A 133,053-nucleotide genomic window follows, 5' to 3' on the forward strand; every position below is an offset into this window, starting at 1 on the left:
GTGAGAAATGACAAGTGCTCAGGGCATGCGTTTGTGTGCGTGTAAAAATATTTCAAGTTGTTGATCCAAGTTTAATAGCTCCTGATATTTGTAATGAAACAGAAGGGAAAGTATTCTACAAGGTTTGTGGTAGGTACTTAATAAGACTATTTCTTTTATGTATATATATATATATATATATATATATATATATATATATATATATATATATATATATATATATATAATTCAAAAAGTGGTTCTGTTGTATGTTTCATCCTTTCTATAAAAAAGTGCAACAGGGTTTTGTTTTTTCTTTGCCGTATGCAATACAAGTTGCTTCTGTCCCATTTGCAAAATTCTATTTATAAAACACAGTGAAGAACTCCAAACATGGCAGGTCCATTCACAGACATGCGGTGGCAAAGATATGCTGGTGTCACAGAGCTGGGTGGCAATACATGTGGTTCATGCTTTTTCCTTTTCACCCTTTGCCAAAGCCACAGTCGAGCGCAGGGAAGATGAAGCAGAAGCATCCACGTTGTGGATGATGTCTAAATAAGCCCAGAACAACACAACCCCTTACATGTTGTACGCGACGTAAATGGGATCCAGCTGATCAGCGAGGAAAGAGTCACGAAGGTGCATGCGCTGCTTCTCTCCCCTGGAGTTGATGGGTATAACGCCGGGGTCCACAATGACTACCACCCCCACGATGAGGTGGTGCTCCTCCAGGACCACGTTGGTTATCAGCGGCACCAAGTCCAGAGCATCCTGCTCTGAGCCACACAGCTCCGACACCACCACCAGCAGGTTGGTCCACGTAAACACAGCACTGTGAGGAACAAGAACCCAGAAGCGATGTTAAAGAAAGGATTTGACCTTTTGGGTCAAACTAGTATTCACTTTCTTCAGTGTAATTCAATGTACGTATAACTGTAATCCATAAAAGCAGTTTGCATTTTAGTAGTGGATATTCTTGTAGTTTCCTAAGAACATTTGTAAAGTGTGGGTCAATCTTTATGTTTATCATGACCATTCTCACCTCTCAGCTATACTGCGGTGAGCCCTGGACACTGAGATTTCAATGTCAGTTGGGTGGTAGCGCAGCCCTCTGAGCTCCAATGTCTCATCCAGTGAGCCCACCACGAAGAGAGCATCGTGTCGATCTGAGAACAGAAGTGAACGCAACATAATTAACCCAGAAAAGTATGCAGACAAAGTAAGAGGAAATGTGTTAGCAGCCACGATCGTGCTTCCTGTTAAAAAGTGTCAATAATCTACCTTGTAATAAACTCATCAAGATTGACCGTCTCAGTCCAATCTATTTTGTTTTAAATCTAGACTTAAGGTCTGTCAGAGTCTACTCACCCCCGTTGGCCTCCAACAGCTCAGTCCTCTTCACAAAACCCAAGTATCCCGTCCTGGCCCATAAGGTCTGCGGGTCTCCAAAGCTGAGCTTGGTGTTGAAGTGGTTGGCCTGAAGACTCTCCTCTCCGTAGATGGTGTAGTAGCCACTGGCGTTGTGAGGGCTGTTCACCCAGATCTGAGAGAGAGAGACACACACGCTGGGTCAGAGCTTGGTTTTAGATGGAACAAGGCTTTATCCACCGTTTGGTCAAGATGCTGGCATGTTGCGTAGGATATACATCTCACCTCTCCTAGATGAGAGTCACCAAGTGGACCTCTGGTCTCTGGATTTACAATTATCACCCGAACACCTGGTAGTATCTGTAGATGAAAGAAAAATAGTCAAAAACTGGTGACATGCACAACTTTTAACTAAATAATAATAATTACATAGGTTTACATATGTAATTATGTATTATGTATTACCTTGCCAGACTCCATTAGAGGAAGACTCTGAGGCGCCCCTCTCTCCACCAACCTCACTCTACAAAAGAAGGTGTTTACAGTCAATCCATTTACAATCCACACTATCTCTCTGAAACATCAGCTAAGACCCAAACTCTGTTGTAAACAGTAGGCCGGACGTAATACTCTTTACATTCAGAAGACTCAGTTTTAGACATTGAAGGCATGTTTGTTTAAACTGGTCATCTTGGTTGAAACGATCATGTGTTCTTACCTGTCATGTCGGAGGGACTTCATGTCTACATAAACCGTACAGGGATCCGGACCAGTGGTGCCCTGTAACACAAAAAGAGCAGGTACATATGCTGGCTATCATCTAGGTATAATTCAAAGTGTACTTCTATGTGAAGCCAGGTCAACTTGGTTGGCGTACCTGCAGGCCGACAGCCAGGTTAACCCGGGAACCAAACGCAGTGCTGACAGCTCTGGATGAAAGCCCAATGTCTTTAAACAGCTTTGAGAAGGAGTGAGAGAGGGCGAGTCGAGGGCGTTCCTCTGCTATCACCACGCAGCTCCGCACACATGACAGGTTCACACCACGGGCCTGAAAAAATGTTTAAAAAACATTATTACTTTCGTCATATTACATATATACCGCCCACACATACACACACCTACACAAAATTATTAAATCCTTCAGGCATACGACATATCTTTCGTTCATGATATTCTCTCTCTCTCTCTCTCATACATACATATATATATATATATAGTTCTCACCTTGAGTAACTCAGTCTGAGTGCCCAGTCCTTTCGTGCAGAGCTCCATGACAGAGTAGGAGCAGAAGGTGTCTCTGATACGATACTGAGTGAGCGTACTCAGCCACAGAGACAAGCAGCTCTCCAACTCGAAGGGCGGAATCAGGACAGATTGGTGACCTGAGTAAACACTAAAAGACAAGACGCGAGGGAAAAAAGTGTATGAATGGTGGGGGACACAACAAAGAGAACGTTACTACATAGCATGGATGTATTGTAGGTTTACTGCACCTTGCTAGGCACCACAAGACGAAGCCCAGACCACAGTAAGGGTCCAGGCAGATGGCTATTTGGCGAGAGGAGTACAGTTCACACTGCAGCTTCACTGAGCGACAAATTGCACTGACCGCTGCATGAGAGATCTGCAACAAACAGGAAGACACATAAGAGACAAATTAAACTGTCACAACAACACCGTTGCATATCCAGGAATGATTTTTGAATGTACTTCTCTCTGTCAATTACATTTGATCGAGGTATATGTACGTAAGTGGAGCCTTTGTATCTCTTGGCAGGTTAATAAAGACGCCATTTTCTCTTTTTTACTCTGTTTGTCAGCCCACAATTAACATTTCACTCATGGTGGTTGGGCAAAGGTCAACAGCCTTTCGCTCTATCGCTCATTAACGACAGCTTTTCCTGCTTCTGACTGATTGATCAGACCACTCGTCGGGCAATCATGGATTTGTTTTCGGAAGAAAAACCTGGAAGCTGAAGACATTCAGGAATGAATTTATGTGCATAGCTCAGATCACATCTCACGTACGATGCAGCTGCAGCATTTTGTTTAATTTGATGTCTCATTAGCATTTATTTGTGTTGCTGGTCCTTGATGAATGTCTAGTCTAATATACTCTTTTAGCTAAATTGTTGGTCTCTACCAACTCCACTGTGTTCACATGCTTGTCTGTGTCTGTCGTTTGGTGCTGAGCAAGTCGTGTACAGTGGGTTTTAAGACCTTGTCCACTGAAGACAGCTGCTGCTGCTCAAAGTGCGATGTGAGAGTGAATTAAAACAGTAAAGTGCGCCGGACAGCTGAAAATCAGTCTAAATGTCTGTAGAGTTGAGGAGCGTTGCCGATTTAGGTGATCACTGTAGGTTAATCACTACTGGTGGTACTTTTTTATACATTATCAATTGATATACATTGTTTGGAAATGTTCATTATAAGAGCTCAACAGCTGTATATATATATATATATATATATATATATATATATATATATATATATATATATATATATATATATATATATATATATATATATGATACCAACAGGTTATTGGATTTGGATCAAGAGCAAACACTGCAGTATTTGAAAGGGAAGCTCATCTGTCACACCTTAACCCCGGTGAGCATGCCTGTCGTGGACACACTGAAGTCCAGATAAGCAATCATCTCTGCTGTGGGTGGCTTATAGATCTGGGGAGGTCTGCGGCGAGGAAGGTCATCTGTTTTACAGGGAACAAAATAAATATGAAACATATTGAGCAATAATGACACAACAAAAATAAATATACTCTCAATTATTGCTCTTGGATAATAATACTAAAATCAAATTTCAAATCATTCCAATTCAAATGCTGTTAGGAAGGGTTTAACAGAAGATAAGATAACACAAATTAGACATATAGTATGCATCAACCACTTATCTACCCACAGATGTTGTGTTAACTGGAGAAATGACTGCAGAGAAAAGCTCCACTTTCTGTTAGTCCTAATACTGCAAACGGTCCACAATAACTGACACAAGCTCTTCTGACAGCACTGTGCACTTTATACATGACTACCTTTACTCCGAAAACTACTACAAGCAACGGATGAGACTTTTTTACATTGAATTTGACCAATAGGAGAGTAAACTACCGTAAACATGTATTCTTAATTCAGGAGTTCAGTTATGTCTTATTACAAACACATCAATTGTTCACGAAACCTCTGTCCTGAAACTCTGCACAGCTCGTGTGGGTTTAGGGTTAAAATATGTGTTAAAGTTGAACTTTGGACCGAAGGTGGTATCAAAGGATTTTTTTTCTCCTTTTTTCAAATTAATCTGCAACACTTCGGAGTATTACAAAGTCTTGTTACCTCATGGTAGTCACATATGTTAAAGTTTGCCTGAGCGTGACAATTTCACTCAAGATATTTTGACATGTCACAGTAGTAAAATCCCAGGTGGAAATAATAAAGTTAATGAAAACTTCCATGTAGCTGCTTTACTCAAGATGCTTCATGATGGCTAACTGGGATGATGAGCTTTTCCTGCTGAGGACTCAAAATGTCGACTCCAAAACAAAATTCCTATCTTTTAATTTCTTACCTGTGTCAATGATTGTTGGCCACGTCTTAATGTTAACAGAAGCAGCAGCCTCTTTGGAGCGTAGAGTCCTCATGAGACTTTGAGTGGTGAGGATACATGCAGCTTTACTGACCTGGTAACAAAACATAAGCATGATTCATTTGCATTGGGAAAGAGCCTACACATGGCTAGTATTCTAATCAAACATCCATATGCACACATACTGTACAACAATGCACATAACATGATGTAACCTTCTATAGCCCAACTGATAATGGATTTTTCAGGCAGAATCCAACTTAGGAAAGGGACACTCCTTCAGTATATGCAATTTTCGAGTTCGATCATCCGTCTGATTTTTGGTAAACTTAATTGTGTTGTTTATTTTTTGGCAGTTAAGTATAACCTTGCAGAAACAAGGTTGCTCAATTACATAACAGATCCGAACAGCCATGTTATTTTAAGCAGCAGGGTCGTCACAGGTGGCTCAATGTCCAATGTCTACAGATTTTTTATTATAATATCTACACACAACCCACAACTGAAAAGACTTTAAATACTAGCATCAACGTAGTGCACACACATGCAAGTGCACACAAACCCATGAGCATGACTACACACTCACATCAATTATCATGCGGACGGTAGGTAGCGTGGCTGCCAGGTTCTGAGGGTGCGGTGGTCGGACATTTACGGGAACACATCCAGCGTAAAGGCAGCCGTAGAAGGCAGCTATCAAATCAATTCCTGAGAGAAAGATAGAGGACAAATGGTGGAGTAAAAAAACAAGAAGAGAAAACTCACTATAATTAATTGGAAGGGTATTAATCGGGAGACACAGACAGGAAGCAAGAGACAGAACCCACCAGGAGGATAAAGCAGAACCACGTTCTCTCCGGTGTTGATGCTGCCTTTCTCAGTGAGCGCTGCAGCGATCTTCTCTGCTCGCTTGTGAAGCTGGACGCAGGTCGCTGTGCTCACTGTGACACCCTGAAGCACAAGAGAAATACACAAAGGCAGGGATTCAACATCCCCAAAAACACAAGCTTCAATGCTTCAATGTTATCGCAGTCCAAGTATACATTATGTGTTTCTCAGCATATAAACAGATCCGGTGGATACCTTGGCATTAAGAAGAACAAAGAGGACGTGGTCTGCGTCTGTCTGTGCCCTCCACTGTAGAGCCTCTGTCAAATACTGATGCTGAAATAAAAGGAAATAATAATGACATGTCCGTACTGTATTTATGAGGTTGAGCTTTAATAGTCTTGAAAAATGATTACAAACACAACCATGGAGAGCTTATACAGGCAGGAGTTTAGTGCTGATGGAACTATGTATTACACCTGACTAAAACAAAATAAGGTGGCACTCAGAGCATCACTACACAGCTGTCTGGCATAAATGATCTTTCGCCAACGTGCAATTAATTTACACCACATACTCTGAGCCAATACAGCTCTTAAAATAATGAACAATAACTTAGGATGTGAAAGGAACCTTTGCAGTAAAACAAGGAAAAGCTACAGAAGGTACATATATTGTAACACAGATAGTAACAATAAACATGCAAAGCTTTGCTTGTGTCACATTTTAACACAAGCACACAAAATATAATCACAATACAGGAATGTGACAGGAATAAACAACGGCATGGGGACGATGCCAGAAGGGGGTCTTCATTCTTACCATCACCGTGGGCCACATACAGAGCTACATCCAGAGAATGACGAGAGCAGAAAGAGAGAAGAGTCCAAGTTTTTTCTTACATCTATAAAACTGAGCTTTGTCTGAGTCTGAACCATAGTTACACTGGCAGTAGAAAGTCTTCAAACCGAACGATCCACCACTATAACACAGTGAGACCATTTGTACTGACCATGTGTTTCCTGCTGATGCTGAAAGACATGCACCCGTCTCTTTAGAAAGAGTGTGTTTGAAGTAATCAGATAAAGAGCTAGTGGGTGGTTGAAAGTGAGAGCTATAGTATTCATGGTCATGCTACCTTCCGGACAAGATCCTGGTCTTCGATCATGCCGAGGTCCCTGCCTGTAGCCTGGGCAATCCTCTTCCCTGCCACCAGGTTGCCCACCATCACCGATGCAGGACCAACGCCAACTACGAGAGAAACAAAGTGTAAAGTATGAAGCAGATCAACAGATTTAGTGGGAGACAGAAAGATGGATGAAAGGAAATCATCATCACATGGTATTCATAATGTTTAATAATATATTCTTTGTGTGTACTTCTTGTTGTCAGTATTTTATGCTGTGTCTTTCTTAAAGTATGCTTAGTTAGCTTTCTATTTTTGTCTTTTTAATTTTTTTATTGTTTGTTTTTGTGATAAAGTTAAGGGACGGTCCGTTGTATAAACCTGAGGCTTCTTGACCTCTGTTAAGACATTTTTTTTAAGTCTTATGTGAGTGCAAATGTCTTTTAAATTACACACATTTTACAATAAAGTACCCCAGAAACCCCAGTTGTAATCCCGTCATAATCCCAAATATCTTTAATTTGTATGTGTCTGAAAACATTCTAGACTGCAAGAGTATTTTATGAAACACAGATGTTAAATGGTGGCTGTGCTCAACTATGCCAATTAGGCGACATTAGTCGAACTTTGCCACAACCGGAGACCAACGTGGCAGAAACATTGCTTTCCAAAATTCAGAACTGCTCTGTGTGCGTTATGTAACATGCTCTAATTTCCCAAAACACTTCATAACCCTGACTGACTCTCGGGCGGAACATCAACAATGTCTCTCATCTTTGGGGTTTCTGTCTGTAGATAAGCGTTGCCTACCGGGCTGCTTCTGGCGGGGCTTGGGCAGGTTGGTGACACACGTGTGGGGACACATTAGGATGTTGCAGGGGTGCAGGTTGCCATCTAAGAAGAACTGCTTGGTGTCAGAGATGTGGATGCCACCCAGGGGTGTTTTAGGTAAGGTGTTGGCCGGGACCAGAGCCAAACAGTAGAGGCCAACCTGGTGGATGCTGTCAATAGCCTGCAGAGGACAGTTGCTTACAAAATTACTAATAACACAAAATTAGCTGGATGATAGTGTTATTACCTATTACTGATAAAGAAGAGGTGTATATTGTTTGCTGTTAGTTGCACAAAAGCTGCTTCACAATAAAAGCATGTGTAAGATGAGCTGATTTACCTGAAGCACTCGGCTCATCCACTGGAAGCTGTCCTCCTCACTGGCGTCTGGCCTCTGCTCCGCCACAATCACTACCCTCTCATCATAAAACACTGTGACTGAAAACACAGTGATCCTGAAACACAAAAAACACCCTCAAACATGCGTGTAAGACTATTCAGTCAGAAAGTAAGTCAGACATCTATAGACAACGCCACCATTACATCCAGTGAGGCCCTGTTTGGGGCAGTTGTGCCTCTCTTGTACCAGCAGGTGTCAGCAGTGATAGATTAGAATCCACACTTTCCCAACAGAGCCCCATCTTTCCACTCACACTTTGTATAAAGTGTGAGACTTTAGTGGTCTCCTTACCTTCCACGGTACACGGTCTTGACTGGCTCCACAGCCAGAGCAGTGGCCACCAGGTCATCAGCGTTGTGTCTCCGCCCGCTCACCATCAGCAGACCCTCGATCTTCCCCACCACAAAGATCAGACTACCCTGCACGGAGTGGGAGGACACACAGCGGGGTCGTTATTTTGTAAGCATATGGAGCCATTGAAAGACAAAGAGACTAGGATGGTTTCCAGGACGGCTCAAGTTACCACAGATGTTGTCTGGTAATGAAATAGTCCTTTTACTTACTGGACCAACAAACCCCAGGAGTCCTGACCGCACAAATGGTATCTCTCCAATTGGAACTCCATTAGCGTTAACCGGTATCACCTGAACACAACCGTACAGAAATGATGGATATGCACCACAGAAAGAAACAGATTAATACTTTGATTGTATTTTCTTTGTTGTCTTTGTTTGGAAACCTGTCTTTAAAGAACAGAAACTCTCTGTATGAGATTGTGAAATGGTCCAGCAGGCTGATTGGAGAGACACAACTTAGTCCAGAGTCCCTGTACACCAGACAGTTAGAACGGATAGCCGGCTCCATTTTAAAGGACGACTCCCACCCTTTGTTTTTTGTGTTTCAGCTTCTCCCCTCCAGACGGAGTTATGTTGTACTATGGTGCAGGACAAAGCGGTATCATGCAGGTGAACAAATTATAACTACAACAGCACTGATCTGGAGCTTTGAGTACTTTTTATCATGTTTGTCTGGTTGTCTGTGTTTGTGGTAATATATGTCGAGATTGATGCCTTGTTTTTCTACTGTTTTCTTCTACAGCAAACCAAGTCTACTTACGGGTACTAATGAAGTTACCAAACCAAACCAAACCAAAAAGCACAGGCGGGTTGTAAATGTAACTTTACTTTCATACCTCAAAGGTGTTTTTGGTGACCCCAGGCAGGCCGTAGTACATGTTGCCGCCAGCACGGGAGTTGATTATTATCTCACCAATCTCATCTGTTTTGCACAACTGAGGAGGCCCATCCGGCTTAACAATGCACATCAGCGCTGAAGACACACAAAGGCAGCATTCAAAGGAAATTTGAAGGAGACTTCATAAATTGACATTGCACATTTCAGCTACATTTTTTGATTGACCTGACCTGACCCTGAGGTGAAAATTGAGTCCCATTTTCTTCTGTATTGTATAAATGTGTCAATATTACATGAAAGGGTGTGCATGTGTACGGTAACAGGTGTGCCTGGCCTGCTGCATTCTTACATCTGGCTTGATCATATCCGTTAACTAATGTATAATCTCAACTGTGTTTCATGGCTGTACTTATTGAAGGAAGGACCCGGACCACAAAACAGAGTAATAAAACACATTATTGCCATCATAGAAGTCTTGTTTTACAATAATTTTGGATGGTTTACAAAGCCTTCTATCATTTCTCCTGCTGTGTGGCAGTTGCTTTTTACGTCCATGTCGGCATGTAATAAAAATCAACTCAACAGATTTACATTTTGCTTGAGATAATGTGTGTGTTCAGGTGATTGTGGAAAGATCCAAGATTGGATTATGTTGGCTCCTGCAACACAGCACTCTTTCCCGTGAAACAACAGACATATTTCAAATTTGCTTATTGAGGCTGAAACATCTGACGCACTATACTCGTTATTGCTTTTTTAGCAGCTCTTTTCGCAAGCACCCACCCTCCATTTGTTTTTGATGCTTTCCTTTTGACTCACTTACCTCCAGGCATGACATGCCCCACGTCTTGTACAGTCAGTGCAGAGTTCTTGTCCTCTGTGTTGACCCTGATGACACCGTGGCTCAGGCCGCCCAGTGAAAGAATGGCGCGGGCTGGGAGGGGTGTGCCAGGTACTCCTGGTCTACAAGGGAAGAATTAGATCAATCATGAGCATTTCCATCCATCCCATCTGTTCTTGCAGTTAGCCATCTGCCTCCCCTACCCATGTATAACACCGTCGACGTATACAACATACAACAGTCGACATCTAATCCACTCTGCTACACCAATACAAATTGTAATCAACCTTGAGTGAAGCAGTGTGGCATGCTTTTTCTTTGTCTTTCATTAATCAAAATGTCCTTTCATGGGCCTTAGATTGAAATGAAGGGTGGAAAGAGGGAAGAAATGGGAGGTAGGTGGGACTAGGGACTTTGAAGAAGGACAGGGTTTCTATCTTCTTTTGTGGTTGCCTTTTTTCTTTAATATAATGCTACATTATATATATATATATATATATATATATATATATATATATATACCTGCGTACATACCTGCGTATAGCTACTGTCAGAGCCTCAGGGGAGGTGGCACAGGGACAGATGACCTCAGGTTTCAGCCCATGGGACTGAAACACATTCAGGAAGGCATCACAGGAAGACACCGACCCTTGACAGCAAGAGATATGGAATTCAACACGTTACATCTAATTTGTGTCATTTGAAAATACCTAGTTTTCCAAAGCTGGAGAGCCACAAAGTACTCACAGGGGTTAGCACCATCAGCAACAATCAGCATCCGTAATGATGCCAGACTGGTGTCTCTCTGGTCCCGGTGTGCCATCATGGCCCAGTGTAGATCACGGCACTTCACCAAAGCTATACGAGCTGCACAAGAATAACGGTATGTCGTAATATGTTCAACATTTATCATCCTATACTTTTATACGGCACTACTAATGCTGACAGCAGTGTTACCTTTGTGGATGTGGACCCGCTGTACCCAGGAGAGAGGACACGCCTTCATTACTGCGTAGGGAACGCTGATAGTGTGTATCCTGTTCATCACAGCCTGCAAACAAACCAAACCTGATGAAGCAGCTAATACATACAATGTATATTTTTCTCATCATGACAAACCCCTCCATTGGTTTATTCAACTAAATGTAGTTCTAAAATTACAGGAAGAGTAAAAAGCACCCTACACCCTTACCGTGAGAACTCCATGCCACAAGCCAATATCCTTTTTAAAGTCCAGGACATTCACCAAAGTTTCCCCTTTAAGTGAAGAAAGACAAAAGTGACTTTAGACTCATAACAAGTATGTTGATGGAGAAAGCTTCAGATAATGGACGACGGCAATTCTTCACTCACCCTCACAGTAGTTGCAGGCCTGGGTCAGCGCTTGGCAGTGGGTCAACATGGCTACTTTGGAAACAGCCACACCTACCACTGTGCCCTCTTTACTCGCCTTGTACTAAACACAGAGGAAACACAAGAGTCCTCGTAAATATTTGTGCAAACCTGCAACACATTTTACCTTTATCAACATCCTGGTTAGCCAGTTATACAATATCTTCTCGTAACTGCTTCATGCAATCGGCTGACCCACCAGTAAGCAGCTCTGTTACCTCTATATATGCAGGGTCAGTGTTGGCAGTGGGGATGTGCGGCTGCCAGTCTTTGGAAGGCTTGGTCAGGTATTTTGAGTCTGTCACCACCCACTTTAGTCGAGGCCAGCCTATCAGAGAAAGGCATCAGTGAAGTAAAGTAAAATCAAGGGGACTTAGATTATACCTCAGAATATGGAAAAGGTATTAATTTCTAAATGTTATACAGCCAAATTGAGAACATTGATGGCTGAAATTCATTGTCACTTCTTCATTAAAACAAAGTACATTGTATGGAAAACATCTGAAGGTGACCTGAGATTTAGCCATTGCATTTCTTTACAGCAACATTTCATAAAATATTTTTATTTTTTATTATCAAGATAAATGAAAGTGCTGACCTTTAAACTGCAGTATTTCCCCAGTGGGTGTTTTGGGCAAACCCTTCAGACAGATCTCACTGGTCAGAGCCAGACCAACACTACAGCTACCGAGCAGGAACCCCACCTGACAGATACCTGCATCCTAAAAACACATTCATAGTTAAATAGAAAGAAATAGGTCTGTGCTCACAACATGTACGCGTTTGATGGATGTCTTACTTTGCGAGAGAGTGGTACTTCAATCGGTACAGGTATAACTTCTGCTAGGAGGCAGCCGCAAAAGGCCACCCAGAACATCCCAGGGTCACTGTTTGGATACACCAGTGCCACCTACCAAGACATTCAACTTTGTGTTCAGCATCTTGTTGCTGTAAAACGTTATTTACCGTTGTGCTTCGTTTGTTTGTTGCATTGTATGTCATCTCTCTCACCTTGTCTCCTGGTTTGAGGATTTGCTCGTTCTTGGTGCCCAGCTTGTTCAGGAGGGTATACGCCAGCTTCACGCTGCGACTCCACAGCTTCCCTAACAGACAGAAGGTGGAGCAGGTAGGAGGTTAGTTAGGAGGGGGGGTTATCTGTCTTACCGAGGCCAAAATAAATCTCATGTCACAGAGTACATACATCACTCTATTATCGAACTCTCTACACAGCATTAGCAGATTAAGAGTCTTGTTTCTCACCATATGTCAGTGTATAGAGCGGCTTGCCCGTGATGTCAAGAGCGGTGAGGGCGGGGCTCTTCCCCTGAGTCGCCCCCCAACGAGCCAACGCTGCCTGCAGGGCTGGGGGCCAGTTACTGACCACTCCCAAAGGCTCCCCTTTCACCGGGATGATCTGACGACCCTCTGGCTTGGGTGTGTTGGGGTCTGGCTGGGGCACTGAAAGAGACAACAGAACATGTTTATGGCAGATTAATGAGGTTGATCAAAGATGGCACCAGGATAAAATGCAGCCCATACATCATTGCTGGCCTATACTGATTCAGCCTGTTGATTGTCTTTCTCTTTCCTCTGTCTTCCCAAATCCATCTTATTCTGTTGTTTAAACTGTCTGAAGATGAAACAATAAATGGTTGAGACAATTTAATCTCTGAGTCTTTAGATCACAACAAACTATACTGATAATTTGTGGTAACTTAGGTAAGACTCAATGACGCCTGTTTCTATAATGCATTATAAACATAGTAATAATGTGTTATAATGTGCTTCTAAAAATTTAGATACAATCACTCCTAAATATTCCTAATGCTTAAAACAATTATCATAACCCATTACAAAGCATGTTATAATTATTGATAAGGGCCAATTTTATAGTACTTTGTACTTCAACCCCCAACGTTTAACATTGATCTATAAAGCATTCGTAAACCATTTATGGACCATAATAAAGCCATTTGTTAAAGTTTTTGACCCAAAATATATTTTTTAAATATAAAGATGTCTGCACAAGTCATTCAACCCCAGACTGTAATACGATGGAGTTCAATTTCTGAAATATATAAACAAGCTTCAAAGTCCCTTGAGTACAACTCTAAGGGGCCTCTTGTGAACGCTGTCGTCAACATGTTTCTTGAAGATGCGTACCTTCTACGATCTCCTCAGCGTCATCAGTGAAGAACTCGCTGAGCGGCGGCCTCTTGGGCCTCTTTAGGGTGTTAAGCAGCTGCTGGATTTTAGTGGACACTCTGCTGTTTACAGGAACTCCTACAAGCAGGAAGGAGAGGGGCAGTGGCAGGACAACCACACGGTCACACACACACACAATGGCTTGAACATCCAGTGACACAACAGAAGTCTAAACGTCTTACCATCTCATAGTCTGCTGCTTTTCATCCCAATACACAAAAGGCTGTATTCTTTAGATAAGATTTAATTGATAATACAATCTTTTCACATCTTGTGCGAATGAAAAGCAGCATACGTCGGTGGCAACAACACGAGGAGAACAGTGAGAGCTGGGGTAAAGGTGGTCTTTTTGGTTTGGGATCACACGTGAGGAGTCATTCTGTGTGTGGATGATGGTTTTGTGGCATTTATTTTGATAATCATTAATTTAAAACAAGGGGGAGAGTAAGGGTAAAACAGCAGACACAGAAGGCTACAGACAGTATACATTAAGGTGTTTCCTTACTCTGCATATTACCTCTTCCTATCAGGCAGTCAAATAAACGTGAGAAAGATCAAGAAGAAAAGACAGCAGTAAAGTCTGATTAATGATATGTCATGGTTTCAGGTCAACACTTATTTCAGAGAGAGATATGTAAATACAATGAAACACAAACTTCCGCAAGGACACACAAACAAATACAAACTGATAAGTGTAGTCATTACCGTCCGCAGTCTCCATCATGCTTGAGCGGCTTTGTCCACGGCTCATCCCTCGGACCACGACGTTGTTCGGCAAGTCGACCCGTGGGCCTCTGGATGGGGGGGCCATAGCTGTCACATCTGGAGGGGGGGCACTGTTTTCTGATGGAGCTGCAGTTGAAGTGAGGGAGAATAGCCTGAACGAAGCCCTTCTAAAGTTTCAGCTTGCTTTCTAATTAAAATGACATGCATTGGATATTAACAAATACAGGTATAATGCTGAGCAAAACCTAATTTCAACATTTTAAGAGATTGTTTTTTTAGATCTCTAATTCCTTCAACCGCTACATGTTTTAATTACTCATCTGGACATCTTAGTCATGGACATCTTAGTCATAAATTATGGTCTCACCAATACGACTGTGAGCCAGCATGTCCGTCACAGCTGCAGTGTGGGCTGAGGGCTGAGGCTGGTGCTGAGGCTGGTGCTGAGGCTGGTGCTGAGGCTGGTGTTGAGGCTGGTGCTGAGGCTGAGGCTGATGCTGAGGCTGGTGCTGTGGCTGGTAGTGAGGCTGATACAGAGGTTGGTACTGCGGCTTGTACTGAGGCTGAGACTTAGGCTGGCTCTGAGGCTGTGGCTTGGCCTCTCCGTGCGACAGGGTTGAGGAGGCCGAAGAGGAGGTGGAGGAGCCCTGGACGGTGCGGTTGATCCAAGAGTCCGGGCTCTGCATGTTGGGATTGACCACAGCCGGAGGAGCGACCAATGATGACTGCCTGCGCACAGACGTCTCATCTTCCGATCCTGATGAGGAGTCTGAGAGCAAAAGAGAGAGTAGAAATATTCAGCACGGTATCTTCCCAGCTCAATGTCAATAATTGTTACGACATAGCAGGAGGACTCTCCTTCCTGTCAAACCTGGTGGTGTGCGGGTTTCGATGGGAGACTGGACATACGTGGAACGCCGTTTGGTAGGCATAGGCAGTGCCATCTTCTCTTCCTTATGTTTAGCCAGGGCAGCCTGTACTGCCTCAGTATGGATATCTGCACAGGCAGGGAACAAGACACACTTTAACTTGGGAATGGCAGCCTTGGATCTGATTAAAAGCAAATACAAAATTAAGAGAATAATGAAAACAGCCAACTCAATGATCAAGAGCCAGTTTGCCAACAACACATAGTCTGTGGTAAGTGACAAACTGCTGCTTGAAAGGTGTTATAATGTTTGTTTTAATTGTGAGTCCTCTAGAGCAGAACCACGGGAATCTGACACCAAAAAAGACTTTGTCTGAAAAAGTAGAGAAACCACAGCATAAGAACTAAATTTAGATCCTGGTTTCTCTTTTTGTGGAAAAGTCCTGCTGACAAAAAAGACTAAAAGGTGCTCAGCATAGGTGGAGTAAAAGTTAATGCAGGAATGTGAACTATTTGTACTTTGGACAGTAGAAAGAAATCTGGTTGTAATAATAAGAAAAGGTAATATTGTTTTATCAAACAATCCGAGAACGAAAAAACGACTTGAGGTGAACCATCATTTTTTTTTGTCACCTCTGCCTCATTCTTTTCCAGCCATTTTTGACAGCAACATTCAAGGTTTGTTACAGTGCGATATTGTTGAAGAAAAAACAGTTAATTAAAATATCAGGAAAAAAATCCTAAAATGATGACTGTTTTTCCAATAAGCGATGAAACCATGAGAGAGACAAGCTGCGTTTTAACCCACACACTTGCCTCCACACTGTTATAAGTGCAGAGATACTCTCACTTGATGACACCCACAGGCACATTAAAGAGGACCATGTGACCAGCCACACATTCAGACTACGTAACACAACGTGTGCAATAAAAGCCCACTCACTGACAAATCACACATGTATTCACTCAGGGAACAGAGTTTCCATCCAACACATTTAGATAAAGCATCAAGTGCAGCTCATCAGACAGCAGAAGAAGGGCCATAATAACATAACTGTTGGACCGATTGCTCAGGACTAAACCTTCATAATGTCCACCGTCACACAGGGGTGTCAGGAGAGGCAGACTCCTTACACATGACAGTGAGGATGAGGGCCGTCTTTGTGGCAATGAACACGGCGGGGAGGATAGTGCTGTGTGTTACACCAGCTCCTGATGTATGAGCAGCTTTGAAGGCCTTTCATCTTTCATGCGTACCTCTTTGGTTTACTACACATATGGAACATGAGTGTGTAACTGCAGAGGCAGCAGCCTCAAACCAGTCACATTGTATTTCGGGTAACGCAGTGCTGACACTGTTGTTGTAATAACTGGAGGAGAAAATTATGATTGCTTCTATATTTTAGTCTTTCAGTTTCTTGTTGGCACAGAGTTTTGTTATTGTCTCACTATTTGTGTTGATGCTGGGTCTCTTATTACATTTTGTTTTGCCATGCTAGCAGGATAGTCCCGGCATGGCTTTGGTTCTCCGTATGTCTGACTGAAATATTCCATCAACCTTGCCATGTACACACATTTATAGTTCCCAGAGGATGAATCATGGACTTTGATGATGCCCTAACCTTTACCCTAGCGCCACCATCAGGTCAAATGTTCTATTTCTTTGGTTTATAGACGAAAACCTACAACACTAACACCATTCCCATCAACCACAGCTGTAATATGTGTTTAGTGCTAACTAGCACATGCTAGCATGCCAAAATGCTTCACCATACATACAGTATGTTTTTAAAGCTCACATTGAACACATGATATTACACCTGCCTGACATTAGTATGCCAGCATTACCATTGTAAGCATGTTCACAGGCTAAGGTTAGCATTGAGCTCCAAGTGTGGCTTCGTTGTTGTGTTGTAGCCTGTTGGTTTATACTCGCTAGGCACTCACAGTATGAGTGGTGGTTTTAACTGACAGCTGACCGTGGTTGTGCCCTAAATCATTCTCTATTAACGAGCTGCTGCACAGCTTTCTGTCTTTTCAATCAAGTGTCTGAAATATACATTGCTAGTTTATATGGTACACCAAGCCAGAGCTAACAAACCCGCAATACAAATCTACCGTAATGAAGGTCTCGATATATAGTCAAAATTGTTTTAGAGGTGTTGATTTAGCTCGTCGATTATTTGGGGAATCTGGTTTGTATAAATAATATAAATACCTCTGCGTCTATCTAATAAACTGAGTGTAAATCTCAATGTAAATATTATGCACTTCAAAAAGTGCCACAATGGAAGAAACATTGTACTTTTCATGAGGGTACATTTACTTTCTGATGGAGAAAAATACCACAATGAAATCCATCCCTTTTTATAGAAGCAAAAACAAAGGTATGCAACACTACACAGCAGGCAGCTGTGACTCAGTTACAGTTAGAGTTAAAGCTGCATTAATTAAGTGTATTTATCATTTCTTAAATATGTGAGTGATGCAGCAAAATTATGATTATTCATGCATTGATAGTAAATTAATGAGGGAAAGGTTTGAGACACTTTGCTGGTGATGACAGGCCTTTTTTGCTTCCTTTGAAGGCAGCCGAGTGCTTTGTCAGTCTTGAAACTGTACACTGTGAACATAGTAAAATGAAGAGCTCTGTATGTGGCATGAGTCTCATCATCCCTCCCGTACATGGTACTTTACTTCTACACTGTAAGCCTCAGACAAGGCTGCACTCATTTCATCAGTCTAGTCTTGATATATTGCACCAATCTTTATTTTGCATCTATTTTTCAAGCTATAATCCTCCCTGTTTTGATCCTTTTTGCCAATCTCCTTCTCAATCTTCCAATCAAATAATAAAATATGCCTTTGTTTTTTTGCCAGACTTCAGATTTTACAGATTTAACGGACACTAACACCCTATTAATAATGCTCTGTGCTTTTTCACCTCTACTCTACTGCTCTGTTTTCCTTCATCCCTGTAATCGATGTAAGGTTTTTTAGTATCCCCCCAGTTCTCCTCTCACATAGCCAGGTGGTGACATCATAGACAGCTTTCACAGACTGGGGGTCCTCACTGAGGGGCTGAACTGCTGTGTGCCTCTCTCTCTCACCCTCTCTCTCTCTCACACACACACACACACACACACACACACACACGTTTTTAATTGGTCCCTTTGAAACAGCCAAGTGTCTGAGCTTAAAACTGTCCGTCTCAACTGGTGAAGCTTATGTGGGCTAACATGAACGCTGCAAAGTTGTGTGAGGAAACTACTGTATATGTCGTAAGTGCATCACAGGTGTTTTACATGAGTTTAGTTTCTCGATGCTGGAGTTCTGACCTGATCGGTAGCGGTCGTCCCTGGTTCCTCCACTGCGATGAGACTTGCGGGAGCGACGCTCTCGATAACGGGACGAGCTTGACGGGGGAGGGCCGTGGCCGGAGGAGGAGCTGGGAGCGGGAGGCTGCCTGTCATTCTGACGGGGCGGCTCAACTGTCAAATCAACACAATAAACATGCATTCATTACTTGTAATATTATATTTCCACATGAGGATCTTGCTTATTGACTTGTTTCTACTAGTGTTAACTCAGTCACTGCCTTAATGGGATCAATCGCCATTTAAATCTGGATTTAAATTTAGCCTCTTGGAAGCAAATCTATGCAGAGTTTTCTCACAGAAAAAATAGGAAGACTGCGAAAGAAAGGGAGTTTTAGACAATTTAGGATACTTGTGTACACATTTCTAGTGAACAATAATATAGTTAACTTTAAGAGGATATCTGATGTGGTGTATAGGAACGGATAATGATTTGATTTTTTTTAAGTATTATGGAATTTAAGTTCGAATGTTATTTCTACCCCTCCTCTTCTTATGTTAACTTTATTAGGATTATACCTGATTAACCAACCATTTGATTCTTCAAATAGAGAAGGAGCCTCCAGCAGATAGACACAATCTGCATACAACTAGCAAATGTGTTATTATCATTTGTGCTGCAGTAACAGTGGGATGTGGGGAGATTAGCAGAGAAATGTCACCACTAGGAGGCAGCAGTGAGCATTATCAGGTCTGAATGTACAACACCAGTGCCACAAAAAGTAGAGAAACAAACATTTACATGTCATGCAATCTACATCTAAATTACATTAACCTAAAGTATTCTGCAATGCAATATTTTTTTTAAAACATAACCTCTTCAGTGACGTTTTCAAAATGGCTGTTAAACTAAAACATTTAGGAATTTAGATTTAATTTAACTGACAGTAAGCAGAGCAGAGACTCTGTAACGGACCCACAGCAATAAGTTATTGTAGATCAACTAAAACCAGAGTCATACTAAACAAGAAAGAAATTAGATCAGGTTTACGTGCTATTTATTTTGTGTATAACCAGTATACGAGATACGTGGTTATGCTAACCCAGGGAAAATAAGAGGTGATGGATTTATACCTGGAGCATGGATGATGTAGGGAGCCAAGAGTTTGATCCTTTTCTTCTCATATCCCTTCTGTGTAATATCACCTGTAAAAGATCACAGAGAAGACAAACTTTTAAAATCAACATCCGTCCACATGTATTGTCAGAAGCACTAACATTCAGTGACCATCCTTTTACATTCTGCATTAAATATCAGTATAACTACATGCTTGATAAAATGCATAATTTAAAGCACAATTTTGATATTAGAGTTATTTTTAAAAAAAAAACTCTAATCCTTTGGTTTATTGATAACACTCCTGGACTGAGCTTCGTTCTACGACGTGCCTGAATGTGGTCTATTACCATCTTCAAAGAAAACAATGGCGATAGAGCAACAGAGAGGAAACAGGTAAAATAAAACTTTGTAACACAACACAGATGGATGCACACAGTTGTTGCAGTAATCTCCAGAGATGGCTGAGGGCGTCGAAGCTGTGGCTCTCTTCCAGCCTCAAGTACGACACGAAGAGAAAAACACAACAGCTAAATTTGGAAATGTACAGAAGCGTGGGCCAGGGACGGGGTGATTCAGAGCTGCAGAGAGAAAACAGAAAGGCATGAAAGCGGAGGGTAAGAAATGTGGGAGACACACGGAGAAAAGGCGAGAGAGCACAGAGGAGGACGTGACAGGTGAGTCACGGGGCATCCGATGGTCAGAAGAGGAGGGGTCTCCAGTCAGTAACGGTGAAAGAACCAAACGCCACGCCTGTTCCCCCCTGCAGACAGTCCATCTGCATCTTCCTCCGCCCCACCAGACACAACACAGCCGACTGCATTGCTCCGCTGGCCCTGAAGCGATGGACTCACTCTGCCAAATTTCTCTATGGGCAAAGCCGGTAGATTTTCAGACACATACTAAAAATCCATCTGGAGACCCTGCACTCTCTTTTCCAATAACTGTGTTCGACAGCAATGATTCATTCAGTATGTCCAGCCCGGCCGCTCTCAAACCTCGTCACCATGAAGACACAAAGCAATGACTTACAGAATGAATATGAACTGTCTGAGTAAAAACCCTGGAGTTGCTTTTACTCAGTATGATGGTGGCAGGTGAGCCATGCTGTGACAAGCAGTGACTCTACTGTAGTTATCTCATCTCCTAGAGATCTGAGAGGAATTCTCTGATTTAAAAAAATAGGCCGCTGAGACGCACAGTGACGAAAGGTTGACAGGCATTAATGGAGACTCTTTGGACATTAGAAATAGAGATGAGTATTTATTGTTATATTGAATATATCACAATATAAAGAATGATTGTGTGTTCTTTTGCGTAGTTCTGACCAGATTGAAACACGTCGTATTTTGATTGATTATCTCAGCTTTAATTATAACATATTTACATCAGTCACAGGTATTCAGCACATCAGGCAACCCAGAAATATTTCAGGAAACTGCACTATACTGAAACATCTACTCAGTGAAACCAAGTCACTGCTGACAAACTGCAGACAAGCTGACGCAAAAGGAGAGCGCTCATGTTAGGGGGATATTGCCTGAGAGCCCACTCCAATAGAATATCTACTCTGGAACATATTTTTTTTACTAAAAAGGAAGTAAAAGCAAACACTTCCATAAGTAATGCATGAACGGTACAGTTGGCCTCGCTCAGTCACATGATTTATTTTTAGCTCATGTGAACAGGCAGTTTCTCTGCAGTGAGATGCACAAGGGAGGAGGGGGTGGGGGGGGCTGTCGTGGCATTAAATGAATCTCAAAGTAATCACTCTTCCATCTGGATAATTTGAAATTCGTCTGTTTTTTTATGGTTGCATCATCAGATCCATGCTGCAGCAGCATCAGATGACTTTGATAGTAATGCTACACTTTCCGTAACCAGTGTAGCGTTATAATCGCCGCACAGCAGAAGTCTTTCTCTCTTTTCAGTGTGGACTAGATATTAAGCATACAATCTGGTCAATCTGTGTATCTGGCAATAGCAAGATGCTTTCCAAAGCTGTGACATCATTTTGTGGTTGAAGCATTGAGTTGTTCACATCAGGACTGGCTCGCTAGCTTGCTTGCTAATTCAACCACAATTTCATGCTACAGTTGCAGTACATAAAAAAGCACCTCATGAACCGCTGCGCTTGGTCTACGTTACTTTAACATGAAGCCCGAAAATGTGTTAAATATATCCAGTGGAATATCAGAAAATGAATATGTCTTACGTATTAAAAGTGCTTTACAAATAAAACAAACTTTTGCAGAAACTTATTTAAAACTTAAGGCGACAAACTGTTCCTGCCTGCTCACAGTTGCCACTTAAATAAACAGTCAAACAGATCTGCTTAAAAGGCAAAGCATGGCTCCGCTGAGGTGGTGAGGGCCTCGTTAACCCACTTTCTCACAGTGATGCAGGCATGTCTGTCCTGATGGTGGAGGTCACAATCACAACATTTCAGGCTTTGCATGAAGCTGCCACAGCTTCCCTCTTTTGTCTCAGTTTAACAAACGCTTTGGTGAAGAAGACTCCTTCACCTTGGAGCGTATGTTTTATTTCCCTGAAATGTGTAGAGAGAAACATCAAAGCCGTGTCTCCTCCCAGCCCCGTGCGCTCTCACACTCGCTAGCCTCGGATTATTTGAATTGCAGCGAGACTGCTCTCTCCTTCTACCCCGCAGGCACTCTGTCTGAATAGTAATTAGCTAGCGACCTCTATTCTCTCTTCTGTTTTTTTTTCTCCTCTTTCTCTCTCATCGCAACTCACTCGGTTTAAAACACGTGCCGACACCTGCTCGCTGAAATAGTGCAGGGACACCAGGGACTTCCAGGTGTTATCTCACAGAAAAAATGACAGTTGCAACAAGGTGTGATTGATTTATGATCAGATTTTCCAAAAGTATTTTAGTATAGTTTAAAACTTGAATTATGTGACAGGCAAGTGGCTAAGAGCAAAGAAAGGCATAAGGGCTGCCTCTGTGTAGTAGTGTGACATCTCTGAATGTGTGTATATGAGTTCAAGTGTGTTATTTTCAAGAAGCATAAAGATCTAGTACATTTTATCTGTAGAACAAACCCTGTACTGAGTCCTCCCTGCTGCTCCCTCCTACCAGGAGGCCAAGCACCTCCATCAGCCTAAAATCACCAACTCACTGTGTCCACGCCACAAACGAGCCCTGGTCACACAACATCTGAACATGTCTGACAGGATCTATTGTTGGACTGAGACAACGTAATGCTGTATGAGTAAGTATCCATAATATCTCTCTCGCACACACATACACATGATCCCTGTGAGGGAGGATGATGTCATGCTCTCCAGTTTTCAATCTTACGTCCTCTGACAGTTTACCTGCTGAGCTGGCAAAACCAAATCCAGCTGTATATTTATTTATTAGAAACTATAAGAGAGTCGACCACCATATCAAACTGTACTCACAGTTAAGGTCATTGTGTAGCATATAGTCGAAGTGAAAGGTGGTTGGACTGCTTTAGGATCAGTTCATATAATTTGTATGTGGGTGTGTATGCGTGTGTAAACTTGCTGTCTGTTGGTGAACGGGCCAAAATCTCAAGGGAGGAACCGACAGTTCAAAGTACATTCAGACTGTAAGCGCGTCAACAAGAACACGCAAATAAATGTGTGAGTCATTTTTAAAGTGATTGCATTGACCACATTTATAATTTATGTAGTATTTATGAACCCCCTTCGCATCCATGTTTTAATCTTAACTCTCCTCATGCCACACTGATCCCAGCTCTTCCTTCAAGATCACTTGTTTGTGGATGAACAGAGAGGTCCCGTCACCACGGCACCGCACTCCGCCCCTCCTGTACCTGCAGTGGCACAGGTACGTTTGTTATGCACTGAAAAGCTAGGGGGGGGGGGGCACACCAACACCAAAGCCAGAAATTAATTTCAGGAATTGTATTATACTATTATAGTATATTAGTGTAAAATTCTGTAAATATGAGAGTTAAGGAATTGTATCTACTTTGATTTCTTATTTGACTGTTAATATCCCTCCTTATCTAATGTGAACTAGTACCAGCACAGTTAGCATTTTGAGTTCCACAACAATCAGGTTTTAATATGTTATCTCTGAATGTGTATGAGGCTAATCATTGTTCTTAAATGAGCTAGTTATCTTCTTTCCTTAAAAACATAAAGATATAGCTTTCATTTTGAAGGCATTGATTGAAAGGAACAAAACATTTGCCAGAACCATTATTTCCAGCTGTTTGTTCTGTACAACTACTATCAGCACAACTTGTATTACGCTCTGCACTACATATTGTACACTTAATGATTGCACTCCCTATTGAAACCACTGCACGTGCTCTAATGTTCATACTGCAGATCTTAAAATATTCAATTATCACTGTCCTTACTGTTTGTACTGATGATAATATCCCCTTTTTGTCTATTTTCTTCATTACACGTATTACCACTCAACATTATGTCCAATAATTTACTTATTTTTGAACATCTGCTTCAATGCTATAGTGTGCATTTCTAGGTCCAAGCGCCGGGACCCTGTACAGTGATTATAAAGTTGAATTTCACTCAATCTAATTATTCTTTCAAACAATCCTTTCATAAGGAGAAGATGTACATATATGTTGACTCACATAATAAAACTGGTATGACAGGAATTGGTGTGAGTGAAAGAAGTGCTTTAAAAAAGCCTAAAGCCCTATTACACACACACACACACACACACACACACACACACACACACACACACACACACACACACACAGCAGTCTCAAGTGACTATCTTTCTCTAGCGTAGCAGGCAGGGTGCGGCCAACTCAGGTAACAGAGTGATTCATGTTTCACTCCACACATTTCAACTCCTACAGGGAGTGACAACACACACACACACACACACACACACACACACACACACACACACACACAGGCCTGAAGGGCCATTAGAATTAATAACAGGGGCTACAAAGCAGGAAAGAAAAAGAGTGCAATAAGTTAACTGAAAAGAAGAAGTGACACAGGCGGTGCCTCTATTCGACCTAATGTCATGTAATATTTCTTCTCCAGACAGAAGGAAAGAGGTCATGGCTGACACACCTGACACACTTCACACACACTTCAACACTTAGTGGCAAAGCTGTTACAAATGCAACGTAACACCTACATGAACATATTCTCCTGTGGGATTTACACACTGGTACGAAACACTGGGAACAGGTCATGGTAGTTATGTAAACCAAGACATACGGATGTCCCTGAAGAAGAGGAAGATTATGTGGGTATGTTTAGGTTTTTTTTTCTATTACTATCAACTAAAAATACCTGGTGACGTATCTTTGTGTGGGCAAAAAGGTGTAAAAGGCCCGTAAAGCTCAAAAGACTTTAATGTCTGTCGCTGTCCCTGGAAGTGATCTGGTGAGCAGATGCTGCAGTCAAGTCAAGTCTATTTGTACAGCCCACTTCCACATACGATGTCTGCGTTTTACAAGCCAACAATAGCAACGGTTCCTGCCCAACCACTCTATAAAGACATGACCAAAACAACTTAAAAAACACCGCAGCACATACATAAAAATGTTTAGAAACATTAAGAACGGAAACTAAAAAAGGAATCCCTTGACTCAAAAAACTATGGATGCAGAACACAAGGTAAGACTACACAACGTGCATTATTATCCAACAATAGGTTTATAAAACAGTAATTCCAATACAGTCCAATGAAAATAAAGCTCATAATTATAAAAAAATAATACATATAATATCAGTTGTTCCAGGTCTGAGGTGTTAGCGACCGGTGGTTGGAGCGCCGTCAAAACTACAGTAGTCCACCTCATTAACTCATTAAATCATAAAACATCGTAGTTTATCAACAGGACTGATACCATCAGTAGCTTTTATCATGACCAGTTCAATTAATTACCACTTGATCTGAGATATCAAGAAAATACAACATGGTCTCATATTTTCTGACTTCATGGGTTGAAGATGATCACCTGAATACCTTCACCTGCATGTTATGCTTTCTGCTGCCATTGCAAACACAGAGTACTTTCCTCAAAATTCAAAAAGCACATTTCTCCACCACATTTGAAGCGGCCTTAGGACTAGCACATCTTGTCGATGAGTTATGACGGAGTTTCCTCTGTGATGGTTTGAACAGCTTAGCAGGGCATTCGATTGTGTTACTGTGCCTCTCCGACACATGGCCGTTCTAATCTGGAAAGGCTTTATGGAGAATTCACAAAGTTAAAGTGTGTGTGTAAGCGGCGTTGGGGGCAGGGCGTGGGGGTCCATATGGTTCTCCATTAGGGAACATGAGATGCAAGTCCATAGTGACAATAGAGGCCAGCACCAGATGATGAGGGAGGTTACCCAAAATGCATTAGGAAGCAACTAATGAAAGAGATTAAACATGTTTACAGAAGGCAGCTGTTTGTCAGTCAATTTACAGATAATCAACAACAAATTAGGACTGTGCAATAATTCAATATGATGATTAATTGTCTTTCAATGGAATGATGGTAATTTGTTGATGATTCTATTTACAACTATATAAAAAAAGGAAAATAATTCTTAAGTTCGAGAAGCGGGTACCTTATCCTTTTTATTTGATAAAAGGTTTTAAAATTAGTTGGTTAGGGTCATTTAACTAATTATTTTGGATGGATTATGACATTGAAATATTAACAAACTGAGAACTGAAATCATCATTACTTGCGATCCTAGTGTGCACACTGGTGTGCAGAGCCTGACGCACGTGTTTCAGGCCGTCTGACTGCAGCTTCTTCCACTTGGTATTTTTTAATAATTCAGTGAACAGCTCAGTGACCCGACCACTACTCACTTTCTCCTCCCACCACTGTCATTTCTCTGTGTTTCTTTTAGCTCGAAGCTGCAGAAAACAAACGGATCAGCGGAATGTTGGATTCAAATGACCAAAAGGTTTATAAAGCACAGCTTTAAAACCAGGAGAGGTTGAGACAAGCCCACCTGCAGTTCACTGTGTACTTGGAAGTGAGGTTGTACCAAGCTGACAGTGCGAGACAGTGCGTGACAGTGCGTGTCTGTGCGGAGGTGTGCGCTCAAGTCTCAACTGAATTATTCAATCTTTTTTGTACACAAGGCTTTAATGCATCCTCGGTGTTTGTGTATGTGTGTGGATCTGTGTGCACAGGGAAATTAGACACATGGGGTGTTATATAATACTTGTAAGAGTTTGCCAAAAACACAACATCAAACTATGGAATCCTGTTGTTGTGTTTCTGTGTGACATGGGGGGCACAAGTGTCCCTGTTTTTGTGGTGTAACATCAAGCCTGCGGCCTGAAGCGCTGCCTGGAGATCAGAGTGCATCTCCTCTGCAACAGTAATGAGCTTTTAAATAGATAGCTTCCTTCCTGTTCCTGTCAATGATGTGTGCACACATATGTGGGAATAACTGCTTGTGTAAGTTTGGAGACACAGAGACACAGACACAGACACACACACACACACACACACACACACACACACACACACACACACACACACACACACACACACACACACACACACACACACACACACACACACACACACAAATACAGTATTTTATTCCTTTGTGGCATGGACCTCCACTGTTTTCCAAAAAGTTTTAAAAGCACATCAATGGTCCATTGATGGCTGCTTAAGTGACGGCAAAATGTCTTCATGCCAAACACTGGTTGCTAGCTACCCATTGGCTTGTTGACGAGGTAACAAGTGAGATGTTAACTTCCAGGTGGCCGACAAAAATGTATCATGCTTGCAGCACTCTAGCGGCATCAAATCCTCACAGTTCAGAAGTTGAAGCTGCTAATGTTTGGTATTTGTGCCAAGAAAATTATAACACAAGAACATATTAAAATGTTCAAACTTATCATTTCAGCTCTCTATACCACACTCTTAAATATATTCTAAGATCCCACATCATCCAGCTTCCATAAATAGTCAGTAGTGTACTAACTGTATATTAATCCACAGCTAACAAATGTGTACATATAAATATATATATATATACACACATACATATATACACACATGGCTGAGTGACACACACAAGACTATGAAGCTGAAATATATTGAAAGATGAACACATGCATTGTTGATTTTTGTGGAATTGTCGTCAGTCAATAAGTAAAGCATTGACTAACAGCAGCCTGGCCGATAGAGAGAAGGCAGTGGTGGTGTCAGGGTGGGAGAGAGAGGGAGAGATCCCCAGCAGCAGTGCTGTCCCAGTGCGACTCACAGGCTAAATGAGCCAGGCGTGTTGCCCCCTGATGCTCTGTGACCTAGATTGAAGACACAGGCAGGCTCGTAATCTCTCATTTCTCTCTCTCTCTCTCAGTTGAGAACAGGCTGCAGAGATGAAAACCTGCCTCTCAACAGCAGCAGCAGCAGCAGCATCACAGACGGACGACGGGATGGATGCTAGTCATTAGAAAATCCATACATCACATTTATCAGCCTGAACAGAGGACAGAAAATGACTCCATGCATCTGTGCAATCTGTGCAGAACTGTCTGCTTTACTAGACATGTGATACATTTATGAGTCATCTATATAGACTGTGTGGATGGCACGCATCATATAGGTTATGAGTAGGGCTGTGTATCGTTTGGATTGTTTGAAATGTATCAAAACTAAATATGACATCTGAGTTTTAACACCAATATGTTTTAGCCATGGCTGTAGTCTTTCTGTCTACTATTGGATGGATTGCCATGAAATTTGGTTCATTCTTTCAGGTTCCCATCAGAATAAATGTGCCTTAATACAGCCTCACAGAGCTGCTAGCATGTCTGTACACTCTCAGTATCAATGAGGATTCAGACCGTATTGTTGCATGTGTGGCCAATGTAGCAGCTACCTCATATCTTCAAGACGCTTTTTTTCATTTCACAAAAGATGCTAGACTTCTCAAACATTAAATGTTGTCTAAACACACTGACAGAGTAAAATACAACGATTGTGATTCAAATCAGTACATCTGAATAAGCAATTAGTAAACAAGATTACCTATCTAAACATATTTTTATTGCAAACGTTCGGTACTGTATGCCACACACTGCCTGTTGTCTTCTGTGAACAGCTTCTGTACAAAGCACACACACTCAATATGAATACAGGCGCTGCAGACACTACAATGCCCACACACACTCCCAAGCTGAGCATCTTAAACAGTTGTGGTTCAGTGCTTCAAATTCCAGTCCGGCTCAATCACCAAGTCTTTGACCCCCCTCAATGGCTTTCTTTGTGTTCTTACAGTCAAAGAGGTTAAAGTAGGTGGAGTTGGTCACTCTCTATCCCTCTCTCTGTCTGTCTGTCTGTCTGTCTGTCTGTCTGTCTGTCTGTCTGTCTCTCTCTCTCACTCACTCTCTCTCTCTCTCTCTCTCTCTCTCTCTCTCTCTCTCTCTCTCTCTCTCTCTCTCTCTGTCTCTCTCTTTCTCGCTCCCTCTTGCTCTCTTTCACACATACACACAAATGCACAGGCACACAATGCAGCAAGCAACTATTGCTGTGAAAAAAAAACTGCTGATGCATATTTTCCACAGTTTGTTGCTCGGGGAGTCCCAGACATCGGGCCCACAATGGGGTGATTGTTGCCATGTAAAAGATATCCATGAGAAGGTTTGCTCTTTGGAGCGACCAGCTGCTGCTTGCCTCATCCAGCATCGAGCAGACGGCTAACGCACGTTATCGGGCTGTGAGACGTGAGTAAGGGAGAGGGGCATCTGGATAGCACCGGGGCCTTTTTATTAGTCGCCTCTGATCTAAGGTTACAAAAGATGGAGCCATCAGAAGAAGCTCAGTCATTCTGGGTGTGTCACGTTACCACACACACACTTCAAACACTAAAGATCGTCAAAGGTGGTCGGGCCAGAGCAAAGCAGCAGAGGAGAGGAGGAGACTCAAGTCACATGACTTCAACTTAATCCTGAATCTAGTCAATTATATTATCTTGAGATCTGATGAACATATGAAGAGAATTACAAGGTCCAAATGATCTAATTCCAGCTTTTAAATGTGACTTTATTTTTTAATCGTTTGAGTTGTGGACAAAACAAGACATTTGAGGACATCATCTTGGGCTTTTGGAGACACTGATCAACATCTTATAGACCGAACAACTAATCGATTAATTGATCGATTTATTCACTTAGACCTGACAAAAGGTTTGAAATAACCAGTGGTTTTATATCCCAGTCTGTTTGATATCCCTGTAAACTCAATATATAAAACATTCTCTGGTGATGGAAATAGGCAAACGCCTTAGCTAATATCCAGTTAACAACCCATGTGTTCTACAATTTGAGTGTAACAAAGTTAAAATATTGATAAACGATATTGATGTGAATGTTCTATTCCTTTTATATCAGAAATTACATTGCAGACTACTTATTATTACATTTTAATAAAAAATACATACATTATTATGTTATTATATATAATCAAAATGTTTACAATATATTTGATTCAAAATGTGCATTTCAAGATTTGAGACGCATGGGACAGATGTCAACAGTTCACAATCTAAAGCACACTATAAGGCACTTACAGTAAACACAGTCAAAGCTAACAAAACAAGAGCTTTTTCAATCGCACCACAGTGCTCAAAGAACAATCCACACCAGGTTAATCCATCTGCTAGAAACTTGATAACATCCTTGGTACATAATTGAGTAAAGTGTTGTCGAACCAATCTTGTTCCAGTGCATATTGGTTCACTTGATTACATTGTGATTCAACAGCATCCGCAGCCTCTCAGCCATGTTAAGTCAGTTAAACACAGGGTGATCACCCCCTCCTCCATTATCCGGTCTCATTATCACACAGTTAATTGGTCTCTATTATTAACCAGAACACACACTGCACCCTACAGTTGCTCAGGTCAAAGTATAACGCGGCCCCACTCTGTATAATGAATGACATCGTGTCTCGGTAAACTGATACCTACAAACAACAAGCAGCGATGAAAGAAGTGAGTCTTGTAAAAAACACAAAAGGCCCGATGGTGGTTGAAGATACTGAAGTGAAACAAGTGACTGGGAAAATCATTGAGATCCACAGTCGGTTGTGCGGAAAGATAATGCCCAGAAAGATTGTTTGCATTTTGATGAGATAAATCGTTCTGAACACCAACTCTGTTATGATAACTACGATGAATGAAAAAGTGCACAGTAATGATGGCTTCCTCCTCAGTTTTCTCACGGGCTGTAACGTTTTCATTTCACCTGTTCTTCTGAATGGGCCAGTTCCAGGTATCTGTGAGTGTCTGTGATGGAGACTCAGGCCTCAGTGGGCCATACATCCCCCCGCTTGGCTCTCCATGAGCAACACAACATTACTCATCCACCCCCCGGGGCACCTGAGCGCTGCACAGCACCAATCAAGCTGCTGCACTGTGATTCACAGTGTGAGGAGGAGACTTGCATAACAGCCATACTCCCGTTTCCCACAGTCATTTTTATAAAACAAATAAATCCTCCTATATCTGCTGTAGTTTAAGGGTTCAGGCTCTAAGAGCAGCTGAGTGTTGGAGGGACCACAGCATAATTTAGTGACCACCAAAGTATGAGGCTGCATACACACAGAGACACACACACACACAGAGCCTCCGGGAAGACAAACTTGACCCATTTTCCCTGACAGGAGTGAATGTGCTTATAGCTGAGGATGAGCAATGTATGACATACATGAAGGCAGATAATGTGGATCAAAACAAGAACACAGAGGGGAGGGTGGGGGATACAACATTATATATTACTAACACCATTTTGTATTTGTTCTTATTGTGTTAAAATATATGCAAATAAATGCCTCTATGCACAGTGAAATCAACAAGGATGGTTGATGGATAAATGACAGCTTGAAGAAGGAGGTCAGTGTGTTGGTATCGTGTGTTGTAGTCGTGCTCGGATTCACTGCAGCGGCTCCGAGTCCCACTCAGCTGACACCGGACTGGTTGTCGGTGTTGCATGTAAACACGCTCAAGACCTGCACTTAAACTTCCGTTTCCACCGTTTACCGCGGCAGCTTAAACTGTTAAACCCACTGTATGTAAAGCTCACCTTCGGATAGCTCCAGGTCCAGCTCCGCCAGCTGGTCCCTGACCTCTTTCGGCAGAGGCGACAGATCGACGCCGCGGTCGGCCATCGTCGGAAGCGCAGCGGCAGCCCGCGGGACGGTCACGGTGTGTCGGTTGACGGCAGGTACAGTCCAGCAGGAAACTACGGCCGACAGTTCAGGACGCAGAAGTGGTGGCGTTTACTCCATCTCCGCGACTCCCCGACACCGCCATGACTGTGGGAGATGGGAACAACTCGCCGGAGGAGTCTGTCAGTCACGTGACCCGCTGGACGGCGGGATGAAGCAGACTCTCGACTCCCTCTGCTGTTGTGTTCTCACCGCTGGAGGAGGAGGACCCTCCACAGCCGAGGCACCTGCACCTCCTCAGGAGGAACTGGTCCCAGAATGTCTCCCATTCATTCATACATACATACATACATACATACATACATACATACATACATACATACATACATATATATATATATATATATATATATATATATATATATATATATATATATATATATATATATATATATATATACACACACACACACACACACACACACACACACACACACACACACACACACATAATGATGATATATGTCCTATGTTAAAAACAAACCTCTCACAGCAGAGCTTTTGACTCCACAGCAGTAAATCAGGTGTTACTAATAACAGGAGTGGTGGCTCTGTTCTAACAGTTCCAGTGAGAGAGACTGTGAGCCAGCATTAAAACTCATAATCAGGTAAATGAAATGCATTTTATTATTTACACCAGTGTTTTTCCCACTGCTACTGACAACAAGCATGTTTTTTTCTGTTAAAAAAAGACCTATGGTGTACCAGACCTAACAGTTCTTTGACCAGATGGTTATAATATGAAAGCCCAAGTTGACAATACAAGCAGTGAGAATAAATGGAACTGTTATGTTGTTGACCTAACATAAAAACAGTGAGATGGAAGACGCTAAAAGTGAAACATTATGCAGAGCTGAGGGGATTTGTGATTTTTCCACACCTGGCTTTGTTATGTTATAACAGGGTTACTACAAGTCTAATTAAACAAATATATTATATAAACTGATCCATAGCTCGACTTGACTTGAGCAAATGTCGACTCATTAGAAGGAAGAAAGTTGAGATCAGTGAAAACATGCTGAAGTTATTTTTTTATTAATTTATTTGATGATTTGCCAGAGACAACTTATCAGTTGAGACTATACACAAGTATTTTTTTTCCATCTTGATGCCTGAGTATTTGACAAACTCTCCATACAGATATCAGAGACATTTTATTATGTGGTTCAACCTGCGTTAACACATAAAAGACATGTATGCTCCTTCACAAAAATAAAAAGGGACATACTAATCACATGATGGAAAAAAGCTTGACATGCCCTCCTTGAAAGATAAGCATTCGTCAGAACTATTCCATGTCATTAAAAGAAAAAAACATACAGAGCGACAAAAGGGGAAATTACTCATGAGTCCTGGAAGTACACGGCGGTATAAAATTTGCATCTCAAAACTTGAATTTCAAAAGAAGCAGCTTGTACAACTATTTGGGTTTACTTCATGACACAAGACAGCTTTTCAAATGTTGGAAAGCACCTTCTCTATACTGATGTGCACTAATCACAAATTCCATTCATTCGCATATTCTCTGCTCACCTCATAACTTTAGCTTTCAACTGAAATAGACCAAACCCCTCAAAGTGGCTGGGCTTAACACAAAAAATAAAAGCAAGAACATTTATATTCAATAGAAAAATATATTGCACTACTCTTTTCCTCAACTGAAATGCCAGGGTAAGTGATTTAAATCTAATATGTCTGATTATCATTACAAGAACTTCTGTCACATTCGGACCACGGATGGAATCCTTTAATAACAAAGAACATTTTTGCATTAGTAATTTCATCTTTTAAAACAGAAAAAAGCATATCTATAAACAGTGATAGTATGATGAAGCACAAACAAACAGTGGTATTCTTCAGCCTTGAGTAATCCATGCAGTCACTAAGGTTTAATCTTACACGACGAATGTAATGATATCCATTTCAAATGGGTTAAAACCGATGGTAAAAAGCCAGGCACACACTCACTGGGTAAACTGTGTACACTTGGTTTGTAATGACAAAAAAGTCATGTGTATTTAATGAGAATCAACTCAAAAAGGGAAACGGACAGAAAACAAAAAAAGGACAGGTTGAAAAGTAAACGTACAAAAACAAACATAAAAAAAACCTTCCAGGCTGCGATTTACTGAAATCAGCCAGCCAATCTCTCACTGTACTTTCACTGCATCAGCAAACATTATGTCGATGACGAGAATCAGGCATAAAAATTGTTTCATACAAATGAAAAATACAAGTCAAATTGTCAGCCTGGAAAGCAAATCACCTTATCACAGCCAGCGTGTGGGACTGAGGTTGGAGGTAAAATGAAAGTTTTCAGTTATAATCGTCATCTGAATTTAAAATATTTTCAAAATGTCACGATTGAACAATAAATGACCCCAAATCCTGCAGAGCGAGTGTCCAACGTGTTTTCATATTTACAAACAGAAAATGGTGGAGCATCTCTGAACAGCCGGGACTGGAGCGTTGACGGAGGCCCTGTGCCGTCTTTGTGTGATTATCACTGGCTGTGAGGGGGATCAGAGTATCTTAGTCTGGGGTTTGAGGGTGTGCCCCTCTTTTCAAACGCTTTGCACCAGTCCAGCCTCCAAATGCCACTCTAGTTCATACGGGCTTCCTGCGTCAGCACATCATCTTGGGGTTGACTGTGACTGCGCCGCCATGACAACCCCTCCTGGCTGGCCCGATCCCATGCCCGCCAAAACCGACATAGCCACCGCCTCCGCAGCGCGGACGCTCAGCCCGTTAATGGTGGCGCCTGGACTGCTGGCCGAGGCGGGTGGTGATGGCCCGTGCTGTATAACTGCCGCTGGGGAGCCGATGGGTTCACTGGAAGTATTTCTGGAGGTTTCCTCTCCTCCTGCAGCTAGAGACAGAGAAAGAAACATTCACCCTTAAAGAGGTGAGCGAGTAAAAAGAACACATTAGATGGATGAGATGGTAGATGGGTTCTGACAAAAGGAGTGATACAGAGCAGGAAGCTCGTTGGTCAGAGATGTTAGATCATCATTTTTCATTCCTGCTAGCAATTCCGATATCTGTACTTGTGCATCTGCTCATACAGAGTACTGTGGTTAAAAAAAAATGTGTGTGTGTTCTTGTTCCTCTATGCCGATGGGGACTTTAAAATTAATGCACCCAGCCCCGTGGGGACGTGTGTCCCTGTGGGGACCTAAAATGAGGTCCCCACGGGCAAACCCCTCCCATGAGCTTCAGAAGAGTGTCTAGGCACGCCCTATGCTTCTTTCTAATAAGTCCCCTGGAAACCATTTTCAAGACAAAATTTGTGTGACTGTATGAGTGACAGTACCCTGTGTGACAGTACCCTGTGTAAAACGCGCCCCCTCACGTTTTACACAGGGTACTGCAGTCCCCATGAAGTCGGTTGTTCTTGAAGTGTGCATTGGTGTTTGTTCACTCTCTTGCACTCTCTATTGGTCAAAGGTAGTATTAAAGTTTGGGAACGCATATAAAACTGTCTTATTTTACCATGGGCATGAATACATTGGTACATTTGTACATAAATAAATACATTATATGAATATTGATATTGCTATAGTTTTAATAATAATATTTAATAATATATTTTATTTATTTATATTTTATTAATTATCTCATGAATGACAATAACATAAGGTCTTGTTTTGCTAACTTGTCCTATTAAACAGTGTTCACTGTTCACTGACAACGATATTTTAACAAACAAATGCAGGTATAGAGCCATATCTATAGAATAGGAGTAGAAGAGACATTTTCCTTTTAAATTAACATAGCAGGATGGGCGATAATTTTCATATGTACACTTTCCATTGCAATCATCATAGCAGGCCAACTTCTTCATAAACTACTTATGTTAAGTTGCGGACTCACTGAGGAAAGGTTTTGCAGTAATAACTTCAAAGACAAGAAGAGTAGTGATATTATAAAGCATTGAGAGTCAGAGTACAACAACTTAATGCTTACATTGATACTTGAAGTAGAAGAAAAACAAGTCCCATTACCTCAGTTATTTAGTCACTTGTTAGCACGAGCCAGTGTCAACAATCTCTTGTTTGTGATTTTGGGCTGTACAAAATATATTTAATTGTAGTTACTTATTATATTTTAAGCATGTTATTGCGTAAAATTTGTAATTTTTAAAAACTTTTTAAAAAAAAATCAAAAAAAAAATTTTTTGGAGTAAAAATTCTAGATTTAAATTTTTAAAAACTTTAAATTTTGAATTTTCTTCAAATTAAAATATTTAGGTTTTTAAACTTAAAATATTTAATTCTTTAATTTTCGGAGTTATTAAAAAAAAATAATTTAAAACTTAATTTTTTTTATTTAAAAAAAACTTAATATTTAATTTTTAAAAACTTTTTTTTAATTAAAATTTTTTTAATTTAAATTTAAAAAAGTGTTAAATCAGTTCAAAAAATTATTTTAAAAAAAAATGAAATGTTTAAAAAAAAAAATGTAACTTTGGCTACTATTGATGTATGACCTGGCTCAGGTTAAAACCTTTGTAAATCATGATCAAATACATACAGAGAATGAACGCCATGAAACTTTATTTTATTATCTAGTGTTTTCTGTTTTCCAGTGTGAAATATTGCCAAATTGCTGACATTTTTAAGCTGCTGCGACTGTTACATTATCCCTTATCATCTGCCTGTGTAGTATTATGCATGTGCAACTCTCAACGGAGATGAGGACGACGCGAGATGATGGAAGTAGCTAACAAGGGAGCTATCTCGTTTTCATTTTTTTACAATCTTCGTTTCTTTCTTATACTGTGTTTGTTTCAATGTTATGCACTACCAGCCAAGACAAATCCGTTGTATGTAAAAACATACGTGGCAATAAATGGTTCTTATTAAGACTTGGTGAACGAGTGACACGTGTTGTTGTTCCTGTGTAGCATGAGTTAGCTAATAAACAATATAACATTGCGATATTGGTGCATAGACTCAGACTAGATACCTGATCCAGCATTTTTAGGCAGTATCAGAGTCATTTCCGAGACTGGCATTGGAAACAACTCTATTGTTCAGCTCAATGTTACCTAAGAAAGCCTTCTTCTGCATAACAGTGACCGGGCAGTCTTTGTGGGCCAGGAGGAGCTGCTTCAGCTGAGCCACCTCGTTCCTCAGTAGGCTTACTTCATTCTGATGGCAACACAAAACATACAGCACTCAAATAATTTCCAGCATGACGAATCTGTGTGCATTATTAAATTACTGATACAACCCTGGAGTGAGCAAGAAATGGAAAACTCACAGACAGGGACACATTCATGCCGGCCAGATCATCTGACTTCTTTTCCAACGAGTTAACCCACAGCTTTCGTTTTTGCCTGCAGCGGGAGGCGGCCGCTCGGTTTCTCTCCAGGAAACGCTCCCTCCTCTCGTCGGGGTCCATCTCTGAAGCTCGCCGCCGCCGGCCTCCTGTGGGCTGAGCAGGGGATACCTTGGGAAAGAGGAGGGTTGACGATGAATACTTTAAGGTTGGACATGCATGTCCTGAGTTCTGTGCTTAATAAAACAGATTTTAAAGTAATATTTGTATAGTATTAGTATAGCACGTTTATTGTATCTACATATATTGTGCAATCGACCAATAGCAGATGGAGACACCCCGTAAAGGTGTCTCTATCATCACAGAGGGAGAATCTACTTTTCCTCTCTCATCTCAGTTCATTTCCTTCTCTTCAGCTCCTCCTCTTGTACTGATTCATTTAATTTTTGCCGCAAAAAAAAGTCAACACATGTGAGGTGAATTGTGAAACTAACTAGCCGTCATCGCTGGCCACTGTTTCACGAAGCGCCACTGTCCCAGAGCAATTGTTTAGATGATGTCTGTCTGGGGACGAATGGCATTGAACTACAAGCAGTACACCAGTTACATCATCTAGTTATCTGAATCAGGCTTTGAGTGGATTTAACTGCCTGTCTGGTCTCCTCAAGTGGTTGACATAATCAAAGAGCCACCTTGTTCAGTAAAGATTTTTGCACTAACAACAAGACCATCCAGTTCATCACTCTTACACATACACACAAACACGGACATAAGAAATGACTGCAATCAGACGAGCAAGTTGGTAATCTTAGTATTGCACAATACCTTTCACAATACCTGCTCCAAAATCAAGATATTTCTTTGTCGGGCCAGGCGAGGTCAGACCATGTTTGTATTTATTCAATCAAACATTACAGCAGTGGTTGTGTAAAACAGGACTCAAGACGAAGGATGTGAAGAACTAATAGCGCTAACAGAGCACAGCTAACGGAGATAAACACACAGCAAAAGACAGGTGTTTTTATTTGTTTAAATTTCTGTCACAGATAAAAGTCACCTATAAATGTATTCCTGTTAAATACTGAATGGCCTAGCAGAGGTACTTGTACTTTGCTAACAAGAAGTATAAATAAAGTAACCTGCATATTGTCTCCCCTTCATTCCACTACTGACAGGCATGCTGTTCCTGGTGGAGATCTACACTTGGTGCACTTTTTGCATTAGTTTATGCTGCAGCATAATCTGCCTCTCTGATATCCACCTCCACCATCTGCTTAAAATGTTCCAAATACTTGTTGTTTCAGGTTAAGGGGGTAGAGTATTTGATACTGAAGAGAGTTTATGGATTTAGTATTATCTCAGGAACCCACGTGTTTGTCTACATCAATGTCAATAAAAGGTTCTCTGTACACTGCAGGCCTTTCTGTGTCTGATCCTAGTTAGAATCTGATACAAACATATGTGGCATGCGTCTTACCTGGGGTTGCGCAGGTGATGGTGCATCAGAGTTTTGAGTGGGTTGTTGGCTATGTTCCGGTCGCTGGGGGACAGCAGGGATGGATCCCGCCCCCACACCAGCCCCATCTTGTGCTCCTGGGCCCTGATGAGGATGAGTTAGAACTGCCTTAAGCCGCTACAAAGACACACAAACACTCTGTGTAAGTAATTACATTTTTAGGCTATTACAAAAAGCTTTTTTAATAATGACAAATGTCATCACATTATACAGCACACCTTGAGAATAGAAGCTATTTTACATAAATCAACATGTTTTTCAGAACCTGCAGCCCTTAAAATGATGCCAACTTGACTGATCATCTCACCATCTTGGTCTCAGTGTGCAGACTATACCCAGACGGGGAGGAGGATTCACTGCTGGCCCCACCAACTGGAGGTCCTGGGATTCCAGGGATGTTGGGCACCGAGTTTGCTGGCCTCGCAAGCTCCACAGTACAACAAATACACGAGAGAGAGGGAAACAGATGGAATATGGTCAATTTAAAAAAAATAGAAGTATAATTTGTGATAAATTGCTTTCTTTCAATCATTACAGTATCAGTTTGTACAGGTTACACAACAACTCAAACTAAACAACAACACAAATACATAACAGAGCATAACGACAAATTATACGAACAATCAGACTGACAGAAAACATACAAGAAAACACAGACATGATTTGTTAAATGTTTTGAAGATTCCTTACAGATATAACTGAGGTCATCTGAACAGGACTGGGCAAGAGGGGGACTGTCTGCCCATTAGGAAGCCTCACCAGTGGAAAAGCACTTGTTGGAGAGCTGTTGACCAAAACAGATACTTGTAAATGGGTGATCCTCCATTCTATGACCATTGACAGAATACTGATTGAGACCCAGGTTGAAAAAGTATATTATTCTGCCAGTCAACAATCTCTCTAAGTGTTAACTGTAAGCTTACAAAATAATAGATTTAGAACAGCTTGAGGTGCTTTAGCAGGAGCAAGTTTCTTGTTCTTATCATAACGTGATAATTTACCTTAAACCAATAGTCATTTTTCACTGAATAGAGAATCAACGCATCATATGCGTAAACATTAGCTAATAAGTTGTAATTTAGCCCAGCAAGACTGTGCTCCCCACTGGCTGCACACAGTTAACGTTACTAGCGCCGCAAACATTGCCTTAATGCAAAGATTTGTTATTTGAGTTTCTCGAGAAATTGTTTGAGCCCATATTGACACAAGACAATAATTATTTTCACAGAAGACAAAACTCTTTCCACTTATTCAGAGATACAGATACACACCAAAGTAATATTGACAAACTCCAAAAAAATGACATTGATGTGCATTTTCCTAAAATATCAGTTTTAAGATATTTTCAAATACAGCCACGGACCTCAAGAAATGCAAACAACAGGAAGACACTGTAGTTTACCTGAGCTGTCTGTTGGAGGGCGGTGTTTGCGTGATGACAGATGTTGGAGATGGCAGAGTTGGGTGAAGTGCGTCATTGCTCAGATGAAGGGGAAGAGAACCTGGGCGCACAATGGTCGGAGTAGGGGCAGAGCTTACCACAGGCTGTGTGAGAACTTCCTGTTGACAAATCAAACAATAACACAATATATTCTCCATTCATAAATGAATTGTATCTGCATGAATAGGAAACCAATCATTGATGTTCAAGTGGCAAGTCTTAAAGGTCTCCATCTATGTTATTTTCCAGGTTTTTCTAAAAGGAAGCAGCCACTCAGTCATTAGCAAAAGTGACGCAAGTTACCAATGTTAGCTTATCAATAAGGTTATGAATGACGTGAATGCTAGCACAAGCTGAGTCAACATTAGCTTGGCTGAATTTTAAAATAACTTAAAGGGTTGGTTTGTTATTTTTAATACGGAAGTATGTATGTATTTATACTACAATGTTTAGCAAGATTAAATTACTGTTTTGTCAATAGGGTCTTGTATCTTTGAAGACAACAATATAAAAAAAAGTCATTTTAAATGTACGTCAATTTCATAATATTTTCCCCGATCAACCTTGCCATCTGATTGCCTTGACAGGGAATAAAAACTTTTATATTACTGTATTTAAAGCCAACATACTCAATTGACAAATTTGCTAGTCTACTGCTGCAACGAGCATTCAGCTTGATATTGTGTGACTTTTTAGATCCTAATCAACACAGCAGTTAATCAATTAGCATCCATGCTAGCCACGTAAGCACAGGGTGTGGCAGTCCATTACATTGGCTCTCACCCTTGAGTCTCTGCTGTTGTCCGACATACTGGAGGAGGAATCTGGACTTCCGGGACAGGAAGAATCCACTTGCAAAGGACCCTCATTTTCAACTTTGACTTCAGACGGTGTTTGTAGAGGTCCCGCCTGAGCATAGAGCAGAAAATAAATATAATTTTTCAGATAACTTAAAATAATAAAAGGGTGATATAATTTTTATCAATTAACCTGAGGAAAACAACAGAGTGACATTCATCCCTTTTCTCACCGGGTGTTTTGTCCTCTGGTCGTCCTCGTGTGCTTTTGTAAACTCATGTTCAAAGGAGCTGGCTAGCTCATTGAATAGCCCAACCTCTTCACAGTTCTTCAGAAAACGTGTGGGTGTGGGTGTCTGGTCTGCAAAAACACCCAACAACAAAAACATATAGTATGTTCGTCAAGAAGTTAACAAGACAGAAATATCTCCTTCCCAACAGACATCCCAGTAGTATATCGACACAGGTGTTTAAAGCAGGGGTGTCAAACTCACATGCTCCCCATTTTGATCTCAAGTGGGCCGGACCAGAAAAATTGCAGCATAATAACGCATAATTAACGACAATGTTTCTCTGTGTTTAAATCATTGGTGAAGGTTTTTCATGACAAACTCTATTTTAAGGTCTTTCAACAATTAACTAGAAACATAAAGACCAAAAATTCAGACATCAGCCCTGTGTTTATCTGCCTGGGCTCTCCTCTGCAGATTCCCTCGCTTTGTGATGCCACTTTTATTATGTAATTAATGTTTAACAACTTCCAACAAATAATATCAGTGCTCACATGAATTGTGACTGTGGATCAATGGTTTGCATGTCTGTCCTATAAGCCCTGTGCTTATAGGACAGACATGAAAAAAAATATTTTTCTCTTCTGTTGGACTGGACACGCTGTCGGGCTGGACTGGACCCCTTGGCGGGTCTATGTTTGACACCCCTGGTTTAAAGCATTGACAATTTGATAACTCGTTAGCTGAGCTTTATTCAACAAATACTTATGTAAATGGTAAAGCCATTACCTGCGATGATAACAGAGTCTGTTCTAGCAGGACCGAATTTTAATGTCATTTCATGCTTGTGCTTGTGGACCGACAGGTGATCTTCATTTGTGAATCTCTGCAAAAAAATAAAATAGCACAGCAGATAGGAAAGAATACAATGTGTAGCATCCGTGTTTCTACTGAGCTGCTGAAAAATGAGAACGAATTTGTTAAAAAATAAATAAATATAGATGTGAGACACCTGCTTTCTGAGCAATGGTCCACAATGAGGTAGGGCTTGATCATTATCTACACTTTTGGCATTTGTACAGTACCTTCAAGGTGGAGTCTGCAATTCTGGTGAAAGATTGTTCATATATTTTAAATCAACAGCAAAACAAATACACCTTTCTTTTAGTACTTCTTCAGAATGTTAGCATGTGTCAGCTTCACCATCCCTCTTGCTCCCACTGCCTTTCTCTTTATACATTCATGGTCTGTCTCCTGTACTGACTGGATTAGTGCTGTGTGGTTCAGTCCAAGACACTTTTTTCATTTTCCATTTATAGTAGACCATGTATGAACACAAGATTTCTCTCACACACACACTATTTTTTTTTAATGCAAAGCTAGCTATAAGCTAAATTGGAGAGAGCTCATGAAACAATAAGAAAGAGTGGAAGTTTTGTTTCCGATTGATGGGCTGAATGATCAGAGGTATCAAATGTAAAGAGAGTAAAAGAGGGTATGCATATGAATTAAAGCATTCTCCAATCATACCTGCCCACATCCAAGGGCAGTGCATACAAAGGGTCGATCATCCCCCATCTCAGACAAAAGTTCTGCAAAAAAAAAGCAAAACAGTAATTTCTTAATGCTTGTATTCATTACGCACATGGAGGCAATCAAATGGCTGATTCTCAAGTTATTTAGACACAATACATTACTGGTATTGATTGAAGGCTATTGCAACTGATTATTTATTTATTTATTTAATGTATAAATTAATAATACTGGCTTTAGACAATGGACCACCCAGAAGCAACCACAAAACACTCAAATGTCAATATGTATAATTTGTAGGCATGTGTTTATATTGATTATGTATCAACCTGCAGCATTAGTCAATGGTGCTATGACATGACTATCATGCACCTACTGATAAATACAGTCAGTTTAGCGTCATTGATTGCATGGGCGCACCTGTCATCAAGAACGAAGAAGGAAATGATGGTGACAACTGATAAGAAGGTAAACAGGCTAGGACTGAACAAGACTGGTGGCCCGTTTGGAACATTTGCTTCGGTCTCGGAAAATCACGAACAAGCGTTTGACGGGAACGATGAGGCAGCAGAGTCCCCAGTAAGCTGCCATGTAACCCCGAAGTCTCATCCAGTCAACGGTGCTAGCCGGCTATCACTCGAGGTCGTTCGGCTATGTATGTGGACAGGTTCACCTAAAGTGTCCATTCTTAGGCTAGCACCGACTTTACCAGAGATGGGCCTTAAACTAGCACAATGTAAAGGCTAACCACACAAAAATGTTGTGTTTCCGACACTTGACAGCCATGTCATTATAAAGAACTTGGAAGCTAGCATTATACAAACGAACAGCAGATAACGGACGACCGGGATACGCCTCACAAAGCGAAAAGTGCAGTGTAGCTCCCAGTCACAACATAGCTAAGCTACGCTAATACTCAGTGCTCTCCGAAGCTTAGCGCCAAGCTAACGTTAGCACGCTAATGCTAAAGAAAGCTGTGCTCATAACCTACGATACACAGGCAAACATCACATGTCGTAAACATGGTCTGAATTCACTTGATCCACAAAACGGCAAATGTTATGTTAACTGATTCCAAATGAGCGTGAACTAACCCGACGTTGTAGCCTCTTGACTCCCCCCTCCCTGCTCCGGACAGTGCTGCTAACCGACGGCTGGCCGTTGTTGACACTCTGACACTTCCATTAGCAACACCGCGAGAGCTGGAACACGGTCTTAACGTTACGTAACGGGATTGACGTCGGGGACAACGTGAACGTGATGCCGGTAACTTTACCGAATTTTCACGTCTTTCGATATTACTTCATATAAACACTGTCGTTCCACTCCGTTATGTTGACGACCCGCGTCACCCAAATCGCCTGAGCACAACTCGCTAAAGATTCTCAGAAAAATATTTATTTAACAGTTACATAATGTACATTTATTTCCGGGTAGTTTACAAGTCCTTTAAAGTGTGGCAGAACGTTGGCATTGCGCATGTGTGTCTCGGTCCTTCTGTCCCGTCAGTTTTGCCTGATGGACAAAATTCCCGGTTTAAATAGAAGACAAAAATCAGGTCACAAGACACGAAGCATCTGGTTTTACCGTATTCACAGCTGCTCTATGTTCTGCATTAACACACATACAAAAGGATAAGACACAGCGGTTTAAAAATATTTATTTTTTTATTATTTTTATACCTCAGGCTTAGCAATCACATAATAAACCAGTGTATTTGGCTGAAATGGCAATCGCATGTTTGATTGTGAGTAAAACGCAAGATTCTGATACAAGACTGACAAGCTAAGAAAATGAAATGCATCATAGACATAACGGACAAACAAGCATGCGCAGACGCATTAAGCTCCACTCCAACCAGCCCCCAGCCCTGCACCTACAATAAACCGGGATCTGCACTGAGATTCTTTGTCTCAGTATCAAAAACTGATGGTGGATTTTGACAACCAATTACCTAGCCATGTTTAGTGAGACAAATTGATAAGTCTTACAATTCTTGCACTTTTTTTTTTTTTTACTGAATGAGTTAAGGCACCAGAGGTTTGGTTTGAGAGAATAGTTCCATGCAGTCTGAAGCCAATGCAATCTCTCTTCCACAAACATAATACAGTATACACTTGAGACAACTGATTACAAGACACAGAACACTGTAGCCAAGTCCTTACAAGCAGAGAACATCTATCCTAGGTAAAAAGGTTTTATTCCCCCAATTCTGAAAATCTACCATTGACTCATCTTGTTAATTTTCATTTGCAACAAGAGACTAATCTGACAAAATGAACACATTTAAACTCAAGTTGAACATCTGTGCAAGCCCTTTCCATTTCTAACTTCTCTTGTGATTACATACCTGGGGATATAAGGTTAGAACATTTCAAGTCTCGCCACTACATGTTTAGTCATTTTCTGCTCACTGTTGAGCCTTGAACGGCGATCAGTATTCAATTCAGTTGTCGATAACCAAGTATCTTTTCTCCGATCAGTCTACGCACATATTTACTAACATTACACAAACATTCAATACCATGAGAAGAAAAAAACACAATATCAAATTAAACTTGTCTGTAGCAGAAAAAAAACGAGTACATGAACAACCAAGATAAAAAGAAATCTGTATATACATACACGCTGAAGGAAAGCTGCTACTACTACATATGGACATTTACAAGATAAAGCTCAAAAGTGGTTTTATGCCAAAAAGACTACATTCGTCTGAAGCTTATTAAGTATCCAATCAAAGAGATGCAGGTAATCACTGTCACCGAATCAAGTTGACACACTGGCCATGACAACAACCATCAAATAGCTACGTTAATCGAGAAGAGGCCACAAATTTCTGTTTTTCACAAGAAAAACTGAGGTCCCTCAGATCATCCATTATGTTTTAGCAATCACATACTAGTCAATAAGTAAGGACAGCTTAGTCTTCAGGATCTACCATCCTACTCTTGAAACCTTCAACCCGAAAATACAGAATAATTCATATCAGAAGCCGGGCCTAGAACCAAAGTTAGCTGTCAAACCCTGTAATCCTGCTTTGCGAGACACACAACAGCATTATTGACATCTGATAAAACATGGACAGTCCTTCTGCTCGTGCTTCAGCCGGATAACCTTCAGCAAGATTAGGTTATTTGACTAGCAACTACTATTCTCATGAGTTTTCATGCTATATCCTTTTTACAAGATATACAGATCTGTACAGGAGTTAAATCACTGATACAATCTGTAAAAAAACTAAAAATTAAGCTCATCTACTGAGTAACCTTATTTCAAACGTTAGTAGTAGTGATTTAACATCTGCATCACAAAGATGACTACTGCATAAACACTGAAGGATTATAATCATTACACGATGCAATGTTATGAATACATGTCATTTCATATTCATCAGCATCTTTGTAGAGTTTCTACAGAATGTAAGGCCTTGAAATATAGCTACTCAAAGTTCAAACCTTTTGTTAATCAAACGCCTCACTGTCTTCTATTATTCCGCCATGGAATCTTCTTCTGCATCATACGCACATCCTTGATTTCAATATAAAACTAATTTGGTATCACGTTCTCGATGAATCACATGCCAACAACATCCACTCACAAAATGAGTCTCAATCATCATGTTGGATGTTGACAGTGCTTGCTTAATGCTACCTAATATTTAAAACATCCCTCTTTCTCCCCCTCACGATAAACGCAGATACACATGACAGAATTAGCCCATTTATGGCGGCATCTCTTGGGAAAGTCATGGTAACATTACTTTAAGCAAAGCATGTTTCATCAATTATTTCAGCAGACAATATGCATCTTCCTAAAAAATAATTTCAGGTCTGCAACAATATTAAGTTTTTTGAAAAAGTCTGTCAAATGAAATATATCCATCTGTTTATTTACATATATTTACATAAATATTGTTTTTCCCTTTACACTTTTGTCAATGTATTATAGGTTCCTTTACTTTAGTTATTTTGGAGATCTAGGGGGAATGTTCTGTTCTTTGCCACTACGTCTGGCTCCGCGGTGGGGGGAAAATGGTTTGCCAGTATTCAGGCCTCTCGGTTGCTCCCGAGTTCTCAGTGCTCCGGATCTGACTTGACCATTCGCCCCTCTGAAGGAGCGTAATGGTTGACGAGGCGGGCGGCTGTCTCCGGGCTTCTCTGGTGTGCGCCTGGAGTTGGGCCGATGCTCCTCAACCCTGTTGACCTTGAGCTCTTGCAGGGGTTGGCTAGCCGAGGAGGCAGGCGAGGAGGGAGGAGTCTGTGCTGGTGGCGGTTCCTTGGCCATCCGCTGGCACACCTCTGCATAGCTCAGTTTTCTTGCCCCCTGGTAAGCAAATAATGGGTGAAAATTAACACAAAATAAGGTAAAGACCATATTATTCCAAAAAAAAAAAAAAAAAAACCATAACCCATCGTCAACACAAAATGACCATTAAGATCATTGGCAGAGAAGTGAGTTATGATTCAGTGATAGTTTAAGAGGATGCTTTTATTCATTTTGCTTCTTCTCTAAAATGTAATGGAATCTATTTGAAATGCTGTGAATCCCAGCTTCTTTATATTAATACTTTTGTGGCCCCATGTAATTTGCTACAATACACTTGAGACCATCTTGAGATGGAAGCACACCAACAATAGATCCTTCCACACTTCCTACCCCACTACTTCCGCCACCCTTGCTAGGACCACACCCATTTTCAAACTGTGCTTTTCATTTTAATCTCCTCTTCACACACATGCAGTTTCATGACTGCACCTTGAAGGGTTGTGACGCTATCATAGTGACAATCTGTCCAGAGACAGACATGAACACTTGGCTAGAACTCATAACAGTTCTTCTACACTGAATCTTTTACAGACTCAACACGTGAAAACTATAACAGCCACACACCATTTACTGCAAAGCAGCCAAAAAGCCTAAGGGGCCGATCACACAAGTCGTCACTCAAAAACTAGCAAAACCATTGTTTTCAGCATTTTCCTTTTCCTATGCTGTTTGTCTAGCATTTTTTAGGTGCGCATAAAAGTTAAAATATCCTTAACTTTTAAGCGCAAGGCGCGGAGTCGCAAAGCTCATCAATGTCACACTTGGCCAAGGCTCTACAGGCGCACCAGGCTGTTTTTCCCAGCACGTTTTTTTTTAAGCGGCTGCACGGTTGCGTCTGGTGTGATCGGGTCCTTAAGGGGGTCTTTTGAATGATCCATGATTCATGCGAGCCAATACTCCTAGTGAGAAGGCAGGAAAGACTTACCAGATCTGATGTTGGAGAAGGAGGAGATGAGGAAGGTGCTTCAGTATAAACAGACTGACTGCAAGCGGCGGGAGTAGGTAAAGAGGCTGTTGGGGAGGCTGCCTCAAAGGATGTGGAGATTTTTTCTTTTGGAACACAAGGTTCAGCTTTATCATCATCCTTCACCGGAGGAGAAACACTAAATTGTCAAAAAGAAAAGGATGGTTATTCTTCTATGTTTACACCCTTTCCATTCACAGACATTAACTGGTTGAAAACTTTACCTTAAGACTGGTGGTGCCACTGTGGGTGGTGCCACTGTAAGTGGCGTCACAGGAGCAGGTTTAGCAACCATGGTCACAGCATTTGGTTTGCTTACAGCCTCTTCAGATAAGTTTGTTTGTCGAGTCTCATTAACCTCTTGGTTCACAGGCTGAAATATTCAATAATTTAAAATGATGTGTATTTTAACAACTGTTAAATGCTGCTTACACAAGTCTCCAGAGTAAAATGTATCAAAGAGGAATAGATATTTACCTTGTTAGCCACCTTTAGACCTCTCACAACATCAGAAAGGCGCATCTCTGGCATAGTTTCTCCCAGCATACTGACCACAGATCCCGGCAAAGGAGGAAAATTGGAAGCTGCCAGGTCAAATTTTGGTGGAGGAGGTACATTGGTCTCCATCAGAGGGACAGGTTTCTGAAATTATAAACTCACAGTTAAAGTCAAATGTAATAAATAACAATGTGAATCTTACCAAAAAACTGTAATAAACATTTTTTTTTTATCAGGAAAGAACACCACCACTTGGTCTGTGTAGAAAAAGGCATACCTCACAAAAGGAAATGTAATGGATAAAAATAAATATGCTGACCATGGTATGTTCATCTTCTCTTTTCCTCCTCATGCCTCTGTAGCTTCCTCTCCTACAATGAACACAGATCATTTTACATTTGAAGGTTTTTCATATAAAAATGGCATTTACAGGTAAATAAAACAGAATAAAATAGGTGGCATTTCCATTAAATCAGATCTTAAAAGCCCAAAACAAGTTTGATTTCTGCTAGGTATTTTAAATCTAGAATGTATCTTTGAGGTGAACAGAAAGCTACAGGGAAAGGTGAACTGAAAAGTATTCACAACACAAAAAACATGCCTCATGTTACATTGCAGGTTGTAAATCTTCCATCTCCATAGTGTTAATAAGCAGGAGATATTCACTAACCTGCCCCGTGCAGCCCCGCTCAGATATCCACTGGGTATGGTGGCCTGTGGAGAAGCATCTTTAAGGCTGAAAGAGGGTAGAGGGGCTGTTGCCAAAGTGGTGCCAGTCGCCATCCCAGATGTCTGCGGTGGGTGTGGACTCGAGGGACCAGACAGGCCATCCATCAGGGGCCCCGGATGCAGGGAAGAAGAAGGCAGGTCTCCAGGTCTTGGGTGACCCTTGACATGATTTCTGGGCAAACAAAATAAAAACACATTGCTTACTTTCTACTGAATAAACACTAATTGATACTTTAGGCATTAATTAACATCCTTTATATGTGCCCTTAAATGTTTAATTCAAGAGTTTTAATCAAGACTGGAAAGCATGACTTTGAAAGAGAGTTATGTCATTGTGATTTGCACCTACCGGTTTCTGCTCATGGGTCGATGGGTGTTTACAGAGCTTGCATTTGCTTCGTAGTTTCCAGGACTGCTGTAACCATTCATGAAACCACTATGTGGAAAAGGTGCCTGGTAGGGGTAAACACAATTTGACAATAAGCTCCATAAAATGTTATCAAATATATATGTTTGAGAAAAAAAAAATTCTAAATTTTTAAGAATGTCTTAAGATAAAAGATTGGTTCTCACCAGCGGCGTTTCAAAGTAAGGGATGACCGCGGGGTTCCAGGAGGGTGACACCACAGGGTATACAGGGTACTGCTGTTGATTACTGTATGCCTGCTGCATGTAGACTGGGGAGCTATATTGAGCCTGTGGTTGGGCATGCTGAGTGTACACAGTGGAGTCCACACTGCGGAAGCTGTTCTTACCAAAAAACGTGTTAATGGCCTTAATGCGGGCCTGTGGGGAAAGAAAGAAGATAATCAGCTACGTTTGCTAAGAGTAAAGATGTGACCTACAATGAGTAGCATTGTAGATCTGTCCATCGTCATTTAGTCCCCTCAGATCTCATAATCTCAAGGTCATTAGGCCATACAACACTGCACTGACTAGGGGAACGGGTGGCGGGAGGGGGAAGTAGGGCGGGAGGGCGGGGGAGTAAAAGAGGGAGTAGAGGTAGTGTGTAGAAGCAGAGATACAGCAGGAGAAAGGAAGGTGCACAGATAAAAAAGTTCCTCCTAGCCAGCCACAGCGCATACAGATCCTTCCAGGCAGTACTGATCATCACTGGGGTTTAGACAGAACAGTTAATATCACAACCTTGTTTGTTTTAACAGGGGTACACAAGGTCAAATCAAAGTCCAGCTGAAAAAAAGGATGCATTTGATACCTGAAATTGCAAAGGTAAATGTCACATTGTGATAAGGGATAAGTTTCTGGAGATTTACGTGTGCAACACTTCTGACAAATACCTCCTTGCTTATCAGTCTCTGTGCACATATACTAAGTTCACTCCTGAGGCCACAGTTCAGCCAGAGAGTGACAGCTGGTAACATAACTACTTGTGTAACAAAAGGCTTGCTGGGTTCCATATTACCGTCTAAAATTGAACCAATTGTAAGCAGCAATTTAGCCTGAAATAAATAACTTGGTGTACTAAATATAGTAAATTATTGGTTTTGCATTGTAGTGACAGAACTCACCATGATTGGTTTTTCCTGGAACGTTTTTACTTCCTCTCTAAGGTATCTGTAGGCCTAATGACAAAACAAGCAAATATTGACAACATTGTAAAATTTCTGTTGTTCCTTTTCAAGTCTAAGAAATACAAGCTTTAATCCCCTCACTCCCAGCGCTCTAGTGTTAGGTACAGTGCTCAGAACTGTAAATATGTTATTTACTAAAAAAGATACATGTTTGCATTATAAAAGTGAAGAGTCTACTGTAATCAAGAATTATCCAATTCAATTCTTGAATCCACACTATGAAAGTCACCTTTGATTTCAAAGGGAAATTAAACCAGAGCAAATTACAGCCTACATCTAATGAGTAGTTATATAGTTACACTTTAATATGGCATACTATTACAAATTAAATAAGCTTCAACCCAAAAAAATAAAATGCGCATGTTCATTAATTTGGAGACATACCTGTTGTGCATCCATATCAGACTGAAATGTTATGTACCAGTTACTGTTGTGTGCAAACTCAGCACTTAACACCTTTGGACAGTTTTCACTCTTAAAAAGAGCCTCCACTTCCTGTCAAAGTGATGAAGAGCACATACATTTTACCCACAAACACATCTTCCTGCAGGCTCTGTGATAACACATTGTCAATGAACTACAATATAACCACAACAAATACACATAGTTTGAACATCAAGATGCAGTGAGGCATGTATTATACGTCACTGTCTTTAACAGAATTCTTGTCAGTATCTTTCTCTACATACCTTGTGAGCAAGCACAAGCATGTTTGATAGTTAAAATGGGTGGATGATGTTGAGGATTATCATTAGCATGCAGCATGGAATTTTCTTTACCTCAATTGGTGTAGTCTCTGGTACCTCTCTTAGAATGATGATACAGCGACTGTGGTTTGGCCGAACCTTCTCTCCAGCTTCATCAACTTGCACCATAGGTGAAGCTGTAACAAAAGATACAACCTCAATATAAGTGTTTTCACCATCTGAAGTTACTGGAAGGCCCCTAATACACGCACAGTGTGCAATTGGATCATTAGGTTGTGAGTTTTTTAAAACAACAAATTCCAGCAAGCTCTATCAGTATCCTTACTGATAAGAAGAACTATGATAAAAAGCATGAATGGAAAACAGTTATTGACTGTTAAGTTGCAAACACCCTTCAGGATTTTCACCTTGGGGAAACAGTTCGCAGAAGTGGTAAACACAGAAAAGAACATGTCGAGAAACCTCAGACACGACGGCCAAAAAAAAAAAAAAAGAAATCAGCAGAATCGCTTAGTAGAGTCAACATCAATTAGCAGTGACACAAGACATTTAATTATCACTGGTAACTGTGGTGGATCCTTACACCATCTCCTTTGTTATGATTTACCAGGTGACTGTTCTAAACATTAGCCTTTCAAAATATGTGAACAGCTTTTGCATTTGGAAGTGTAGTTCATTGTTTTTTACTCCGAGTTCAAAATAATAATCTATTTCTTCAATCCTTTTTTCTTCCTGGAAAACAAACTGACGCAGTAAGCTAGTACCAACCAATTATATTATGACATCCATCAAGCAATCTGTAACAACGAGGATGGTGAGCCACCGTCTTCTGCATGTTGCTCATTACTGTAAACCCACTATTTGGTGTACAGTTACAAGAGGGATTAATTCAAATCCAGTTAAATATTCAGTTTTACTGCGATTACTCACAGTACAGAGACTAAAGACTAACTAACATTTCACTGGGACTTCAAGATGCTCATTTATTTAACTTGGACCTGTCGCTTAGTCTCTAGTTCAGAACGCAATTTGGCCAATCATAGAGTGACATCATCGACCTCTGGCCAGTGTCTGACAACTATCTTTCTCTGCTCCATAGACTTTAATGCAATTGTTTCAGAGTTTCTTTATTTTCAGGCCTGTTTTGTGGATTTTGAGCTAATGGTTTAATAGTGATTACTTAGCATTGTTATGCTATGAAAGAGAAAAAGTATACTATGAAAGAAAAAAAAGTGTACTGAATGTATATACCCATGTCACTTTTTTTATGATTTTAACAGTGAATAAAGATGAGGTGGTTAACTTTTACACTGGTCTGTAGGCTATAGCTTCTATCTTTACCTTTTAAACTTGTTTTGCTGCTATATCAGTTTGACATCCTTAAAAATACATATTGTGGACCCTTCTGTCAGCTTCTATCTGAAATTGCATTTTCCTATTCATCCCCATGTGTACAGTGTTTCCCCTACCATTATATTGGGGGGCGGGGCGCCCACCTAAAATAACCCCCCACCCCTCTGTAATTTTCTCTATATCGCCAGATCAAAATACGTCATTTAAGGTTCTCTTTCCTATAAAAAAGGTCTACACCTTATTCTGTTATTAAACAGCTGAATTTTATTGACGGGATCTACACAATAGCTTGTCATTTCTGTCTCTACGTGGTTGCGAGTAAACACTCCTCTCCGCTGCATCGCGCACGGCGTTGTTCCGCAGAGACACGTGCGCGCAAACACACGTGAGCGCTGAGCACAGCAGCGGGCAGAGAGTGTAGGAAAATATGTCACGTGAAAAGCAGACAACTACATCTGCGTTTTAAACGCTCCCAGGTAAAAGATGGCAAGAGTAGCCTTCCTGCAAGGAGCACCAGAGCAGCTCTCTAAACCCGAAGCAGGTCTCCTGCTACAAGTAAAACGAGCCGAAGTGCTTGTGTCTTGTTCCAACAATGAGCTGCTGGCTTCACACATTACTAAGTACACAGACATAAAACTAAGTCATTAATAAATACATGGAGAAATGTCTGTACTTTTGGGTAAATGTTCACGATAAACAGATTATGCGGCGCATGTGCGACTTGGCGATTTTTGCCGTTTTGCCAAAAGCCAATCTCCGCAAAGTCTCCACAAAGTCTCTGTGAAGTCGTCTTTTCTGCTGTTCCGTCTCTCAAAACCGGAAAATTATCTCATCTCAACATGGAGCGTGAATTGAGAGCGGCCATATCAAGTCTACAACCGCGTTTCAAAAATATATGTAGACGAAAGCAGCTCACTGCAGCATTAACACTGATACAACCTGATGCTCACATATCTGCACTCATTCAGTTTTGTTTTGCAATTTGCTTTTAGTTTTCCAAAATGAGCTATTTAGTAGTAAGTAGCCTTCATATAATTTATGTTTTGCACAGATAGAACTTTATTTTCATTGTTTTAAGTGATTGCAATTTCTTTCTTCTTTTTTTGTGGTCTGACGGGGCAATTTGGTTAAATTGAAAGTTATTGTTATTTATTCTGTTATTTATAAAAGCACAGATGGAGTCACAAAATTATGTTATTTACAGAAATAGTAATGCTTTTGGTGTTTGTGTCATTGTCGGTGTCATTGAGGTCCTGCCTCCCCCCCCTGAAGCTGTAAACCTAGGGAAAACACTGATGTAGATAATATTTATGCAGGGAATGTAGTTAGTGAATGTGTGGGCTTCATGGCAACTCTGACAGCTTAGCCAAGCAGGGCTAGTGCTTGGTGAAGGGTCAATTAACAATCACCCAATCCCACAAAGTTGTAAAAAGAGTCAACTTCAATTTAAATTCTGAAGATATATAGATTGTCTGAAGTGTAAGTGAATCTCCTAGCATTTCTCACAAATGTAGGTAAGAACAGCAGCATTAATACCTCGCAGTACATCCAGAATGAGGGTCATATCAGTGGTAAGGGCTTTGACGTCCTCCATGCAAGCAATAGTCCAGATGGGAACAAACTGATCACTGTCCATCTGGGATATCAAGTACAGGTCCTTGGATAGGTTCTCTCTGCAAAACACCAAAAATAACATTAGACAACAACAAAAAAAACATTAAAAATGTCTAAATCATTTTAGAATACCATTTAATCAATGACTGTTAGACCAAGGACTCCAGGTACACGAATACTCAACTAAGGAAACAGCTCATTCTTTGCGAAAAACATCTAACGGCAATTCAAATGATTCATTACTGATGTTGTTCTCATAGCTGTATGGTCACTGGAAACACTTGCAATGTGCAGTATAAAAACAAACAAGTATTTGAATATTTCTTCACTACGAACCTTGAAAAGCAGAACTCAAGTTGTTTCTTCAAAGACACTCTCAGGCATTCCTCAGACATTGGTTGCTCTTCAGAAGCATCAGCATCCAAAGCTGATTCGCATTGAGGGTCAAAGACTAAATATCCTGAGTCAGGTTGGTCAGTGACATTCACAATGCCCTCTGTAGGTACAGGGGTATAGTCAGCAGCGCCGTCAGGGTATTCAGCATCGTATCCTTTTCCCCCCGGAGACGGAACGTCTGAGCAACCCAAGATGAAAGAGACAAACAAACAAAATGTCTGTAAAATAACCGTCAGGTTTAGACAACAGGATCTAATGATTTCTTCTTTGTTGCATAAACATGAGAACACGAGTTTCCTCAAATACCACATCTATTTGTGAATGTCTTGGTAATGATCAATAAATACATACATGTGTGACAGTCTGTTCCCATACTTTAGTGATGTACCAGTACATGGGGTGAGGGGGCGTTTACATTAACAATGGATATAAGTGAGAGGAAGGTGGAGAAAAACTTCTCTGCACATAGAACTGAATAAGCTCATACCATCAGTCATCTCAGCGGGAGGAGGGTAGGCCAGTAGCCAAGGAGTATCCTCAGTCTCTTCCAGGTTGTCATTCTGGTGGGCAGGGATCTCTTGCCACACTTTAGCATTGGGGTTCAGCCCTGCTCCCTTTGTGGTAACCTGCAATATAGGATTATACAATGAGTAACAGAAAATACTTTTTGTACAGCTTACACAGTAAGTTACATGAAGCAAGAGTACAGTTAGAGCAGGACCCTGTTTTTTGTACCTGGTTTACTGAGTTAGCTGGATAAGTTTGAGGATAAGATGACGCAAGTCAGGCTTTTCAAAGCAAGTTTAGATGAATCACTATAGCAACACATCAAAATCCCTTAACCTTGTCCGGAGCAGGTTTAGTAAAAGTTCACTGGATAAGATGGCCACTCCCACCTTCAAAAGGCAGCTCTCTTCCTCATTGATGAAGGAGCGATATTAGTTATATAGGGAGAGAGTTCTTCCAGATAGCCAAAATTCGTTCTCACGTCATGATGACCAAATGTATGAGCGCTATCCATTCTGACGACAAGGACTTATTTATTTACAAGACTTTCTAGAGCCGTACATTGAAGACTACACGGCGCGGCTGAGCATTGGTCGTACTGTACACACATACTGTATGCAGACTGGATCATAGGGTTGTATGTTAAAAAATAAAAATAAAAAATTTAAAAATAAATCGCAAGGCCACATCTCGCTTTTTGCGAGTGGTACATGTTTGAACAGTGTCCGCGATGTGGAGAACATCAGGAAAGCGGCTACATGACGTGCTGTCCATAACGTTTATTTAGCACCTCGGAAACTTATGATTGTGTTGAAGCACTCATAATTATATGACAGTACACTATACATACTATTGAAGAAAATTATTAAGGTGGAGTCATGATAATACTTATCACTGCTTCAATTGATTGAATTTCTGATTATAAATAATACATACTGATCCACCCATACACATATTCAAACTCCTAGTTATATGGTGATCTACACACACACACACAGTACATGATACGCACATACAGTACATATATCCTCATAAGTATATATTAATTTGTATACTACTGCCAGCAGACACATTTAAATAAATATAATCTGATTGATTGGGGTGATGAGGCACTTCAAATTAGACGATACATTTCCCCAACACTGATACATTTACTGGTCTGATATTTTGCGACGCTTACGTGACTCCAGCCAACCAGCGGAGGTGGCGTTGCACTGCATTCACAACAGGAAGTGTTGCGAATAGTCGCTACGCTTTAAATGTGAACACATCATTAGATTTTGCCATGCCTGTTTTTCTGATCTTATTTTCCATTATAGCAAGAACATATCATAAATTTGGCATTCAACTTTTCTCCCTTCTGAAGAGGAGCGTGCACGCGAAGTTATCCTGAGGACTAACGTCTGGTTAAAATGAACGAAACAGTTTAAGGGCGGATCCACCGTAGAAAAACAGTAAGCCAGATGTCAATCATCTTGGTAATTTGAGCTGGATAATAGGACATTTGATCGACTTTATTGAACCACGTATGAAAAACAGGGACCAGGAGGCAATGTTTTGATCATCTTCCTGATTTTGAAAAAGTGAGATTTAACATGATGGGCTGTAATGCATTAAGCCAGACGGTCAGCTGTGTGGAGTTCCCTTCTCTGCAAATTATTTAAGACAGTGATTATAGTCATTTTATACTTAGTTTAATATCTATTGCACTGTTGTCGTTGATCGTCTTGTCTAATGTTTGGCACCGTCGGCCAGAAAAAAATCATTGTGTAAACATACCTGACAAATAAATGGTTCTGAAAAAAAAACAATTGGTTCTCAAAACTGTTGGAATTGTGGAAGGACAGCATTTTTAAATGTGGATCATCAAGTGAACTACCGAGTTGTGTAATGTGAAATTGTAAAGATAGATCAATAAATAGTTACTTTAAGTATTGATGTGATGCCTTGTATAAACTACTAATAAGCAACCATAGCATCTTTCTATTACGTAGAACAAATTATATTGTATCAACAGTAAAGGTTTTCAGGTTGCCATTGGCCACGGTTGGCCTTTGGTTGCTAGCAGTGGTAATGACTTTTTAGCACATAAAAAGAGACAGCGAAAAGTAAATGATGCATTAGAGACTATATATATAATTAATATTTCTTGCATTAGTGATATTTAATCAGAAATGCAGTACTCTGTATGCTTTTGAGAGTTTACTTGTGTGCACAGCACTGTTGTCGTTGACTGTTGATTGTCATTTGTCTCGTCTAACGTCTCATCTCAAATGTTGCACCTTCAGCCAAATACAAGTCCTTGTTTGTGAAAACATTCCTGGCAAATAAACGGTTTCTGATGAACCATTTTCTGATTTTTAGAGCAAATTAAATTGGTTTCTCTTGGGTGAACAGCTCAAGCATCCTGTTGAGGTCAAAAAAGAATGTGCAAAAAGATTTATCTGGCAGCTTAACAAAATGTGTCATTCATACAAGTCACATGACAGACATATCTTGATTATTCAAAATATAGGACGACTTAAAATGGCAACCCTATGTGTGGGCAAACAAAAGTGTATGCCTGGTTGCCAGCCCGGCAATAACTTTTAAAAGTCAGCGTTCAACCTTGACTCCTCAGTGAAACCCTGCATGCATGCATGCTTTTCATGCTCTCAGGTAATGTGTAGTCCACCCTTCAAGCGAGAATAAATCACAATAGTTTTAAGTTATGATTAAAAGTATGCAAACAGTTTCTACATGTTGCAAGCAGCACTCCTTGGCAGCATACTTCAAAACATTCAGAACAGACTCCCTTCCTCCATCGCCAATCCAGTATAGTTGATCAGAGATCACGTAAACCAGTTTCCGTCTTTGACGGCCTTCGGCTCTTCCCCTTCGCACACAAAGGTGACTGTTTCATTGGCTTCCTTGTACCTCTTGCCTCGCCTATCACGCGGTCACATGTTACCATACATTGCGCTGCAGCGCAAGTCCGCCTCTGAGCTTCAGCGTAACTTAAACAAGGCACGTCGACCTGTCATCCAATGCTACAGCTCAAGTGCGCTTCAGTCGTTGATGTAAAACCATTATGCGACCCTCTCACAAACAATCTGATCTCCCAGAATGTAGTTACAATTCAGGAGTTCTGGGTTTGTATTGCGGCGTCGATCTGGTGACGGAAAGCAAGAGCACATGGTGCCGACGTGCCCAGACCACTATATGTGACGATGCTCAAAATGGGTTATCTTTAAATGCCATTAAACAAAACTAAGCCTGTCTACATGGAGTTTGTTGGTAAATGATTACCAAATCAACCCCATGTTCTTCCATTCTCACGGTTTGGGTCTCCGCAACGCATTGGCATGACCTTTAGAGCGGAACTCTTCGATAGCTATTTAACGTTAGCTGCAGTCAACAGCTAACGTTTAGCCAACCCAAGTCGTGTAACGTCAGTGGTCACTACATGAACCGTGCAATGATTACGCTTTGCATTTAAAGCAATGTGTAATGAAGCGAGACGTTAGGCGATCTCCATTTCATTGTCTTCTCAAACACGTGTTAACGGGGTGACGTTAAGCTTGTTGGTCGTTTCGCCGTCAACCATATTGTTACTTGCGACTCCATAAATACCTGCCTGCCTTTAGCTAACTAGCTTAAGTTATCTAGCAGACCAGTTAGAGCCGGCCTTACTTTACACTCCTACCCCTAAGCTAATTTGTTTGACAGGTCGACATAAACCCACTGAGTTGTACGTGCGAATATTAACATCCGTGTTTCGGAGTATGGCCATTAATTAAAGGCTAAAGTTTAAAGGGCTAAAGTTTACTACAACGGAGCAAAGCAGTTTGCTCGAGCTACCGACGGCACGAGTCACACTGGAAGGACGCAAACAGGTTGTCGCGTGTTAGCTAGCGTGCCCTCTTCCAGGCCCCAAACTCACCATGCTGCTTCGACTCTGTCCTTCTTACGATGTCCTCCTCAGTTCCGGCAGTGGTTATTGCCCCGTTGGTTTGATTCTTGTCAGAAGGATTTACCTCTTACAAAAGACCGTCCGCACGTTATTTGTAGTGGCCCGTCGTCACAACTACCGTCTTCCCGGTGACGTTAGTCACGCGCTCCAGCCTCCAACGGTGCGTCCGCGCGGACAACAACTTTGAAAAGCTTATAAATAACACTAACAACCGTTTCCCTGATTTCCGTCCTTAAAAAAAACTTTTCCCGTTTAAAGACATGTGGTCTTTACACTTAATTCCCCGTCCCTCTGCTCAGCTTCTTCGAGGCACCGCTCATCCAGCATGTGACAGCTGCGTCCTCTGCACCGTCTGTCCCAACGAGCTGCACACCGCCCGGCAACAGCAAAGCTAATACCAGCAGCGGCTGCCTGTGACCCCTGAGAGAGGACGCTGCGGCTCGTGGAGCGGTCGGAGCACTTACGAGACCTGCTTTAAATAAACGCGTCACGACGCGACTCCCAGAGCTTGTTAATTAATGGGCATTTTAGAGAGTTTTTTTCACTGGCTGCTGGTTGCTAAAAGGATATAACCCGATGCAAAGTTTGTAACAGATATCGGCAAACTTCCGTCTTTCAATAGCAACTTTAGTCCACAACTGATAACTTACATGTGGTCTTATCTTTTTCACGTAGAATTTGATATTTGCTACCATCGAAATATAAAATGTATTTAAATACATTGTTTTGTTTTATTTGTCACACCATGTGTGGTTGGCTATTTTATTAATTACCGAATTGACAAAAGAAAAACACAAATGCAGAAGATAGTTAATTATATATTCATGCATTTGCTCAACTGATATACAATCAGAATAGTATCATTTCTTGTAAATTAATTATTTTTTGTTTCATATTTTTTTCAAACTGATTGTCAAATGAAAACAAACATTGCTGCATGTTCCAATGGTATTAATGTCACATTTACAACCTATTGGGTGGACAACACAAGTTATCTTTTAGTCATTTTGTTTTTGTTGAAAGAAGTCGAGTATCATCTAGCAGGTGCAATACATGAATTGGAAAGGAGCAGAAAACCTACATTTGAGAATTGGTACTGAATTGGTTCTACATTCAGAGTACCCATTTTTGATAGAGAACCAAGAGCAACAACAATTACCTGGTGCTTGATAGAAGTAAAGCCAATGACCTTGAGCTGGACTAGCAGAGTCACAGGTGGCCATCTGTCCTGGTTGTCAACCAGGGGGAGGAAGTGAAGAGGGCGGAATCATAAATGTTGTGGGGTCCAGATCACCCAAAAAAAAAAAAAAAAAAAAAAAAAGTGAAATCTGTGGTATGTGTTCACATGCTTGGCCAAAACAAAGCTGAAATACCAGAGAGATTTCACATTCACGAGAAGGAAGAAATGAATGCCTCATGTCATAACCTTTGCCAGCTTGAAAGCATAAAAAAGTTCTAGGTAGTGAACCCGACTAATGAATACACAAATACAAAAAAAACATGTTTCATAAATGCACAGTGACCATTTTAATTATATCAATTTATCAGACACCAATCAAAGTGATTTCAAATTGACCAAGTACACATTTCTTTACCAAAACATTAGCCTACTTACAATTTACTGGAGACATGGTTTATGGTTTACGCACTTACTTTGATTATTTGCACACAAACATAACCCCCCTAAACTCCTAAAGCGTTCAAACAGATGTTTTCATTAAGCCTTGGTCGGTCCAACCACTTGGGATGCCTGCTGAGTCTGTTGGAGATGCTGGATCTTCGCGTTCATTACTTCAATCACCGCTGTAAGAAATAACACGAGGTGCAAAGTAAATAAGTAAGCAATAGAGTGATGCATTGTTGTAGACCAATGTCGGCATTTTGCATTGCACATAAAATATCCCATTAATGCAGGTTTTATGTGAATGTCTTATCAATGTGAAGCTCTGGTCGTTCATTGCAGCATAACACAGGAAGTTTAACATTTTTTTTCCTCAGGTATAGGAAGACTAGATAACTTTTTTGGGCAAAGGAAGGGACACCATCTCTCAGTCTAGTCAGCTAAAAAACCTTACAGAAAAAGGTGACATAACGAACATCTGGAGAGGCCCAGGCTCCCAGAAAGCAGAACACTCTTAGAGGAAGGGGCTATAGATGGCATATGACCGTTTGGTCAAGCCTTCCTTAGTTCCAGGGGGAGAGCTAGGTCAGCTGAAGTTGCTGTGTGAAGGCTGGCAAAATGTCAAATATGCCTACATGGCTAGATATGCACAAGGCCCAGTTTTATCTCAGAGGAGAATTGCAAAATAAAGCAGATGATTTTTGGAGATTCTGCTAGGTTAAAGTTTAATTTAGTTACGGATGTGTTTATTTCAATATGACAGTGATGCTCAGGTTTTGAGATAAAAAGTGTTCATTAGATATCTTTTATCCACCTTGCGTAAGGAGTATAATATATTTAGTTGATGCTCTCAGCATATAATCAATGCTTGGCAAAATAGATTATGAATCAAGAAGAATTGTAGTCTTGTGTCTGTATTAAATTCAAATCAGAATGCTTGGTGTTCATTAATACTTTGTTGTTACATCATGGGATTTTTTGATTAAAATATCAAACTTGGGCGAGACGGAGGTTTGTAAAAAAACCTGGAGTCTCCAAAAAAGGAGGCAGAATTAAAACCTTGAAATTAAAATACATTAAAATAAATTAAACTGATAGCATGAAGAACTAACACTTTTCACTACAACGATAAAAGCGCAGCAGCAAACTGTTTAACAGTAGTAATTGTTGTTTCTTATCGAATGCGACAGTCCAAGAACAGAGTATGTCACAAGTTGTACATATTGTAAAGCCCTCTGAAGGAAAATTGAATTACAAATAAAATTGAATCGAAAAAACAATAGTATATTTTAATTGAATGCCAATCTGCAAAGTAAAAAGCTAACATTATGCTATAAACAAACCAGACAATTCAGGTCCGATATTGGACTCATGTACTTTTAAAATTATTTTGATACAACTGCACCCAATATTTCTACAGCAACTTGATGTTGACCTTTTGCAGTGGTGTATTTAGCCAATCGATTACGGAATATGTTCAACTTAAAGTGGTTTGTTGTTTTTACCATGTGTTGTTGAATGTATATTAGCAAATGAATTTCAGTTGTACTCTACAGTAGCATCTGTGGTATATTGACCTTAAAAGTAAAAATGCTCTACATATTTGTGAAACACTATGGAATTTAAGTGAATATAACCTTGTCATTAATCATTTAAATTGCGGACCATGATGGAAAATAAGCAGTATTTAATTATTTGTAATGTGTTTTGGACTTGTCTTGTAATATCTATTATTTTAGTTGAAACATAAGGGACTTTTAGCATTAAAATATCTGGCTTCAAACAGAACAAACGACACTAAGTGGAAAAAATGAGGAAACTTATCAATTAAAAAAAGAAAGTAACTTACCTTGTTTCATAGCGTGTTTTTCCTGTAGCGCTGGCTGAATTTTCTCTATCTGCTTTGTGAGGAATTCTATTTTACGTTTGAAGAAAGACTTGGAGTCGTCCACATTCTTCAGAAACAGAAAAATATATACATTAAGTATACATTAAATGTACTACTAATAAACTATCTAGTAATGGCTTACATTACTTAAAGAGTTTCAAATGAAAATATATTTGCCTTTTCAACGTAGTATCCTGTTCCCACATCAACGAACACATTTTCCACATCATTCAATGTTCCAGGGACGTACATCTGAGAAGACCAAATGTCAAGGGAAAGTATGCATGTGTCAAGAGACGCACAAGTTCAATAAGGCACATCACGCAAAACAGCAAAGTATGAGACCATGAGGGGAAGGATACAGAGCTGGTAAGTGGCACGAGCAATACTTTTCCTGTGACAAGAGGAGAGAAAGAAGTCACACATCATCGACGTCAGCTGCAGAGTCACAGATGTACAGACTGAATTCACAAACTCTTATTAACATGACAACACTACACATCATTTTGTGCAACACACTGGTGTGCAGTGAGCCTTTTGGATAGGAAGGTTTATATAGGAATGTGTTTTAGAGATTAATTCAATACAGATAACATTATAGAAAAAAAGTGTGAATTATTGCAAATAAATTACCACTGTTAAAATAAATATGTTATCAATCGTTCCAGCAGTGACTCTTTTAAAGGCTTTGTGAGGCACCAAGTCACATACAAGTATTGTACTCACCTTTGTTGTTTATGTTCATAACGTTCATACTCTCTTTTGCTTCAACATATTTCGTCTGGACAACTTTGAGCTGACCTATTGAAGACGTCAAGAACTCGATCTCCTGCAAAACAGTCAAATGTACAAATCAACGACCACACCTGGAGATCATCTGACTCCAACAAGAGTGGGACGCTAGTCGATAACTTCTTAAACCCACCGATTTACAATAACAACCACCAACTGTGACCACACTGCAATGTATGTTTTACTCCTGTCGACATACTCGTGCCACGGTGTGGCATTTAATACTAACATGCTGCATATTTAAGTAACGTTGGCGTTTGAACCGTTAGCTTCAGATGTGCGTGCTCGCTAACGTTACCCCACTCCGCCATTTTCATTCAGATGATCGCCCTTATAACGCTGATATTGAATAACAGGCTCAGTCCATTCACACGTAACCTTATAGTACGGAATTACCTGATCTAGTTGGGTTTTCAGGCCCTCTAATTGAGGCAGGGAGAGGTCTGTGAGATTCACCGCCATGTTGGAAGCGCGAGGCGAGCTGACCTTTTCTGACTGCATCCGGGTTACGCAGGGGGCGGTAATTAGTCTGGAACCCCGCCCTCCTGTGGACGAGTCAAGAACACTGTTCTTACATGCTCCTCCATCCTTTTTTTTTTTTTTTTTTTAACTTAAATGTGATTACTAGTCATAAACAATGCGTTTGTCTCGTTCTAATGCTCTAATAATATCACACTTATTTTAGGGTTCACAATATCTAGTCATTTGAACAAAATCGTGATGTATGTAAAACAATAACTCACTCTGGTTTTTTATTGCATTAAATTACTAATCAAACAAATAAAATAACAAACTATACCCTAAAATATGTTCGTCAGTCAGTGACATTTCACCTACGTAAACTTGAAAATGCAAATTTAGTCATCTCCATTTAATGTAGAATTTGCACTGTGAGTCTGCAAACTTCTATTTAATGACCCAGAATAACAATACAATTTAAATTTAGAAGATCGGTATGCAATTTCCAGTTCAGGTTACACAATGTTAATATCACTTTAAATGTATATATGTAAATGTGAGGGTAGCAGTTGTTTTTGGTTTATTTTGTACATTATGCACATTCAACTGAAACCTTTAACGTCCAATTATTACATTATTGGTAGTCCTTATTTACCTCAGCATGTGTGTTCTAGGGCCTGTAAAAGCCTCCTCCCAATTAGAGCTAACAAGTATGAGCTTTTGATCAAATGTCAATAAGCCAACAACAAAATTAAGAAAATTATTCATCCACGAAGAATCTCACAGCTATAGCTGTAACGAGAGTACAATATTCCGAGAAAATATAACCAAGTTTTGTAAGAACAAGATCTGTGTTGTGTAAGATCTAACTAGGTCGCACACACCGACAGTATACATGTTTGTAGTACTGTTGTTTGTCTGTGGACTTTATTTTATGTGCTATTGTAAATGTAATATGTTTCTGTTGCAATCAACTTGATTGTTGTTGGGCTCATGGATGCACCACCTGCCAAAACAAATTCCTTGTATGTGTAACATACCTGGCAAATAAATGGTTCTAATTCAGTAAATAGATTTTTTTCTAAATGATAGGAACTTGTTCAGATTTTGCTGAGAAATATTTCTTGTTTGTAGAAGTTACTGTAAATATCAATACATGTGACTAATTACAAATTAATTTCCACAAACCAGACAGACTGTATTAGAGAACACATTTATTTAAAAAAAAAAAAGTTTAAACATATTTATTGTCCATTCAAATGCTTTATAAAAATGCGCAAGATATTTAAAATCATTCACACTATAGTAACATTAGGTTAAAAATGGAAGCATTGGTTTAAATACAATAAAATGCAGTACTTTAATTAATATTCACCAAAACCCACGAAACAAAGTTCAAGTTAGAGTAATTTCCTCCAGCTTGTGTGCTGGAACAATACAATTCTGATATTGTATACATTCTGTTTCTAGCCGTTTTGATTTTCCAGCTCATCTACTGCAGGTGAACAGGTAAGCCATAGATAACAGGTGCAGCTCCTACGAGGTGTTTCATGTGTGTGACCTGACGGGATTGGCCCATAAAATCCAGGAGGGACGCTCCGGAACCAGCAGACAACCAGGACTCCAACAAGACTTTGGTGAAGCGATCAATATCCCGATCTGTGACATCCCACAGGTTTCCTAAAAAGAGGGGGCTAAAGAGAAGAACATCTAAATCAATGTATTCATAGGACACATTTAACAGATCATTATTCAACTGCTACTAAATATGTATCTCACCAGCCTGCTGTGAGGTAGTTGAGGACAATGCCTTGTCCTTCCTGATCTCCACGCACTGCCAGAGCGGCGCTACTGCAGCCGAAGATCAGAGAAGCTGCTCTCATTGGCCGTTTCAGGACCGCTTGGCCGTCAAAGAATCGTGCGCCTGCACCATGACCCACGTAACTAAAGCATCCCGGGGTTAGAAGGACATGGACACAGATAAAGTTAAACTGGTTCTCAAATGAAAGAGCTCATAATAAAACATCAACCTTTATCAAATAATGTATTAAAACGGTTTGTTTTTTAAACCCACTACAATAGTGTTTGTTAAAGATTATCCTCTTATAATTATTTTACAATACGTTTTTGAATACCTTTTCTATGGGACTTCTATCAGAGTTTGAAGAGAACATTGTCTGTGACAGGGATTGAGTTTAACCCAATATAAAGATTGATTGTTTGGTCAATAGTGAAAAAATGTCACAAGTCTGTAGTCCTACATTACATCTTCAAGTAGTTTGTTTTAACAGTCCAAAACCTAAACATAAATCATCACAGAAGACTAAACTGGGAGGAAAAAAAAATGAAATTTTAGCATTAACAGGCAAAATAAAATGATGTGCCTGTTAATCTGCTATTTGATCAAAGAATTGAGTCGAGCTCTAATCTGCTTAAACAGTGATTGTGAAGGACTTTCATAATACATTATTTTCCACATCTTGCAGTATTATGAACTGTAAGTATTTTTTCCGCTCCCCATCAGGATACTTAAGATCACAAACTCACATGTACAGATCCTTGGTAGCAACAGCTTCTTCTAGCTGACTCGAGTCAGGAGCAACTCCACAAACACCGTTCCAATCCAGTTTACTGTAATGAGAACGGTAACGTAGTACATGGGAAGAAGACAGAAAGACTTACAGTCAAATAAAAAGGTTTCAACTGTCATAAGTCAGTCTCACCTGCTAAACCATTCCTTGAATTGTCCTTGAGAGTTTCTTAAGTTGGCATCAGGGTCCACCACATAAAACACCTGCTTTGGATCCACGCCTTGCTTTAGGATGGATTGAGAGTCAGTCTAAAAGGGAAGATTGAAAAAACAATATCCGTAACTACCACAGGCTTTATCTGTCAGGACGTATACTACATGTTCACCATATTGTCACAGTAATGGAGCTTAGTCGTACCTCTTTCTGAATGCTCAGTCCAATTATAGAGTGCAGAGAAGGCATCCGGCTGACAGAGTGAGACTTTAAGATGGAGGTGCTCTCCCACGGCAGCTTCTGAAGGTACTGCAGAGAAACAGGAGAGGATACCTCTACATTTCAGCATCATCCTACCTCACAAAGAACATATCACATTAGTGTGTTTGGAGGTCCTTTCTCTTCCAGAAATGACCCGCTGTGTACATATCAGGCTAGAAGAAAATGCATTATTTAATGAAGATGTCAAAACCAACCTTGTCCAGGACGAGAACCACATGACCGCGGGGCTCACATCTGCAAGCGAGCCGGGACACAGCTGTCTGGAGAAGCTGTCCACACTCCGTATCCCACTGCGGAGAGACTCCCAGAGCAAATCTCTTTAGGTCCTCTTGGGAAAGCACAGGAGAGGCAGACAGCACAGCCTGAAACATGGAAGTTTAACGTGTGAGTAGTTGTTGCTTTACAGTTCCTTTTCCAACAGAAACCAAGGCAGAGAAAAAAGAAAAGAACACACACCATCAACATTTCCTCACTGATCATCACTCCCTTTGCAGACAAAGACTTGCAAAGGTGCTGTGCCTGTTTGGAAAGCTCAGGATCCAATGATGGGGGTAGAAGAAAGCTCCACCAGCAGCCTAACAGTTCCTCCATCACCTTCAACAGTTTCTAAAAGAAATGTAAGTAGTAGGAAGAGTATAACTTTTAAGTGAAACCACATAAACAATGCAGACATTATGAAGTCCCATAAGACTCCCCAGTAGCACATTTGTTATTCACCACTTACCCCAACTCGGAAGTCAAGCGCCCCACGGCCCTCCCACCACTTGGCTTTCTCGGACACAGAGCTCACCAGCTTCTGCTCCACCTGAATACTATCTATCTCCTGAACCAGCCAACCGATGGAGTGCTGCATAACACAGAGAGACAGAGACAGCATTATAATCTGGAATGTTAACAAAACCAGAGGGAAATTACAAAAATCAAGTAAACATTTGTCACATCTTGTATTAGAATTGCATTGCAGTCTTTTATTCATTTTTTTAAATATTGAATTTAGTGAGACATAACTACTCAAGTCAAAAAAGCAGTCACTGCATTTACCATTGTGGATGAATATGGTGTAGGACTATATTTTGATAGATGCCTTTATACTTTAATTAAATATAACTACAACTGCAGTAAATATTTGCCTTTAGACTAGGCTACTTGATAAAAGCTGGGAGAGTAGGTGCATGGCTAGATTTGAAAGTCACTTGTGTCACCAAATTGCTTATAGGACAATATACTTGCCTGGTTTCAGATTGTGGCTACCATTCTACTCAGAAAAAAATCTACTGTCCTAACCTGTTGTTTAGAGGTAGGGGTGTGAACAGTGACAGGGGCAGATCCCTTCTCAAGACGTGACAGCATGATGACATCACCCATCTCCCCAGGTTTTACTTGAAGCACAGACATCACACACACAGTAACCCCTGTAAAAGGTGAGAGGGATGCACATAAAGAAAGGATAATAGGACATGAGCATAATGCAGTTCAAATTCTGCTTAATTTTAACAAGCATGAAGTGATCTGAATTAAATCAGGTTAGGGAGAAGATGAAAACAACTGACACTTACTGAGTTAAGCTCCACCAAGTATAGCTACCATAGCAAAAGGAATGACATACTAGAAATTTGACAAACTCACAATAAAAACCTCTGCACTACTGACCTGTGCAAACCACATTCTGATGGAAACAAACATGAACATTTACCCATTTTGAGATCAAGACAGTAATTGTTATTTTACCTGGGGGAAGCTGTTCAATTAGTTGGAGAAACTCTTGGCAGTGGCTCTGGGGGAAATCAGCAGAGTCAGCAGTTGGGAAGGAGAAGATGTTCTCCAACTGCAAAAACCTCTTTTCAGTGGAGTTCTTTGACTCATTTGGACTGAGCTCATCTAGACTCAGAGCATCCATCTTGTCAGCTAACTCACTGGACACCTTTCTCAGCTTTCTGATGAATGATGACACAAATAAAAACATGAATTAAATCATTTGTAATGTTGTCAATGTAAAATAATCTTGAGCCTTGAAAAGCCTTGTCAGATGTCAAAACAATAATTTGAAATTCATGCTAAAAAAGTGTTGGTCAGAGGAACATCATGCCATGACACTGTACATACAAGACATATGCTTACTTGAGAGAACTGGCTAGATGCCTGATTGTGTGATGACGATTTGTGATGCCCAAAGAGTGGGCGTGCAGCATAGCTGAAGTTATGGGGTCCTGCTGTCCTCTGGTCAAGGCCAGGAGAGCACACAGGGTCGGGTAGATGGTCGGGGAGGGGAAGTGCTGGAGGGCCAACCATGCAGTGCATAGCAATGACTCAACATCCTTGAGAGAAAGATTGTCTAAGAGAAGAAATGTTTAAAATTACAGACACAACTGGATAAAGGGTTAAGAAGGCTAAATAGCTACCATGAAGAGCAACAGTGTTTACTTATTTACTTTATGCATCATATCCCTTTTTCATTACAAGATAGTTTCCAGATATTAGTGCATGTTTCCCTCCTCTCGTACACACATTTATTGTAAAGTTTTGTCGAACTTTACAAGATTGTGAGTTTCGCGCCAATAAAAAAAAGGACACATTATACCATAAAGATAGTGGCATAATTCAGACGCACTGCAGTAGTGTAAAGCCTCACCTGGCCTGGTGTGTGAATGAGACAGGTGAGTTTGTGGACCTTCTCTTAGATGGGCTCTGCTGCTTAGTTCAGACATGTCGTCTCTCTCCAATTCACCACTCATATCCCTTCGTAAAACCTCCAAATCTATGTAGCGAGTCAAGAAAGAGATTAGAACTCTGGCTCTTTATCAATATGTTGTTAGATACAGTGAAAACCATTATTATTGAGTTTCAAATCCTTAACAGTGAGCTTGGAAGGCATCGCTAAATTAAATGTTTTAACAAGCAATATGGTGTGATGAATGGCACAAAATCATGGTACATTTTATGCAAATGCCAGGTAATTAAGTTGTGTTTACTAATTAATGGGGAGTTTCACAAACGTCACAAAATACACACCTGTATCTTTATTTGAAGCAGCCTCTTCAGAGTCAGATGTCCTGAGCTGCTCAATGCTAATGTCCAGAACTTGATGAGTGTCCTCCTCAATGGTCCTCATCTTGTCTGGCTCCTCCGCTGAATCTGCTTCTACCCGAGACAGCTCTCTTCTAGTTCTTCCTCTTCTGGTTGAGGCAGACTGGTTGACCAAAGACTCATCATCCTCAGAAGTCATCAGCGGCATTGCAGTGATCTTCTTACCCCTGGTCTGCCTCTTGGGTGGGACCTTCTCTGCAGGTGGATCTGGGGTTGTTTTACAGGTTTGCGCAGCTCTTCTTGTGGTGGTTCGCTTTTTAGTCACATCTATTTTTTCCTTGGGCTCTGCTGGGGTGTTTGCTTCTGTGTCACTCTCATCACTAAACTCCACCTGTATTGAAATGTAAGAAAAATGTTTCGCCCCCATAAAAAACACAAAAAAGCTGAATACTTTTTGCAACAATAAAAACTGCTTCGATATAATGCCTACCACGAAACGTGATTTCTTTGTGCGTCTGGGGGCAGCGGGCACAGGTTGAGGTTTGTCTTGAACTGGTGATAACTCTTTATACACATGAAACTGGAGCTTAGAGGCAGTCCTTGGTGCTTTCCGCACTGAAGAAGGAGCTTTCACCTTTTGAACAGGAGTGCAGGCCAATCTAGGTACCACTGTGTCAAAGTCAAAATAGTCAAGCTTTCTAATAGATGACTCAGGCTTTACCATTACTGGTGTCATAGGAACAAGTCCCTTTCCTTTGGTTGAAGAGCTTGGCACTTGAATCCTGGGCTTGACAACCTTGACCTTCTTGGCGTCTTTTGTTTTGTCAGGAATATCTAGGTTTTTAATGGACCCTTTAGGCTTCTTAAGCAAGGATGAGGGAGGCACCGCTTTCTGTTCATATTTCAGCTTTTTATCCTCTTTTGGTGCATTCCAAGTCCAAACATTTGAGAAGAGCTCTTCTGGGCTGCAGCCCTTTTTCTCTGCCAAGGTAACCAAAGACACAATGGCTTTGGTTGCCATTAGACCTGCTCTCACAGGTCTTAGCATAGGAGAAGGGGTGGAATCAACAAACGCCAAGCCAGCTTCCAGTACTTTCCATATGCCATAGACCTTGCTATGCCTTGGTTCCAGCCCAGACAGGGCCATGTGGAGGTAGACACGGCCCACCACGTCCTGCATCAGTGAGGGCTTTGAGGAGCGTTTGCCAGGGCCACAGGGAGGGAAGAGCTTAGCCAATTTTGACCCAAGTTTGGCAACAATAGTCTTACAGCGAGCTAATGTTGACGTCTGGAGTTTCCAACTGACTTTGGCTTCATTGGGATCTAGCTGCAGTACCAGATCAGCCTGTGCGGCTGCCCAGCGAGCTGTGGCACGGCCCAGACAGGGCTCCGAGCAGCAGGGGCAGAGGCAGTCAGATTCATGCGCTAGGGAAGAAAGCCAGCAGCGAGGCTGGGATTTTAAAGGCGGGGAGCTGGCCACATCCCTCACTACAGGTTCTTTGCCAATCCACCTTGTGCTCAGGATGCCCTTAAGATCATCCTCCACGACACTAAGGGGCAACTGAGATTTCTGTGCCGGGCGACCTTTCCTTGGTTTGATTTTCACTTCAGCCTTTTGCACATGATCAGAAAAATCTGAGGAAAAGAAACAAATAGAAGTCAGTTATGTAGTACAAGGAAAAGACATGCTTTTAACTAACAATTTCAAGTCAAGTACAAGCATTGGACCAATATCCATTCTTATTTGAGCAGGAGCTTTGTATTCAACATACCTGTACAGAGTTCCAGAAGGTTTCTGACTTTGTCTAAATCGATTCTACTTTCCTCTCTCTCCCCCTGCATCAGTTCCAACTCAGCTTTCATCACCAGCAGCTCAGCACATCTAGAACAATGAGAAAAGAAAAGACGAGAGTTCCATAATCTTTTTTAAAAAGAGCAAGCGTTTGTTATGTGAACACATTGGCTTCAATGTATTGTGCTCTACATCTACACTGACGTGTTCTAGGCTCATTATAAGCACAACATTACTTAGTATATATTAGAACAAATTCAAATTCACTGACTGTAATTAGACTGTTCATAAACAAACTTGGAGAAGATTAAAAACCCTTCACTAGGGTTTACTTTGTTTCTGGACTGCTTCATATTTTAGAGTAGAAACAGCAGAATCTAATAAGCATCTAATAATTGCGATTTATTACAGGACTGTTGTATTGGATTGCAGTGGACTGTACAGGGTGAGTACCAGTAATAGTACACAAATAATAAGCAGAAACAAGTTGTGTCCTGCCGCTAAGTTTAGTATTATACTCTGAAAAAAGGAAAAAAATATATATATTTAAGAATGCCCAGCAAACACTTATAATATCAGAGCACAATATCTTTGACACTGCTTCACCATTTACATGTTAACCCTCGACCATGCATGTGTACGTACTGGCTGAGCGCTTGCAGCTTAATGGCCAGTTTGAGAGCTTCTAGACATTGGAGCCTGGCATCGTTGACTGCTCCACAGCTGCTCCTCACAGCCACGACCTTCATAGAGCACTTTAGAAGCTCTGAGAGCAACTGCCACTTCAGCACCAAGTTATCTCCTGCTCATAGATTAAGAGTGAGAGGGAGAGAATCATGGCAGACGACACTGAAAAGGGACATCAATAAAAGGTATTGCAAGCTATTTTATTTAGTTCATGCGTGGGACAAACTTACCTTGGTCAATAAAGCGCATGTCGGAGCTGCTGCCGTTGGACCCATACAACCCTTTCCCCACCAAAGTGACCAGCAGGCTGCAGAGAAGCTTCAGACTTTCATATAGGGCAGTGTCTGGGCTATTTAGACCTGGAACACAATTACAGGTCCTTACTTCATTAAAGCTGCTAACCCCCTCTCTGCATTCTCACGATGCAAAATTAAAACGGAAATGATATCCAGTAGAGCAAATGCTTTAGCTAACCATGCTGTGTGATATGGCTTCTTTTGGCTTGTGGCAGAGCAGCTGTGTCCAAACTCAGATAGGAGCTGCAGGTCTGGAGCATCCGAGCTCGCAGCAGATACCAACTCTTTGACTGCCTCTGCTTGTTCACTTCTTTAAGTACCTCACACAGATAAGTTACTCCACAATCTACCTGCGATATGATCAACAGGAAATTGGCAATTGAGTAGAATCACTTAGTCCAGCTAAACAACAACAACAATGCAATAAATACTGCTTCCAGACATGTCACTTACCTGCCCTATGCTGTAACAGTACTGAGCTTTCAACAGAACGGCCATCATAGAGAGAGAAGAAGGTCCATCAGAAGTCGAAACGGAGGTAAGAAACGTTTCTGCTTGCTGTAGCTGGGCCTTAAAAATCAGCACAATGAACAAAGTGAGATATAGTTTACAAGATATAGTATGTTTGGTACAAATAAATATTACAAAACTACATTACCAAAGCCAGTTCAGGAGTGCCCATATCTAGGAGAAGGCTGGTTGATTGACATAGGGAGCTGGCACATCCATGAGCATCTTCAAGTTGACGTGAAAGTCCAATCGCAAGCTGGTAAGCTTCCAAAGCCTTAAGAGGCTACATAAGAAATGAGATTAGATAAATACGCAAATTAATTACCAATGATGTGAACAATACTAATGATAATCTGACCCCAGAATACACCATCAAAGTTATTTCCAAAGTTCTTAACCAAGTGGTTATTTAATTGACAAAGGCTTGATCAGTTTGGTGGTGAGATAGAAACAAAAAAAACCCCATCCAGGATGTATTTTTACCTTTCCTTTGAGTTTAAAGAGGGCCGCAGTCACAGCGATGGAGCTACAGGTCTGTTTGGGGTTTCTGACAGAAGGCAGGACGTGTCTTTGGAGAAGAGCGGACCACTCCTCAAGTGCTCTTTCCAAAGGCTTGAACAACTCTTTTAGGAAATAAAAACATGTGTATTAGGGCTGGGCAAAGTTGAAAAAAATAAAATCGCAATTAATCGCATGATTTTTCTGCGATTAATTAATTGCATTATGCGCCAAATTCAACAATGAAGTAAAACACTAGTGTATTGCAGCTTTTATTTTAAAGTAATGTTATCAGAACAATATAACAGGCACTCTGGAGCAACAGCAAGTTAACATACATACATATATAGTTTATAAATATATTAAGCTCAAAAACAGCAAGTTGACTTGACCCACCAATAGTGCTTAGCAGAGATGTGTTCAGATTATGGTACAAGTATAACCATCATATCATTGGTCTACAGTAGGGTGATTAATGATAGGAAAAGGGCTCTTACTATTCTCCGCATCCAGGTTAAAATGCAAGCCTTCATAGACCAGGATGCTGTCCTGTGTCTTCTGCTTGTCTTCATAATCAAAATCATTGGTTTCCATTTGATTGGCCACACACTGAGTCTGCTCACGCAACTCTCTCAGTTTTTTGTCCCTGTCAATGGTCTGACCAAAAAACAAACAAGGACCTTTAATTAATCACAAGATGGTTCGTCAGTGTAATAAACCAAGACTTAAATCCAGAAAAGTTGATATCCACTAATCATAGCGCTCACCTCCTGAAGGTTCTTCTCGAGAGTGCAGATATAGAGCCAAAGTAAAGCATGGGCCTTGTCATCCTTCAGTCTGTCAGCATTCGTTGGAGTCTCTGGTTCTTCTTCAAGTAGTCGTAAAGCTTCATGGGTGAAATCAACTGCTGTGCTGTACAGTTACAAAGGAACATAATGAACACAGAGACGGTAAGCTTTTTCCCCTAAATAATTTGCACGGACATCATAAACCCCACATAAAACAGTGCAATTGTAAATGTCAAGGAGCACGACTCATTAGAAATGATGTAGAGACAAGCTCCTACCAATCAGTCTGTTCACTGAAATCCTGGTAACACACAACTTGGGCCATTTCACATAGGTAGACTGCACGCAGATGTTTGTGTGAGCTGTCCTCATGGCAGATGTCCAACAAATCACAGAGTGTGTTGTAACGCTCCTGAGCCGTGTCTCCTGCCACCTCCTTATAGCAACGCAACTCTTCCTCCAACAGGCAAAGCATTACTCGCTCATCTGGGACATCTGGACCAAAACCATCGCGTAATGTTCTGTTTTGGATTGGACAAGTTTCCTTTCCATTAATAATATACAAAACACATTCTCTAAACAAAAAAAATAAAATGAAGTTTCTCTGTACCGGAGACGGATGTCCTCCTCAGAGTTACGAGTAGGGTCAGTTTTTGTTTTCACCCACAGGGAGACCGGTTCAGACATATGGGTAGTGATTTTGTCCCCTAAAGCCTTCAGCCACAGGATCACCCAGTCCAACGCTCGCTCCAGCTGTCCAGCCCGTCTAGACGTCTGCACAGCCAGCATGAAGGGGCGACTTAACTAGGTAGTAAAAAGTCATGTTAATGCTTGAGATGAGTGCACAAATAAAAACGTTTTTCATTAAGATCATTTGGGTTTGCTTCCACCACAGCCTTTTTAAAACAATTTAAGACAACCAAGCCCATTTAAGAAAAAGACATGATTTATTCACTATAGTATTAAGACAATGTGTATGTATATCATATGCCAAATAAAAATGAAAAAAAAACAGACAAATTAAGGACTTACTCTATCAACAGAAAGCGAGGCGGGGCAATTCTTGCATAGATCTCTGCAGATAATCTCAACTAGTGTGAAGGCCTGGTCATAGAGACGCCGGTTGTAAAATGCAGACGCCAAGTTGCTCACAGCAATCACTGCAAGACACACAACAATCTTAAAATGTCATTCATTATAACCATATCATATGAACTGTCTATATATTTTCTAATTTAAGTAATTATTTCAGAACCACTCACAAGACCTGACATGTTAATAATCTACATTGTAATAATCACCTGCTTTGACGAGAAGGTTTTCACTAGACAGTTTACGCAGTTCAGTCATCATCTGTCCAGCTGTAGCTTGGCAGTAGAGCAGCACTCTGTCCAATGTGTCACTGTTCTCCAGCTGAAAACAACAAATCACAATCAGTACTCAAACCTGAAGTACAAATAAAAGTGCTGCAATATGTGCCAACTGTGTGATTCAGTTGTTTTATTTGTACAGAAGCAGCCTCACCTGTGATGCGAGCATGCTCTTGTAAGCTAATACAAAGCTTTGGTAAATACTGAAGCAAAGTGCCTGTTGCAGTCTGCTGCTCTCAGCCTGGCATGTTGAATTCTGTAAATAAAGCAAATCACAGGTTTGTCATCTTTATAGATTTTCCTAAAGAATTTTTGTTTAGCCTGTGTATGGCTATTTAAAGGCAACTGAGAAGAAGCCAACAGAATATTATTTTATAGAGTGAGTCCTACTTTTTTTCCTCTTGCACACACAAACAAAAATAACACATTTTTCTAAAGTCACTACCCATACCAACCTTCTTTAGCGTCTTTACTAGCCGTTCTTGGTTCTCCTCACAAAAAGAAAACCAAGCCAGGAGCACAGGTCCACTTATTGCCTTGCTGTGGCCACTTTCGACAGCCCATATCACTAGTCCACAACCTTCCAGGACTGCATGAGCTTCTCTGTCCCCAAGGTCAGCTGAGAGAGACCTCAAGGCCCTGGCACACTCTGTCAAAGCCTGGCCACTCTCCCCACCTGCCTTCATTGTAGAATGAATCTTTACTGCCCATTTGCCGAGTACTGTGACTGTACGGTGACCGTCAGCATTGCCTGCAACCTTGCCCTCGATGTCATTCAAGAAGGTGAACGCCAGATCATAGTGGCTTGCCTTACAAAGCACCTTCACTACAATTAACACCATTTCATAAAGCGGATATAGACTTGATGTCTCAGTCGATTGCTTGAGCCCGCCCCCCTCACTGCCTTGACCACTACTAGTCCAGCATCTGTTGAAAAATGTGTGTATTTCCTGAAGAAGAAAAGCAGCATCGTCCTTGGTTACCACTTCACAGCTACTCTCAAATTCAGTGATGGCATCCTCTGTATATATGGGGACCTTGGAAAAAGAGGGGGTTGCACTTTCTGTGTCCAACAACAGAAGAAAACTCAGAGCTTGTATCTGGCAGTGGAGTTTGTCACGAATATTCAGGATTTTCTTGTCTTTGGTAGCAGATAGTCCATTCCAGAGCACCGAGAAGCAGCTCCGCACAAGAACACTGTAGTCCTCACCCTACGGACAATATAAGAACAACCTTGTTAACGCCAATACTAAAAAGGTGATCATTCAGTCCAGATGTGGAATTCCCAAAACACGTAAATGAACTAAAATAGAAAGTGATGCATACCTGTTGGGCTGGGGCAAGCCTGCTGTAAAGCATCCCAGCGACATGGCTACACAGACTGTGAGCTTCTAGGCTGCTTAGCTTCTTGACAATATGGAAAATTATCTTTTCCATGTAGAGTGGGCTGCTCTGGGCCACAAGTGCTGCAGAAATATCATAGCCATGCAGGGAAAGCTCCACCAGCTGGACCAACAGACTGACATGGTCAAGATTAGGTGATGCAACTCCAAGTTGATGGTTACAGGCCCTGATGATCCGGTCACACAGTGTGCGACCCTGAAGGCCCGGTCGACTCTTCACATAATTCTGCAAAACATATTTATGAATAAAAAAGACAAGTTTAGATACAATTCTAAAATCGTGATTTATAAATAAATGTAATGTGTTTTGCATTTTTCTTCTCAAAAACATGTTTAACGCATGAAATGGAACTTGCCGTGTATTGTTTAAACGTCTTTGCTTGTAGAAAACTAACACCGTGTAACGTTACTATGAATACGAGTGGTTTATCTTCATGATCGTGCTAACCTGTAGCTCGTGAAGTAACCGCCCCGTCTCTTCCACTGAAGAAGTCCACTTGACGTACTCGTCCACTTTCAAACACTTCATGACTGCAGCTGTAGAAACCTTGTTATTAAGTTAGCACATTTCGAGAAGCGTAGCTAAGCTAACGTTAGCATCAACGTCAACATGAAGCCGTTTGACAACGTTAACGTTTGTCAGCTTTACCAAGAGGTGCAGTGACTTACTTCAAGCGGGACACCTTTACGGCCACACGTTTATATCCACGGCAGATAAAAGACAGCCTTGTCCTTCATAACATCACAATCAAGCAGCGGTAAAGTGGCTGCTAAAGTTACATAAGCTTAAGGTTTCAAATACCAAAGAATCATGGAAGCTGCGCCCCCGCGCACTGTTTTTGAAAAGGTGTTTGCTAACCAATCAGACCGCACATCCGCTTTTACTCGGAAGTTATGGGACGTGTGGGTATTGTAGTTTTGTGATCGCAAATTTAAAAAAGCGCGAGTGCGACATTCTGTAGTTTATAAGTTATAAAACCGTGACAAACTAATTTCATCTACTGAGATTCACTATTGTAAAACAATAACACATTAAAAGTTGCATGGAGTGAATGCTTTATGTGGTCACTGTAAATCTCAAATAGTTTGTTATGATGAATGGAGTGATGAAAATAGATTTTAGTTTGTAATATATCCACCAGAGGGCACAGGTCCACACTCCCCCTGCAGATCATATATGCATATATATGTGCACGTTCTCGGCCGGGAGAGCCAGAGACCCGCAGGTGTCCCCGACGACGTGCCAGCCAGAGCAAAGACCCGCTAGGCTTTAATTAAACAGTTGAAACTTCCCATCCTATGAGGGTTTGTTACCACTTGCAACATAACAAACTTTAGTAGATTTACTTTTTTTTAAGAGTTAAGGGAGTGAGTGAACAAAGTGTGGACAAACAATGCTTGATATATACACGATTACGATGGAACAATACACGATTGTTCCATTGTACTAGATTGAATCAGTAATACAAGGCCCATGAATGTTAGAGGTATGAAAGGGTATGAACATGGATAAAAAGCACAAAAAAAAGACACCAGCAGTCAAATAAATTCTACAACTCTACAATGCAAAAGTGTGTGATGACAGGAAATGGGAAAAAGTGTTAAATGAAAATGATTGAATAAGAGTATTTCATTTTGATTTTTAGATTTTAAAAAAAAAAAGAAGAGGGACAGGGATACATAAAACAGACTAAAACCATGGTGTGACACAGCAGCAGAAATGCTTTCTTTAAAATAACACCTGTAATGTGCTTTGGTTATATAATTGTCATCTTTATTTGTATTACTTCTCAGAGTTTACTTTTAGAGTTTAAAGAGTGCTTTTAACAACAGACAGTCAGAGAGCGAAATGCTAGACTACGCCTCTCTTCTTGATGACATGTTCCATAGCAGCCTTTTCAGTGGTATCCAGATCGATCTTGTACTTGGCCAGGATTTTCAGGATGGGCCTCAGCTTCAGCCACCACTGTATCTTTGGAATACGATGTCTGTGGAGGACAACATTTGTCAGTGTAAAAGAAGAAAAAAAGAGCAACACCCTTAGAAGTAAAATAATGTATGTTAGATATCTTAATCAAAGCTGATTGAATCATTTTTGCCCACTCGGGTGGCCAAAAGACTCCAAAGTCAACTTACAACAATGGGGCTTAAAGGGATCATTAATAAGAAATGTACATATTTTTCTTCTTCCATGTCGTGCCTTTTAGCAATCCGTGTTGTTTTGGTGTGAGTTTTGTAGTTTTGGAGACATTAGCTGTAAAGACGTCTGCTCTCTTTTCAAAAATAATAAGACCGTAAGGCAAAGCAACAAAGAATAGGACAGGAAATATATTTGAAAAAATGATTATCTTGAGTAACCGGGTCATGATTTCTGGAAAGCAACATTGCTGTACAATACTCAAGTACAATATTCATCGAAACGTTAACCCACTTTTTGGACCACTTACCCACTAACAGTGTAATGTGAGAACAGAAAACAATGCAAAACGAGAATACGTAACAATAAAATAAAACGAGAGGATAGAAATGAAGTCTTACTCAAAATCGGTTTGATCTTTAAGCTCTGCCAGAGGCTGGAAGACCAAAGATCTCTTCTTCATGCCCAGCACACAGGCTGAATCTGGAGAGTTGGCAAAGATACGACCTGTAGGTTTGGGATTAAAAATATATATATTACACATGAGAGCACAAGCAGCACAGAACTCACTCCCACAATATGCAACAAGTCCTCACCATGTCTGTAGCATTCCTTTAGCTTGTCAGTCAACCACAACACAGACTTGATCCCCATTTTGGTGGCAAAATTCCTGTCAAAAGGACTGGGTGTTCCACCCTAATAACAGAGGATAGGTTTCATTATTGTTTATGTAATGCAATATTTTATCATATACATTGTGTCAGCATACAGATGGTCTGCATCGTGTGGCTCACCTGCTGCATGTGTCCAAGTACATTCTTCCTGCAGTCAAACACACCCTTACCCTCTTCTGTATACAGGTTGAAGAGAAAGTCGGTGGTGTAGTTGGCATTGCATTTCTCATTTCTGAAACAGAAGTAGAATATTGGGTGAGATTTGAAGCAACAGTGAGCTGCAGAGTGTAAAGTTGATTCTACTCGGAATATAATTTACGTTAATTCACACAAACCTTAGAATCAGTCCTCTCTTCACTGTGGTCTTCATCTTCTCCACCAGATGCTCCACATTCAACTACAAACAAATCAAGTATGAGACCACTGATGTCATTACTGAGCTTCATATCTTTTGTACATTCACAGGGACAGACCTCTAGGTCATGAATGTTGAAATGTTCCTCATAAATGTAAGCAGCATCCGCTCCAGATGCCAAGCCAGCCATGGTTGCCAGGTAGCCGCAGTATCCCCCCATCGTCTCAATAATGAAAACTCTTCTCTTGGTACCGGCAGAAGATTGTTTGATCCTATCGCATGTCTGAACAAGAGAAAGCGAAAAAGAAGTAAGAGAAGAAGAATGTAGGGAGTAAGATTTCATTTTTGGATTGCCTGGTATGAATTATACCATGGTTATTGTATTAAGGGCGGTGTCAGTGCCAATAGTGAAGTCAGATCCAGGAACATTGTTGGACACGGTCGCAGGAACAACAACAAGGGGAATACAAAGTTCCTCATACTTCTCTCTAGCCTGCACCATCTCCAGACCACCAACAAATGCCTTGTGAAGACAGGGAGGAATAAGGAAATCAGTACAATGTTGAGTTTTAGTGTTCGGGATGTGAATCTTTTCCTTAGCTGCTCACCTCAAAGCCTCCAATAATGACGATAGCATGAATGTTGAACTTAGTGATGCTCAGACTGATCTCCTCCATAAACTCATGTGGCAGGGACCTTTATAAAAAGGGGAAACACAGGATGGTAAATGGACTGTACTTGTACAGTGCTTTACCACTACTGGTTATCATTCATACATTAATACACTGATCGGATGAGCTACAATGCAAGGTGCCACCTGCCTATCAGGGCTATCTAACCTTCACACTCATTCACACACCACAGGAACAGCCTGCGGGAGCAAATCGGGTTTAGGTGTCTTGCCCAAGGGACACTGCCATTCCTTTGATTGAAGTATGGCCCTGCTTTACCACTGAGCCAAAGGCACCCCGAAGTAGTTTGATGAACTATTTCACCTCTTTGTGCCCAGCAGGGAGCCTCCTTTTCCAGTCCATCCTGCCACTCCAGACCAACCAATAGGCTCAATCTGTGCAGGGACAGAGGGCATGCTCTGTCATACTCTGAAAGTAAAATGTGTTTCGTTTGTTTATGTATGTGCAATTTACCTTTCCATGAGCCAAGCCATCGAAGCCGTCGTGCACTGCCAGCATCTTGTGGCCCTGGAGGAGGCCAATCCGGACAGTTGAACGAACTGCAGCATTCATTCCAGCACACGGAGCTCCCACATTCAGTATGGCAATGTTTATATTGCTCTGGCACAAGCACATTCACAGAAACAATTGTCAAGATGCATGTATTTTCCACTGGGAGTTAGTGACTAAGTGTACAGTAAGATAAGTGTACAACAAGATGGTTCAACTTAGATCCTGACCTTTACATCTGGAATGTGCACATGAGCCAGCATTTTATAAGTGTTCCAGTTGTTCTCAAAGCTCCTATTGTACAGAAATGTACAGGCATTTAAAACACAAGACAACACACAAGAATGTTAAAAAGAAAAGGAAAAAGAGCATGCCTCACTTTCCCCTGAGCTTCACCGCATCTTCAAACCTCCCTTCAGCCATAGCTGTAGTCACATCTTTAGTCTAATGTGACAGAAAGTCAAAAGACAAAAAGGATTTACGGTAATCAGAACCAAAATAATAATCAAAAACATCTTACTTTTCTGTAAGGTTGCTTGTTCATTTGTTCATTGTGTACAAAGTGAAGAAAGCTGGGCTGTTTTGCATTAGAGAACAAATTTGACTCACAATTTGCACGCACTCCATGAGAGGCAGTCTGACGGCCATGTTCCCAGACAGACTGACTACACATGCAGGAGTGTCTGGTGTGGCCTCCAGCAGAGCCATCACTGCCTCCACGCCCATCCTGCTGGCCTGAATCATGACAATCAGAAAGCAGACACTTAGAGAAGCAGGTAAACTTGCGTTTATTTACATTGTTAACAAGAAATATGTTGAGTGGTTTGATATTTAAACGGTTTATATCTGGGACAGTGAATATTACCAGAATCCTATCAAAGGCAGAAGGGGTTCCTCCTCTCTGCACATGGCCCAAGATGGTGGTACGGGTGTCAAAGCCTAGCTTCTTTGATATCAGCTGGACAGAGAGATTAGGATTTTAAAAAGACCCCATATGTGTGCTGTTATATTGGAGTTCTGTCATTACTGACCTCTTTGATGCTGTCACATGTGATGGCTTCACCATCACGGTTTACTGCTCCTTCTGCCACAATGATAATATTCAAACGTGAGCCGCGGCCTCTTTGCTAGGAGTGACAGAGAAAACCTTTAAGATCAACAAACAGACTTTCTTTTAAAAAAGAAGCTATATTTAAATTAGTCATTGAAGACAATGCAAAACAATAAATGTACCTCTGTCAGTCTTCTGCACAGATGCTCCTCCCATCCCTCATCTGGTGGCATCTCTGGGATGAACACCCAGTCAGCGCCACATGACAGAGCTGTCACCAAAGCCAGGTAACTATTAAGAGTTAAGAGTCATATTCAGAGTCACTGTGAGCATGTTGATGTTAGCATTTAACTCAAAGCACTGCTGAGCCTAAGATTAGCTTCACAGAGCTGCATGACTGTAGATCATTTGCCTTAGTTACTTGAGATGCTCTAACGTAGTTGAGAGGGACATTCTCCTATTTCATCCATAGACAGTATGTTTTGTAGGTATTGTATAACCAGAAGTTCAGTGACAGTGACAACACACAGGCTGCACTCACCCACAGTGCCTGCCCATTACCTCCAGGATGAAGGTCCTCTGGTGACTGCACCACAACACACAGCATGTCAAGACTCTTAAAATGGCATGGCAAGTCTGTCCATTCAATAAACGCAGTAATATTGCATACCTCTGTGCTGTGGTGGTGATGGCATCCACTATCTCTATTATGCGATGCAAGGCAGAGTCAGTGCCGATGGTCATGTCCGTGCCACAGAAGTCATTGTCAATGGAGCCCACCATGCCAACGATATTGAGATGGGAGGAACTCTTTGCCTCAGCTGACGTGATCTTACCTGAGATCACAGGTGACAATGCTCTTAGAAGTTGTTAATTCTCAAAGAGTGGCTGGAGCCTGAATTACCAGCATGCCTAAACCAAAAGCCACTTATACCATAACATCAGTATAGAGGGGCCGATATGTGCATGAGACATTTCATTTGAGGCTGTGTTGCATAGAATAATAAATGTGTCTACTCTCACCAGTTTTGATCAGGTCTGCCAGCAGCTCACTCCACTCCGTTCTGAACTGGTTGGCACCCGTCAGACTGCCATCACCACCAATCACACACAGGTTGGTGATGCCCAGCTTGACCAAGTTACAGGCGGCCTTGGTGCGTCCCTCTTTGGTGCGGAAATCTTGACAGCGGGCACTTCCAATCACAGTCCCACCCTGACATTAATCAAGGAGGAAGAGTTTCAAACAAGAATCACAAGGCAGATAAAAGAAATAGGTCAGGTAATCTGAAACCTAGGAGCTCACGTCGGGGTCCATTAAGTCTTAAGCTGTTTAATGAACCATGGCATTCAAATAACCCTTTGACCTACAGAACTGCACCGTAGAGGCACAGAGTTGCTAGAGTTACACAGAGGATCCAATCCACTAACTGGTCACAAGTTAAAAACAGAGTGGAGATGAGGTACGTGCAGATAAATATGCTTTTTCTCACCAGCTGTAGCATCATTGACACACTCTCCCAAGTAGCAAGGCAAATATTGTCTCCTCCATCCACCAGACCTTGGTAACCCTGTCAACAAAACAAAATATCACCTCCTTGGACCGGGGTCATTACTGAAAAGAAGCTTCAGGATTATAAATTAAAACATGTGTTTTCTCTGCCATTTGCAGATGTTTTAGTCCAACAGGTGATGTGTTCATTATATTGGAAGCTGCTTTTGATCTATAGGTGAAGTTGATCTTGTGTGATTGACAGGAATAGTGCCAAAAACTATTTGGCAATCTAAAGCACATTTTGTGATTTCTTTTGGTGTTCATGTCCCTTTTCATTCAAAAGCGACAAACATCGGTGTTTTCCAGCTTCTTTGTTGTGAAGGTTTTTTGTTTTTTCTGTTTGTATTATTGTTAATTGAATAACTGTTGTAGTTTTTGATTGTTGGACAGACAGTACACACAAATTCAAGGGAGCATCTAGAGCTGTAAGAAATTTGATGATGGGCATTTTGCCAATTCTTTAAAATGTGTTTTTACATTGCGCAATCGATGATTTATCAAATACTGAATTATTTACCTCATGGACAAAGTACACCTTGGCTCCCGTGTAAATTCCAACTCGTACTGTGGCTCTCACAGCTGCATTCATTCCTGTAGGCACAGTGTGTGCATGCACATTAGGTCAGATAATTGTATGAGAACCTTGTGACAGCACTTACATTCAGGTGGGAGGAATAATTGAATTGAATAAATGAATGAATAGAATAACGGTTACATGGTGACCTTTCTGAAACTATACTATAGTACAATTTTATTTGACTGTATTTTCATTGTTGGTAACAGATAAATTGTCAGTGATCGTGGAAAGCTTGTATTGTAGGAAAGGCCAGAGGGCCTCGGTCTGCTCTTTCAACATTCAGGGGGTTATTTAAAGGACAAGATGTGGATAGATTATCTTCAATGGTGCCAAAAGCAACTCCACTTACAGTGTAAAGGAGGAGAGGAGAGAAAAGACGCAAAGGACAGCCGTCTCACTTCACCTAATCGCTTTACAAACGCATGACAGAAAGGTCATGCCTCTAAAATTAATACCCGTAATAGATACAGTGTTATAGAGAAAGAAGAAGTAATCAGGATATAATAATATCAAGATATGTAAAAAGGTAAGGTTGTAATGAGGGTTATGTATTTCAGAGATTGAAAAAAAGGGTGAGGGGAATCAATCTGTGAAGTTTTGAATTTAAAGATCAAATTCTTTAAAGTTTCAGTTAAAAACAGAGATGGATACCCCACTGTCTCACATGCTCAAACTCCAGGGTTATGCGGAGGTCACTGACACACTTCCCAAAAGTCACAGTGGAGATATTCCTAATCAATTTAAAGGTCAGAGGAGTGGCTGCCTAACTCTGCGCTTCCAGCGGTTTGGATGAAGGAATTCATTCAAGCTGGCAGGTAAGGACTTCATGCTGCCCTTCTCCAAAAGTTAGCTGTGAGATATATAGCAGCTCTGTTGTCATTAAAATATGATTATTGCGAATACATTTGATATAAAATGAAGCTGCAATTGTGATTCAATATGACAGTAAAAAGGGGCTAGAATTTAGGCAAAAGGTGGTGTTATTTCTAGTGCTAATAACTACTTAAAGGACATATTGTATAACACTTAAATCTGTAGTATTGAGATCTGGAACTAGGCTCCAGTGACTGTTCAGTCAACCAATGTTTATTCAAGAGACATCATAATTCTATATTTCTAAGTTTCTAACTCACTTTATGAATCAAATACTTCTTTAAATGTCATTAATTACTGTTACTAAGTAGTGACTTCCCTCACACCAGTTCCCCTCAACTACCTGTTCAGGCGTGCTTTGCCTTGGCACCGCACACTCACATACTGCCCTGGAAACCCTTTACTCACCCTGGGCATCGCCTCCTGAAGTCAGCACGGCAATTGCCCGACCCGCTCCCATCTTGGTGGGGTCGGTGGAAGCCGGCTGTGCCATGGTCCTGGAGCTGGCTGAGGGAAATAGGTCTTGAGTGTAAAACAGCTACCCTGCTGTGTACTGTGTGGAGTACAAGGAGCCTCTCACCGCTAACTCAACCTGCCGACTAAGAGAAAGTAACAACAGGTGCAGAAGTGCTCAGCTAAACTACCCTCTTGCAGTTAGACACCGAGACACACACATTCACAAACACATTTAGACGCACACACAAGTACACAGTGCCTAGTATTCAACCCCCCCTCATACACTGACCACTGTACGGCAATAATCCTCTGACTCTCAATCAGTGTTGGGCCTTTTTTGCTCCCACCACATGTTACTCACTGTGGCCTTGTTTATATATATATATATATATTAGGGAATTCTGAGATATTATTTTCCAAATGTTGGGGCTCCTGTCTCCATGTGTTAAACATGATGGATTGATTCAGATGTGTTATACTAAAGGGGTGAAAGATTATGTTATTATTTTTTTCTATTTATTTACTTTTAAGTTTATTAAATACCTGAACTTAATTTAGTTCCATTTGATTGTATTTTTTTATTTTTTTACATTAATGTTGTTTTTCTGGGGGTTGGCATCAACTAGTTCTATTAACATCCACTGAGATTCAGTGTTGTAGCTACAGTATCATATATCTACTGTATTTTATTATCTGCTGTCACAACAAATCGTGCAAATACAACAAAATCAATATTAATTATGGTCTTAAATTAACACGTTACATATTTAAACCGATAATGATATAGATCTTTAGTTAGAGTCCAACTAACCAGCATCCTCTGGTGGCTCAGAGCTCGAGGTCGTCTTGCTTTCACATTCAGATGCTGAGAGGTCGTTACTTCCTAAAGAGAGTGAACCATGACATATGAACCAGAATGTGATCCAGACTCAGCTGATACTGTAAATATGACTGTGCTATAGAAAACCTGTTCATGAGACACTCCAAAGTGCAAGGCAGATGGTCACTCACATGACAAACCTGTTCTACAAAAGACAGCTCGCTCAAGCATTATTCCTCAGTATTTTCTCTCATTTCAAGCATTTGTGATCACAATGTACGTCCTCTATCTGTACATGACTGGCTAGTTTACTCCCACTAGCCCAATGTCTGTTGCTATCATCTGCAGATTTCTGAGGAACGTGTGCCAGGTAACAAGGTCCTAAACATATTTTGCACATCTCCCTTTATTAACACAAAGAAATACACAGTCTCCTGAATTCAGCAAGTCACATAAGTCCAGTTCAATAAAGATTGATGTATTTCTCGCTAGAAGATGAAATTGGTTGCACACAAACAAGACCTCTGGGTATTAAATATGTATTAAATATGCATGGCTCCCACTTACAAAGCTTACAATTAGCATAAAAAAATTGTACTTGTTTGTAATTTCTTTGTGTAAGTAATTTCTGTATGGAGGGAAATTCAACCTCCACGACACAATTGTCAGTTGCTTTTTAATTGACTGACTACTAGACACATTATATTTTTTAATCCTCTATTCCTGTTTGGAATTATGAATCAGATGTGCGAGTAGATACAGAGCAGTACTACACAACCAAAAGTGACAACGGTGAGAGTGGGAGGCGTATTTGTTGCAGGCAGCTTACTGGAGTTTTCTTTAAATAGATACATGCAGTGCTGCTATCTATAAAGCACACAGGAACCCCTCCCCCTTTTATCGCCTTTACAGTGAAACTACACAGTCACTCCCACAACTGAACATGTCAAAACATGTCATTATAGTGCACTTATGACTCGGTAAATTTATATGACAATTCACTCCCCAAAAATAAAAAGACATGGTGAAAGTGGTCACAAGTTTTGCTCAGACAAATTCAATTTAAAGACTAGGCTTCAAAATAACACTGAAATGACTCGTACCAAACACAAAGACACACATATCGATACTATACTCATACCTTGAGCTTTCTTTCTGAGCCAGAACATCAGCCAGGCCAGCAGTATGACACAGAAGGGCCACTGGGCTGAAAAGAAGCACCGGTACCACATCCTCACAGCACCTCTCTTCTTGAGAACCCATTCTGCATCTGATCTGTATTAATAGCTTTGATATCACTACTTCATTGTGGAGGAATGACCTTCATGGCTAAAGCATGGCGGATACAATCCACCAGGGTCTGTTATAATCAGAGGGAAGCAGTGCTAGTGTTAGAATTGTGCGAGGCTGGACCCAAGAGCAAGAACCACGAAGCGCGAGTGATACACAATTAGCTTTATTTTTACTGAACCAGAAGAGGACAAGGTGAGGGATTGGTGATGGTGTCCAATGTAAGCAGGTGGCAGGTTTGGTTGAAAAGGCAGTGACCAAGAGATTTCCAAGGGGAGCTGAGAGACTGAGGTAGGAGAAAGCACAGGTTAAACACAAGCAGCATACTGGGACTCAAAAGCGGCCATAGCTGTCGTTCCATGGAAGTAAAAGGCAATCTGGCGAAGAAAGGAGAGATAACTGGGGTAGATATACAATGGCGCTTGATGAGGGAATGAGTTGCATATGTGCAGGTTAATTGGCAGCAAGGAAAGGAAGGCCACGCCCAGGCAGACACACCCACACACACACGGGACAAACTGGGACCAACAAGACACACAGAGGGAAACCAGGCAGGATACTAGAAGGGGAAAGAGGCACAGCGAGGGGACGCAACACAAGGAACAAAACACACTAATGTATAATATGACAGTATAAAACAAAACAACAGGAGCATCTACTGAGATTGAAGTTTTTGGCACATTTAAACTAAGCACACATATACGACTTCCTGACAGTTAAAGTAATCAATGGTGCCTTTAATTACAAGAATGCCTCACAGGACTTTATGGAGAGATTAAAGTTAAATGATATTATATTAAACTGACACATTTTGTTGAAAGGTTTGACGAACTACATGACTGTATGCCTCCAGCTGCACTCTGCAATGTGACAGTCTACATGTAGCTGTGAAGAAGTCCTGGGTCAAAGTTATTTAAATCACAGCTGATTGATGTTACAACCACGTCACACACAGTGAGCTATGCAGCAATGTGGTCGTGACATTGGAGTTATTCTCATTCCAGAGCAGGTTGAGATTACAATAGTGAAGCACAGGGAGCCTGACAACGTGAAAGCACGCACACAAACCTGTTTCTAGTCTCAACCCTCAAACCGCCTTTAAGTGTCACCACTCGTCAGGTCAAAAGATTCAAATTGGTGTTCTCGGAAAATAGAAATACAAGACACACACAAACAATCACTGGGCATACTAGTTAAAAGAGCTTTCAATCAAATGATTTTTATATTGATGTGATTCATCCACTCATGTCATCTGTGAAGGTCGTTGTGACTCCTTTAAAACTTTCCCACCAGCAATGATTCATCACTGTGGACAAAAGGCAGCAGCTCGTCATAAACACACGTCTTCGGGAGTGTTTGTTTTTGCAGCGTCTCTCCAATACTGTGTGCCTCTGGTGGGCTGAGCGACGTGTAGCCCTCTCTTGAGGCAAACCCGATCAATAGCACTATTTCCAGGTAATCCCCCCCCTCCTGTCTTCCCGGACAGTATTAACACTGGCACAGCCTGTAATAAACCATACGGATCAATACAACACTAGTTCAACACAAAACACTGCCACCTCAGCTAATGCAGTGAAATGTGGACTAGATATTGATACCATCTAATTCAACTTCTCCAATTATGTGAAACATAAAGTAAGTAATTAGATCATGCTGTGTAAAAGAGATTGGGATTGTTAAAATAATTACTTGTATTATGGGAACTCAGTTCTCAATGATCGCATAATAATTTCCAAATACATGTAATTCAAATTTGCATAAAGAAACTGCTCTGACATTTAGAGATATGAAGCTGCATATTTAACATTGTATTACAACAGCTTTTTCTAATGCCTTCTACTCTTTCTTTCTCAGACTTACATACAGATAATTGGGCCTTAGTATCTATGTCTCTTTAACTAGCGCTAAGACAGAATGTTAAAACTGAGGCGTTCGGGTGCCCAAATTTAGTCAAAAAACTTTGAATTTGTTTCTAAATCAATTAGTTGATTGACAAAAGAAAGTATCTGATAATTCTTGGTCATTATTCAAACAAAACAATGTGATTCCTGCTTCTCAAATATGAAAATGTATAATCTTCTGTGACAGCAAAGTGAATATCTTTAAACAAGCAGTTTGGATTTGTCGTAGTGGGCTTTATAGACCAAACTATTACTGCAGTAATCAGGAAAATGTTTGCGAGGGTAGTCTATGATGAAAAAAATAACAGTTATTTGTTCGTTCTATGTGGTGAAACAAAGCCACAATCTTAGATTGATTTTTGAGTAATATTATTAGCAACACACTGGAACATTAAATAGAATTGTAACACAAAAAAATGCTCTTTAGTTACTTATGAAAGAGCTGAAGATCTCAACTTGAAATATTAACATTACAAAGATGAAAAATGCATGGTTTCAAAACAAGTCTGTATGCAGTTTAAAAGTAAATCAAGGAGCCATTATAATGTGGATACTTTGCTCTATTAAGTACAGACTGTGTTGAACGACCTGACTGAAGTCCCTTTAGCTCTTAATCAGCCAACAGGTGGCAGCAGCATCTGATTTTTCTCATCTCTGTGTTTATCGGGGTTGGAGAGGCACATGCAAAGCCTTGGCCTAATAAATCATGCACTGAAAGTGTCAGTGCAAATTTTGTTAGATTTTATTGCAGTTTAATCATCTCAATGAATGTTTTAATAGGCTGATATTTCAGTGAGCGAATGGCAATGCAGTGATAAATTGTCTTGGGTGAGCCGCCGCCCCCCACACACCCCTCTTTCGCCTTTTCGCTGCGGAGAATCACTAATGTAGACCTACACAGCTATTTGTCCACTTATTGGTGCAGGGGAGTCTTGTGCTGTATAGTTACATTATTCATATTAATTTTAGAACAAACAGACTAATCAGTAATTGGCCAGTGAGGCAATAAGTGTTGCTGGTCTGTCTTTTTCTCACTGATACTGCTCCAACTTTTACCTTTTTTAAAATGTTATCTCAATTCAGCATGTTTCTATTGTTTCACTTTCCTCCTCTCTCGTCCAAAAGCCTTTTTAGGAATTCATCAGGTTGGACAACCGTGCTCCACCTTAGTAACAGGCCTCCCACACCATTTAACATGTCTTCATCCCTCCTCCTCTCTCTAAGGATTTCTCCATTTGTCATCCCCGATCCCTTTTTTCCCATTATGTACATATCTTAATCGCCTCATTTTCCTCCTCTCCTCGAATTCATCCACTCCCTGTTTTTTCTATCTCTTGCTTTGACCTTCAGATCCCTGACTTCATTACTCTCCCCCAATTTCTGTATTTCTTCCTGGTTTTCCTGACCAAAAGGAGGTAATAAATGCAGAATCATGGCAGGGCGTGACATTTTGGTCACTAATCCTCCTCACCTCCCTCAGGCTTCGTCTCATATTTACTGTTGTCCTCTGCCAGTGTGGATATGATGTGTGGCAACTCTTCTAATAAGGACATGTACAAGAGAATGAAGGAGGCTGTGGGCTGTAATTAAAGACCAAAGGGTCTCTGTGAATAAGTAGGAAGGGAGGGGAGGTAAAACCGTGGCTATCTGCTGCTGGAACAATAAATCAAGCTGCCCCTTTAGCCGCCCTCAACACAATATCACGCTACACTATTCAGCCCCCCTCTTTGCAAAAGCAATTCCGTCATGTCTTGTTAGCTCATTCGTCTTCATCAGCACCAGTGGGAGGTTCAGACCCCCCTCTTACCCCCCAGCTCACCTCAAGCTGCCCCCCACCCCCACACCCACCCCTCCCGATGCCAGGCACTATTGATCAAAGCAAAACCAGCCTATGCTTCAGTTTGGACATTGGTGTCATATCATTCAACACACACACCTAACGTGTAATAACTGTACAGCACGCACACATACACACACACACACACACACACACACACACACACACACACACACACACACACACACACACACACACACACACAGACACACACACACACAAATTGTGTCATGCAGCAGCTGAAGTGGCAACAACAGTTAAACTAATCTTAGCTTGGTCATGCAGATCCGGGTCGCACAATAATGTTATTAATGAACTAATGGTTAACACACACAGTGTGCTAATGGGATTCAGGGCCAATTATGGGATGACTAATTAATGGGACATTTCCTATAAGGCTTATTGATATGTTAATTTGCAGTCATATAAATCATAGTCTTAATTGTACTGCCTTCAGATAATACAATTTTCATTACACATAATGATGAATTGTTTAGCCAGCTAAGAAAAATTAGCTGGCAAGAAATTCATTATTTATTTTTTGGAAGAAACGCTACATGACGATATTGAAAACGTTTTAACAACAATTCAACTTAAATGTGGGAATAAATGTAAGATATTTGGATTTTTAAAATGTTTTTAATGTTTTAAGTATTGAACTATAACTAAATTCAACTGAACGCTTCTGCAATTTCCTTCCCTCACAGCCGGGGGTTTCCCAGTGTGACCTGTATGTTTCTGCTGCTGAGTTTTCGTTTTTTGATTGCCACTGTATTTCGCTCAGTGGGTGAGGGCATCATTTTTTCCATCATCATTTTCCCAGATAATCAAGGAACTGGAACTGGGAACTTGACCATTACATGTTTGCATCTTTAACCTGAACAGCTAGCCTAAATGTTTAATATGAGAAATGTATCCAGCACTTTTTTCAGCACCTTCAGACGTCCAAATAAGATTTAATTTGTGGTTAATATTTGCCCTTTACCTTTGGTCGATCACATGTATGAACTAATGTGCTACTCGTTTTGAATTTTTTAAAAAATGTTTTAATGTAATAAAAAAGGAAAATCAATTATAATCAAGATATGAGAGATGTTCCTTGCCACATTCTCCCATCCATGTAAAGTGCACTCATGAGTAATAACACTTTGGATTTTATAAAGCGTTTTTCTAAATATTCAAAGACGCTTTACAGAGAAATCCTTCACACTCAGATGAGAGAAGATACCATGCAAGGTGCCACATCAGGACTATCTAACAGCAATTTTAGGGTTAAGTGTCTTGCTCAAAGACAGATCGACACGGCCTAGCAGGGCCGGGGATTCAACCGCCGATGCTTCTATTGACGAACAACCCCCCTGTCACCACTGCGCCACAGTTGCCCAGAGTACACCATTCTCCCCCTTTCTTTGAAAGAGTTGACCAGCCTGTTCTGTGTAGTCAGCAGTTGGGGTTGGAGCGCAGAGCATAGAACCCTGAAGTCATAGCATACCGTTAGAGCATAGAACCTTAAGGTCAGAGCATAGAACCTTAAGGTCAGAGCATAGAACCTTAAGGTCAGAGCATAGAACTCTGAGATCAGATCATAGAACCTTAAGGTCAGATCATATAACCTTGAGATCAGAGAATAGAACCTTAAGGTCAGATCATATAACCTTAAGGTCAGATCATATAACCTTAAGGTCAGAGCATAGAACCCTGAGGTCAGAGCATAAAACCTTAAGGTCAGATCATATAACCTTAAGGTCAGAGCATATAACCCTGAGATCAGATCATATAACCTTGAGATCAGATCATATAACCTTGAGATCAGAGCATATAACCTTAAGGTCAGAGCATATAACCCTGAGATCAGATCATATAACCTTGAGATCAGATCATATAACCTTGAGATCAGAGCATATAACCTTAAGGTCAGAGCATAGAACCTTGAGGTCAGAGCATCCATATTTCTTCACTTGCTGCTGACGGGCTGGTCCTGGTGCTCGTCTTCATTTTTGGAACTAGCTGATGCTCCATCTCTTCCTCAACCTCAAGTCACTGTCAGACTCTGAATTTTCAGAATGGGATCCTCACATTCTCAAACCTCTTACTCTACATCATCATCAGAAACTTCTTTATCTTCCAAAATCAAAATTTAGGTTCTTTGAGCAGATAATCTTTTGGCCACCTTGATCAGTTGTGATAAGGAACTACACAGGCAAAGCTCAATTTGCAGCCGGGATGGAGTATGAGCAAGACCGGTTCCCACAAGACAGGCTAAAATGTACGAGAATGTGAGCGCAAACAGATGTGGAGCTTGAATTTTTCATCAACGTTGCAACCTTGTGCAGAAACGGCAGGGGCATAACAATTAAACTCTCTCTCTCTCTCACACACACACACACACGCACACACACACACACACACGCACGCACGCACGCACGCACGCACGCACGCACGCACGCACGCACGCACGCACACACACACACACACACACACACACACACACACACACATACACAAACAGAACACCCCTCCCTCTTGTTAACGTTAGCTAGACCAGTCCCTGCGCTCACTCTGAGCAGCAGCCGTGGGAATGAAATGTCTGATTAAGTTTTTTTTCCCTAAATTGTTTTTAAGGTTGTTTCTCATTGGCTTATTTTGGAATTAGTATTGTGAATTTTATGTCTCCTTCACTCACCGACACATTTAGTGTGTGCGACTAATATTACTTACTACTATTACAACATTTTTCTACATATACACTTTAAGTTAAGTAAGATTTTTAATGCTGGCGTTTGACGTGTAATGGTATATTTTAACATTGTGGTATTGTTGTTTTAGTTTCAGTCAAGGATGCCTTTACGTATGTATAGAAGCAAATGGGAGGAGGCGGAAATGAGATGCATGGCAGATTCCAGGAGTGTGTGTGTCCAGAGTGTGTCTTTACCACCTTCTGTCCTCTAAAACAAGTGTAATATATATATATATATATATATATATACATATATATATATATATATATATATATATATGTATATATATATATATGTATATATATATATATATATATATATATATATATATATATATATATATATATATATATATATTAACACAATGTTTAAATGGTTTATAGTTTTATAGTTGAATTAGAATCTGATCTACATTTGTTAAATTGTGACGATCCAGTTGAGAAATAGTGTTAAACGGTTGGGATTTATTTTCCTGCCTTACATGTCAGGCTCGCTCAGTTCAGGCATTATTTGTCCACACTGTTGCAGAATACGGCTTGCGTTCATCCTGGCTGCCATAAATAGAGGGGTTTGATCTGAATGCTGTGTCATTAGTGATTTTGTGGCAATGGAGAATAATAACGCAGATAAACAATGGATGTGTCTGCTCCCACACAACAAAGACACAAGCTGAGAAATCCTTGCCACTTTGCTTTTCTGCCAATGGCAAAAAAATATTCAAACGTCTGGAAATGTTTCGCTTACTTGATGACCCAACAGAGGAGGCATGTTTAAATGAATAAAAAAACTCCTGCGTTGAATGTCATCTGGCTGACTTTAATGACTGCTCGGTCATTAGGACATAAATCAAACAAGGCCAATTTAGGAGATCATTGACATTATATTGTATTTCATGATTAACTTTTGTTACTGAATAAAGAGTCTGAATCCCTACAGAAAGCAATAATGATTCAAACAATAAGTTTGACTTTGAATGGCGGATGGTATTAAAGAAGCATATTATTGATCAGTGTAAAGACACGCACGAACACAGCGACTGTCTATTAACGCTTCACCCTGTCACAACGCTGCCTAGACAATTGATTGACAGCTGTCAATCCAGCTGATGAGACCTGACTGAGAGGATCTGCCATGGTCCACTGGCCTCTCCTCTGCCCCAGCCCAGAGGGACAGGCTGGTCAGACGGTGAGAGAGCCAGCAAAACACACAGATAGACAGAATGAGAGAGAATAAAAAGCCCTTAGAACATGTTCCACTAGAGACCCCCAGCATTTGACTTAGTGACAGCAGACAGTCACACCGACCGATGCAAGAAGACACATGACGCATGCACTCGACTCAGGAGCATGAAATAAGAAAACTCAGACTTAAATGTCTCTAAATATCTGTCTGTCCATTAGTCTGGTGGATAAAGGATGCAGAAGGGGAATAAAATGATAGGAAGCGACAAACACATTAAGTTAGAAGGAGAATGCACCTCACGTCCGTGCTCAAGCCAGCCGGATACAAACGACTAAAAGAAAGGGAGAGGAATGAAAGGATACATGTGATGTGATAAAAGCTAAATGGCTGGAGGAAGGCATGCAAGTGTGCTGTTTTTAAAACAAGACTGTATATTTTGGTCACCGTCTCTGTGGAGGTGGGAGGAAGAGAGACAAGAGAGGAGGGAGGGTTTATAAAGCAGCGAGAGAAAGTGTCAAAAACAGACAGCTACATAGACAAAAGCTGGATGCTGAAAGTATTCACCTTTTGATGGTGGTGGTGATGGGGGGGAGGGGGAGCGGGGGGGGACAGACAGTAAAAGACCACTGGTGTTGACATAGGCTATTAACAGTTCACAGTAGAAATGGAAGGATTAGGCTGTATTCACAATGAGAGGGACAAAGAGGAGCTGGAGTGCAAAGAAAGGCGAGGAAATGTCATAGAGGAGAGGGAACCAAGCTGTCAGTGGTCTTTGGTCTATCTATGGCAACCCTCCAACATGGCTGCTGGTCATGCACATCCACAGGGATCACACACACGCACACACGCACACACACACACACACACACACACACACACACACACACACACACACACACACACACACACACACACACACACAAACATTCATTCCTCTTTCCAGACGGTCTGATCCATTCTCCTCAGGGAGGTGTTAGTCTGGAGGAATCTAAGAGGCTTTGTTTAGACACCAGAGTGAGGGGAGTAATAATTCCCCCCCTCCTGACCACTCAACATATGTACACCCTCCCAGCTGAAACATGCATGCACGCGCACACACACACACACACACACACACACACACACACACACACACACACATACACAGAAATCATTAAAACTATTTATTTGTAAATATACACAACACAGTTTTGAGAATTGGGCGGGCTCGTCGTACTGTATTGTCTTCAAAGATTCTTGTGATCAAATAAAAAATGCAGCGCAAGACAACCATTCATTAATTTTGCAGAAAAATGCATAAACTGTGCCAGAGCAGCGTTTTTAATAAATATGATTATAAACTATAGTATTACATCAAAATTCAATGTGGACAACTTTTATTGTTGTTACTTCATACTTTATTATGCATCAGCTTATTTACAACTGGATACTGTAGAAGTCCAGGAATGAACGACCAAGATCAAAGAGTTGTGGCTGTGTATTATTTGTTCAAATGCATTGACCCTTGTAATTATTTTAAGTTATGTTGCCAGGTTCAATCTGCTCCAAATATTATGTTTGGGCTCCATCAAAAATAGACCATATAAACTTTTTTGTTGTTGTGTGAAGCAGAGCAGAGAGGTTGCACTCAGGCCAACTTTACTAACACATTCTTTAAAGTAAGTCTATAAAAAGGTAAATCCAGGCCCAGTTGACAAGGACATAGATTTGTTTTCTTTAAAAAGCTACAAGGTTAAGTTGGAAAAGAAAGGAGATACTGAGAAAAGTGTTTATGTGCGTGTGTGTGTGTGTGTTTGTGTGCGTGTGTGTGTGTGTGTGTGTGTGCGTGTGTGCGTGTGCGCGTGTGTGCGTGTGTGTGTGTGTGTGTGTGTGTGTGTGGTCAGATCAATATCAAACAGTGCTGTGATACCACATTCAGCTGGGGTCCTATCAGAGATAATGTCAACACTCTCTGGTGAGATGATCCCACCAACTATATCCACCAAACAGACACACACACACCCTGCGTCACCTTTTTCCCCAATTCATTATTATCAAGCTCGCTGGGCCTCATTAGCAGCGGGTCAGACAATGCTGCTTCCACAAACAAAACAAAATGCTCCACAACAGTAATTGCCTTCTTCCTCCATGTCTCCGCCTCCAAGCCTCCTTCTTCAGCTGACACCTGCTGAGGAGAAGTTTAGCAGGGAACAAGTCCACACACACAAACTGACCGACTCCCTCTCTTTCTTTCTTTCTTTCCAATTTAGTTATTTATTTTTAAGTTACTCCCATAATGACAGGCAAATCAATACTGATTTTTAAAAATAGTCTTTCCACATGTTTTAGAGGAGAGGAGGTGGTAAAGACACACGCTCTGAACACACTCTACTGGAATCTGCCATGCATCTCCATTTCTGCTTCCTCCCATCTGCTTCTATTCCCATCTCCATATACTGTACGCTGGAAGCTGTGGACTTTTAATTTGTCCTTGCTCTGAGGGTCTTTCTCTGCACTACCTGTATCCAAAAACATGCTTAATAAGGATAAAACACAAAGTATGAAAAATACATAAGAGAAAATAGGAAAAGAAAGAAGGACGTGAGGGAGAGACAACAAGAGGAAAAGCGAAATAGGTAAAATAGACAGACGTGACGCTCCACTGCTTGGCTGACACACACAGGGTCTCTGCAGGCTGAGAAGATGGGGAAAGAGGAAAAGAGAGAAAGAGAGCTGTGTGGTGTGGCGAGCAGCATCCTCCCCCAGCTCCCTCACTCCAAGCCTCCACCCCCACAGTGGAACTGTATGCTTGGCTTCTCCTGGTTTCTTTAGCATTCCTCCCCATCCTCTTCTAAAGCCTGGGAGAGGACCGAGGCAGACAGCAGGGCTTGTCATAGTCACAGGCCGAGGTCCAAGCTGTGTGTTTGTGTGTGGAAGATGCATATGAATCTGTACTGTATGTGTATGTGTTTGAACATTTGTATGCGCATGTGTAATGTCCTAATTTATTCATGCATACATGCATGAAAGGCAGATCTCACTGGTATTCCAGAATTATTGGTTTTGGAAAAATGTGGACAGACCTTCAGTGTGAATAAAATAAATGTCCTTAACAATACAATGACCTGTAAGTTTACATATGATGTGACAGGTGTGCTTTTCTAGAGCATCATACAAACTATGTGTGACTAATCATAGATGTCTGTATTGAAATAGGTTTATACACGGTACCATCATATTCATTTGCAACAGCAAATATAATTAAAGACAGACATTATGCCACCAACCTGATTTGTTTTGTGCCAACTTAACCAGGATTGGATACGTAAAATATGCAACTAATAATATTTAGTTTTTTACCAGTAACATTTGCTCTTGCAGTACAATATCCACCTGCAACAACTAAAGCATCATTAATGTGTTTATGGTTGTGTTCATGCACTCAAATGTGTTTGTTAAAGTTATTAAAAAGTTATTTTTTCAAACTGTTGTTTTTCTCTAGAAGACTTTTGCTCAAAATGAAAAAATTACGAAGCAAAAAATCTCCGTAATTCTTTTCTGGAACAAGGTGGATTTTTCTTAGTCATAAAGGCATAATCCCCTCACATTATAGTACTCTATACACTATTGTGTACTTTACACTGTACACATTAGTGTACATCAACACAGAGGTTGTAATCTGAAGCCTACTGTAGATGGACAACATGCCTCCACACAAATACTCACCGGCAAATTCACATTTTTGTGTTGATTATTCTTCTTGCCCACTGTGTTCGAAGTGAATTAAAGCACAAATAAGTTTACTTTATTTATTCATAATGTAAACCAAAACATATTTAATAATGAATACTTTTTCTCAGAAGGTATTCTGAAATACTAAGTGGTAGTCTTTTAATGGCCGGGAAACATATAAACATAAAACATATGTACTATAAACATATAGAAGTGTGTATATGTTTGGGAATGGGTTTTTATTCCATGTGTAGGACTTAGTGTGTGCTCTCTCTAAGTGTGTGTGTGTGTGTGTGTGTGTGTGTGTGTGTGTGTGTGTGTGTGTGTGTGTGTGTGTGTGTGTGTGGCTTGTGAGCGTGAACAAACAGCAGATCTTAGCTGTTGGACAGTATTGGCAGAAAAGCCCGCATGACTTGTAGAAGCTTAAAAACTTACACAAGGGACTGGACACGCTCATTCTCCACCAACTATTCTTTCTTCAATATCTATAAATTATTCACCAAGCCTCGATTGACGGGACAGAGATTCTAATGAGCAAAATGTTGCAGGGAGACAATCTGCCGTGTCAGTGTGTGCATGTGAGCGTATGTAAAGTGTAAATAGGCACCGTGTCATTACACATGGAGATGGTGTGTGCGTGAAATGTACGTGTGTGCAGGGTGTGTGCAGAGAAACTAATTAGCACCAGTGCCGCTGGACAAGAGGAATGATTTAAGTCTCTCCGTGTAATTAAATCACGGTGGAATTGGAGAAATTCACTCAAATCTTTAACACTTACACTTAACAGGGTAGATATCACTGATGCTCAATAGTAGGCAGTTTGCCTCTCATATGTTCCTTCACAAACAGGGGACACTTAATTCACAGTCTTCTGTGCAAAAATCTTTCCTCATGTTCAGTCAAAGCTAATACGAGGCTTCAAATAAAGTGGGTATCTACATCCTGGTGGTCGGATTTAGTTTTAGCAGTGTTGTGTCCAAGCAGCAAAGTAACAAGCGATAACTAGAACAAATCTCTCTGGTTCAGCAAGGAAAGACAAAGAGGTACATTTATATAAAGGACAGTGACTTGATTTGTGTAATTTCTCATATTAGGTTCAAATAAATTTTATAATTTCTTTTAAACAGAACAAAGACTGGTATTGTCCCCCATTATTTACAGTGTTGTTGTATGAAGAGCTTCATGATTAGTATGAAGAATGGGATGTTGACAGAGATCTGCAACTTCATCAACATATATAAGGGCATGTGAGTATTGAAATAATAATAAAAAAATCCAAGTCCATAAAATCCAATTTCATATTAAAGTTTACACAAAGGCATGAGATGTGTGTCATATATGTTTCCTTAAGTCTTTTTTTCAAATGCAACCACTTTTGCAGTGGGACAAAGAAAACAGAAAGAAGAGCACACAACACAAATACATTGAAGTTTATACCTCCCCTACTTGTCGACTTTCTCCTTCTCCTCCCAGTAACCCTGCACACCTCTCGCTGTCTCTCTCTCTGTTACCTTGGAGTCTGGCCGTCATGCTCCTGTGGCTCCATTCTAAAGGTTATGCTGTGTACCCACCGTCACTGCCTGTCACTCCCCACCAGACACACACACACACACACACACACACACACACACACACACACACACACACACACACACACACACACACTCCATCAGTCCCAGGCCCTGTCAACGATATACTGTTCGTAGCATCACCAACCAACCTCCCGTATGCCTTTGCAAAAAGGACGTTGCGGTGAATAGAGTTAGAAAGTCTGGACAGGTTACAGGTTAACAGCTCTGCTGATGGAGCAGCTGGAGTGTTTGTACGTGTATTAAGAGGCAGACACACTGTACAGATAGACCAGAGGGAAGTTCCTATAAAGATATGAGTGTGCTTGAGTGTTCTTGTCCATCTGCAGTCGGCTGGCCTTGGTACATGGAATTAAAATGCTCCTCACTTGTCAGAAATCAACAGGGTCCTCAGAGGCCTCATTTCCTTCCCTCCTCCCTCTTCTGACATTACTCCCGCTTTCTTTGTTGATGATGAATCCTGTGCAAAATGAGCCAAAGTCTGGTGGGAAAAAAGAACGTGGTCAGATGAAAAGGAATTAGTTCAAATTTGCACCAAACAAATCATCAAATGTAAGACTGATGATGAAGATGTCTTGAGATGCCATTACAGTATTCTAATTCAAATTACCACTGTTATAGAGCAACTCTTATGCGATTGGTTTGTATCCATAGGATTCTTCCACAGCTCGTCCTCAGTTCCTGCGAGACTCACTATCTTATTCACTGTAAGATATTTTATACTTGTGTGCTGATTGCACTCAACGTGGGCAGAATAGGAAGAACAGGAAAACCTCCCACTATTCCAACTTGGGAATGCTCACGGATTATTCAAAGATGGTTTTACTTCTACTGCTAGTCTTTATTAAATACCTAAATTAGTCACTTTTTGCTAACAAGTCAACCCAGATACAAAACAAACAGTGCATTGCTCCTTTTAAATTAGATTAACAATCATTATTTGTGTTGATATTTTATTTTATATGTAACTTCCAGCGATGGTGAATTTGCAGACAATTTGCCATTGGTTTGTTGACACTTCTTGCTTTCTACAAAGATATTGTCAAATGTTGCCAGATCTCCTGAGCCTGTATTACAACCAATTGTTTTCTCACTAAGTTGCTCATACTTACAGTTTAAATGAAGTGATGCAGTATTAAGGATCTCTGTTCAGCCTCTTGTAGCAACACTGTGGCACACTTTAAAATCCATGCCTATGGAGGAGTTTCAGTATTATTATACAATAATAAAAACATAGTTTTCAATATAATATTCCATTTCTGAATCCTATAAACTGTTTATTCAAAGTTGGTACAGAAAAGCATATGCAATTCTGGATGAATTGTACATTATATGATGATGGTCCGACTTGTCTTACATCTGAGAAAAAAAAGAAAAGGTTTTAGGCCAAAATACCTGCAAAACTAATGATGTTCCCATCGTCTACAACTGGACTTTGCATCTATTGCTAATGTTATCATGCTAACATGCCATGAAGGTGAATATGGTTAACATAGTCATTGTTAACATGTTAGCATGATGATGTTAGCTTTCAGCTCAAAGTATTTCAGTGCCAAACTACTACGACTTTTAGTATTTTTCTACACGATATATAATATACTATTATAATAATATAATACAATCCAAGTTCTCAAATTGAGACATCTAACAGCCATTTTCATATTTTTCACTGTATGTTCTGTCTTGACAACACAACCGATATTATGTTGACTAGACTCCTAAACTGCCGAATACAAACTGATTAAGCGGTTGTTGCATATTAGAAACCTCCTTTCTCCTTGATCTCTGCTCATTGTCTCAGTTCATCTCATCACACTGATTTTAGGATATTATATATTTGGAAACTGGGAGAGACAGACAAATTAAATGGTGTAAACGCTCTTTTCCCATCCACAGGCCAATAAATCCATCCAAATTTGAAAAGAGCATCCGATTTCTGTACACATATCACACAAGTACACTCAAATGCAGCTGATATATCCTGTGTATAATGAAACATGTTTGTATGGTAATTAACCAGTGAATTACATTTTGAACTGTGTGTAATTACTGTGTGTAATGGGTGAAATTAGTCTGACCTTAGTCTTTAAACACACAGCATCTTAGATCAAATTCCTCTCACACAAATCACACATACAGCATCACAGCTGCTCCCTCTGATGTCTCTGTGAAGTTCTCTGTTGTATAAACAATAAACATTGTTTATTCATTTATCCATCTCTCCTTCTCTTCTCCTCTCATCCCTCTACCCCTTCTGTCTCCCCTTCATTCCTCCTCTCTGTGGGCCCTCCGTGGAGCGTTCAGGCGCTCTGACGACATGCACTGCTGAGTTCTCAACATCTTGTCTCGTCACGGCAATTACACACACACACTCACTCACACACATACACACATTTAACATTTAACATAGGCTACTCAGCACACTCAAAAAAACTTCCAAAGTGTCTTTTATATTGAACAATACAGCATACTCTTATCACTTTGAAAAATACCTTTTTTGGGTTGATTCTGAAGGGAAGAAGTTCTTGTATTTCATATGGATTAACCTTTCCTATCCAGGAAAAGACAAAAAGTTGCAGAGTGCCTCCAGCAAATTCAGGAGTGAGAGACTGAGGCAGGGAGCAGGTGGTCTGAGAGGTCAGGTCAGGAACCAGTCACTGACCCCCTCCATACTCCTGTGAAAGGATAAGTGTTAATTAACAGCAGACTTTAATCGCCGCTGATGAATGATTCATAACTACCTGGTCCATAGTCGGTATTTAAAACACATGGACGTAGCCAGAGCAGGCATGAATTATTCAGGTCCTACTTTTCACTCACACTGAGCAAAGACAGAGCTGGATTTCAGCCTGTTGATAAAGAGCAAACAATTAATGTTTTGCTATAGATGGCAGAATCTGAAAAACGCATGGAGAGGGGGTTAAAGAGATAATGACTATGGCAATTTATTAATTGAAGCAATCGTGATGCATAGTCATTATTTGTCAAAAAGGGAAAATGACAAAGTGGGGCATGAGAGAAATGTTGGAAGACTTCCTCTGAAATAAAATGATGGTTAAAGAACAGAAAGTGAGGGAGTGAGTTTGGTCAGCGGAGATTTAGTGTCTCGGCTGTCAATGCAACAAATAATAAGTCACCGGCTACGCAGCTTCGATATATTCTAACAATCAATGGCCGTCTTGTTCTGTCTTTTTCAACACATCATTCAAACCCCTGTTCTCTCCTTAGATAAACTATGTTCCGGCACACAAAAACATATTGGTCTTCTGTGAAAATGCTTAAAGCTATGGTGAGCGATAACATTGACCAATAAGTAAGAGAGTGGGGAATTAAAAACAAACATGGTACAATAATGCAGAATAAAGAGCCAGTTAATTTGATAAAAGGCAGCCTTTTACCATGTAGTACAGTGCATAAAACAGATGTAGTAACTCCAGCTGTGTTACCTGGCACACCTACAGATTAGGTAGTTTTACTCCATGTTTCTAATCAGAGCGATGTGACATTGATGTGGTTGTGTCATACAAAGCTAGAGTCCTTCCAGACCATGTAACATCGTGTGTTTGCTCGCTATGGATGAACCTACAGAAATCTATCACACTAGTATGCAGTTCTCCTCAGCTTTGCGGCTCTTTAAAGTGCGTTTCAGCTCATTGTTTATCTTTTACGTCCATAACTTTACTGTTTTGGTTCACTCTCACAGCGACACTTTCAGCATCAGCGAAAAACCTCTTTAAACCCAACAGCTCTGCTGCAAACAGCTGACGGACAGAGTGAGCAAGTTGCCAGTGGAGCATTTAGTAGTTTAAGAGTCAGATGTTTCCCTCAGGAGTCAGTAGAGAGTTAAAGGAGAGTGAATACTGGACCTGCATTCATCAGGTGTCCAGAAACACAGCAACTGTTTGCTAAAAAGATTTACCATAAAAAGTTCAGCAAACAAAGTCCCAACAGTCAGTAACAACATGATACTCAAGGGACTATATCCATATTTGGTTCCTGTTCAGTTCAGATAGTCAGAACTAAAGATAAGTGGCTAATGAGAATATTGACCATAATATGCTCTTAAACTTATAACACAAACTGGGAGCAGAAGATAAACTCTATTGTGGAGAAATGGAGGGATCTCATGGAAGTAAAAGTATATAAAGAAGTTAACAATAGAATGGAAACATACTATTGTTTTTTACCAAGTGGAAGAACTGTGTGCACAGTTTAACACAACATATATATAATTGTATTGCAACTTTGCTTAATAAAAAGTATAGTATAATTCCAGACGGATATGAACTAGATTGTTATTGAATAAATAGATAAGGGGAGGAGCCAAAAACCAAAAAGGAAGAGCACATTCCTTTATCCTGTTTGAAGCAAATTTTCCTCCAAATTGATGCATATAGATAATATTTCCAGTCAGGAATGTCTGGAAAGCTGAGAAAAAAAATAACAACGTAGGTAAACAAACTGTTGTATGAGAAAATATTATGGTACTACATGTATACCTGCTACTGCTAAAAATCAATAGAGGAAATAGTACAAGTAATCAGGTGACAGGCAGGAGGGGAAGACTCAAAGGATGTGATTACTGGAGAAATGAGCGATGACAAATTGATGATTTTGAAAAATGCTGCAACACATACTGAAACCGGGAAAAAAAGAGTCAGTTCAGTCAGATGCTAAAAAGGGAGGAGAGAGAGAGAGAAAGAGAGAGAGAGAGAGACAGAGAGAGAGAGAGAGAGAGAGAGAGAGAGAGGTAGAGGTAGAGAGAGAGAGAGAGAGAGAGAGAGAGAGAGAGAGAGAGAGAGAGAGAGAGAGAGAGACAGAGAAATAGAGTAATTTATTTGGATTTAGAATAGATTAGAAGAGAGACTTGTCTCGACATTTACTAATTTTTCTTTTTCTTCTTTTTTTGTAGCATTATTCATTCTATCCATTTGAATATTTAATTGTTCCCCGTTGCTGTGTCTATGGTGTATAGAGCAAAGATGTAGGTCGCTTTGTATAAAAGCGTCAGCTAAATGTAATGTAAATATTTTTTAATTTCAAATCTAATTTCTCACCTTTTTCATTTCCACCCTTTATCATAAGCACGGTCTGGTGTGGTCTTTGTCTCGACTTGGCCTCGCATGCCTTGGTCTTGACTTAATCTCCACACCTCTAAGTCTTATCTCGGTCTCGTTACCCTTTGATCTTGGTTTAGATGTCTTGACTACCATATGACTGTCAAGCGGCCTGCTGTGGTTCACCTCTTGCATCCCCACACGTTAACTTTCAGGACTGTAGAATCATCAGGTGGCTTTTTCTTTCTCATCGGCCTGGTGCGCATTCAAGGATGAAGAATTAATATCAGTTTGTCCAACTCTTTCAAAAAGGGCATCAATCACCCACTAAACAAGCTTCAGCAAACATTATCTACAGTAAAATGCAACATGAGACAGTTGATGAGAATGTTTGATGAATTGTTGGTGTTATCCATGTATCTGATCTGAAAAGATCAATGACAAGTCCAGACCTCGCAGGAGCCATTTATCGCTAAAGCTCTGACATAAAAAACAGAAAAGATTATGCTTCTTTTCAAGGAAAATCTGAATGACTAAAGGTTCACCTATGATCATTTCCTGCATATGTTGTTCTTTCTTTCAAAGAAAGATGGAGAGTTTCAGTTTGCCAACCCACCCAAGCACAGGCCAAATGATACGTCATTAACCACAAGATAAAAAGAAATGAGGCCCTGTGGTTTGTGAAGAGACAAAGGGAAAGAGAGCGAGAGCGGGAGGTAAAGCTTGAAAAGAGGCAGAAGGGGGAGAGGGAGGAAAGTAGAAATAGTGCAGGGGGGAGATTTGTTACTGTAATTGTGTCTGGAGCACTTGTTTATCCAACAGCCAAGACAGGTAGTGACTTCAGGTCAACAAATGGATAGGTCCGTTTTAGAGACACAGATTATGAGATGGATGGCTTTACACAGTTAGATTGCACTTTGAAGCCAAGTGGTGGAAGATGGATGCTGTGGATTTGTATCTATAGATAAAAACACACACACATTGTACAGCCTATGATCTCTGCACAGTCTTGGATCATGGCAATGTAGCATTTCAGCATGTACTGCACTTCTCTAATGATGTATGTGACTATAAAGTGAGTGAAGCTACGTATATAAGTATGATAACTAGATTTACCGCCTCACAGTTTTATGCCTCCGCCAACCAGTCAAGTTGCTGTTAACATCCATGTCTGACCAAAATGTAATCACTTCATAAGGTAACCATATTAGAAATTTGTGTTATCATAGTTATCAATTCTGGCCCAAAAAGTATGTTGTGAGGTCACAGTGACCTTGACCTTTGACCTAAACAATAATGGGCTAAACTTCAACAAAAGAGGCAAATCTATGAACATTAAGGCTCAGACACAGCAGGAAAAAGAGGAGTGAACGCTGTAGAAGTTTTTAAAGCGAGATAACAACAAGAAAACAAATATCTTAAGAGCATCAGTAAGTTCTGTGGATATGGACGAAAGCCGATTGTAGCCACACTTCTGTGCTTTTATGTTTTATGGGAGCTCTGATTTGTTCTGTGCCCACAGAGTAATCATTGTTAAACTTCAATATACACAAACTGCTGTCTAAATAGGCAAAGTAAAACCTAACATACCTGTAAAGACAATGTTACATAAGATCTGTCAAGCTCACTTTGCTCAAAAAAGACAAAATACAAAACTTTAAAAAATAGAATGGATTAAACAATAAATAATCCAGTCTGGAGATATTCTGTTCTCATGAGGCAAAGTCACATTAGGAATACTTGAAAATCTGATCTGTGTGTGTCTGAACGGTGTGTGTGTGAGAGAGTTAGAGAGCATTGTCCAGTATATCAGACAGCCGCTGTCATGTTCATGTCGCAGCAGCAGGGTATAGGAGGTGTTCTTGTCTCTGAGTGATGCGATGGCATGAACAGCATGGTTTAAGAGCTAAAAGAAGGTCATCGATGTCTCGCTTCACTATCTCTCCCTCCTCTTCTCTTCGCTCTCTGTTGCCCCTGTCATCCCTACTGGATGATCCCTCGCTCTCTCTTCCACCCCGGCTGTCTTTCTGTCCTTCGTCACGGGTTGCTGTGTTCCATTTCTTTTTCCTTTTTTTTTCACTCGTTGTTGAACTCAACTCCTCTGGACTGATTTTATTTGTGCGCGATTCACGGTCCACAGAAAGAAGTATTTGTTAACTGTGAAAGTAAAAGCTGTGAGACAGCTACAGTACGAGAAAGACAAGGGCCCCAGAGCAGCCCAGGTTTGTCACTCAGTCTCAGGATATAAGACATGCTTGCAGCCACTAGACAGAGTTGCCAGATCCATCACCTGTCATCGTTCAGAGAGACGGTGACCTCTGAGCAGCGAGAGGATCACCGCTGCTAAATTATTCACAACTTCATTTTTGTATGTGGAAATGTGAGAGTGTGGAGGTGTCTGGACAATTTAGTGGGTTTAAATGAACTGTTGACTGTTTTTTTTACAGATGCTATCTCTGGTGACAGAAGGCTGCATCTCCTGACAGGTTCTCGCAAATGAATATCAGATTAAATTCCACCATATCATCTTCGGACATCTTATTACAAATCCATCTACCACTATGTATTGTAGCTGGGTGTAACACAGTGCAAGGTTGAATGTGCAGCTCACTTTTCTGAAATGATAGGGGAAGGCAATGTTCTGTGAACGAATGTGACCCTGTATGTTCGTGAACTAAGGTGTCTCCAGTCATGCAGCTCTGCGAGGCTGAACACAGAGTCCTGCACCGGGCCGCATATCCCACTCATGAGCTGTGTAATGGCTAAAAATCTGCATTTATATAAATTCACAGGCATGGATCAAAATGAACTAAATACTGCCATTAGTCTGTCTGGAGAAATCAGAAATAAAAATGATTGGGTATTTAACGTCTAAATCAGCCAGTATTATCAAGCATTATCAGCAGCCACAAGTGTTTTTGTGGTCGGATCCAGAACTGGAGATGATTGTGTAGGTTGGTTTCAGCACTAAGCTTTGTGAGTGTTGGCGGTTGTGGGTTTGCAAAACTGAACTCACAAACAAGCAAACAAGCGTTGAGCAAAATGCTAATGCTAAAGAACATCCTCACAATAACATTGTGACATTCGCATCCTTGTGTCATTTTTTAAAATGTGTATGTTTTGCACATCAGTTGAGATGACACCCAACACTACGTGGTCATTTTTTTAATGGATGGATCCTCATCTTCACTTGCTTTAACAAGCTTAGGTGTCAGTTGATATTAGAGATGCAACTAACAAAAGCCTTTTGTTCAAATGTTACATATCTTACATTATCTTCATATCTGCTGTAATGTTTTTGTTTTCAGAAATGGACTGGATTTGCACAACTGTCCTTTATAACTCATATCCTTCTCACGGTGCTCTTGCCTCTAACATTAAAGTCTGAAGCCTGCTAACACACACACTGCACACACATCTCACCACTGTATCACTCTCTTTCTGACATGCCACTGATGGTTATTGTGCTGTTCTGAGGAACACTTGTCACCTAACAAATTAGTGTTTAGTTTCTTGTACTTTTTCAGCACTTTTTATAGATATCGTCACAACTTGTAGCCCAATAATGACGACCATACAGTAATGATTCTGTCAGGTATTATTTACTCATCAAAGAAATACATTATTTCTACGTTTTTTTGCAGCTGTTATGATAAAGGTTTCAAGTGCATGACATAACAGCATGTGTGATGTTTTTCAGGGGCCTCATAACAGAAAAGGTCACCCTTAGCAAAACATCAAACTGCATGTGTGATCATATGACCACCAGCAGAGCATGTTGACCAAAGTCAAAATGAATTGCCTTCGCAGCGATATATACCAACCAATACATTCCTAATACACTTATTGCCCTAAAATGCAAGATTCATTTAGGAAAGACATTTCAGTAATACTACAACAACGCCATGTCAACTGAGATAAGATGGGGTTTCAGACTTGGGAAGTGTCTGTAATGAGGCCCCTGGAGGTTTTCTTATCAGGAAATTGAAACCCAATCTTCTTCCTGTGGACCTAACTTGAAAACAACTTGGCTATTTAAGTTTAAGCTATTTAAGACAGCACAAACTGACTTTCATTTGTTTAAAAATGCCATGGATTTAAAACATGACGTTTATAACGTTGCTTCACCTCTGCTCCAGACCTGTGTGCGTGTCTCGTTCATCCAGTGCAGTCTCGCTCTGTGTTTCCATGTTGGAGGGATTCAGAAAACAGATTTCCTGGTGGGAGCAGCAGGTTTTTGGGACAGACAAGAGCTTTAATTAATGTTCAGTGTGGGGTGGAGGATTTCTGACACAGTTGCTCAGTAGGGATTCGGGAGCTATACTTTTGATCCACGAGTAATGAACTGTACTCTTATTCTGTCTCTCTTTCTATTCACACCGGATTTCCTTTAACTTCCTAACGTGTCACTGTTGCTGGACTACAGCTAGTTTTTACTAGCGCCATTAAAATCACAAACATTTCAGGGTTTATATAGTCACAAACATCGCCAATGAGCCCGAAGAAGAGGATGAGCTCGCTTTAAAGTAAGCTTTTCTGTTTTCTTTTTTTTTTTTAAATATTGTTTAACAGCCATATGTCTATGGCAAAATATCTAATTACAGAATACCAATACGGATATGAATTGCAGTGATAAATCATTATTTACTGATGTGAGAGGGCTTACTTAACCTTGGAGTGCTAGCAGAATTAAAATGTGGATTTTCTGGGGGAAAACCCACTCAGTATGCTCGACCATGCTGTGGAAGGAGAGCAAGACGCAAGTGCGGGGGGCGGGTGAGGGAAGGGGGTAAAAAGGACTGCAAGAGCTGAAGATGGAGATGCAAGTAAAAACGGCAGGAAAGGGAACAGGTGCAGAGCACAGAACGACACACAGAAAGACAACAAATTCAGAGACGAGTGTTGTGCTGAGAATGTGTGGAGAAGTAAGTCAGGGGGAGATAAAGGGATGAGATGGAATCAGCAGCAGGGAGGTAAGGGACAGGTAGAGGAGGGATAGTGTGGTTTGGAGGGGAGGATGGAGGAGGAAAGGGGGAGAAGAAAGAGTGGGTGTGCAGAGCACAAGACAGATAACAAATTGTGATTAATAGATGGGGTCCGGGGCAGCAGAGTGGAGCGCAACTCATTAATAGAGAGAATTAGAGAAGCTGTGCAACTCAATCTGCACACTGTCACTCGCAATCAAGGTATATAATCAGATCTGCACATGGTAGATGTACATGAGGAGGGGGTTCGTGCACGGGCACACTTTTTTCCCTCCTCTTTCGAGGAATGTCCACAGTAGCATTTAATCCTGGGCCCTTAACTATCTTGAACATTTAGCCCTGACCAGAACCCAACAATAATCATGGTCTTAACCTTATACTGAACTTTAAAACTGGCCATTAAGGAGGTGAGCATTCTCAAAATCTTATCTGATTGTGGAAATGTCTGAACACTTTAAACAAAAAAGCACACTGTTGAAAGATGAAGACAATGCTGAGGTACCATGGGATGTACTTCCTCTAATACCTGCTGGATATGGATGAATAAAATATGATAATAAAAATAAACTCCGACAATATAGAAGTGAATTCAAGAATGTAAAAGTAAATAGATTTTTTTCACAAGAAGTTTGGATCTAATTCGATATTTTTAATTGATAGCATTAAAGCATCCTTGTTCTTGCATTATTATAATAGTAAGATGAAGTAAATAACAATATTATTATTTTTTTATACCTTTATTGTAATTTGGTTTGTGGGATGACACAGCCAAATAAGCTTCTCATTGTAAAGGTAACTTTTTTATATGTGCACATAACATTAAACATATCTTAATCAGCAGTAATGTGCTTGGTAATGTGCTTGGTTCTTGTTCAACATACCCTCATACAACGGTTCATAGGATACTGTACAAAAAGTTAGTCTTTTTATTTTTCTATATTTCTATGCATTGCACTCACACGGCAGTTGCAGCTGATGACGTGGCTCTGATTGATGGCACCCGGTGTAAAAGTGTAGCACCCGGTTCCCATCCAGGTAAACACTAACGTCTCCATAAGCACTATTGTCATTGTTTGCCCTGTTCGCATCGTTAGCAGCCGCTGGCTCAGCAGACGCTATGCTGGGAGCCTTGGGAAGCAATGCTCTAAATACAAAAAAGGTATGTCTAAAGACATACATTTTGTAACAATAGTACAGTAAATTGGATCAATTTTGACTGTTATTTTTACACAGGACATGAACAGAACATGAACTCCTTGTTGTGTTTGTTTGACCCATCCACCCACCCCTTTCTCCCTATTTATTTTTTATTTATAGTACAGAACATACTTAGAAGCAGCTGTGCTCGCCATGACTCATGATATGAGTTGTATACTAATCATAATGCATTACTTGTTTCTTTGACACATTACTTTTAACCAATTTTCCTTTTTCAGTCTCTTTTGAAAGACCAGACTGAACATAAGATATCTACTTGTTGCTATTTGTTTTGAGATGATAAAATGCTGATTTAATTATTGCATTGACGTGACTGCGAAACCTCATATGCCACTCCTAAAAACATTAAGATTTATAATTTGGGTTTTCATCATTATAATTTTCCATCTTCAACTAATGTATTTCTAGTTATTTTAATAGCTTGAAGCATTTTTATAATGAGTCTAAGGGACCATAGTTACTTGATTAGAGGACTAAGTGAAGCAATGTATTGTCTGTGTAGGATTTGATCTAGAGGCATGCACAGGTTAAAGAATAGCCACTCAAAAATTGATTCTGTTCAGAATCAGATGAATCATTTATGATGGGACTATTTAAAGACTATCACATAGTCCCACTCACTTTTCCAGTCTCTCAAAAAGTATTTCATGGTCGACAGTAAAGGCTCTAAAGCACGAAAACGAATGTTACATTTCATTTAGCTGACCCTTTTATCCAAAGCGACTTACAATTTTGCTCTATACACCGTAAACAGAGTAACGGGGAGCAAATAGGGGTTAAGTGTCCTGCTTAAGGACACATCGAAGTGGATTAGTAGAGCCGGGGTTCGAACCACCATGTGGATGTTTCACCTGAGTCCGTATAAAACATCTTAATTGGTGGAATTAGGACGGAAACATCGCTCTCCTGTCTTAAAGTAACACACTCACCATCCTCTTTGACTTCCTCACTAACGGTCCCACTAAACATGGTGTAGAGAAATGTTTGTACACTCCTTGCCTCGAGAGTCTCACATACGAACAAAAAAAAGACTGATGCTTGCAATGACGTCATATAAATTGTTGGAGACATTATATTTGCTGATGAACAAGTGAGTCTTTATCGTAAGAGGCGTTATAATGATGACACTTTACTTTTCTGACGCACCGCACGAGTTATTACTTGCAGACACAAGAGGTCCATGTCAGGTAAACATAAAGATAGGTTGCATTTGAAGAACCAACATCTGGTGAGATGTCTCGCCACCCCATGCAGAACAATTTAAAATACACTTTACAGCGGGTAGATGCACGCACACATGAACCATCCCGTGTCCTACTTTACACAATGTGATGCTATGACCCCTACATTTCCATTACCCTCCGTGCCTCTCCATTCTTCGTCCTTCTCAGGCTCTTGCTCTCTCGTTGTTGCTCGGTCTCTGACCTATGAGATTGCAAGTGAGGTTAAGCCCTTTCCACCGCCACTTACTTGGCTTATATTTGAGTCTCTCTGGGTGGATAGCACCTCCACCTTGAATGAGCTGGTTAATACCATGGTTACCTCTTTGCTCACATGCTGACTCTCTGCTCATGTCCTGATTGGTTTTACTGATTGTTCTAAGCAAAGAGAGCGACTGTCCCGCTGATAAATCACATATATCGAACCTTATCTATGTTATCATGTTGCTCTCTGGAAAACCAGAGTTGATATGTGGGAATGACTCATTCCAACATGTGGAAGCTGTTTTTAATGACCATAAATCCAGTAACACTGTAGCCTACTGGCCTGCAGAGACCTGAGTTCAAACTGCCGTGTTGGGAAGCTTCAGCAAGCACGTAACTCTCCTCAGCTCCAGGAGTGCTGTTATGAAACAGAAGATGTATTATGCTTACATTATGCATAATTGTGATGAACAATTTAATGGTCAAAATTATGCATTGACCCGTTTTTGTTCCACCAATGTGGATATTGATCATAACGGAAAATCTTCTGAAGACCGTGTGATGCAGCAACAACAATTTGTGTGCTGTGAATTGTATGTATGTATGTATGTATGTATGTATGTATGTATGTATGTATGTATGTATGTATGTATGTATGTATGTATGTATGTATGTATGTATGTATATCTGTCTATAATTTGATAAATTATTTCTCTTAGTTCTTGAAGATTGAAATAAGGAAAATGTAATGAAACATAAACTCAGAAGAGTATGAAATCAGAAATGTAATTATCTGTTTATACGCATGAGCATATAATGTAAACATGTAGAAACATATGAATTGGATTTTTTTTCCACAAATTGTCTGTATTTGATCCGATATGCTCAAAAAATGTGTGTGTGTGTGTGTGTGTGTGTGTGTACACTGTATATATATATATATATATATATATATATATATATATATATATATATATATATATATATATATATATATATATATATATATATATATATATATATATATATATATGCTTAAACAACATTTTTCTTTTTCTATACTTGACTCTAAGGGCACTCCTGTTATTTAACATACAGACTAAAAACAAAAATAAACACTTTTACTCAATTCTCAGTTTTTTTCCTGCTCTGGCTCATTGACAGGCTTAAGTCAGCTGACCTTTGTGTTAGCAAAAGCATCCATGTCCCAACTAAGCCTTAACTCTGTAACCCTCCGGATTTATGTTGTTACTGGAAAGCCTTAATATTAATCAAACCTCTAGCACATAGCTACCTGAAGGTCAGAAAATAGATATCAGAGTCATCAGAGACATGGATGGAGATGCAACGGAGATTTCTAAAAACAACCAATTATGAAGTAATATTTTTTCAAATTAAATTCAGTATTGTACAAATCAAATAAAAAGATCAAACTCTTTTTTCCTGTAAACCTGAGCTTTAATCAAACACAGAAGAGGATGATATATTACAGACAAGAACATGGTATCATACATCACGAGGAAACAGAGTCAGAGACAGACATTATCGCTTCACAGCTGATATATTCATCAGCTTAGTTAATATTTCATAGGGTACTAAAAACCTCATTCTCTCTAAATTGTTCTCCCTTCTTGGCAATAATAATTTAAATGCAGGGAGCCTCTCAGTGTCCCACCTATGTGTCAGAGCTCACATGTAAATCATATGTGTATGTGGCACATATGTATGCATATAGGCACTCACACACAAGCCATAAAGGCACACAAAGAAGCACAGCAGACATGCAATGGATGGCAGCAAGCAATACAGTACATGTACATGCACTAAGTATATTGTAAAAGCACATATTCATCAATATAGACAATTCTTTTGCTTCTATCTGGGATTTGCCAATGTTGTAAAATGTAGAAACCACACAGCTTCCTGCTTTCTGACAACCAATAGTAATTTTATTTCTCCAAATGCAAATGTGACCAGAGGCTTGGCATCTGCCTGAGGGCTCAGTCGGCTGACAGTATGCATTCTGGGGAGTGATCTATTGATCCATATTCAATATCTGCTTCACTCTTCTGCTCAGTAAAGTTGGGAGATGAATGAATAAGGAGCAGGACTGACATGTAAGCACTTGTTCTGGGGACGGGAGGGGACGGGAGGGGGGGGGGGGGGCTAAATTGGTTTACTGCCCTGTGAATAAATGCCCTCGGACCATTATGTCTTGTGAAAATGTGAGCAAAATACTGCATTTCAGGACAGATATGCAAGTGTGCGTTTATGATACAAGTAAGTGTGTTGCAACAGTAAGTCACACGTTAAAGACACATTTCAGAGGAACCCCTGCTCTATAACAATTCATTAGCACTTCAAAACATCAAAAATCAATGTCCGATTTGAAATTTAATTACTTGATAAATGCTATTAATGTAAAGTCAAACAGAGAGAGAGAGTGTGAGAGAAAGCAATAGAAGAAGACCAAGAGGAGGAGGAGGAGGAGAGAGGGTTGTCAACAGCAATACATCTTTCATCTCTAACGAGGTCTGAAAGCTACAGAAACACAGACATTGACAACAACCCCAGAACACCACTCTTCTCCTTTCACCTTATCCTTTTCCCTTCAACATCCTTCCTGATGAGTGTCAGTCTCACATCTGTAGCCCACTTTTTGTAGTCACACTTCAGTCTGCAACACCTGCTGTTCAGCCAAACATAGCTCCACAAGAAGCTGCACTTAAAAAATCTGTATTGAGCCATAAGGCTGTAATACAGTTACTTACAGTGTGTGCGGATGGCTGTCTGGATCATGGCCAATTCCAACATATACTATACAAATATGACAGGAATACAACTTAAAAATGATCAATTTATACAGTAATTGACAGGTGTAATGTCAAACTCTGACACTATATTGTATTATTATATTAGCTGTTTGGAGTTTTAACTGGTGCAAATAAATATTCAGTACGAAAACCGACAACGTTTGATTAAACTATTAAACAGATGTGGTCATTTTGATTTGTGAAAAGGTCACATTCAGGATGGGAGGGTGGATCTCCGCGTGTGTGAGTGTGTGTGCGTGTGTGTGTCTGTGTGAGCGTGTGTGTGTGTGCGTGCGTGAGTACGTGCGTGCGTGCGTGCGTGTAACCGAGAGAGGGCGGGGGAGCAGTCGTAGGCAGATGCTGGGAGGAGAGACGCAGGACGGAAAATACAACAAGTGAGTGAACTGTTGCTCTGCAAATTAAGTTGCTCTGCAGCGGGATTTCTGAAGGGCGAAAGTCTGTAAAAGTAACTCGTCTAAATATGTGATTTTATTTCAAAGAGCGCCACGCGACTTTGAATCGTAGCCTCATCATTGTTATTTTATTTTTTTTATTCACTCCGTGTCTGCTCAGATTGCACGCGAGCGCTGCGCTGCGTATTGTGGACGGTGCGCTCCGGCCGCCATGCAGGAGTCCTGGAAGAGGTGCAGCAAGTTTAAATATTAGTGTGACTTTGAGTTTGCAGCGCGGCGCAACTTCACCCGATGCGACAGTGAACGCGCTCCGTGTCGGAAGGATTTCGTCCCGGTGTCCTGGATCAGTTTTCTTGCGGCGTTTCCATCTGAACCCGCAGCAGGAAAACAACACTGAGAATCACGAAGGAAAGAAAGAACTAGGTAAGCTGATTTTAGTTTGATAAAAGTTTGCTGGTGATATCCTTATTTCCTCTTGTTCTGATTAAATTGATTAGTCAAATTCATAAGGACTATTTTTTATTAAATAAAAGGAAAATATAGCCAACATTTGATTATGTGTTTCTGTGAAAGTCGAGTTGCCATAATGAATGTATAGGCCTGCAATAATAACGTGTAGCTGAGACCCCATCGTTTGATTACGAGATTACTGAGGTATCCTATGTCTTTCTTTTCTTTTTCTTTCTTTTTTTTGTTATCACTAATAGCAAATATTCAAATGAAATACTCAGTAAAGCTTTATGAACTCTCCGTGTCCTGTAGTACATTTTTCATGTTTTTTTTAAATTGCTGAAAATGAATTTAGATAGTCATTAATTACAAAATTAAGTGTTTTATTTGGTAAATGTTTCTTATATTTTCTTACATATATGTGTTAGCAAAGAGGTTTGGTTTTGTTAGTGCATATATAATTATATGAGTGTGTGTGTGTGTGTGTGTGTGTGTGTGTGTGTGTGTGTGTGTGTGTGTGTGTGTGTTCTTTTACTTATAGATTCAGTGATAAAATGTTCCCTGCTTCATCGAAGCTGCCTTTAAAACAAGTTTCCACACTCAATGCAATTTGGCCTTCCCTTTCCTCAGCGTTTGCCTTTTTATGACTTGTAACAAATCTGTAGCTACTTTGAATGGAGGCGTAGACTGATGAGATAAATCTAATCCAGGCTCATACAACAACATAAGAAAAGAGCAGAGATTTAGCAGTTTCCTCGTTCTTCTCTTGTCATTCCTCGACAGACAAGCAAAGCGCCCTCCCTATATGTGGTGGGTGAGATGAACTCCAGTGGGAATACTGTAGACCCCACCTGACATCTTCTCATCCGAGCCTCCACAAGACCTGGATTTTAAAAAAGGCAGTTGCAGTAAAATCAACATCTCAACGGTGATGTTTATTTTGAAAGAAATATTCAACAATTTTTCAGTTGTTTTTGTTTTACAAATTAATGTAGCCCTCTGACATTGTGAACCAGAAGAAACTGAAAAAAGAAGGATACAAAACAAATATTCTCAATACCAAGAAATGGAAAGAAACTATTTGTCATTCTCCCCCTGACTTCTGATTTTCTCCCATCTGAGACTTGTCTGTCCCAATCCTAGAATAGTGTCCTATTTCCCATCTCTGTCCTGGACAATCACACATCTCCCTCCTCCACCTTCTCAACACAGTAGTTACTCTCTTCAGCCTTCAGTCTGGCCGGCACAACCATTCCAGCGAAGGGGGAGGAGGACTTCCTCACGCTGGCCGCCTCCCGGCTTAGCCGCAAGAAACGTGTCATCGGGGCTGGAGTCGGCGTGGCCATGGTCTTGGTCCTGCTGGTGGCCATTCCCCTATTGGTCCACACCACCAAAGGGGGAGGGTCCGGAGCAGGGGGAACGCACTATGAGATGCTTGGGAGCTGCAAGATGGTGTGTGACACTTTCACCCCCCCACAGGGAGAGCTGACAGCCGTCTCCCCTCAGCCCCCAGACTTCTCAAACCGCAGGGGGAAACAGGGGTTCAAAGGGACACCTGGACTTCCCGGTCCTCAAGGTCCTAAAGGCCCCACCGGAGAGCCCGGAAAGCCTGGCCCACCCGGTCCACCTGGGCCTGGACCCGGAGGCTACGGCCCATCCTTCTACAGTCCCAAAATCGCCTTCTACGCAGGCCTCCGGAAACAACACGAAGGGAGTGAAATACTCAAGTTTGATGATGTTGTGACCAACGTAGGGAACTACTACGAACCAAGCACCGGCAAATTCACTTGCCCTCTGCCTGGCATCTACTACTTCACCTACCACGTCCTGATGAGAGGAGGCGATGGGACGAGCATGTGGGCTGACCTGAAGAAGAACGGACAGGTGAGTGTTTGTGAGACGTTTGTGTGTGTGTGTGTGTGTGTGTGTGTGTGTGTGTGTGTGAGTGTGAAGTGTCTCTCTGATATTGTGATCTGAAAGGCCCACCTTTTGAGACAAACTTTCAGTCTGCAGACTTTAACCAAACAAAATGATGTAAAACCTTGACAGACGTGCACAGAGGGATTAAGTATCACCTGTACCAGCAACAACAGCACAATAAAAGCAACTCTTTTATAATGGAGGGATGACACATATAGTATATGTATACTTATATGTATGTACAGTATATTATTATGAAACACAAAAGTGACACAAATAAAACAGTTTTTTAATCTGAGACAACTACATGTTATCTTTTTTTATTTGAACGCCTTGGACAAAGAACATTAATCTTGTGAAAAACTTCCTTTCAATCAACACACACATGTATTCTTTCATTTGACCTCTGCTTTCAAACCATCACACGCATTATAGTCGTAGACTGCCGGAAAGCTCAAGAACACTTATCAATGTAGAAAGGAGGACCTGGAGATTGAACCTCCCCTTGTGAAATAGTTTAATGAGAAAATCTTATTTACCCTGTTAAAAACATTTTATGTCTGAGCTTTGAGAGCTCAGGTACATATCATCCGATATCATACATATTTGGATGTTTCAGACAAAGAACAATTTAAAGGAAAGTTCCCACAAAACATATCAAAAAGAATAAAAAATGTGTTTTAATTGAGAAAAATTTACATTAAACGATCTCAACTCTTTTGTAGCAAAGATCTATCAACTGTCTGTTGAATTTAAAAGTTTGGAGGAAAAAAAAGAGTCAGTGAGTTCAGTGAGATGCTAAAAAGGGAGGAGAGAGAGAGAGAGAGAGAGAGAGAGAGAGAGAGAGAGAGAGAGAGAGAGAGAGAGAGAGAGAGAGAGAGAGAGAGAGAGAGAGAGAGTGACAGCCAAGCGATCAAGAGGATAACAATCTTCCACGTCTCAGTGGAACAAAGCCAACATGCAACAGCTGGCTACTGTCCTCTGAGGAACTCTGACTTTAACACTAATAAATAAACAAGTAGAAACGCCTGGCACAAAGCCTTGAATGCTTCCATCTGGAGATCCGTGACAAGCTTGAAGCGCTAAGCCCTCACCCTGTTGAGGAGCCCTGATTCTGACATGTGTGCTGCAGAACAGAAGAGTGACGTCCCGGGGATTACCAGAGAAGGAACATGCTTTGCATTGTTACAAGTCAGTGTAACAAGGTACAACAATCTTTTTTTACATAATTTACACGGTACATGAACCAACAGCAATTAGCTACTGAGCTAACCCGCTGGGCTGCTGTTCGCTGATTTTTCTTTTACGTCTTAGAATACTTCAGGTACAGTGAGTGGGCCAGTGAGAATTCAACAGGGGACAGTTAAACAGTTTGCTTTGAAACTTTCCACATAAACACTGCCCACTTTCAAGTTATGTGAACATGCAAAATTCACATGAAACCTTTACACGTTAAGGGTTTTATTGTCCACAGCTTGGACAATGAACAACAAAAAAGCTGCAGCCAGACACACGCCCTTGTCTGCTGGTTCTTGTCACCTTGGATCAGTCGGGAGCCTCGGTTGCAGCAACATGGACATGCAGCCTTGTTGAAAGCCTTGTTGGCTTTCCCACCATTTCTTACAACTCAACAATGCAACATGGTGGTGCCTGCTACTGGGAAACCCTGGGTTGTTGTTGTGGTTTACTGCAGCTTCACCCTCTGGAGTGTGCCCTTCTGTTCAATTTGTTTGTTAGCTATCATGATATCTCAAAAATCTCAAAAAGACGTTTCAGTAAAATTTAGTTAAAATTAGGTTATGGGCCATTAATAATTGTTGGTGTCGAATCCAGAATATATATTGTTTTTACATTGCAAAACAGCAAGCGCATTTAGTTTTTATATTTTACCCACATAACTGGCACATGAATTTTCATGATATAAATGAAAATGTTTTTGCAGATCTGGATCTAGATCTATGAAATTATGGCTGGTAACAGTTATTCCTGATTCCTCTTTTTGTTTGAGGAACATTTTTAGAGATTGTGGACAATGCAGATCACCATCTGCCAGAGTCCAAAGTGACGTCTTTTAGTTGCTTTTTTTCTATAAAATTCATAATCTTGCAATACACAGCAACTCAACGAATGCTTACTGTACATTTAAAAAGCTGGAAAAAGAGAATGTGAAAAATGTTACAACAAATTTGTCACAACAAATCAAACAGAAATGCTAGCTTCTTACCTCTAAATGAGTTCATGAGAAAACAAGAAAAATGCTCAAGATGTTTTACTTTGCAATGATATACATTTATTTTTAAATTCCTAAATCTGGATCAAAATAAATTGCACGTTCTTTGACCAATGGGCTCACCAGATTTAACTGGAATATTGTATATTCTTTAAATATTCTGCAAATTAACATACCGTATGAGCAAACAGCTAGGGTTGAATAGTAAAATGACATATTCTCATATTTGGTTCACATCAAATATTTGGTTCACATTCACATCATTGTATTATGGCTCTTTCTAGTGCCTTATCAAGTCCATAAAAACAGTTATTCCCTATTTCATTGATTTGACGGGATGGGCATGAAGTGCAGAGTAAAGAGGACAGACAGTTAAATGCCAGCTATAATTGGAGGACTTGGTTTGTTGCGTGCCTTCACAGACATTGTCATTCCTGTCTTCACTTGCTGATAAATCTTTCATAGCTTTTAGATGAGATCTTCTCCCGTCCACCTGTGCCCCTCCTTTTACACACACACACACACACACACACACACACACACACACACACACACACACACACACACACACACACACACACACACACACACACACACACGCACACACACTTTTACCATCCGCACTGGCTATTGACTCCTTCCCCATTAATTATCTTTTCCATCAACTAAATTATTTAACCCAATTCAGTGCTGATCTTGAGCTCACAATTTCATTGCACCTGATGTTTTTTCTGTGAATAGACAAGTGCTCTTGGGGACCAGCTAGGTCAATGAGGAAAATCTTGAGAATAACTGAAAAAGTTTGTTACAGAGATGCAAAAAATGTAAACAAAATAATAACTAAAGTTAAAAAAAAAACTCAATTGTAAAAGTAATTAGTTACATTACTCATTAAGTCATACTTTTGTTATAGCATATCTCCTTTAACAGTGACTTTAAACATCTGCAAAAGCGCCCACACCCACATCTCAGACTTCATATTGTCACACGTCGAAACCAAAAATGTAATATTTTGGTTAGCACCTGCCTTATGTTTTTGAGGTTTTTATTAACAGCTAATTTGTTTAAATTAAATTAAACACAATTTAGAAACATGCTTTTTGCATTACTGTCCAACACAAAACCACATTATATCTTGTTTGCTAGTTTTTTGTACAAAAACCAAAGTGTAAAGATGACTATTTACCTTTGACATTGGAGTTATGTATAAACTAAGCTAAAATAAGATAAGCTATGCTAAGCTAAGCAATCACAGCCTACATATTTACCAGAGAGAAACATTAAAAGTGAAATAAGCATGTTTCCCAAAATGTCAAACTATTCCTTTAAAACTCAGCTTGGCAGTTGATAGTGTGCTTCCCAGCCTAAGCGTATGTGTGTGTGTGTGTGTGTGTGTGTGTGTGTGTGTGTGTGTGTGTGTGTGTGTGTGTGTGTGTGTGTGTGTGTGTGTGTGTGTGTGTGTGTGTGTGTGTGTGTGTGTGTGTGTATAACAATTGTCAGACTGATATGCTTTGTGTTAATCAATGTCTTGTCAAAGGCAGCTGAGAATAAGACACATCCCGGGGAGAGATCACTGCAGGGACGGGCAGGAGACAAGTGGGCTGACAGAGGGATGGATGGATACTCACAAGAGAGTGGACATAGGAGGATGAGAGAATAGGCAACATGAGAGTGTCCTCTGTCCTCTGGTGAAGGGAGGAGTTGAGGAGATGGGATAAAACTATGACTGACATATATGAAACAAATCAGACTCACGCAGCTGTTGGATAACGAAATGTGTACCTGATGTGCAAGTTTGCACCAAGTTTGCAGACATGAATCACTCAATGCAAGGAATCCTCTTCACTTATCGTGTTCCATAACTCATCAAAAGATTGGTGTTGAAGTATCTGACCTTTTCAATGGATATATAATTCACCACCAATATGTACTTTGCCCTTTACAACGATGAGCATGGATAGGGACTGTGAATATTTATAGCTGGTCCAATATAGGAGAAACTGGGCTGGTCAGTTGGTCGGTCTATGGTACCTGCGCGCACGCACACGCACACACACACACACACACACACACACACACACACACACAAACACACACACACACACATACACTATAGTTTTGATGACATCCGTGTGGTAGAAGCATTTCACATTTACCTCATATCATTATGTGGCACTGGGATCAGGTCTGAGCTGACATACTGGCGGAGGGGAGTGGTGGACAAAGCAGTGCCTTGTTTAAGCCCCACACAGTGGCTCAGCGTTAACAATATGAGGTGTAAGAAGGAAAGATGAATTGAAAATGGAGTCCAGGTTAGAATAATGTATGTGTAGGTCAACTGCGGTTTGGATTTAGCAGATAACTGGCTGTGTGTGGACTGGCTCTAGCGCTACAAGCAAAGACAATTCAGAAACTGATCATGTTATGTGTGTAAAGTACATAAGAAAACAAGCCGAGCTAATTATATAATTTAAATTATTACTTAAAATTTGTGGTGATGACAAGCGTGGGCTCAATCAGAGGAAATGAGCGGCTCGCCTCCTGTAGGTGTGATGTGGCTTCTGTGGGAAGAGCTGCTGATTGCAGTACGTCAAGGTGCCACTATGGGCCTCAGGTGGCACGTCATTGGACTTTTTCTTTTTGCCTTTTGGGAGCAGTGTTTAACAGTTATGTGTGTTCTGAAAATAATTAATAATCGAGACAGATTTTCTGTGTGGTACATTGCTTTAGTGTCAGACACAATTATAATGGGGTAACATATTGTATTAAAAGGTAATAGTCCACCCCTTCAGACAGCATTTCTTTAAGAGTAAACAGAATGGGTCCTCTTATGTACCCTGCAGCTTTCCCTTCTTTTCTCTTCTTGTTTTTTTTTCTGAGAACACACAAATATTTATGTGCATTTTCATGCACACAGCTATTATTTGACTATATGTTTCTGTTATAATGGCTGAGGCCATTATATTCTGCCAACTAAAACGACTTGGATGGTTGTTACTGTGTTCTGTCGTGTCTTTGTTGTGCTTTCCTTTTGCCTCCCCATTATACCTCTATTTCCTCCTCATCATCGAAGCAGGATTTCGTTTCTTTCATAGACAGCAGTGTTTGATAGTAGCAGATCTGACACGGATGAAGATAAAATGCATATTGGATTACCATTTCAGAACTTAGAGGAATATAAACTTCTTCCCTGTGAACAGGTTTTAAATTACATGCTGTTGGTGTCCCTGTGCACATACCATTTTTTAAACACACAGCATTGAGAAGAGACAGTAAACAATATATCACAAAGAAATACTATAATTTAACTTCAGACCAGAGGCTTTGCATCTAGCTGGTGCTCTGCAGGTAGACCATCTACAGAACCCATTCATATCCAATTAAGGCATCCCCTCTCCCCTCAAAGGTTTCAGTCTAGAGCCAATTAGAGACTTTTTAATCAACATCTTGACACCTTGGGTCTTGAGTGTCATGGCAAAATATTAACATTTAGTATGCCAATTAGTGTGAGTCTGCAGTGCAGCAGAAGTGTTACACGTGGACCTGCATAATAGAAACAGGCTACCTCGGTCTGGCACATATGGGAGGAGGCAGAGAGAACACGGTGGCTTTTACAAAAAGGACCATTTCAATTGCCCTTCTTCTATCTCCCAGTTCACCCTTAGAGGTCCCTCAGGTAAGTTTAAGAGACGCTGTCTCAATCGCCTCGCTCCGCTCTGAGAGGTCTGTACATCACAGTGAATGAATCCTGTCAGTTTTATTACCAGAGGATCAAGGCACCACTGTGAAACAAAACAAAACTGAAAAAATAACACACTACATGGACAGCCCCCCCCTCCTCTGAAGCAGGCATGCTTGATCAGTTTGTTATCCAACAGGCTCCCTCCCCATCACTCAAAGCCCCCCTTAACTTTGGCTTCCTGTGAATCCTGTGCTTAGACTGTTAAAAGTGGATGCAGCTGCTCATCTATCTGTATTTCCTCATCCACATGTCTCTTTTTTTTTACTACGTATCTTTCTTTTCTCCACACTCTCCTCTCATAATTTCTTTTATTTAAGACGTAAACATTATGAACACAAATGTTTATATTGAGTCAATACACATAAAAATGCTGAAAATCTTTGGTGACATACATTTGAAATGCAGTATGAAAGCCCTTAAACATGTCACACAAATCAGAAACTAACATCTGAAATGTAGATTTTATTGAGCATTTTGTAGAGTCTGTGAATTATTTCTATTCTGTCAATTTCCTCTCTCTTTCTCTTTCTCTCTTCCAGCTTTCTCAGTCTCGCTCCCTATTTAATGTTGCCTCCTAATGAAAAGTGGAGGCAGTGTAATCTTCTCTATTGTCCCACGGGTCTCCCTTCTCCCTAACAGCAGCAGATCAAGTCAGAACAGCGTTGAGCCAACAGACAGAAATTCACTCCCTTGTCGCTATCAATCTCCGCCGCTGTTGACAATAATCCTGATTTGCCTTTCCTTCTTGTTGTTTCCAAAGCCCCGGCGCCTCCTGCGCACTTTAAGAAAACAGGGTTTCACTGTGATTGTTGCTGACAGCCGAAACCTGCAGATACATCTGTGCTTGTTTTAGTGTCACAAAGCTCTGCAATGCCACCAGCTCAGGCTCGGTTCAAGAAAATTTATTCCACAATGGTGGAGGAAGTATTTAGATCCTTAAAGAAAAGCACTTATACAACAATGTAAAAAAAAAAAAGTTAAAGTCTGTACAGTTGTCCTGCAACCTTAGAATAATTATTCAATTTACCTAGTTTATTTTTTAAAGGCAATTTCCAGGTTTAAAAAGAAAGTAATATTTGTTTTTTTAGATTTAAAGTGTACCACAGTGTACTTATCAAAGTTAAAGTATGCACAGAAAAATGCTTCCTGTGAATTATGTATTACTATTTAATTATTAGCCTCTTTACTGATGTGTGAATGCTTGTAACTGCTAAAGTTTTACTTTATTTATCACAGGTAATTTAATCTTAATCAATAATATATATGAACAATGTTTGTAACTGATAAATGTAGTGGGAGTGGCATAAAAAACAAACAACTAAAGCACATTATGTATCTAAACATTTTACTGCGGAACAATACGTGAGGCAATATTTACACACATATTTACTTTTCTTTGTACATTTTTTAAATAAACAAATACTAGTTTAACCTTATTTTTCATTGTGTTTAATTGATTACAACTCAGATGACTGTTGATTCAGGATCAACGCACATCCCTCTGTGGCAATGATATTGATGTTGACTGTGATAATATTTAAAATGCCACACTCTTCAAAATATGTAAATAAAATGTGTAAACTTGTCCGCTGGGTCACTATATGGAGGAAAATGCAACCATGAATAAATCATGAACATAACACATTAAATGTCAGCATCTCCACTGTCTGCTGGAGTCGAGTCTAAGTTAACCGACGTGTCTCATAAGGAAGTCCACCACAAAAAGCCACAAATAACATTGTGGCCTTTTGGCAGGCAAATATAATTAGCTGATGTTCATGTTTAAAAGGAATTTCAGCGAGGTGGTGTGAATGTCACTGCTGCAACGTACATATGACTCTTGAACATGGGGGATAAAGACAGAACCCAGCCGTCATTTTAATGCGCAGCATGTAGTTTAACCACATAGTTTATTAGGAGGGATTGTAATAATGTTGTCCATACACATACAGAGATGTAGACTAGCTTTAATTGTACTCTTATACTGCATTTGTAGGAAGTTACAGCAGCCTGGCAGCCTTTAACTCAGCTGAAAATACTGTCAGGGGAATCCTGCCGCTCAACCATGTAGACAGATGTTGGACGTACAAGATGTCAGAATCTCTTTACTGTTATATTTCTCCTAAACCCTATTAGGTCTCCTCGGGGGAGCTGTTCAGTCCCTTCAGAGTAAAACAGTCCAACGGTATAAAATAACAAAATGTCTCATATGCTGCGTATAGTTTTTCTCAGGTGTTCACTTGAGATTTATAAAAAAACAAAGAGAGCTGCCTCTTATCAAGAGAGCCCGATGGATGGATGTTGTGTGTGTTAGTGTGTGTGTCTGCGTGTGTTATCCTGACCTCCTGCTAGTGTTTCATGGGCCCATTTGACCACTGTAGCCTATCCTGTGGCCCCATTTATTGTGATTGTATGGAGTTATTGAGGAGTCGGACCTATTAGGCATGGAGCTGCTATGGCTTTCTGACTACCAATTACGGTAGCCTGCAGCCGCGTAGAGCCCTCCCTGACACATCTGGAGGTAGAGAGGGGTAAGGGATACCGCGAGGGGAGGAGGGAAAGAGGGGAAGAAGGAAGAAAAGGGGGGCCCTCAGGAGACATGCCACAGCAGCCCGCCGTTAATCAATCCGATTTAGACCGGACAGGGACACACTTAGTCGCTGCTCCCGCCAACACTGCCATGGCGGGGGAGAGAAAATGTGTGCGTGACCTGCATCTAATTGGAGTGTAAGGACACAAAAAGATGGATGGATGGGTCCAGAATGAAGAGATAGCGATGGTGTAGCGAATGGAAGAGAGAAGATGGAAGGGGCGTGAGGTGGAGGGAGAGACAACAATTAATGATGTGATGTGAGTTGAATTAAAACAAAGGAAATGTATCGATTCATTTCTGTCTCGAGGAGGGGAATAAAAATGTTCACCTTCGCTACATTGAAGAAATGGTTGCATGGAGAAATAAATTGAGTTGAATTGATGAAATGGGTGGAAAAAAACATATCATTGATGGAGGATGGGGAGAGACGAGTAGTGTAGTCCTATTTGATTTGTGCAAGTAATGACAAGAGAGTTGGAGAAGCTTAATGACTGGTGTAAATGATGGACTAGTCACCGCCTCAGACAAGGATGGAGTGGGGGTATCATATTTCCATTCATTAATATGTTTGTGGTTGCGTACTTTATTTTCCACTATTAAATGGATCTTCTGCTTGAATAGTTGGTTACTTACCCAATTAATATACTTGGAACAAAACAGAAACCCTTAAATAATGAAAATGCTGCCCTATGTGCCAGAAAAACATCTCTTTATCCATGTTCAAATGAAGAAAAGACAATTTTTTGAGTTCGAACCATGACATTACATTTAGCAACTGTGTGGGTTGTTGCGGGTGCAGGCCTTTATCCAGGTCATAATGAAACATCTCCTCAATAGCAACATGTAAAAGAGCATGATCTGCATTTAGCGGTTTAGTATTAATGTTAACTGCTATGTAAACATGTACAGTAATCGTCAGATGGAACGACTTCTTGTGAAATGGCTGCTAGCACCACTGCAGACCCAGCATCATGTTTAATCAGCAACCACACACATAAACCTGTCCAGATGTAGATAAAAGAGTGAAGAATGACTCTCTAGACCATATTACTTTTAAAAAAGTGTGTCAGGCTCCAGGTTCTGTGGTCTTCACACCAGCTAATGTATCTTTTGTGTTGGTTTTGAATACAAGCAATTTCTGGATGGCAGACATTAATGCCAGTTTTATGAAGCTCATGACGACAAGCTCTTATAACTGTTATAGGGCTGTTGATTACATTGTTTGGTGATTTCAAGGCTACAGTGTTGTCCAACAACCTTTGTCCTTGTCGATGCATATTGTCCATGTTACAATATGTTTCTTTGTTGATATTTGTAAATCTATTTTAATATATACGTTTGTTAACGTGTTTGACAAATAAGATGAATACCTGTGAGATGATACTACCTAATTGCATCGATTAGCATTTGTTATAGTTCAGCTGCAGAAAAACAATGTCCATGAAGCAGCCAGTGTGTGTGTGTGTGTGTGTGTGTCTGCACGCTCATTGTGTTTGCAGTAATTGCTTGACAATTGAACTGGTCTTCCCTGATGCGATCCTTGCAATCCCCATCAGCAGCTTCTCTGCGACAGGTGGATCAGGTGTAAGAGCAACAATCCTCTGGAAAAATTGATAGCAGCTAAGAAAGGATGTACTCTCAAATGGAGGTTTTAGGCCAGAGATCACTGCACATCTCATCTATCTACCCAGTGGACAGGAAGGCATCTCTACTGATGACATTACACCAAGATCACAGAGTGAAACAGGAAATAAAATGGCATCGGTTACATCCTGATAACTTGAGCAGACTGGTTTGGGTTGGGATACTGTGATAAAATGAAAGAGGTAAACCTGTTACATCATCAGCTGGTGTTATTAGAATTATCCATATTAAACCATTTAGATCAATGGATTACATAATATTAAAACATTGTTTGATAATAAACAAAAACACCTTCCATCAGTTTAGTGATGAATGTAAAATGCTCATCCAATATGAGCATAAAAGTTATTTATTATGAGAGTAGCAGCTGTTCAGTTTGGGCCACTTTTCAGGACGGTTTCTTAAAATACGTTGTTTGATAAAAAAAATTACATTAACCCAAATGTATAATTCTAAACACTGCTCCACATCCCTCCTTTATCAAACTTATTCTCTCTGCTGGTGTAGCAGTTTTGTCAAATATGCAGAGATTCTAACTGAATGTAAATGTGCTCTTCAAAAAGCTGCTGAGCCTAAAACAATCACATAATGTCAGTGGAGAGTTATCATTGTGTTGCATTACTTCCTTGATGGTATTAATTAATGTATGTAAATATTTGCAGACGAACAACATGTATTTGTTTTTGTCTCCATTGCAGGTGAGAGCCAGTGCAATCGCTCAAGATGCAGATCAGAACTACGACTATGCCTCCAACAGTGTTATCCTGCACCTGGATGTTGGGGACGAAGTGTGCGTTCAGCTGGACGGGGGCAAAGTCCACGGCGGGAACACCAACAAATACAGCACCTTCTCCGGCTTCCTTATCTACCCTGACTGACAGTATACTCACATTTATATACTCTCTCTCTGTAATCAAGCAAAAAGTGTCCTCTCCTTTCTTCATCTAACACCACCATGCCTCCTTATTGTGATTTGTCATTTCGATGCCATTCCGTACACAAACATGTAATTACATGACCACAGTTAACAAGTAGAGGAATTGTGTATAAATGAATACAGTATTGTATATATTACAAGTTAACATTTACCTCTCACACACACACTAATGTAATCATTATTCTGTGCCATGTACAGTGTGTGTAAGCGTGACTAAAACACCAGATACACATTTCACATTGGCAACACAGAAAGGCGTGCTCACAAGATTTGAACTTCTCCGATCAGTTGTTACACTGAGACATGGTGACCATTTCAGCCGCCGGTCTAAAATCGACTGGACTGATCTCTGAATGTAGACTGTACATCAAAGTGTGTGTACTTGGATGCTGCCTCTCGCCTTCACTGTGAGATGGATTTCCAAATGAGAAAAGTCATGAATATATTGATCGGAGCTGATAATACAGCCAACACCATGAACATAATCCAATGTGTTGTATGTTTGTGTTGGTGCTCGTGTGCGAGCATATGTGTGTGTTTACCCTTCTGCTTGTGTTAAAGCATGAAAGCATCACGTTGCGGTTAGTTTAACTTGCACATTCTCCAGCTCCTGGTAAAGGAGGCAGTGTCAAGTTGTTGGTAACAGTCCCTTAATACACACGGTATATCGATACTGAGGTAAGCTTTGAGATTTTCGCTGAGCCACAGCTCACGGCAGAGCCTCATCATGTTCTGCTAATGAGATGAGGCTCTTTCCACAGCCTGTTCAGTCACACTCACTTCTGGCATTCATCATTTACTATATATGCTTGTTTGCTTTCTTGCAGAGATTTAGATCAGAAAGAAATTCAAGCGAACAAGTACTTTCGAGGAAGTATACTGACAGCTTGATTTTACGCTAACACAACATTGGAAACGGGCGGGAATTTGATAGCCTGGCACGGTTGAAAAGGTAATCAGATCTACCTACCAGAGCCTTTAACGCTCACTTGATTTGTACAAAAAACTAACTGTAAAAACAAAAATGTTTGGTTAGCCGCTGGTGATTAATCTTGAACGGAAACTCGTGATGTATACAGATCATGCAATTATCACAAGATCAGATATCCCATAAACAATCCACCTTGTCAGGCTTCAAGTAATGTGTTTGAGTCCGGTAATCCAGAAACGGACCACTCAACGTCCTGTGAGGAGCTCGTGCTAGCTTCGGGCATGCTGTGTGTGCGTGTGTGTGTGTGTGTGTGTGTGTGTGTGTGTGTGTGTGTGTGTGTGTGTGTGTGTGTGTATGTGTGTGTGTGACACAATACAGAGAAAGCACTGTTTGTCTAAACAGCGATGGCAGCTTCTGAACTGTTAGTGTAGATGCTGCAATAGCATCAAATTGATCAAAATTGGAAAATATTTATTGAATCAAGAGCAAAGAATGACAATGGCGCCTTTCTCAATTCTCTGGTTTTTGCTTCTCTGCTGACGTGCTTTGATCAGAGTTTGATTGACAGATGGTTCATCCGATCAACTGCTCCATGTTTTTGTGAAAGCGCATGCCCTTTTCTCCAGTTTCCAACATCGGCTTCTTAGGTGGTTCTGTGTGAGAAAGAAAAAAAGATCAGGTGGGTCGAATAGGTTGTCGGACAGAGCAGCTGGATCCCCTTTTCCAACCTTCAAGCTAAGCTAAGCTAACTGGCTGCTGGGTGGAGCGTCATATTTACTGAACAGATAAGAGAGTAGTATTGATTTTCTTCATCTAATTCTCTGCGTGAAAACTAATAAGCGTATCTCACAAAGTGTCAAACCTTTCCTTTAATTTGACTGTGAATAAACCCATGTGAAGATGTTTTTCAAATGCAGGTGACTGTTGTTGATGTTTTACTGCCATACCTGTAGGTTTTCTGTGCCTTACACTATCCTTTTCATTTGTATGCATGAGACACGTGTTGAATCCAGGCGATACAAAGAAGCTAATACAAACAGTGATCTGACGACCACATTATGAAATATAGATGCTAATTGAGGACGTTGATTGTGAATCTTTGTATGTAACTGAATGTGACTACTGTGAATAAAAAGCCCCAAAATGGAGACCAAGGTTCATTCATTTTGG

The 133,053-nt window shown here is 40.5% G+C and overlaps 7 protein-coding genes across 17 annotated transcripts in view; 1 reads left to right on the forward strand and 6 right to left on the reverse strand.

The window, feature by feature from the left end:
- Positions 1–241: 241 nt before the first annotated feature.
- On the reverse strand, positions 242–32,129 carry dip2bb (disco-interacting protein 2 homolog Bb). Of its 4 annotated transcripts, XM_068593930.1 has the most exons (40): positions 31,866–32,129; positions 19,813–19,884; positions 18,700–18,852; positions 15,365–15,490; positions 14,861–15,262; positions 14,473–14,619; positions 14,273–14,290; positions 13,726–13,845; positions 12,823–13,020; positions 12,574–12,665; positions 12,362–12,472; positions 12,161–12,284; positions 11,781–11,890; positions 11,524–11,626; positions 11,363–11,427; positions 11,128–11,221; positions 10,918–11,037; positions 10,705–10,819; positions 10,153–10,292; positions 9,328–9,464; positions 8,699–8,779; positions 8,427–8,554; positions 8,076–8,190; positions 7,715–7,916; positions 6,917–7,029; positions 6,601–6,624; positions 6,034–6,114; positions 5,778–5,901; positions 5,537–5,658; positions 4,933–5,044; positions 3,954–4,063; positions 2,844–2,974; positions 2,575–2,743; positions 2,228–2,398; positions 2,069–2,130; positions 1,816–1,873; positions 1,636–1,710; positions 1,351–1,525; positions 1,025–1,148; positions 242–814 (listed from the first exon to the last, which is right to left on the reverse strand). In XM_068593930.1, the coding sequence occupies exons 1-40, from the start codon at positions 31,948–31,950 to the stop codon at positions 562–564; spliced, it is 4,962 nt and encodes a 1,653-aa protein (XP_068450031.1). In that variant the 5' UTR covers positions 31,951–32,129; the 3' UTR covers positions 242–561. The 4 variants fall into 4 exon arrangements, with proteins under 4 accessions (XP_068450031.1, XP_068450032.1, XP_068450033.1 ...); XM_068593931.1 differs by lacking the exon at positions 14,273–14,290; XM_068593932.1 differs by lacking the exon at positions 6,601–6,624.
- Positions 32,130–33,741: 1,612 nt separating this feature from the next.
- On the reverse strand, positions 33,742–44,118 carry atf7b (activating transcription factor 7b). Of its 5 annotated transcripts, none has more exons than XM_068593456.1 (13): positions 43,905–44,118; positions 42,808–42,869; positions 42,363–42,384; positions 42,067–42,163; positions 41,281–41,408; positions 41,034–41,159; positions 40,212–40,369; positions 39,500–39,593; positions 39,117–39,236; positions 38,771–38,893; positions 37,276–37,464; positions 37,061–37,163; positions 33,742–34,879 (listed from the first exon to the last, which is right to left on the reverse strand). In XM_068593456.1, the coding sequence occupies exons 2-13, from the start codon at positions 42,846–42,848 to the stop codon at positions 34,644–34,646; spliced, it is 1,437 nt and encodes a 478-aa protein (XP_068449557.1). In that variant the 5' UTR covers positions 42,849–42,869; positions 43,905–44,118; the 3' UTR covers positions 33,742–34,643. The 5 variants fall into 5 exon arrangements, with proteins under 5 accessions (XP_068449557.1, XP_068449555.1, XP_068449556.1 ...); XM_068593454.1 differs by having other exon boundaries at positions 38,771–38,926; positions 43,905–44,117; XM_068593458.1 differs by having other exon boundaries at positions 34,767–34,906; positions 38,771–38,926; positions 43,905–44,115.
- Positions 44,119–44,458: 340 nt separating this feature from the next.
- larp4ab (La ribonucleoprotein 4Ab) lies at positions 44,459–59,844 on the reverse strand. Its single transcript, XM_068593453.1, has 15 exons — positions 59,419–59,844; positions 55,477–55,615; positions 54,930–55,167; positions 54,516–54,652; positions 51,699–51,802; positions 51,304–51,414; positions 50,857–50,910; positions 49,901–50,113; positions 49,677–49,780; positions 49,269–49,499; positions 48,918–48,969; positions 48,578–48,742; positions 48,325–48,473; positions 48,062–48,239; positions 44,459–47,133 (listed from the first exon to the last, which is right to left on the reverse strand). Exons 1-15 carry the CDS (start codon positions 59,419–59,421, stop codon positions 46,774–46,776), a joined length of 2,238 nt encoding a protein of 745 aa, XP_068449554.1. The 5' UTR covers positions 59,422–59,844; the 3' UTR covers positions 44,459–46,773.
- Positions 59,845–60,951: 1,107 nt separating this feature from the next.
- On the reverse strand, positions 60,952–64,249 carry pfdn5 (prefoldin 5). Its single transcript, XM_068594598.1, has 6 exons — positions 64,146–64,249; positions 63,684–63,786; positions 63,320–63,351; positions 63,135–63,209; positions 62,919–63,024; positions 60,952–61,251 (listed from the first exon to the last, which is right to left on the reverse strand). Exons 1-6 carry the CDS (start codon positions 64,209–64,211, stop codon positions 61,166–61,168), a joined length of 468 nt encoding a protein of 155 aa, XP_068450699.1. The 5' UTR covers positions 64,212–64,249; the 3' UTR covers positions 60,952–61,165.
- Positions 64,250–65,407: 1,158 nt separating this feature from the next.
- Positions 65,408–78,446, reverse strand: espl1 (extra spindle pole bodies like 1, separase). Of its 3 annotated transcripts, XM_068593410.1 has the most exons (33): positions 78,272–78,446; positions 78,051–78,139; positions 77,526–77,828; positions 76,655–77,410; positions 76,354–76,455; positions 76,131–76,242; positions 75,862–75,989; positions 75,440–75,633; positions 75,108–75,350; positions 74,809–74,953; positions 74,539–74,698; positions 74,027–74,166; positions 73,692–73,826; positions 73,487–73,603; positions 73,212–73,383; positions 72,968–73,096; positions 72,696–72,852; positions 72,031–72,140; positions 70,980–71,893; positions 70,749–70,892; positions 70,244–70,649; positions 69,864–69,989; positions 69,353–69,566; positions 68,963–69,168; positions 68,519–68,646; positions 67,959–68,081; positions 67,691–67,840; positions 67,429–67,596; positions 67,157–67,261; positions 66,932–67,047; positions 66,756–66,839; positions 65,988–66,152; positions 65,408–65,902 (listed from the first exon to the last, which is right to left on the reverse strand). In XM_068593410.1, the coding sequence occupies exons 2-33, from the start codon at positions 78,129–78,131 to the stop codon at positions 65,701–65,703; spliced, it is 6,435 nt and encodes a 2,144-aa protein (XP_068449511.1). In that variant the 5' UTR covers positions 78,132–78,139; positions 78,272–78,446; the 3' UTR covers positions 65,408–65,700. The 3 variants fall into 3 exon arrangements, with proteins under 3 accessions (XP_068449511.1, XP_068449509.1, XP_068449510.1); XM_068593408.1 differs by having other exon boundaries at positions 70,749–71,893; XM_068593409.1 differs by having other exon boundaries at positions 70,749–71,893; positions 78,051–78,149.
- Positions 78,447–79,351: 905 nt separating this feature from the next.
- Positions 79,352–86,614, reverse strand: pfkmb (phosphofructokinase, muscle b). Its single transcript, XM_068593411.1, has 22 exons — positions 86,411–86,614; positions 85,070–85,143; positions 84,491–84,568; positions 84,024–84,213; positions 83,671–83,836; positions 83,542–83,586; positions 83,183–83,291; positions 82,981–83,076; positions 82,815–82,907; positions 82,559–82,684; positions 82,329–82,393; positions 82,180–82,243; positions 81,914–82,060; positions 81,764–81,834; positions 81,377–81,464; positions 81,139–81,291; positions 80,887–81,051; positions 80,749–80,810; positions 80,534–80,645; positions 80,336–80,435; positions 80,141–80,246; positions 79,352–79,590 (listed from the first exon to the last, which is right to left on the reverse strand). The coding sequence occupies exons 1-22, from the start codon at positions 86,493–86,495 to the stop codon at positions 79,455–79,457; spliced, it is 2,331 nt and encodes a 776-aa protein (XP_068449512.1). The 5' UTR covers positions 86,496–86,614; the 3' UTR covers positions 79,352–79,454.
- Positions 86,615–117,472: 30,858 nt separating this feature from the next.
- The window catches only part of c1ql4b (complement component 1, q subcomponent-like 4b), a 16,394-nt gene continuing 813 nt past the window's right edge, over positions 117,473–133,053 (forward strand). Inside the window, exons 1-3 of one of the 2 annotated variants that reach the window (XM_068595192.1) lie at positions 117,473–117,859; positions 118,670–119,770; positions 130,714–133,053. The exon at positions 130,714–133,053 is cut by the window's right edge and continues 813 nt beyond it. In XM_068595192.1, coding sequence (XP_068451293.1) covers positions 119,231–119,770; positions 130,714–130,893 — 720 coding nt within the window. In that variant the 5' untranslated portion in view covers positions 117,473–117,859; positions 118,670–119,230 and the 3' untranslated portion in view covers positions 130,894–133,053. The remainder of the gene's footprint in view (positions 117,860–118,669; positions 119,771–130,713) is intronic. The other variant, XM_068595193.1, reaches the window with a different exon arrangement.

This window comes from Clinocottus analis, unplaced genomic scaffold, assembly GCF_023055335.1.
Source record: "Clinocottus analis isolate CAN_PGR_092001 unplaced genomic scaffold, fCliAna1.0.p SCAF_3, whole genome shotgun sequence".
Taxonomy (NCBI): domain Eukaryota; kingdom Metazoa; phylum Chordata; class Actinopteri; order Perciformes; family Cottidae; genus Clinocottus; species Clinocottus analis.

Excerpts from the sequence above, each read along its gene's own strand:
- dip2bb (XM_068593930.1), bottom strand. The coding sequence starts at position 31,950 with ATGGCCGACCGCGGCGTCGATCTGTCGCCTCTGCCGAAAGAGGTCAGG. Across the intron at positions 10,293-10,704 it reads CTGACAGTAGCTATACGCAG|ACCAGGAGTACCTGGCACAC; the intron begins GTATGTACGCAG and ends CTTCCCTTGTAG. Across the intron at positions 1,711-1,815 it reads CTCTAATGGAGTCTGGCAAG|ATACTACCAGGTGTTCGGGT; the intron begins GTAATACATAAT and ends TTTCATCTACAG.
- atf7b (XM_068593454.1), bottom strand. The coding sequence starts at position 42,848 with ATGATCGACCCTTTGTATGCACTGCCCTTGGATGTGGGCAG. Across the intron at positions 41,409-42,066 it reads AGACTCTGTTATCATCGCAG|ACCAGACACCCACACCCACA; the intron begins GTAATGGCTTTA and ends GTGTTTTTGCAG. Across the intron at positions 38,927-39,116 it reads TGCACACTGAGACCAAGATG|CGGCTTAAGGCAGTTCTAAC; the intron begins GTGAGATGATCA and ends GTGTCTTTGTAG.
- larp4ab (XM_068593453.1), bottom strand. Across the intron at positions 51,415-51,698 it reads CAGAGACTACACCAATTGAG|GAAGTGGAGGCTCTTTTTAA; the intron begins GTAAAGAAAATT and ends TCACTTTGACAG. Across the intron at positions 50,911-51,303 it reads CTGATATGGATGCACAACAG|GCCTACAGATACCTTAGAGA; the intron begins GTATGTCTCCAA and ends TTTTGTCATTAG.
- pfdn5 (XM_068594598.1), bottom strand. The coding sequence starts at position 64,211 with ATGGCGGTGAATCTCACAGACCTCTCCCTGCCTCAATTAGAGGGCCTG. Across the intron at positions 63,210-63,319 it reads TCGTGCCACTTACCAGCTCT|ATGTACGTCCCTGGAACATT; the intron begins GTATCCTTCCCC and ends TGGTCTTCTCAG. Across the intron at positions 63,025-63,134 it reads CAGGATACTACGTTGAAAAG|AATGTGGACGACTCCAAGTC; the intron begins GCAAATATATTT and ends CTGTTTCTGAAG.
- espl1 (XM_068593408.1), bottom strand. The coding sequence starts at position 78,131 with ATGAAGTGTTTGAAAGTGGACGAGTACGTCAAGTGGACTTCTTCAGTG. Across the intron at positions 72,853-72,967 it reads CATGCGCTTTATTGACCAAG|GAGATAACTTGGTGCTGAAG; the intron begins GTAAGTTTGTCC and ends ATCTATGAGCAG. Across the intron at positions 70,650-70,748 it reads CAAAGAAATCACGTTTCGTG|GTGGAGTTTAGTGATGAGAG; the intron begins GTAGGCATTATA and ends ATTTCAATACAG.
- pfkmb (XM_068593411.1), bottom strand. The coding sequence starts at position 86,495 with ATGGCACAGCCGGCTTCCACCGACCCCACCAAGATGGGAGCGGGTCGG. Across the intron at positions 82,685-82,814 it reads CTGCCTTTGATAGGATTCTG|GCCAGCAGGATGGGCGTGGA; the intron begins GTAATATTCACT and ends GTCATGATTCAG. Across the intron at positions 81,052-81,138 it reads CCCTTAATACAATAACCATG|ACATGCGATAGGATCAAACA; the intron begins GTATAATTCATA and ends TCTCTTGTTCAG.